The sequence below is a fragment of the Oryzias latipes genome, chromosome 5 (genome assembly GCF_002234675.1).
Source record: "Oryzias latipes chromosome 5, ASM223467v1".
NCBI lineage: Eukaryota > Metazoa > Chordata > Actinopteri > Beloniformes > Adrianichthyidae > Oryzias > Oryzias latipes.
The window spans coordinates 4092757-4235513 of NC_019863.2; the positions used below are offsets into that span (position 1 = coordinate 4092757).

Genomic DNA, 142757 nt, shown 5'->3' on the forward strand with positions numbered 1-142757 from the left:
ACAAAAATTTCAAAAGACTACTTATGTAAAAATGTTTCATCCTCCCCCCAACAGCAAGTCAGCAAGCAGGGCGAAAATCTGTGAAGAGATTTTTAAAAAATGTGTTAAGATGAAGCATTGATCTAAGCGGGGGTGAAATATGGTTATTAATATACTGTGGATGCAATAAAAGAAAAAAGATGTAATCTTGAACATCGTGAATTTACAGGAAGACAAACAACAAGACAAACATGAGAAAAGGTACAGGAAAGGAGAGGAAAGGCAAAAAGAGAGGCAGAAAATGGTAAGGTTGCAAATATTTATTTATTTTCTTATTGACACCGCTCCATAGTGTGCTGTTTTGTTCCTTCATTTAAGTAATTTTATTTCTTTTGCCTTCTTCAGTAAAATCTGACAAACTAAAGAAAAGTCAGAAGAACCTCATTTGCTCCAACTAGAAAATGATTGGATAACAAATTAGTCTATTCACTAAATTGTTTTCCAAGGGAAAAAAAATTTAATTTCAGATTTTAAATGCTTATCAAAACATTTGGATTCTTGACAATGATGCTGTCTAAAAGCAGACCAGTGAAGACTTTATTCCACGACGTTTTACCCTATAGGTAAGGATTACAACAACAACAAAAAAAAGATAAATACAACTGCTGCAGAGAGCCCTGTGTTATTGTTCGCCTGGGGCCCTAATCTGCTAATTCCGCCACTAAGCACAAGTTAGGACGGAGAACTGGTTTGTAAATGAAATACTGGACTGTGCAGTGGGGCACTGTAGTCTAAATAAAGCTGGTTTTAATTTCCCCCATCTTGGCTGAGCCCATGATAAATCTGAAAGAAAAAGCAAAACTAAATGAACCAGTCAGGAAAAATTTAAGTTTGGCAAACCATTTGCCCTTATCTAAGAAGTTTGTTCCATAACTGTAGATGTTATCTGCCCTCTACCTGGATGTCTACAGCATGTGTTTAGATGCTTCTAATTATAGAAGCTTTTTCTCAAGTTCCTGAAAGTCAAATGGTTTTTATTCCAACTATGCATATCAGCACAGTTCTCCTAGTGTGAAGCCAGAGTCACCCAGTCTTGATATCCAGATGATGCTATCTGGATGTGATCTAATCAATGGAGCCCTCTAGTAAAATGTTGTGGTATTTTTAAAACAAAAAAACAAGGGTTTGTTGAATCTGCTGTGATTGAGTTTCAACAAACAGTTTTTTTCACATTTCTTTTGACTGTTTTGAGTTGGGCCCAATGACCAACGGGCATTTGTATAAGGCGGATTTAAACATGCGACAGCATGGCGACCCGTCCAGGGTGTCCCCTGCATTCGCCCGCAAGTGGCCGGGATAGGCTCTGGCAGGATGACCTGACCCCAAAAGGGAACAAACGGATTAGAAAATGACAGAAATGAATGAATCATTTAAACATGTATTAATTATTAACACAAATCACATTTTTGAAGGCCGACCTTACCAAAAATAATCAAGTAGGTGGGACAAATGAGGCTGACAGCTGCTGAAACCTACTCTTCAAGAGCTGAGGATCCAGTGGTCACAAGACAGTCAAAAGGCAATACCCCATCTCAACTACATTTCTTTCATAAAATAAGAGCTTAACTTAATTACCAAGAGTCTATTGTCCCCTTGCATACATGGGTTTTCTCCAGGCACTCCGGTTTCCCCCACAGTCCAAAAACATGTTTCATAGGTTCATTGGATACTTTTGTGTCCATGGGTGTGCATGTGTAGGGGTGTGTGGGAGGGATTGTATGGCCCTGCAACATGGATGAATGGGTATGGATGGATTGATGGATGGATGGATGGATGGATGGATGGATGGATGAATGACTGAATGGATGGATGGATGGATGGATGGATGGATGGATGGATGGATGGATGGATGGATGGATGGATGGATGGATGGATGAATGACTGAATGGATGGATGGATGGATGGATGAATGACTGAATGGATGGAAGGATGGATGGATGGATGGATGGATGGATGGATGGATGGATGAATGATCGAATGGATGGATGGGTAGATGGATGGATGGGTGGATGGATGAATGACTGAATGGGTGGATGGATGGATGGATGGATGGATGGATGGATGGATGGATGATCGAATGGATGAATGACTGAATGGATGGATGGGTGGATGGATGGATGAATGACTGAATGGATGGATGGGTGGATGGATGGATGGAAGAATGACTGAATGGATGGATGGATGGATGGATGGATGGATGATCGAATGGATGAATGACTGAATGGATGGATGGGTGGATGGATGGATGGAAGAATGACTGGATGGATGGATGGATGGATGGATGGATGGATGGATGGATGGATGGATGGATGGATGGATGGATGGATGGATGATGGGTGGTCCACAAGTCTAACTACAGAGAAGAAGTTTTGGGACCGGTTTATACCTACCTTGTACCTACCTCAGGTTTTCCTGGGAATTGACCGTTTACTTTGGCATGGTTCTTTTACTTTTACTTTTATTTTACCTTTATTTACAAAAGAAATGTATTGTTGTTTTTTTAAATTTATGTTTTCTACTGTTTTTGTTTTCTTTAGAAGTTTAATGTAAGTTTATCCCTTGTGCTATCTTAGATGACCCCACCCTTCCATTGACGTGTTCTCCCTACCATGACAAAGGTGGATAAAGGTGGAAAGATTTCATGTAATCCATGGACACCAGTGAAGATCACAAATCACTGAAGAAAAAAGGTTCAGAGCACTGTCTAGTGGGTCTAGATGACCCAACTCCCAAAGTTAACGTGCCTAGGATAGCACAAGGGTTACAAGCCCTGATTTATTTGTCTTTATCATTCTTGTCTTTCCAGTCAAATTGTGATTTATTTTTTCACAACGTCTTGCTTTTATCTTTAAGCAGTGATGTTTTGCACCATGCAGCATTGGGATTTATTCAACCATCACCGTCACAAAGCTTACTAGAGACTCTCACATTTACGAAATAAATGAGTTAAACTGAAGGAATAGAGAATTGGTCACCATAAATAAAAAGGCTTGGGACAGTTTTATGTTTGATCTTCTTACCTTTAGTCTTGTTCGGTTCTGCTGTTTTCCAGTTCCAGGTTCAGGTTTCCAGTTACTCACTGGGTTACATTTCAGTGAAGTATGTTTGAGTCCAAGATTGTCTGTTTGTTCCTGCCAGATGTTCGCCTGTCTTCATGTTTCCAGCTTTCTTTTTCTTTGAGTCTGGTTTATGAAATTGAGTTTCTGCCACCAAGTAATGCCTTCCACATTTGAGTTCTCCACAAACCTCCGACTGAAGATAATTTGAAACAGAACCCAGCCGAAGGCATAAAACTCCTGAGCATGTATGGAAAGAGGGAACAGAAACGGAGGAAAGAAAATCAAAAGGCAAGAACATTACCAGAAATAACTTACAAAACCAGAACAAATGAAACCAACTTTTCCCTGTTTACCCTATTTTCATCAGATATTAAACTATTTTATACACCTCAGGATTTCTGTCTTTAGATTAAGTGACTTTTAAGGATACAATGGTGTTCATCAAAGAGTTGAGACCGTTCTTCCAAAATCTAATGAAACCTTTACAATCCTGACTTTCTGATACCCGCTCTTGCCTGGTTTTACAGACTTCCTGCAGTGATTTCAATTAAATTCAAATTTATTTATATAGCCCAATTTTACAACTATAGTCATCTCACTGGTCTTCATCCCGGTATCTGTGTAATAAACATGAAATCATAAAGAGCATGAAGTCATACAATTCAAAAGGTAATGGCTAAACTAAACTAAACAGACTAGACTAAACGGGGCATCCCTGCCTATAGCGCCTCCTTCTCGTTAAGGAAAAACTCATTAAAAAAAAAGAAGAAACCTCAGGGGTGTCCACATGAAGGAGGGATTCTCCCCCAGGACGGACAGGCAAAGAAACAGAACTCTTACAGATCATTATCTTATCTAACTCTGCAACTAGGGCTGCACGGTGGCGCAGTGGTTAGCGCTCTTGCCTCACAGCAAGAAGGCCCCTGGTTCAAGTCCCTGCTGGGAGACCTTTCTGTGTGGAGTTTGCATGTTCTTTCCGTGCATACGTGGGTTTGTTCCGGGGACACTATACAAAAACATGCTTCATAGGTTAATTGGTCACTCCAAAGTGAGAGCGCATGGGTGTGTGTTATGACCCTGCGTGTTATGACCCTGCGACAGACTGCCTGTGTCCCCTGCCTTCACCCACAAGTTGCCTTGATAGGCTCCAGCAGCCCCATGACCCGAAAGGGAGAAACGGAAGAAAATGAATCAATGTTTATCTACAACTACATGTTTAAATAGTCCTGCAGATGATCTTCATCCAGATGGAGTTGGGGGACAGCTGGGGGCGTGAGACCAGCCAGAGGTGAGGTCCACGGCCAAATACAGGAGCACAGACGAGCCAACTGGAATCTGGAATCACTCCCGGAGTGGGAAAGAGGGACAACACATGAATCGCACTGCACCACACAGAGACATAGAGAACTAAATGATCAAGAATAGAGGAGAGGAGAATAGAGGACAGAACCCCAGAGCACTATACTTTCCTCAGCTTCTAACTTCTAGCAGCTTACTAACAACTAATTGTTATTAAATTTAATTCAAAGATGTAAGTAAGTTAAATATTCTCTGGTTTCTAGCTAGCCTGACAATAAGCCTGTCCAAAGAGGAATGTTTTAAGCCTAACTTTGAATATAGAAACTGAGTCGGCCTCTCTTACATGAGCTGGAAGCTAATTCCACGAAACAGGGGCTTGGTGGCTAAACGCTCTACCTCCAACCGTACTTTTAGAAACTCTAGGAACCACAAGCAGTCCTGCCTTTAGTGAGTGAAGTGTTCTGTTTGGTTGGTGAGGCACTATGAGGTCTTTGATACAGGATGGGGCCATACCATGTAAGGCCTTATTGGTCATTTTGAACTTGATTCTAGAATCAACTGGGAGCCAATGAAGTGAATCTAACACAGCAGTGATGTGATCTCTTCTGCTAGTTCCTGCTAACAATCTAGCTGCTGCGTTTTGAACAATTCTGTTCAAGCAGGAACTTCAAAGTTTTGACATGTTTTTCACATTCTATTGTTTCCATTTAAACATTTCATACCAAAGTTCTTCCAAAGCTCTCCGGAGTAAAATAAAAACAAAAATAGCCAACTGTTGTTTTATTCATCATCCTTCATGACTGTGGTTACAGTGAAACCATCTCCAGGTGAATATGAGCTGCTTTTGTAAATGCATGTTACATTTATGCAGGTTTGGTTTTATGCAACAGTAACTACTTATTTGATTATAGTAATTTCATAGTGAGAGTACTTAGCTGCATCTCTGAAGTACAGTATTTCTAAAGGGGCGGATGTGAATAACTAAGAGTTGGTAAAGTGAAGCAACCATCCCTCTGAAGAGGCAGAGCCCCTTGGACAATTCATTTTTTTAACTTGTGTTATTCATTTTAAATGAATTAATTATTTCACAAGATCACAACATGATCATTTTGGTCAATAATCAAGTGTTTTTGCAGGTCTGCACAAAGAACTGACATGCACATGTAGATCTCCATGCTGGCCTTCCCCTCCAAACCAGGAGGGGAAACCAGGATTTTTGCTGTAAAATAATAAATTGTTTTTTTATAGTTCAGTGTTCAAATGCCTAATGTCAAGTGCTAATGGATGTTGAGTCAAGCAGATTAAGACATTATTTTTGTCACAAAAATGAATGTGAGTGCTTAAAATAAATTGAATTCGGTTCTGAGAAGGATGTGCCATGTCAGCGGGTAATAATCCTAACATGAAACAAACGGGGGAATACAAAACCGATGCAAACAAAAGCCTGAAATGACAGCAGGGCTGTCAATTCACATTTCTGTTACATAGTATGTTTAAACCAAACCAAAAAAATCACAAACAAACCTTCCCCTGAAATAAATATCTTCGCCTTGTTTTGAACTTCAACATAAAGCCATTCATTTAAAAACTTATTTCTTATGTAGGAAAGAAACACTCATTGAAATGGCGCCCCCTAAAGGCCACAAACAAAAGCCCTCAGTATTTTTACTTCAGGGATCATCTCATGATCATCCTCTGGTCTGTAAATTCTCAGTCTGCTTATCAAGACTTTGATGAATTTCTGAAATGATTTTATCATCCAGAGCAGAAAAAGTCAATAAAAAAAGTCCATTTGGTTTTAATGTTTTTAAGTTGATGACACTTTGCCCTTTTATCCAAGAGGCTTTCTCAATTCTAAAGGAAACAGGTAAAAGAAGTGTTTTTTATAGGTTCCTGGGAGGGAGGAGTTGGACTTGATAATGATGATGAAATAAAGACCTTAGTGGTCTGGGTCACATAGAACCGGGAGTCAATTAAAAACTCCTCGAGTCCAAACAGGACAAACCAGTTTCATCAGGTGTGTGCTTAATCAGGCAGTGGAGGCTAACAATCCATCTCCATGTCACTCCAGCTGAAGACAAACGTTCAGGACAATCCCGAGCTTGGCCTACAATGGACTCCCAGCTCAGTGTAACTCGAGATCACTCAGGTCTTTTTTTTAGCCACTTTGTCATCATCATTTCATTTTATTTAACCTTTATTTATCCAGGCAAGACAGATTAGGAACAATATTCCGCTGCTCCACACTAAAAAAACTGAATCTTGAGAAAGTGGAAAGACTTACAATCTTGCAAGAAATAGAAAAAAATCTCTCCTTAAAAAGTTTTTCAATAGCAAAACAATATTAGTTTATTAAAATGTTGAGTTTGAGTAGAATTTTTGTCTTGTAATGAGGATTCTTGGTACGACCATTTTTCTAATCCCACTGGTTGATGTTTTGCTTGTTTAAAGAAAATCTGCTGATGTTGGCAAAAAGTTTGGACTTATTTCTGAGGGGCTTCTGTTTGCAGTGCAAGAACCAATCAAATCTGTTCTCTCTAAAGTTTACTTTACAATGGAGAGAGCTTCTTGGCTAAGAGGCTAAGCATCTTCAACGACCAAATGGACTTTTTTGCTATTCAATGGATGTAATAGTGACCTGCTTTTTTCCTGACACTACTTTTGTTTTCCCTTGCTCATTTCTTTTATTGCCTGGAAATAAAAACATGCAGTTTGGTTCATTCAGAAGCTTCTTTGAGGCAACAGCGGTTCCTGTTGTCCACCATACAACCTGCACCTGCAGAAGCTGACTGAAGATGCTGAGTGCTCACATTCAGCCGCAAACCCGTGCCTCCAGGTTCCATCACACCAATCCTTCCAGACGGATGAGATCATCTTTTTTGTGTGTTTTTTTTTTTTTTTTGAGTGTTCTTCATCACTGACATAAAAAGGATTTTGGATACAGAGGTTAAAACGATGAGGAGTTAGAAAATAGGATTGTCGCTTTCCTGGAAAAGTGTCTTGTTGTCCTCAGCCAATAAAGTTCCTCCTGCTGGATTCGTACACGCCACCCTTTTGGGTTCCTACCCTTCGGAACAAATACACTCTCAAGACAACAAGATGCCAGAAAACAGAGGCTGTGTAAATGCTCTTGTTGGCCTTTTATAAATACAGTTGTTTTAGTTCCTAATTGTAATACAAGGTTAGTGGGACATTAACAGTTAAAGTGGTTTCTCATGCTTTTTGCTTGGAAAAGAGCATGAAGAATATTGTTAAAGTTGTTGTGAAAGCTGAAGCCGTCCTAGCGTTTGAAAGAACGGCTCTCCCAAAGTGTTTGTCACATATTTTCTCTGACCTGGGGGGGCAGAAGGCAGCTTCTTTGGCGACACAACAAGGACATGGGAGCTTCTGGATGCAGAAGAGACAGACAGCTAATTGTGAGTTAAACACTGGAAGCGGTTTTTGAAGAACAGCAGGCCGTTTTTTGTGCGCGTGGCGTCGGAGGAGGCGGGTGGATAACGGAACTTGGCGTACGTCTTCTCACTCTCAGACTGGCTGACCCAGGGCAGTTTGATTTTGGTTGCGTGATTGACGATGACATCATCACAAGAGCCCACGTGTAAAGATCCAAGGCCGTCAATAAAAAACTCTGAAAAATTAGAAGAAATAATCCAATGAACAGAATCAGTTACTGTGACAGAAACACACAACCAGTCAAAGGTTTCAGAACACTCCAAGGTTTCCAGCCATACGTGTGTTCAGTATTCAGATCACTGTGAAATGAAATGATAGAACAAAAAACAACTGAAGCTTTGAATCACTGTCTAGACCACGGTGTCAACTTTTGATTCATCAGAAAAGCCAGATTTGATAGGAATACCGGCTGAACACGGTCATTCTTTCCACAACCAAAAATGCAATATTCTTAAGAAATTTCTCCTGCAGAAAATCCCACTATTATTTTCTGCTTTCACTGCTCTTACCAGTTCATCCCAACCAGTTAAATGTGGCTCAGGTCTAGATATGCTGCTGATCTGACCTCTCCATGTCTTTAAAGTGCCACTCTGATCATCTTTTGATCTATTTTTAAAGCACTCCCAGTGGTCTTTTTTTCATTATAATTAGGATGTTTTTAGCCAAAATAAAAAAAAAGACCTGTTTTAGCTTCTAACGGCACCAGAGACAAACTGATCGGTTTCAACTCTCGACCTAAACCCCATGCTTGTGGTCTTTGTACAGACAATGTATGACAACTCAGAGCAATATTCAGCTCAGATTGGAGGAAACCGAAAGAAATTGCCCATAAAAAAGCTGCCTCACAGACAATCAGACCATTCAAAGACACAGCTGGCAGACAAAAACAGGCATCTGTGGATTGAGGACTGGAGATGGGGATGCCACCAACCTTGACTGGCAGGAAAACCTATCTAATGACCTTTTTTACACACTTAAGTGTTGCTCTTTTGATTAATATAAAAATATGTCTGCTTTGGAAGCAGAGAGAGAGTAGATGACGGCTAAGCTTTCTAGCCTGGTGCCATCTGAAATGCGTCTGAATCTCTCTCTTTGCAAAGGTCTGAACTTTCATGCAGACGCTTGTGTGATTCATTTCTTTTCCCACCACACATTAGATCTTTGGTGTCCTTAACCATCCGCATCTGCAAAAGGCCATTACGCAGCCTGCAGCAGCACCAAGAATTATTATGATCTAATCAGACTCACTAGCTGAGGCGGCTCTGCCCTTGGCATTCTCAAACTTCTCCGCTCCAGTGGCTGATTATGCATGCAAACATGCAGCCAGGTTGGACGGATACCTTGACCTTGACACCTACAGCTCAACCCCAACCCCCGTACAGGGCTGGAAGCTGGCAGTGCCTTTGGGAGCAGCAACAGAGCGAACAGGGGTGCTCCAAAACCTACCCCCCCATCTTATGCTCTGTTCTATATTGTGCTTTTTTCTGTACTAGTGATCATTTTAAATTCTTTTCGATTCTTGTTTTTGTAGAAAATCTGTAGTGTTTAGAGGATCTTAAAAGCTGAAAAGCATAACAGGTTTCATGCCGGGATTTCAATGTTTAACTTCTGACTTTTCCTTTCAGAGAACTGCTGGAAGCAGTCATTTAGTTGTTACCCTGAAAGAGCAGACTGCTTTTATTGCACTCACCCAGGTGTGCTACTCTGGCAAGACGTGGGTCGAATCCGACCTGCTGGACTTTCTCTGTTCGAGCCAAGAAGAAGTTAATGACCCCGTCGGTAACCACACAGTTAGGGAAGCCTTGGACGACGTGATAAAACCCCCTCCTCAAGTGTAAACAGTCCCCATCTTCTTCTCCTGGTTCAATGGAGATGGTCTGTCTGTAGGTGGCTGTGTATCCTGTGGCTTCTTGCACCGCACCACCCACCTGGACACACAAAAGCACACTCTCACACCTTTGCACTCACTTCTTCGGAGCTATGATTACTTCCTCAGGGAATCACCAGATCTAATGTGGTCCTTTCTAAAACATCCACAAGTTTCTCCAGCTTGGTTTTGGCTGTGAAGATGAAGTCATCGTCTACCCACAGCACATACTTTGTGGTAACCTGGGAAACGGCCAGATTTCGCCCAGCAAACCAACCCTGTGACAGAGAAGACCAAGGTTCCCCGTTCAGAGGCATCAGAGCAGTCGGCTGGGGGGAAGAACAGCCTCTTACCTTTCCAAAGGGCATGATGTAGTGTTCAATGTAAGGCCCAGAGATGGTTTGGGGATTTTCACTGTCATCGGCAATGATAATGGTGACTGTAGGATAGTACCTCCTTATGCTGTCAATAAGGTTTTGAAGCTTTTCATAGCGCAGAAAAGTCTTTGTGGCGATGGTCACGAGGGCGCTGACATTGTATTCTGTGGAGCACAACCAGACAGATGCATCAGAACTACAATGAAGCCATCTCTGAAGTGAACTGTGCAGACTAGAGGTTGTGTACCTCCTATAGAACCAGTGTTGTAAAGTTTTGGTGTGACACCGTGACGGATCTTGATGCTGAAAGCAGCTTCATGGCCCTCCGTCTTAAATTGCACTGAAAGACACAAAAACAAATGTGGTTAACAAAAACATGCCGCCATTTCTGTATGGTTTTTTTTAAGTCCCACTCCAATCATCTTTCATCTATTGTAAAAACATTTACAGTGATGCCGTTTATATGGAAGCGATTCTTTAGCATAATTAAAAATAAAAGTCAAAACCAGAAATGCTTATTTCATTTTCTTCTTCAACACTTCTTATTCTGTCACTTAGTTAAAATGATAATGAAAATGGTATTTGACATTTCATTTTCAAAAAGTTCTCTGGTAAATGTGTAGAAAAAATCATTTAGAAATGTCTAATTTGATCATTAAAATGGATTAACAGAAATGCTTTTTCATTTTCAAAATGTAACTGCATCAAATGACTCAAACTTAAAATGAAAAATCAATACTTCAAAATGCTTTTTCATTTTATACTTAAAAACCGCTTATTCTGTGTCATAATTAAAACGAAAATGCAAAGAAGGGATTGCATTTGCATTTTAACATCCACCCCGCGAACATTGTCTCAATATTCATTTCGAAAAAGCCTTTCCAGCGAGGAGGCGGGGCGATGACGTCACTGCTTTCTCCGTGTGTCCGGCTGGCTGCTAACAGACACACTAGGAGCAGTGGAGCTTTGTGTTAGCGGCAGAGAAGAGGGCTTTGTGGTGGTTGTGAACTTCTGATGATTTTACACAGCTTCTCTGTACTACGTAGCAGCATTTCTGCAACTTTTTGAAAATGAAATGTCAAATACCATTCTCATTATCATTTTAACTAAGTGACAGAATAAGCGGTGTTGAGGAAGGAAATGAAAAAGCAATTTGGTGGATTGCTTTTTCATTTTAATTTTGAGTCAAAAAATGCAGCTTCATTTTGAAAATGAAAAAGCATTTCTGGTTTTGACTTTTATTTTTAATTATGCTACAGAATCGCTTCCATAGTTTTAGTCAAAACTCAAAAACCTGTCTCTTTTTCGCAACTTCAACCCAACATTAACAGTGCAACAAAAATGGCAAGTGATATCAGAGCTATCCAGCCGTACAGTTTGGATCCAAAATCCAGCTCAGACGAGGAATACAAAGACGTTCACGGATCTATTTGTCTGACAGTGGATGAATCAGAATGGAGCGGAGCAGGAAGTTCGTAGACCGTCGATTGTAGTTTGTATGTCAGTCACATTTTTTTTCAAACAGAACTTTGTCAACTGATCCTGATTCACAACAATTTGAATATAAATTAAAAATATATAATATATAGCATATTTATAATAACATATAAATTTTCTTTATATATGTCCTCCATCAGCTACAAGATCATGTTAAAAAATATGACAGGAGTGGGTATTTAAAAATGTCATTTTCTGCAATTTGTCTGTTTTTACATTTGATCCATCCATTTATCTATTTATTTTCTGAACCAGCTGAATCTGTTTTGGGGTCACAGGGTTGCTGAAGCCTATCCCAGCTACTATTGCATGAAGGCGGGGTACACCTTGGACAAGATGGGAGTCTGTTGCAGGGCTACACAACCACACTCAGTCACATCTAATGACTGGTTAGACCAGGGTGCTCATTACATTGAGGCTGTGTGGGAGCCATTAAAAATAAGTGAAAAAAAATTAAAACATAGATCGATCTATGTTTTAATTTTTTGTCATGATCGATCATTAGTACAGACCAAAAGTTTGGACACACCTTCTTATTCAAAGAGTTTTTTTATTTTCATGACTATGAAAATTGTAGATTCACACTGAAGGCATCAAAAATATGAATTAAATCAAGTGTAATTATATAAATAACAAAAAAGTGTGAAACAACTGAAAATATGTCATATTCTAGGTTCTTCATAGTAGCTACCTCTTGCTTTGATTCCTGCTTTGTACACTCTTGGCATTCTCTTGATGAGCTTCCAGAGGTAGTCACCTGAAATGTTTTTCACTTCAGAGGTGTGCCCTGTCAGGTTTAATAAGTGGGATTTCTTGCCTTATAAATGGGGTTGGGACCATTAGTTGTGTTGTGCAGAAGTCAGGTGGATACACAGCTGATAGTCCTGCTGAATAGACTGTTAGAATTTGTATTATGGCAAGAAAAAAGTAGCTAAGTGCAGAAAAACGAGTGACCATCATTACTTTAAGAAATGAAGGTCAGTCAGTCCGAAAAATTGGGAAAACTTTGAAAGTGTCCCCAAGTGCAATCACAAAAACCATCAAGTGCTACAAAGAAACTGGCTCACATGCGGACCGTCCCAGGAAAAGAAGACCAAGAGTCTCCTCTGCTGTGGAGGATAAGTTCATCAGAGCCACCAGCCTCAGAAATGGCAGGTTAACAGCAGCTCAGATTAGAGAGCAGGAGAGAGTTCTAGCAGCAGACACTTCTCTACAACAACTGTTCAAAGGAGACTGTGTGAATCAGGCCTTCATCCTAGAATATCTGCTAGGAAACCACTGCTAAAGAAAGGCAACAAGCAGAAGAGACTTGTTTGGACTAAAGAACACAAGGAATGGACATTAGACCAGTGGAAATCTGGGCTTTGGTCTGATGAGTCCAAATTGGAGATTTTTGGCTCCAACCACCGTGTCTTTGTGTGACACAGAAAAGGTGAACCGATGGACTCTACATGCCTGGTTCCCACCGTGAAGCATGGAGGAGGAGGTGTGATGGTGTGGGGGTGTTTTGCTGGTGACACTGTTGGGGATTTATTCCATATTGAAGGCATACTGAACCAGCATGGCTACCACAGCATCTTGCAGCGGCATGCTATTCCATCCGGTTTGCGTTTAGTTGGACCATCATTTCTTTTTCAACAGGACAATGACCCCAAACACACCTCCAGGCTGTGTAAGGGCTATTTGACCAAGAAGGAGAGTGATGGGGGGCTGCGCCAGATGACCTGGCCTCCACAGTCACCGGACCTGAACCCAATGGAGATGGTTTGGGGTGAGCTGGACCGCAGAGTGAAGGCAAAAGGGCCAACAAGTGCTAAGCATCTCTGGGAACTCCTTCAAGACTGTTGGAAGACCATTTCAGGTGACTACCTCTGGAAGCTCATCAAGAGAATGCCAAGAGTGTGCAAAGCAGTAATCAAAGCAAAAGGTGGCTACTATGAAGAACCTACAATATGACATATTTTCAGTTGTTACACACTTTTTTGTTATGTATATAATTCCACTTGTTTGTACAAACGTTTCTTTGTTTCACACAAGAAACCTGGGAAAACATTTACCTCTGTGGACCAAAAAACAACAGCAGTAAGGCCGTTTCACGGCAAAGGGACAATCCATTATATTTTTAGGACCATAAGGCGCGTTTACATTTTTCTTTTTCTTAAAAACTGACAGTGCGCTTTATGTATGAATTCTGATTGGCCTCACTCACATGGAACCAATTTAATGTGAAATGGGGCAATCGTAAATATGTCAAAATGTTTTAGTACGCTACTCTCTTTGGTAAAACCCAAAGCTGCTGACCACAGGGCATCACAAAGTGAAACTGTTTTGACTGTGTTGTTGCACTCAATATGGCCATCCAATCTGATTTACTTTTTTTTCAAAAACTTTTTAAGAAATGAAAGGGAACATTGAGACTTAAAGAAAACAGCTTGCAGCCGTGCTAGCTTGAAGAGGTGAGTAGATGAGCCTATGCTGTCTGCCATCCTGATACTTACAGTAGATACCATTTTTCCAGTTCACATTTGCCACCAATCCCATCCGCCTCCTAATTAAATCTTTTTAAATAAACAGCCTGACACTCAGAGAACATATTTAAAATGGCATTGAGAAATCCTCCAAACACAATGAAACCCTTTCAGGGTTACAGGATTGCTGCAGCCCTGTAACAAAGTGGCATTTGTTACTTGTGTGTGTCAACTTCTGTCCACCTAATTTTACTTGTTTTTCTGCTCACCTGCTTCCTCACCAGGGCATGTTTGGACAAATGTTTGTTAAGCTGCTTGGCAGCCATTTTGAATGATCAGCTGAAACCATTTTAAAAGGGGTGTTTAGCTGTTAACCCCGCATCCCTTCGGTAATGATTTGAACCAATCGGGGCGAGGCTTCCATAAGCAGAGGGGTTTGCTTAGTAAGGGGGGAGTTTTAATTGAAAACACTTTGGACTGTGAAAAATAAAACTGTTGACTCCAAACAAACCAAGACCCAAACTGGTGACGTCAGCACAGCCGCTTCTGCTATTCTGTCACAAGTTGTGTCAGTAGTGGGATTTGAACCCACGCCTCTTGCTACTGTGGGGTTCACTGTGAGCGGGTGGCCAGTCTGTCGCAGGGCAACAGTAAAAACTGTCATGTGAATGAAACAGATTTTATAAATAAATGAAAACACATTTATGCAAGTCAAATTATCGCATCTCATTTTCCTTGCTTTATTACTGACTACTTCAAAGGTTGAGATTCCTACCTGTGTCTACAGTGCTGGGATGGAACAGCGTGTTTGTGTAGGTGACAAACTGCAGCTGTCGGTTCAGGTTGGGCAGCAGGCTGCTTGACAGACTCATGTGCATCTCACCGTCCCCTTTGATTTTCACTGCATCTACCTCTGCTGCCACATTAATGGTTCCCAGTGTGGCAGTGAGGCTCACCTGTGACAGGTGAACAGGAGAGTGGTGGAGGGAGTGGTCACAGACATCGAAAGGATGGAAACGAAAAAGCAGACATGCAAAAATGCTCACCGTGTAATGATCTCTGGGAGCGTCATGTAAGGCCAAACCTGCAACGTAGGACAGAAACACGGTGGGGCTGAACTAGAAATAATAATCTTGTTATAGACTGCAGTTCTGGTATTAACTCCACAAACACTTCTATTTAAAACATGACACTTGGAAAGATTTAGCAGTAATCCTGCACTAAACACTAACATTTAAAGACATTTCTCCAATATATTTTTAAAAAGAACAGGAACTGTCAAGATTCTTAAAATGTGTAATAGTAGTACCCAAGAAATACAGCATCATTCCCCAAGTTTCAATATTTATTGGATGTTTATTGCTGTAGATTGGTAGAGACTAAGGTGTTTTTTTTTACATCCTTTTATTTTAACAGGACATTTTCCTCTGATGGACAAATCTCACAAGTGAAAGGCTGTTCTCAACAGCAAATCTCACTTTTACTGACTCATTACTAGGATCCAATAAACATTTGATATGCTTTATTTTAGTGTCCAAAGTGACAGAACATGACTAAACTGAACTCAGTCACAACATTGGGAAACTAGATTAGGTTCCACTAACTTATATTCAGTTCAGTTATAAAGTTGTTTAGAGAACTAAACTTAACCAGTAAGGACACCAAATTCATTTTTGGAAAATAAATTGAGTTTGTTTTGGTCAAGTTCATTTGTCACTCCTGCTTCCTGTTTGCTTGTTGAACTCTTATCAGGTTCTAAACAAACACATTTAGAAATTTGAGTTTGTCCATCTTCTCAATTATTCTTGTAGTGGACTTAACTTTTCTTTCTTAAGACCCCTGGAATTATGTCCACTTGCAATAAAAATGAATTTGACCAAACTGCTTTTTCCTGAAACTAAAATGAGTATTGTGAAAGTTTACCTGGGATGATGGTCGTTTTCAGCGGCCGTACCTCCAGTCCTTGTGTTGGATATTGTAAAGGACTGTTGGCCTCTGCAATCAAGAGAACATCTGCAGGACTCTTAAGCCTAAAGAGCAGACATTGTATTAGAAACTTGTGGAAAATGAGGGTGCAGTGGTGTGCATCCACATCAGGAGTCCAGGTTTAGGCAAAAGTCATGCGACAGAAGTTACACAAGACAGAACAACAATGACATATATTTAAAGACCCACTCCAATGAAGATTGTATTTTTAACATGCTTTTAAGACATAGTTCTGGTGATTGAGGACATGTATAGATTAATGTAGTTTGAAATGGCTTTCCAAGGTTTTCTTTATTTAAATCATTATAAATCAAGGACAGATGAAAAAATGTTGTTTGAAAAAGATTGTATTTGTGACGTAGAAAATACAATGGGCGGGCCAGGAGCTTCCTGCTTTGCATTCTGACACATCCACTTGAAGACAAATACATACATCAATGTCTTTGTTTCCCTCGTCTGAGCTGGTATTTGGCTCCAAACTGTACGGCATATTGCTCAGCGTTTTTGTTGCACTGCTAATGTTAGGTTGGGGTTGTGAGGGGCTGTGAGCTAGCGGAAGAGACTGTGTAAACAATGTTCTCAGTAAAGGGGAGGGGATGGGGGGCGGGATGGGGGGCGGGATTGTTCTGCGCAAACGGTCCCATCCACACCAACTATTCCTGCTGCTCTGTAGAAACTCTGTCCTAGAAAAGGACACAGGTTTTTGATTTGATTTTTGATTTTTTTTAGTTTCACATCAGAAATCTTCAGTTTTTACTTTTGCCCCCTTTCTGGTGGGTAGGGGGTGGGATTTAAATGAAGGACCAATCAGAATGATGAGGCTTGAAACTGACAACACCATAGACACATAGCCATCCTTTAAATGTGATTCAAACTGTATTTTTCAATAGTAACCACTTTAATCTTTGAATAAGCCGCCTCAAACGTCAAACATTTGAAGCTAACATTTCCTACTGGTCATTGAATGCAGCATGTTGTGTGAACATCATGCTGCTCTTCAATATTAGTAAAAAATACATAAAAAGATATGCTACCAGTAACAGTTCTGCCTCCGTCACGATTGTCCAGGCTGTTTAAACAGCAGATAACGTCTTGATCACACAAATGTATGTTTTCCTCAACGGAGCTTCCTCCGACTGGATTATAGCTTCAAAAATAAAAGAATATCACGTAAACCCAATGCTGTAGGATCATACTTTGTTATCGCCCTCATGAGGAGATGTCAGGGGCTGCTGCAACCTCTTTTGCCGTTAATAACGTGTCTGTGATAACAGAGTTAATACAGTGTCGGTAAGTGGTGGCATCATTGTGCACCGAGGACTAAACTGCTGTCAAATGAAACAGAAGAAGAAGAAAAACATTTGTAGTCCTCTTGTAGTCCTGCAGGAAAGATGCAGCTTACCGTCTCTGAAAGCTCTCGTACTCTTTCGCCCGCCGTGTCTTCATTTCCCCCAAGTCTGAGGCATTAAAGGCAGTATGCAGAGGGTGCGCAGAGACCCGTGGGAACAAGAGTTGAACAAAAGGTAGGTTTATTCCTCCGCTTTCACCCTCACAAACACACCCATTACGAGGCAACAAGCTGAGGAGAACCAAAGACAAGATTTATGAAACGTCCAGTGTCAACAACAGAGTTAACATCTTTCTCACTGAAGGAAGGAAGCAACCCTTACCTTGCTACACTTGTTTTCACATGAAAAGGGATATTGCTTAACTGGTGGTCCAGCAGTGGAAGTCTATCTTCAACGTTCCTTTCTACAACAGGTGCCAGCTGCTGCCACACATCCACAGTGGTGTAAGCCCGAGCAGGCCAGGAATGGATGAGAGCCAGTACCAGTACCACAGACACCAGGATGGCCAACAGCACAGTCTTTTTCAGCGACCGCATCCTACACCTGCCAAGACCAGACATGTTGATATTTTCAGACACACTATGGGTGACAAACGACTGATACATGATGTCAAATGTTGTCTTCATTAAGTAAAGCGGTAACGCCGAGTCAGAATAACTTAAAAATGCAACCGAGATTGAAATCAACAGCAAAGAAGACAATAAGGCTACTCAGGTCTAGGTAGACTAAATGTTATTTACTTAAGATATAAAGTTTGGCTTAGATCATCCATCCATCTTTTTCCACTCATCCAGGACCGGGTCGTGGGGGCAGCAGTCTAAGCATAGATGTCCAGACTTCCCTCTCCCCAACCACTTCCTCCAGCTCCTCTGGACGGACCCTGAGATGTTCCCAGGCCAGCCGAGAGACGTAGTCTCTCCAGCGTGTCCAAGATCTTCCCCGGGTCCATCGCCCAGTGGGACATGCCCAGAACACCTCCCCAAGGAGTCTTCCAGGAGGCATCCGGACTAGATTCCCGAGCCACCTCAACTGGCTCCTCTTAAAGAGGAGGAGCGGCGGCTGTACTTCAAGTTCACTCTTTGGGTGACCGAGCTTCTCACCCCATCTCTGAGGGAGCACCCAGCCACCCTACGGAGGAAGCTCATTTCAGCTGCTTGTATTCTGGACCTCGTTCTTTGGGTCATGACCCAGAGCTCATGACCATAGGTGAGTATTGGAATGGAGATCGACCAGTAAATTGAGAGCTTTGCTTTTTGGCTCAGCTCTCTCTTCACCACAACGGACCAGTTAGATCATAAAAAAGAACAGCTATTAGAATTATTCAACCAAAGAAAATTTTTATACCTCATCCTCTAACTGTCCAACAATCTTTTTTTATTTCAATAAATGTTTTGGAGCTTGGTACATTTTCTCTGACATGAATCCTCTTTAAACTTGTATTTTTTGTTTGTCGTACATTTGTGACAACTTTTGAAAAGCACACGACCTCCTTATTGTTCACTCATGAGCCTTGACACAATTTATGCCTGAAAAATTACCAAATGTTCACTTTACTGAGAGTTAATTGGTTTGCCAAGGGGGTTCCAGCCCCTCTCACTCTTCAAAATATCAAAATAAGCTCCTTTATTTGTGATTATCACATCAATAATAGACTTATTTATTTATTTTTCTTTTTTATGTCACAGTTTACTTAACTAAATTAAACTGTCAGTACTTTCTCATAATTCCTCCATATAAAGAGGAGTTCTAGTCAAATTTAAACATGTGAATGAAGCGTTATGGAAAATATCTGATTAAAATATAACAAAAAAAGCTAATTATGACTTAAAGTTTCATTTGACTGTAACTAAAATTACATTTAGTAAAATTAAAATGTTTTAACTATACTGAAAATGTTTGCAGTGAGGTTTATTGCAGTATTTATCTTGTTTCCCAAAAGTAATAAAAAACTTTTAAACAATGTTTTTGCATGATTATTAAACAGCAAATAGAATAAAACTTGTTTTACACACATAATAATAGTTTCTAAAGACAATAATATTCCACCAGAACTCTGGATAATTCTGCAAGTGAATATTAGTGCAGCAAAGATGTAATTGATGTTGTCCAAGCAGACAGGTAAACTGACCCGTTTGAAGCAGCTTGTAGGCACACTCATGTTCATTTTTATCATGGCTGTGTGGGTCTAAGCAGGACTATATTGGATTTTTCTGTAAAAAAATCTGCAGATAATGTGCCCATACACCATCCAAGCCTATGCAGCTGTTGGATCTGAACACAAATAGCTTCTTGTGAAGATGAAACCATTTAAGTTCACTCTATGTTTTCTTTGCATGCACTGAGAGTGATCCATCACCGCCTGATACAGCAGCTGCCCTGCTGCCGACAGCAGGATGGTAAAAACAGAAAAGCATTATTGATTGCTGCCCGTACTGAACAAACATGTGGCAAAACAGAGATGCAGGTTATTTTCTATTAAGCCTAAATCCCATCTCAAGTCTCAGAGGGACGGGTCTGATTTAAATCCCAGTCTCTTAAAGATAGGTCTGACTTAATCTGGGTCATTTTTGAGGCATTTCAAAACCAAGTCTTCATGATCCCTGTTCTGACTTTCATCAATAAAACTACATAATTCAGCTTTACAAACTTTGTTTAGAGTTATTTATATAGAACTAAAAAAGCAAAGCAAACATGTTACTGGCATAAGCAAATAGTGTTTAGAGGAGGCTTTAAACAATTGTCATCAAGGATTTGGACACAAAACCAGAGGTTTTTTAAAGGGCCCTGTGGTTACAGTGTAGTGATTGCTTCTGTTTTCTGTTGCAGTAATTGGTTCACTTTAAATTAAAGGCCTTCATTATGCTGTGGGTAATCCAGTTATTGTGTCCATTTAACTTTTGTTTTGATGTGTTTTCAGACCTAACAAAGTACTTTCCACACAATAGAGGGTTAACCAGAGGAGACTGAAACATTTAGAGGATGTTAGAGGACTAACAGATTTTAGTCTGTTTGTGTAAATCAGAGGCTCACAGTTGTGGAAACTGACTGTTGTGAGCTTTTCTTGCAGGTTTGTGTGAGTCTTTCCTATTTTCTAACAGTGTTCTTAGTAGCCCTATAGAACAACTGATGAAAATTATCAGGATAGCTAATTCTGGTTCATTTACATTGAGGTTTATGCTAACATGTTGATAATGTGCACAGTCTTAATTCAAATAAATTGGTCTTTAAAAAAATACAATAAAAGGTTGGTTTAATCTCTTTGTGGCTTCTACAAGAACACAAACTATGACTCAGTTGGTGAAGTGCTGGATGTATAATGAGTCCTTGGGCAAGACCAAATATGTAGCCACAGGGGGGCCCAGATCTGGATCCCCCTGTGGCGGTCCCCAGCCAGGATAAAATACAGGGTTGTGTCAGGATGGGCACCCAACATAAAATTCTTTGCCAAACCACCTGTGTGATTTAGTGAAGGCTGATTTGCTGTGACAACCCCTGAAGGGATGTGCTGAAAGGTGAACAACAGAGAGGAAGTTTGCCCTTTCTGGGTGGGTGGAGTGCTCCTGCCCCTGGTGGACGAGTTTATGTATCTTGGGGTCTTGTTCACGAGGGAAGGACTTTTGGAGCATGAGATTGACAGACGGATTGGAGAAGAATCTGCCATTATGCGGTCGCTGTACCAGTCCGTTGTGGTGAAGAGAGAGCCAAGTCAGAAAGCAAAGCTCTCAATTTACTGGTCGATCTCCATTCCAATATTCACCTATGGTCATGAGCTCTGGGTCATGACCCAAAGAATGAGGTCCCGAATACAAGCGGCTCCAATGAGCATCCTCCGTGGGGTGTCTGGGTTCTCCCTCAGTAAAAGGGTAAGAAGTTTGGTCTGTCGTGGATAGGTCTAACTGGAATCGCTTCTCCTCCACATCGAGAGGAGCTAGTTGAGGTTGCTCGGGAATCACGTTCGAATGCCCCATGAACGCCTCCCTGGGGAGGTGTTACAGGCATGTCCCACTTTAGTGGTAACAATTAACCACAAGAGGCCTATCCCGGCCACTTGTGGGTGAAGGCAGGAGACACCCTGGACAGGTCGCCAGTCTGTCGCAGGGCCACAATCACACACCCATTCACTCTTACACTCACACCTAGGGACAATATAGAGTAACCAATTAACCTATGAAGCATAATCGTGGGAGTAATTCGGAGGTCCCGGGAAAGACCCAGGACTCGCTGGAGAAACTACGTCTCTCAGCTGGCCTGGGAACATCTCAGGGTCTCCCCAGAGGAGCTGGAGGAAGTGGCTGGGGCGAGGGAAGTCTGGCCATCTTTTCTTTAGACGACTGTTAATCAAACAGTAGAGCAAAAGTAAGAGAATATATTATCAAAAACATTGACTGTGTGTATTAAGACCCCAAGGCAAGAAGTAGTAGAAAAAAAAACTTTTTGTATTGATTTTGTCACGGTTGGGTAGTTGAAGGGTAATCTAATTACAGCTGGCAGCAATTGAATTAAATGAAAACCAGTGAAAACTGTTTAAACCATCAATATTTCAGAATGAGAGTGTGTGGGCAGGACATTTACCTCACTGGTTTCTTCCAGTCAGTGAAAAGAGAACTTCAGTTGGCACCAGCATCTCCAGAAACCATGTAGATGACTGCAGAAGGGAGCCAGCAGCCTCCTCATCTAAAAGCAAGAAGACACATACCTGAGCAAGGATTCATGGGATTCTGTACAATTACATAACACAAACATGCTACAGTAAGTCCAGTAGTGGCATGGAGGGTTCTACACTTCCCAGAGGGAAATCCTGCAGTATTTAGCGGTCCAAAATTAGTTTAACTGTATGAGTGTGGTTTAACAAGAGATGGGGGGGGGGGCTATGGGATTTTTGCAGACGATAAACATTTTGTGATCATTCCACACAGTCTCTCACTCTTGAAAGACTGTCACAACCTCACTGACTATGGCTATGTGCTATCCAGACACTGTACACGAAACAGACCAAGTACACGAAACAGAATATGATATAATACAACAAACAGAACAAAAGAACAGCAATAAGTAACACTATTAACAGATCAACTAAAACAAAACAAAAAATGAAAAGAAAAAGGAAACACTTCTCATGTCACAAGAACAGGCAGACAGCTGGTTCCAATTGCAGCAGATTCATTTCCTCTACTAAAAGTCCACAAAACTAAATCAGGGTCAGGCAGGCAGAGGTCAAAAAACGAGCGTGGGAGCATCAGAGAACTAACAAGAGTAGTCATGACCCAGGCGAGATTAGGGGCAGAGTCAGAAACAAGATCAGGAAATCTGTAGATCAGGTTCAGATGTAACGCTCGCTAATGCAGGCAGAGTGGCACAACAACACTTCGCACTGAGTGAGGCTCAGTGCAGTGTCTGAAAACAAGCCGAGGCCTTTTAGAAAAACAAGCTAATAAGCTTAAATAGATTACATTTGATTATGAACAGAAGAATCGTAAAGAAAAGCCTAAAAGGAGCAAAAAAATTTTAGTTTCAGATAGTTATCCACTACATTGTGGTACAAATTTGACTCTCAGCACTGGCAGAGTGACACAGGGGTCTTCTTGGAGTGTTGTTTTTCCTTCTTTCATGGCTGTCCCTGACACCCCTTGTAGGACATATGGATCATGGCCCAGTGACGTGCAGTCAGATGAGGCAAGTGAGGCACGACCTCACCTGTCATTGTGATAAAATAGAAAAAAGTACATTAAGTAAATATTATTTTCCCCTGATCCGTGTTAAAGATACATTTTCAGTTGACTCGACTCGTTTTCCACAGTTTCTGAGGTAAAAATCGCAGAATTTGAGTGTTGCGCAATCACCGACGGAGCGGAAACTCCAGGTGAGGCTGCGGAGCGCTTGGCCTCATGTCTGACTGCAGGACTCAATTTTACCAGAGAAGTGCAGTCAGAGTGACTCTGTAAGGGTGCAGAAAAGGCTGCTGATGAGCCTAGCCTCGCCAGCAGGGGGCAGACGTGAGCTGAAGGCTGCTTTGTAGCTACACTGATGCAGTAGAAACAGAAAAGACCGAGGACGTCTGTCTCCATTGAGAAGGAGAGGCTCATTATACCAGGGGTTATAAAAGTGCGGCCCTGGGGCCAATGGCGGCCCGCGGGAAGATTTTTTTGTGGTCCTGAATAAAAGAGAGCCAGAGCAGGATCCTTTGAGGAAAAACGTGTTGGCGAGGAGAAAAGGTGCTTTCAAGCTAAGTAAACAAATTAGGGACCGCAAAGCGTGTCACTGCGCATACCGTTCGCGTATGTTCAGTCTGCCATTGACAAACTTGGCTTCCGGCGAGGTTGCGTCGCTGTGCATTTTGGGATATCGATTACTTCAACTTTCATTCAGAAAAATAAAGTGTATTTACCGGACATTTTTATGAGCCAACCCCGGTTTTTTTTCTGATTTTGGGTCGATCTCCCAGCTTCGTGAAAGTTACAAGGTGAGTAAAATATCCAAAATCACACCCTAACATTAAGGAAACATCCGGAAACCCCCGGAATTCGATTCTAAAGACTCGATTCTCTATAGAAACGTCTAGAAGAATTATGTAAATGAGCGCGAAAATGAGCGATCACTTGCTAAAAGAGGCACATTATTTTCCTCACTTTACATTAAAACTACAAGGGCAAAGTTAAACTGATCACTGATTTTAGAAAGTTGTAAGAAAATACATAGAAAAAAATCTTTTTTTATTAAGGGTTACCTGTTAATGTAGATACAAATGTCTGTTATTTACAAATTTTGTGCTATTTAATTTAACAATGTGAAAGTACAGGCAGAATGTAATCCCATCTTCTATGATTGCACCATGGTTTATAAAAATGTATGTTTCGAAGCAAAAATACACCCAAAAAGTAATTATTTATGCAAAAACACAATGCCATTATTCACAGTTACTTCAGATCTAACTTATTAGTTACTTTTAATATTATTGACACTTTTCTGTGGCATGTTTTGTCGGGACTCAAGAATCAACAAGACTCTTTCAACTTCTCCCCGCCAGGTGTGTTAGTGGCTTCATCTTCTCAAAGATTTTAAGGTAATATTTAAAGAAGAAATAGCAAATATAAGAAAAATGTTGAAAGTTTTTTTTTTCTTGATTTGAGCCATTTTTGAATAAATGTTAGCTTTTTTCAGATGGCTTCATCAGGGCTGCATGTAGATCTGACTGAGGGAATCTTAGCAGCACTCAAGTCAGGGCAAGCTGTCAGAGCTCCAAGGCAGATCTTCAATAGGAACATTTTTCAGCTAAGCCAATTGAAAAAGAAAGGGTTGACATCTTCAAATAAGGATGCCCTCAAGTGGATGAGATGTTTAATCCCAAATTTTTCACCAGATATTACAGAGAAAAACTTGGACAGGCAGTGGAAGAGACTACTTAGTGAAAGAGAAGATTATGGGAAAAACATCAATCTTGATGAATGGAATTTGAGACCATACATCCCTCCAAATGTTCTTGGCCAGCGGTCAACAGAGAGTAATAGTTCTTTAGATGCTGTACCTAAACGGGATTATTTTATTCTTAACAATGTCAATAAGCAGTTAGCCAAAGAGGTTGCCCAGCTGAAAAAGGAGAGACAATCACCCAACAAAACCAAAAATGCTGAACGGCGGGAAAAACGACACAGTGAAAATATCAAGGAGTTGCGTTCAGAAAAAAAGCATCTTCAAACTCAAAATGAGTCATACGCACAGCTTTTACAATGACATACGATATTGTTCCAGTGCAACCCGAACAAGATCAGACATACAACAACAAATACACATACAGTTCGAGTTTTACTGAGGCAGCAGCAGCAAATGCCCACCTATGTTCTTAGGATGGGTAAAGATGGTTACAGTAGGTGGGTGGGGTGATTGGTGACAAAAAAAAGTCGTATCTCAACACTGTGATACAATGTGTAGATACAAGAAAAAAACTACACCGTTTGAACACAAAAAGCACATATTCTCACGACGACGCAGTACACAAGGATCAGTGGGAAGGGTGTGTTACACTCCGGTCGCAGCTGCCCAGGGCGCTCGCGTCTCCAGGAGTGCTCACTTGAGGGCGGGGGGTGAGTTCCGAGGAATGTCGAAGTCGGGGGGGGAGCAGCAGCATCGGCCTTCAGCACAACGGCGGTTTTCACACTCTGAGAGCGAATGATGTTTTGTTAGAGCCAAGGAGTCTCAGCTCCGGGGGGGGGGGGGGGGGTGGGGGGGGTGGTCCGATTAGTTTAGATTTTCCCTGCGCCAGCAGATTGTTTGCTCTGCTGGCTGTGTCTTTGACTGGTCTTACACTGAGAGGCAGATTTGATCCAAAATGTGGGCAATTTAGACCAGTCTAGCCTCAACGCGCTCCAGGTTGGTATCCATCTTCTGCACAAGTTCAAAGGTCGAGAGCATCCTGCTTAAGTGGGCGAGACAAGCACAGAGCTTTTGATCCACTTGTGAAAGTTTCGCGTACTGAGTCTCTCCTCCCCGAAGAATCCTATTCCAGAGCTCAGACGAATCGCCTCTCTCCGTCTTCTGCTCCCAGACTGCCTGATAGATCAGAAATCCTCTGATCCCAATGATGAGAATTCCAACTATCATAAATCCAAAGTGGTACACATCCTCAACGTCTTCCACAGACAGCTGGGCCAGGCACACCAGCCTCCACTTGCCCCATCGATCGACGGTGTATCCAGTCGCGTGGGTGCCGTCTGGGCAGGAAAGGTCCGCTCTCCCGTTCCCGTTCCAATTTGAAGCAGAAGAAAAGGAGCAATGCGAGGGATGTCATGAACTGTCAGACAAGTTAAAAAGTATTTTGGAGGAAAATAAACAGCTCAGTGAGGTTTATGCTAATTTGATTGATCAAAGTAAAGAACTTAAAGATGATTCTGTTCAGCTTTTCGATGAAACAGGGGGTTATTTGCCAAAAGTTAATAAGTGTGTGTGGGACATTTTAAATTGTAATGTGGCTCATAGGCTACGTTCACACTGCAGGCTGAAACGACCCAATTCCGAATTTTTTGTCCCTAAGCGGCCCAATTCCGATCTTTTCATGACAGTCTGAATGACACAGATCCGATCTTTTCAATTGCGACCCAGGCCCCGTGGATTTGCCGTCCTGATTCCGAATTGTAGCCGTTCTTTTCAATTGCGACCGCCGTCTGACCGGCCAGGCGACTTGATTCCGAACTGTACGTCATCGACACGCAACAAACGTCATCATTTTGCGTTAAAGTAGGCGGGAACGAGAACGTAAACATCAACCATGGTGGACGATGCTGCTGAGATCTGTCAGTAGAAGGGAAGCGAGGTCACTGATTGGATTAATATTTGGGCTGATCGCTCTATTCAGGCCAAACTCCAGGGCTCTTATTGCAACTGGGCGGTTTTTGAAAAAGATTCCAGATAAATGGCAGAGCGTGGTGTTGAACCTTTCCCGCGATGACTTTTTTTTTTCTTTCTCCCCTTCCGACCGTGCTCAGAAGCGCGGGGGACCCGAGGCGATCCTCCTCCTCCTCCCTGTTCTGATCCTTAGATTCTCCAGAGCGGGTTAATAAAGAGTCCATAGCATTTATTCTGGGGGAAACCTTTTATTACCGTCCTCCGTAACACACAACATGAATGCACGCCCACACTGCCCCCCCCCCTATTCTCTATCGCGGCACGCGCTTGCACACACACACACGGGGCGCGCGGGCCCAACACATACACATTTCCATTCCACAACAGTGGGTACAGATGATCCCGACTCCAATGCCTTCTTAAAATGAGAAGATTGTAATTGTGCTGCTCCTTCGTGAAAATAAATTTAATATTACAAAAAGAGCTCCGCTTTTGACAACACTGTTGTTGACATCTGCTCCGCAAACAAGTGACGTCGTTCACCGTTGAGTATTCTTCTGGCTTCTGCGCATGCGGGTCTCGTTTGGGTCGTGTCACGGTCACACTGGAGATCACAAAAGTTCGGATTAACTTGGAAATGTGAACGGTCTAGCAAACAATTCGGATTTTTAAAAAAAATCCGAATTGAGCATTAAGCCCTGCAGTGTGAACGTAGCCATAGTCAGGTTGGACCTGTCATGAAGACAGTGTTTCAGTTATGTGGAAAAAGCTGCAACTCATTGCCCTGTGAATCCACTGTTAGAAACATGGACAAGCAAAGGCTCCTTGTTGCTCAAAAGCAACTTTGTGAAATTAGAGACTAACACCAATTTACAGACAGACGAGACCCCCAAATATGGATAAAAATATTTGGATACTTTATTGATCCCTCAATGGGGAAATTCTTCTCCGCATTTGACCCATCCCCTGGGGGAGCGGTGAGCTGCAGCTGAACTGTGCTTGGGAGGCAGTAGAGTTAAGGGCCTTGCCCAAGGACCCTCACTGAGTGATGTTACCTGCTTGCCATTGATATGGAAATTGCCCCCAGTACCATTGTTTCTTCCCCTCTGGGAATCGAACCCTGGATTCCTGCATGGTAGCCGCTCACCTTACCAACCAAGCTACTCAGCCGGTTATTGTGCACATGTGTCTTGGATAATCAGGACAAAAATTCCTAACTGTTAGGTATGCGACATATGTCAGACAAGTCAGCATCCACAACCCTAGAGACCTTTCAGCAAATACTGGAAGATGTAAATGATTCATGCACAATGGCTGAAAAACGTGAGAAATCTGAGGCTCCAGGACACAAGCTCTTATGCAACATTGCTTCAACTATGTCTGATAGGGCAGCCACAGAAATAAAATTCAACACCTTGCTTGAAAATTATAGGACGGAATTTCTGCCCCTCTACAAGGGGGATGCATATAATGATTTAACAGAAGAGGAAAAAGCAAGTGTATCAAAGCTACATAACTTTTTTTGTGGTTTACATCTCCTTGTTGGAATCGCAGACACTGTATCTGCAGCATTGTTGGCCCACGAGCAGCTGCATTTTTCTACAGAGGAACTTTTGGATGGTGAAAGTGAAAAGACCCATGGGGAGAGTGGAACAATTAGATTAGTATGAACTGTGTGCAAGGTCCTATCCAAGGGTGGTGATGAGAAATCAGGTGTTCACAGACACTGGAGAACACATTTGGAACGAATACATCTTTCCCAGCACCTCCCACTAATCTTAAATTTTAAAGGGAACAGGTTCAATATCATTTTTTTTCTTGGTGGGAATGTGTTTTTCTTAATTCAGCACATTATTGAGTGCTTGGAAACAATAAAGGACCCAAACAGACTTGTCAAACAAGTTCTGAAAGACGCTGAAAATGAATACTACCTCGCAAAGCTCTTGGGCTTTTGCGGAAACTTGTCACCACTCCACTGTGGCGTCTAACAGAAGGAGATGGACACATCCTTGACCTAAACACCTACTACAAAAGCTTGGTCGATTTCCTTGGAGAGTACTCTGAGAATGAAGACTCTCTCTTCGCCTTCATGCAGGGGGCAAGTCCCTTTCCAGACCACCTCATTGAAAAGGATGAAGTTTTTCAATCTCTCACCAAGAAAAGTGATTATGATGAACTTTGTGGTCAGTTGCTCCAACCAGTTCTGCTTGCCCTCAAAACTTACTTGGAAAAGTCTGTCAAAGAACATCTTCCTGGGGGGAAATTTTGGGATGCAGGACAGCATGTGAGAAGCACAACAAAAGCAGCTCCAAAACACAACAAGAATCCAGAAAGGATATTCGGTGTGTTAGACTATCTTGTTCACCATAGGCCTAATGCATCAGCTGTTACAAATGAAGCATATCTGATGTACTCCTACAATAAGACATCAGAGTGGGTGTCTCGGTTATCTCCTGAAAAGCTGGAACAACTAGTGGGTGATGTAAGAAAAAGAAGAAAGGAGCTGGAGGCTAAATTCAAAGCAAGGGAGGCCAGTATCGCAAAGAGCCATAAAGAGAAGCAACAAAAAGCAGTGGAGGCTTTGACAGAAAGCAGGAGAAAAAAAATTGAAAAGAAGAAGAACTTGACTGAAATAATAATTGATGCAGGTCTTTGGCAATCAGAGAAGGATGTTGATAGTAAAATGGAAAAGTGTGACAGTGATGTTGAGAGATTCCGAGCTCTTACAAATCAGCTTCGTTTCCGTCAGGAAGTGCTACAGCAGGACCCCAGGGGAAGGAAGGATGTTTTCATTGTTTCCAAAAAAGACAGTACAGGGAAAGCTAGAAATAATCCATGGACTGAACTTAAAGATAACTTGATGTTTCTCATCCAATCTGCTGTGGCTCCAGGTTCTTCTCACAGTGTCTCCAAGTGTGCCCAAGAAAAAAGGACCATCCCATTCTTACCAGGTAAAAGGGTACGCCACTCATTTGCAGATGGTGAAGTCTACATTGGAAAAGTTATTTCCCAAGTTCCTGGATTTCCATCCTGGTTTAATGTAATTTATGATGGAGATGAAGCTGTGTATAGCTACAAACTGATGGATGACTACAAGGATGGAAGTCTGGAGATCATCATTGAAAGCTCATGACTGTTGCTGGGTTATTGAGTATTGTGGATGTTTGTTTGTACTTTTTGGCTAACTTTCTGCAATGTCCTGTTTGGCTAATGAAACTACAAATAAAAGGTTTATTCACTTGAAATGTGTGTGTTTTAATCTCTTAAATTGCCTTAGAGCACATGTGTCAAACTCAAAGGCCCTCGGGCCAAATGTGGCCCTCCATGTCATTTTCTGTGGCCCGCGAGAGCATAAAAGTTTTTAATTTCTTAAAATGAAATTAAAAAATTGGTGTGTATTTATTCATATCTAGGGGGAATCAGACTTGAAATATCGGATTGGGCAACTATACATTAGGACTTATTCACTGTCAATAACCTGTCAGAATCAAATTTGAAAGGATTTATGCTAGAATAACAAGCAAACAGGTTTTTTATGCAACTGTAATTGTCACTTTAAAAAGTTCTAGTAAATAAATGAGTTATTTAACATTAAGGATTAGTTACGTTTATTTTTCATTACATTTAGTTACATGTATAAGTGATATTTGACCCCAGCGACATGTCCGGAAGAGGAAGAAAAACAAACTCCCACTGTGAACGCTGTCGGATCTACCAACAAGAAATAAAAGAGCTACTAACACGGATATTTACTTTGGAAACTGAAAATGGACTTCACAAGACCCTTCCAGTAACATCGGGTGGTAAGAAGCCCACTCTTACTACAAATGAGAAGAATAACGGTGACATAGACCTGAGTGATGTTGTGTCCTTTCCGAAACTTTGTGCGGAGGAACTCTGTGTTAAGTCAAAGCGTAAAGATGACAGAACATCCGAAATAAAGCTCACAAACAGATTTTTACCCCTAACACAATGTGATGTTAAAGAACAAAGTGAAATTGGACCTGTTGATAATATCTTATCACAACTATGCAGATGATACTCAGATCTATGTGTCACTGACAACAGGTGAATATGGGCCGGTGGATTCACTCAGCCACTGCCTCCAACAGATCAGTGCGTGGATGCAGAACAACTTTCTCCAGCTAAACTCAAACAAGACCGAAGTTATTGTTTTTGGCCCACAGAAACAAAGAGAAAGTATCAGCAGCTACCTTCATTCTCTGTCTTTTAAACCCTCAAATCAAGTCAGAAATCTAGGGGTAATCATGGACTCTGACCTGAACTTTAACAGCCATATCAAGTCAGTAACATCAGCGGCATTTTACCACCTGAAAAACATTGCCAAAATCAAAAACATAGTGCAAAAGCCAGACCTGGAGATACTTATTCATGCATTTGTCTCCAGTAGGTTAGACCACTGTAACGGCCTGCTCACCGGCCTCTCCAAACGAGCTGTAAAACAGCTTCAGTACATCCAGAATGCTGCTGCTCGAGTCCTGACCAGAACCAGGAAGTATGATCACATTGGTCCTGTGCTCAGGTCTTTGCACTGGCTCCCTGTACCTCAAAAAATAGACTTCAAAGCATCTCTGCTTGTGTACAAGTCTCTCCATGGCCGAGCACCAAAGTACATCTCTGACATGTTAGTGCCATATGAACCATCTCGTACTCTGAGGACCTCAGGGACCGGCCTCCTGTTGATGCCCAGAGTCAGAACTAAACAAGGGGAATCAGCGTTTCAATTTATTCTGCAGCTAAAATCTGGAACAGCCTCCCTGAAGTCGTAAGACAGGCCTCTTCTGTGTTCATGTTCAAATCTAGACTTAAAACATTTCTGTTTAGCCGTGTATATGACTGAAAGGTCCTATCTGCACTTTTCTTTCCTTTCCTTCCTTTATTTTTAAATCAATTTTCAAATTTTTTCTTTTCTTTTAAAGTAAATTTTACGTTGATTATTTCTATGATGTATTGTGATTTTAATGCATTTTTCTGTTTTGTGAAGCACCTTGAATTATTTTGTGTACGAATTGTGCTATACAAATAAACTTGCCTTGCCTTGCCTTTGAGGACAGACACTATGCTGATGTGGCCCTCAGTGAAAATGAGTTTGACCCCCCTGTAGATTAGGAAAAAAACTGATTTCTAATCATTTAATCAAATGTATCAATTAATTAATTACCCTAATTATATTAATCTAAATTGTATTAATCGAAATCCTATCTAAAAAAACAACAACATTTTTGCTCATTTCATATTTTGTGCCTGTCATTACCAAGTTTTCCCATTGTTTTCTATTCGCAAAACGATAGTGATCATTAAGACTTAAAATTTTAATAACTTGCTTAATTTTAAGTCTATTGAGATAAATTTTTTTATTTTGTTCAGAATTGAAAGCTCTATCATCTGTAGTCACATTTTCTTCTGTCTGGGCCTTAAATTTTCTGGGCTTGTGGTCCCTACACAAATGCTAACTTTGTCGTACCTCATGGGCTGAATAAAGTCATGTGCCGTATTTGCAAGCAGGTAGATGCAATGCTCAAAGAATTCAAAAGAAATTGTCACTATGTTACAAATCATAAAAACTATGACAAATTTACCGGCGAGGTGCTCAACAATAAGCTCCATCAACTACAACAAGGCTATGCCGCACACCAGATGTTTACTAAAATAGCTAAAACCAGTGGAGCTGTGACAGAAGCTAGTAGCTACATTGTAGCTTTGGAAATGATTTGTTTATAGTATATATTAATAATTTATACACAAGAAGAGTGTCGGTTCTCTCAACCTCACCGCACATCACTTTCACGGCCCACTATTTGGAGGTTTTACTCCAAAGAATACTGCAACGTAATTTTGTGGAACAACAGCTTGAAGTTGTCCTGTCAAACGGGTCCAAACAAATCAGTCAAACAGAGGAGCTCTTGGCAATACCCCTACAGACCACAACATGCCTTCTGCTCTCAGGCGCTGCCAAAAGCTTAAAATAGGAGTCAAATGCAACACCCATTCAGCTATTCCACCCATCCCACTAGTGCATGCTCCTTCTAAATGTGAAAAAGGAGAATGAAACAGGCTTAGTGACAGCATGACCCCCTTTAACCAACAAAGAAACTCTACCTTAGACAAATTGTAAAATTCCTTCAAAGGCTTTTGAATTACCAGATCTGCAGTGATCATAATTGAGACAATGTCCCATGAAAACAAAAACCATCCATTGTCAAGCATTGTGTAGCAGGACAGACATGACAGAATTCAGACAATTCAGACAGGCCTTTCAACCTATTTTGTGGTGATGCGAGAAACATGCGCTGCTGAAATGGCGCTATTGCTTCTGATTTTACATCTTGAATGAGGAAAAAGAAAGCAATGTTTCAATTATTGAGAAAAAATATTAGCAATGAAAAATAACAAGTTTTTCCTACCTTAGTGTTTTTTTTTCTTTAGAAAAATGTATTATCCCGTGTTAGTGTACAGCTGAAAATGCCAGCACTGCAGGCAGGCCCTTGCGTCAATTAGCCGCTGATTATATTATAGAAGAACAAACCGCTTCATCGCCGCACTCCAGACGCGCGCAAAGCAGGGCTGCGCAACCTGCGTCCTCCGTGGACGCGCCTTCCTCAGAAATGCACCGTGGAGAGGATTTTAGCAAATGCGATAAGACGCAACCCGGGATCATAAATCTCAGCAGACGCAGAGGATGAGGAGGAACCGTCTTGTATCCATGCTCGCCGAGGAAGAAGCTCACCCTGCTGCAACAGCGGCTGCGGCGCAGCAGAGAGCGCCCCTCCTAAACCTATAGACTAGCGCAGCCGAGGCTGCTGCTGGATGGACATTATACCAAGAATATTAAACATTAAAAAGAAAATAAGAATTAAACACTATTTGTTTCATAACTTTTTACTCTGTGTACACAGTCGCCGAATTTTTCGGTGTTTTGTGGCCTCGTTTTTTGTAAGGAGCGGTTTTTTGTCAACTAAATCATTGCATTTTAGACTAAAACAATCAACCTAGTCGCATGTATGAATGGGAACGTTCACAGCTGGTAGGAATGTTGAGTCTAAACCCCCTCTGCGACACCCCCTGAATTTTTCTGTACGTCCCTTTGTTTCTCTCCCTTAAAGTGTGACGTCGTTTGGTGAAACGGCATCTTTCACGTACAGAATCAGGCTTCCCGTTATCGTGCACTGTGCTGGTGATAAAAACAAAGATACCCCAAAATGGGCGGTAAAAAAAGGCGGATTGACACAGATATTAGCCAATGAAAAAACAGGCTTTTTCCCACTGACCAATCAGCTTCTACCATGTCAGGCAATCTGTTCACCGGGTCAATGATGGCTGCTTCCTTGGTGCGATGGCTGAAGAAATTGTATATTTTTTTCTTAATATGCCCTTTATGTGTCCCAGCTTTTTTAAATATAGAGGAGCTGAATGAAATGAAGTATGGCATTCAGATTCTTCCGGATCCCGTTATCTTGGGCCAGGTGAGTGGGCTGTTATTGACGAGCCTGCTAGCTAAGCTAGAATGTTTGCTAGCTAGCTGGGGCTAAAATGTCGTTATTGAAATGCAGGTTCGACTTCACCTTGAGTTATTTTTATTTATTTTGTCTTTGGTCATTTAAAGATGAGTTTTTTTACGTTGATTTTGTTCTTCAGTGACATACAAAGTAATGTTACAGAATAATGTAGACAGCTGTCACTACATACAAATATCAGTCTCCAGACCAGACCTCTATATTCTCTTTCGTGTTTCTTTGAATGTATTTTTGGGGACATTTCGGCTAATTATCAAACACAAGTTGTTAAAAATGTTTCCATAAACGGTCTCTGTCTCTGTCGTGTGTTTAGACTAAGACTGAGGAGGTCATGATGGTGTCCAGTAAGTATAAGCAGCTCTATGAGTGCCGCCTCCCAGTCCAGGCTGTGCGGTTTCATCAAGATCCAGCTTCTGAGCCGGACTCCCAGGGATACACCGGGCCAGATATCCCGGATCTGCTCAAGCCCATGCACCAGGCTCCATGTCTACTGAAGGTGAAGTCTGTTGTTGTTTATGGAAATAGTCTTCCTTGTTGCCTCTTACTTCCATTGAAACTTTGGAAATCCAAAGCGAAGTTGATGGCTTCCTCTCAGACTGACTTCTTTGGCCGATGCTGACGTGTTGTTTGTGCACAACAGTGTACAGAGGTTCTGTAACCCTGCCAGAGTTTGTACCCCTATGTATATGAGACTGTTCAAATATTTTAGACAATATTTATTTATTCCTTGTCTGTTGGCAAATGCATCCACAACTAATGTGTTTCTTATTCTAAATTAGCCAAACAAAGCTCTGATTTAAAGCTGTCGTTTAACAGGTGAAAAGAAAAATCAATCAATCATTGCAAGCATGAAAGAAAAAGCCTCAGCAGCCCCAGAATGAAACACATTGTGGACATCCACCTCCTTTTTACACTTTCTGGCAGAAATAACCACTTTGGCAGAGTGTTGTGTTCTAGACGCTTGGGGGGGGTAGTTGTAAGTCTGATCTATCTCGGTAACCCAACACTCATATATTCATTCTGTTTTTTATGCCATTTTATGTAACCTACTCGTTTACCATCTCCTCCATTCTGCAACCAACATGCAACAACAAAAATACCAACATTTATTTCCATGTATTCCTTAAGTTTTTTTGGTTTATGTCAGCCTCACCTTAGCACAGCATCATAATAATCTCTCCCTCTCTGTCTCTCTCTCTTTCGTGTTTTTTGGTAGTCATAATGCCTGCTTTTAAAATATAGAATATATCCAAATTAAACAAAGCATTATATGATAAATATTGAATCTTGATTTAATAAGATGCTGTTTCTTTCTTCTCTCATGCAGACAAAAGACTGGTGGACGTATGAGTTTTGTTATAGTAAACACATTCGACAATACCATCTTGACGGTGACTCAGTCTTTCTCATTAAATTCCTCACATTTTTATTTAACTTGATGTTTTTTGACTTGAAGTCTTCTATCCACAGACTCAGAAATTAAAGGGGATGTTCTCATTTTGGGCTATTATGACTCTGAGTTTGACTGGAACAACGAAACGGCAAAGGTAACATGAAAAATATGTTTTTCACTGCAAAACAGGAACCAGATAAAAGTTTAGTTTTGTAGCCACCCAGATGCATTTTTTAATAGTGTTTAAATCAAAACCACAACATTCAAATCATATAAAACATTTTTTTAAAAAGGGCATGTTTACGTAGACTTGCCACTTTTTAGAACCCAAGGTGATGTAGTCTGACACCACAGCCCTAAGATAATGCCATGTGGCTTTATGTTGCATGTGCTGGGAATTTAAATTGAATTAACTTATCTTTTATTTAAAGTTGCAGAGTGGAGCACACTTAAAATTAGATCTTAATTAAAAAGAACGCATCAATGAAGAAGAAACTACAACCAGAAAAAAAGAGCAATTGTCTGCATTGCATCAGAAAAAATAAAAGGAAAAAGACCTACAGACTGTGCACTTTACACCAGGATGATGGATACTATGGTTCCATAGTGGCAGTAAACATTTGCAGAGAGACTAAAGTACATTATATTGTTTTATTGCATAAACCATAACGGGGTTTCTGCTTTAAGCTAACAGGAAGTATGTATATTGTTTCAGAATGTCATAAAGAAAAGTTGGAGGACTTAACCCTTTCTTTATCTACCAGGCCTCCAAACAGCACAAACTGAGGCGACACCACAGTCAGACCTATGTCAACGGCTCCAAATGTGACCTGAATGGAAACCCAAGAGAGGCTGAAGTTCGGGTGAGACATTTCAACAGAGCCTTTTTCATGTGTGTTGAGTTTTTACCTTTGTATCTAAGGCTGCATTTTACTGTCTAAACAGCAGACATAGCTGAGTACGAAGCCCTTTTTTTAATGCCGGACTTATGAGGATCCAAAGTGGTTGTATTGGAGTTCTGAAGTGCACAGAAAAGACGGAGCAGCAGTTCATGAATGCCACAGGGTTACATATGCTGTGATCGAAAAGGCAAAGCTGTTACTAGAAAACTGATTGAGGCTCCATTTAGGGCCTGAATTACTATAAAACTGTGCATTCAAAAAGACTGAGTCTGTTAAAGGGGCAACATAGTTTGTTGATTCTTATGCAAAATGGGCATTTTTGGAGGAACATGCAGAAAAACTGGAGTTAAAGCAAACCGATGCAGGGGGGCAAAAAGTATCGTATATCAAATGTAAAACAGGGTGGTGGCAGATGGTTGACGCACAGCTAAACTGGAGGGAATTTGGCTGCAGTCACTGTTTTATCAAAAGATAGCAGAGAGCATCTTTTATCCTCTTGTCAACACTTGGGAAACGCCAAAGAGAAAGATAATGGAGACATACCGTATTTTCCGGACTATAAGTCGCCCTTTTTTTCATAGTTTGGCAAGGGGTGCGACTTATACTCCGCAGGGACTTATATTAGAAATAAATTGAAATAAATACATTGTTAACCCTCCTGTTATGTTCATTTGTGAGGAACAGAGATGATGTTCCTGGTTCAATTTGATGTATGAGGTATGTTAAGTGTTAATAGTATGTTAAGTGACTCAGAGAATCAGCAAACTTTTTTTACAGTAAGATCTTGAAGGCTAAAAACATAATATTCTATTTTCCAATGATTTCATAGATTCAGAAATGCAATAAAAATGACAACTGTTTCTACAAATACAGGATGAAAACAGAGTATTAGTTAGCCAATGATGCTTCATGAAAAGAATAAATAAATAGGTTTGAGAAAGAATTACTGTGAAATTATGAGATAAACAGTCTGCTATGATTGTGTCATTTGAGGTTGTGGAAATTATTAGTTCTTGGTCTCAGAATTTGTCAAATAAAATTCCCGTCAAAATGCGACTTATCTGTGTTTTTTTCTACTTTATAATGCATTTTTGGGCTGGTGCGACTTATACTCCAGAGCGACTTATAGTCCGGAAAATACGGTAAGCTATTGCTTCTGTTGAGCCCACCTTATAGCTCAGACTGTGTTCAGGGTCTGCAAACAGTTTCATGTGCAGAAGCAGCAGCCCATGCTTTGAGTTCCATTGTAATTGGACAATCTGTAGTGCGTGCTAAGTATTATTTCCATGTAATTGTTTGTGCAATCCATTTGCACGTATCGGGATGTAAAAATTCACTTTTCCTTAAGAGTGGGTTCAAAGCTCCATATCTGGGCCACAGTTTTGTGTTTTGATTGGGGATTTAAAAAACTACAACAAAAACTTTTTGCTAATAATCAAGTAACAAGAAGAATCTTTTAGTTGGCTCATAGTAAGCCTGGTGTAATCTAAAACAAAACAAAACAATAGATAATAAATCCTTCTTACTTTTAGCAGAACAATTGTTTGACTTTTTCAGCGATGGCTTTCTGGTACGCAGTAGAGATGCAACGATTCACCTTCACCACGATTTGGTTCAGTGTATCATACAGCTGTGTTTTAATCCAAGAATCGTGGTCATCCCTACCTACTAATGGGTCCTTTAGTGTGCAGTGTCTGGCACATGAAACCATGCTTTCATTCCAAACCTTTATATGTGCCACATAACCCAATTTTGAACTTAAAAACTTAGATAATAAAAAAGGAGAAAATAATGTCTATTCTAAAAGACTTATGATTTTTGTGATGTGGGCTTATTGTAGAGATTCTCTAAAGATTTACAGAAAATGTTGAAAAAACTATTTGTCGTCTGTGTTCTTAACTATGGAAGCACTTTGCGTTTAATGGAAAAAAAAGGAAAGAAACAGTGAATTTCATTCTCATATTTTTAGGAACTACAAACAGACTGGACACTAACCTCTCTGCTGATGAAAACCATAAGATGAGCTGCAATTTAAAGGTGTGAAGCTGCAGAGGCAGGCAGGGACCGTCAATAAAGTACACGCAAACATTAGTTTCTCAGTAACTATCCATAAATAATCCCCAAAATCATCTCAAAAAGTCATTACAGTATTGTTAAAATAAAATCCACAGAGACCTAGAATATTATTCCTCTTTCTCTCAGAGTGAACCAGCATGTTCCAATAATATCAGTTGTGGACGTTGACTCCTGATGTCCTCGCTTTAGGACAGCAACTGTTGTGGTCCTAAAGAAATTAGAGGGAATTCTGAAGTTATTAGAGCAAAAAATCAGAAATAAATTGGTAAAGTTGACCACACCCACAACGTGAGCGTCCAGCTGGCCACACACAGACTTTGGTGCTTTGTGCCACATATTGTCATCAGGATTGACTCACAGACAAAATTAAAACAGTTCATCCCGGTCAATAGGACAACGTCCAACATTTGTCTCTAATGTTTGTGGATAAAGTCAGATGGAAGAACCAAACAGACAGGTGATGGCGACATGAGCACAGGAACAAAACGATTCATGTCTACGACACGGACACATTGTGGCTTTATTACGTTTAATTAGTTAAACGTAATGAAGCCACATTGTGTCAGTTTTCAGATGAGGTTGGAGCCCATTTGCCCGTTTGGAGTTCTTTGCAGTTGTAGTTCTTTAAAATATTAGAACAAAAATCACCTGTTTCTTTGTTTTTGGTGTTTTTTTTCTTGTTTTTAATGCATGAAAAAATCAGCAGTAAGATTGCCCGTTTATCTTTTTTAATTGAATGCAATGCTCTTCCATGCTAAACACACTTGGATATATCTGTACTGTTTTTTTTCAGTTTGTATGTGAGGAGGGCTCAGATGACTACATCGCTCGCGTAGATGAGCCTCAGTCTTGTCGCTATGTGTTGACCATTCACACCAGTCGGACCTGTCAGCATCCGTACCTGCGGCCGCCATCCACAGCCAAACCACAAGGCATCGTGTGCCAGCCGGCACTGAGTGCTCAACAGTACATGGACTACGTCAAGGCTCAAGTCTGTAAGTGGACCTTTGTCTTTGTTGGATTTCTCATTGAAGAATTGAACAAAAAGAGGATCTAGAACTTTTTTTCATTCATTGTTTAAACCTTTTTTTTTATTTTTCCGTCTCTCTGCTCCTTCATCTGATCGATCTTCGTCTGCTTTCCTAGCGGACACAAAGCGCAAAGTAGAGCAGATCTCTGAGGAGCTGAAAAGTCTGGATGAGATGTTAGCCGGCAATGGCGGCGCAGCGGAAACGCTGGACGTGAAAGAGGAGGTTTCACCTGAACTCACCCATGACCCCAACCAGTCTGAAGAAAAAGGTTTGTGTTATAGTACGCGATTGTCATCAAATAACTGTAGAAAGTTTGCACCTACGTGTAACATTTTCTCTTAGGACACTTATGGACACGTGCGTTTGTTTTCTTACAGGTTCTGCTGATGGATCTGAGGCCTCGGAGTTTGACGAAACAGAGTTTTGGGAAGGAGTTAAAAAAACAGAAACCGCCCGGCAACAGGAATCAGAGGTGTTTTGATTTGAAATGGTTTATTTCAAGCAATCAAATAGGAATAATACAAAAAAACCAATACAATCATCAGTTATACATTCGTGCAATAACTAATCAAACTTTGGATAATTAGACGTATTAATAAATATTGTTTGAAAGGGAGTGGAAGGAAGTGAACTTCTATAATCCCACCCCTGTTCTACCGTAAGCATTTTATAACATGATTTATCATTATCCGGTTCATTACTTTTATCAGACAGAATTAAGAATCTTTCAATATCAATAAAGCACATGACAAAGATGAATCACTTAAATTATTTTGTAAAAAATAACTTCTAGAAATCAACATGGCAATGAAGTACCAGTATCCAAATATATGCAGATTATGTTACTTATAAAAGTCATTGATATGATTAAAAGATAATACTATATCAGTAAAATAAACATAGCACTGATTCAGGAATTTTCATGGCAAAATTTGATCAAGTGTCAAAAGTTAAAAATGTGTGCAAAATTATGCTACATTAGGAAAAATCATGAATCAATTTATCAATTTTTTTGGAGCAAGTGAAGTAATATCATTAAAAGTCAATCAATTTAACCATTTTCAATAATTGATTACTCATTTGTTTTATTTTTATTTTTTGTATTTTTATTTATTAGTCAAATATGCATCAAATTACATCTTGAGATGACAAAAGCATACATTTAGTTGAGCATTGTGTAACTACAATTCAGTTCAAAGTGTTATACAGTGTTCCCTTGTTATATCGCGATTCGTCTTTCATGGTCTTATTGTTTCCTTGATTTTGTTCAGTGGAATTTTGCATGCTGCTTCTATGGCTGTGTTCTGCGTCCTGATTGGCTGTTGTGTTTTAGTCTACTCCGTGCCGTGTCTCCTGTATAGAATGCGTTCAGTTTGTCAAATCTACATGAAACCTTTGATCAAGATCTTTGCTTTCATCCAAACTGGACCTTTTTTCCTAGAAAGGTTTGACATTTCTGCGTTTAAACAGAGGAAACTGTTAATGTCTGTCTGAGAAAAGTGTAGTAAGTGTGCAGTGAGGAGTTTTATAGCCGTCAAACATCTGGAAGTCTGCTTTATGGATTTCATCTGTCATGGGTTGTTTATGGAACATAACTCCTGCGATAAACGAGGGAACACTGGAATCTACATCATCCCTTACCTTACCACTTAGGAACTCTGACACTTTTAAGTCTGGAGAAAGATGATGGATCAAAGTTTTTCCCTTCGGTTTGACTGTTTAGGCCACCTAAGGGTGTGGTTGTCCGTTTACCCGAGGCTTTCCCAACCTGAACATGATTCTTCCATCCTGACAGGCAGAAGATGGCGATTATGTCTCACCAGCGGACAATGAAGTCATTGATGAAGACGGTGAAGGTACGTGTCCTTGTCACAGTAAATGAATCCTAATCATACCATGGTCCGGGTGAATACTCTATTCTGATTGGCTGCTGGGTGTACGTTAAAAAGTAATACACCACAGGACGTTCCGGTCACCTAGCTTAAATTCTTTTTAACACTGCGCCGGCTCTTTAAAACAACCTTTTGCTTCATCATTTGGGCAAAAACAAGCTGTAAGAGGTGAACTTTCTCTCTGAACTGATGCTTTATTAGACCCATTGGAGAGATCAGCATATATAAATATATCGCTGAATCTTGAGTGCCGCAGTGGTGCGGCGCGACCTATTTGTTACGCCGCACCAAGTAACAAATAGTCTGCTTTTTGTGAGAAAAGTGATCCAAATTGGAAAAAAAACAGGAATTAAGGACTAAAAACTGGTTAATATTTATTACTTTTGTAAGTGACCATGGTATAAGCGCGTTAAGGGGCCTTCGAAGTGTGCATTATCACTTTTTAACGCACTTTTCGAAAGCAACTGTCCTCCTTTCAGGCTTCCACGGCGTCTGCCTGATAGAGGCCATTTAGGACGACAGTCCTCTCTGTCAAACCATAATGTATGTTTATGTGTGTCACTTCATTTTAGTAGAAAAATTCAACTTCAAAATCATCACAGACCCAGCTGATCTGATGAAGTTTGTCCAGCATCTCAAGGAAAGCAATAGGAAGGTTTGTACTAATTATTTAATATAGCGCCCCCCCCCCCCAACAAAGGTTTTTCTTAGAGTAGAGTTCTCTTTTGATCCTTGTAGATTGTGGAAAGTATTTTTCTTGTTTTGTAGAAAGCAGAAAACCAGGCTAAAAGTCTGGCAGAGAAACCGTCGACAAACGGTGCAACAGAGCAGCTCAGAGAAGAGGAGAAGGATGAAGATGAGCAGCTGCTGCAGGAGTTTGAGGATGAGGTGGCTGACCTGTCTGTGCCATCAGAGAAGATCGACGAGATCAAAGAAGAAATGCAGAAAGAGTTTGACAACATCATAAACGAGGTACAAGGACAAAACAGTTGATGGAAAGATCATATCTAGTCTGGTTTATTTAAGAAACATGTCTAGTAATTGTACACTTTTTTTCACAAGTGGGCTCTGTCTGTCCTGTAGGCACAGCAGGAGTTGGAGACGGAGGGTCTGAAAGGGGAGTTTGATCGCACCCAGGCTACTCAGACACTGGAGACCACGCTGGATAAACTGCTGGATCACCTGGAGGAGAAAGACGCTCCGGAGCAGCAAGCCGTCCAAAGAGCCGGCGAAGCCACCGGAGGCGGCCCCCCCCACTCTCCCAAGCAGCCAGGTGAGCAGTCAGCCGGCCAGTCCAGCCAGAACCACTGCATGTCCATTTGCTTTGTGTCATCTCCTCACGCCGTCCATGAAGAGTCTATGTTTGGAACATCTGTCATCCCAGCAGAGACACACCTAGATTAAAAGGCAGTCTGTGCCATGGTGGTCTTTTCCTTTGCTGCCACTGATGTATACGTTTTGTGGGTGACTTTATGGTGAATAAGTTGAACCAAAAGTGAAATAACTGGAATCCGAACCATCGGATGACATCCCAGTCTCCATCCTGTGACCCTGATTGCAGGTTTGAGGTGAATTGTCTCTTTTGTCCCCCTTTGTCTTGTCACCCCAGACCAAGCAGCTGACGACCACGTTAAGATCAAAATTACTAAATATAAGACAGGCAGCAGCCTTGATGGGGAGTTCAAAGTTCAGGAGATGGGCGAAGGAGACCCGCAGTGGCAGCACATAAAGGACGTGGTTAAAGAACAGCTAGAGAAGGCAGGACTGAAAGCAGAAGGTATGAAGGAGGAGGAGGAGGAGGGCCAACGACTCTCAGGGGCTTTTCCATCTCTTTTCTCATCTTCAAACATACCACTTCATAAACCTTTAAGAAGTCATTTTTAAATGGTGAAAGGAAAAATGAAAGGTGTGTCACTCCATGTCTTTCTTTCTTTCTCATCCTCACTTTTGCCTTTTAACTTTAGAAAGTTTAAATTTGCTTCCAGAATCTTCGTGTTTAACCAACGCCTTCTCTCTCTCTCTCTTTCTCTGTCTCTCTTTTTCTCTTGAAGGTAAAATTGAGGTGAAGATCCTGACGCGGAAGAATGTAGAGGAGGCAGATGATCAGTGGTTGACAGAGGAAGATACAAAGTCCTTCAGGGAGCTGCTCATTAACCTTCTGGTAACTGCAAAACTGTCGTACTTGTACTACAACATTTCTTCCCGGGTTTCGTCTCACACAGCTCCATGTGTTTGCTTAGTTTTCTGTTTGGACTGTAAGTTAAAACCTGTCCAAACTAGAAAGGTTAGAAAACCAACACCAGTTGTGTTGAAATACTTAGACCGTTATCTTTGTGGTGTTCTGTCTGTTCTAAACACAAAGACAAGTCAGGTCTGCTGTATATAAATTGAAAGTGTTAGTTATGCAAATCGGCTGTAAGCAAATATTCCAGAAAAGACTGAGACGGCGTCGCCTTTTCTCCATTGAGTCATCTATTGAAGCTCTGTTAATTAATTAATCAATTACAGTTGACTTTAAAAGAAAAATAATTCACTGTAGCAAAGGTTTACCTTTAATTTAGCTTTTGAGCAACTATTATTTCTTTTATTAAAAAATAAAACAGAAAGTGTCCTGTGATTGGATTAGAATAGTGATGGGAAATGTTTGTGATGGAGAGTTTCTGATTTGTCAGAGTTGAGTTTTGTGGACTTCGGATTTGTGGGATAGGTGGAAAATCTAAAAAAAAAAAAAAAAACTAAACCCAAAAGGTTTTCCTTTTCTGTTGCATTTTTCAGGTGTTTTACTCTGATCCCCTTATGTAGAAACATTCCCAGTGGTCTTTTCTTTATGATTATGGCGTTTTTAGCCGAAATAAAACAACTTTTTTAATCACATTCACCTCTGAGTTGTGAGCAGGGATGGTTGGCACAGACTAACCCCTCCCCACTGTTGCTGTGAAGTCTGTTTACATGCTCTCCAGCTAGCTTACAGCCCCTCACACCCACAACCCAACATTAACAGTGCAACAAAAGTGGAGCAATGGAGGAGCTGTCCAGCCAGATTCCAGCTCAGACAGGGGAAAACAAAGACGTTCATGTTTCTATTGGTCTGACAGTGGATGATCAGAATGGAGCGGAGCAGGAAGACTGTGTCTCGCTGATTGTAGTTTGTACAGAACAACTGATAGCTTTTTCAAGCAGCGTTTATTCATCTGCTCCTGAATCACAAATGATCAGAAATGCAACTTTGAGCTGAATTTTCTTTATGTATGTCCACATTCGTGAGAAAAATGCTGCTGTGAGCATGTTAAAAACACACCCAAAAAATGCATTTTCATTGGAGTAGGTCTTTCAATCACCTCATATATGCGTCAACGGTGATTTTTTTTTTTTCTCAGATAATGGGGGGGGGGGGGGTGTTAAATATTCAAATGCGTCAGGATTAAAAAAGATTTGATCAAAGTATAACTTTTATTTTCATTAGAATGTACGGTTCTGCTTTAACAACGGCATCCACATCTGATCCCTGCTGGACGCTTTCACACACAGAGGAACACATTCAGCTTGGGATCCATGTTCATGCGAACAATTGTAGGTTTCTTCATATTGAACTCTGGCAGTGGTCATGTGACTCTGGATCTGTTGTCGTCCCCCCCCCCCCTCCCACAGACTGGAGGCACTGAGGAAGTTTACAAGGAACAAAAGAGGCAGCAGGAGTTGGAGAACAACTATCGGTTTGTGTGGGGAGAGAATCGGGAGGAATCTCAGTCCTCCAGCACATCATCGGACTCTGACGATATGGACGTATGAGCTCACGCCGTCACCGCCGCTCTTCTGCCGGTCCAGTCATCAGGAGCCCGACGGGGAGAACGTGAAGGTGTCATCACAAATGGGGAGAATCCTCCTGGTTGCTGCTGAATCGAGCCAATGATGACACTTTGCACATTCAGGAAGAGCGTGTGTGTCTTAAGACTGCAATAACCTGATGCCTTCAACAGGCGTCGTTCATGTGTTGCACAGTGTCTGCTGTTCTAGTGCAGTTAAATAAAGCTGTTATTTTCCCTTTCATGGGATTCTGTTTTCATAAATGAGGAAAATAGCAGGCTGATGCATCGTTAGACATTTTCTTGCTTCCCGTTCAGAGGTCGCCAACATGTTTGCCACAGCTGTCTGCAGTTTTGCCATCGATGATCTTTACTGTACAAGTGAGGGACTCAGAAGAGGAGTTGGACTCAATAGAGCATGTGAGGTTGCACAGGAAGCTCCACTTAAATCTATTTTGCTATTTATATGATTTTTTTTTTTTCCTTTTACCTAAAACAGCAGTGGAGCAGAACATTATAAACTAGTTGATTGACATTCCAGCTCTTGACGATTTTGGTTAAAAGTTTAAATTCACTTCAGACATGCTTTTATTTGTGCACAAGATGAAAAGATTCAGGGAAAATGAAAGTCTTTTTTTGTTCCAATAAAAAAACGCTGGAAGGCCTATTTAAGTCTGTTTTGAACATGAACATTTAATTGATTTAGCACAGAAAAACAAACCTGCAATGCTCATAAAACCCTTCAAACATGAACGTAAAGGGCTGATTTTGTACACGGCCACCTGGACTTCTGTATTTACATGAGTTTTAGCTCAGTATGTTCCTGAATCTTGTTTGTTTTTTATGTTTGCACTGCTTACATGATAATGAAGCTGTTTGAGTAAACGTGCTTACAATTTCTGCCTCTGTCCTTCATGGAAAACGCATTGACAGTAACTATGTTTACTATTTCATTTAGATTTAGCTCTTTATTATACAATGCACATGTAAAAACAGTGAGTTCTTTTTAAGCACAGCTAATTCTATTTTGATTATTTTTGTCATCCCAAACTGCAAAGAACATTACGCCATGGTAAAGACTACTGCATTAGTTGTCTGTAGTAAGATTCAGTGTTGGAACTCGGCTGTTCCAGCAAACAGCTGGGTTGTTCCAGCGACGATCTAGGAAGAAGGAAGGACGAGTGCAAACATAAAGACTTTACTGGAAACCACACAGGTTTCATAAACTTAAAAATACACTTTACTTCTTATCTGTTCTTGTTTGTCTTATAAATATGATCTAGAAACAATAAATTAGAGGTTATACTCAGTCAGATGACATCAGCAACAAATTCTGCTATTGAACCCCAGCTTTTATTAAAATTGGAGTAGCACCAGAATCACAGGCGAATCACCACTTAAACTGTGTTATTTAGTTATTTATTTTAAACATAAAAACAATAGATAAATCATATACACTCGCCGACAAAAATAGTCAATCGATTTCATTTTATGAATGAAAAGAAGAAAAAAAGACTCAATTTAACAGAACTTAAGGAAAAAAAACATTTTAAAAAGGAGATGGGCAGAAGCTGAAGCTAAATAAATTTCTCTAGCTAAAATCCTTTTTAAACTTGTCACTAAGGACGTGAGAAACATCTGAAAACGTATCTCTGGTGCAGCAGACATCTCAGTTAGTTTGCAGATGAAAACAATGCTGGTTTGGTCTCAGCTGTTAAGAACCTCTCCGTTCAAAATGCATTTGCATCATCTCAGGTTCTTGTTCCTAATATAAAGATCCCAAAAAAGTGGTTCAGGAGATGTGGTTAGAAAAGGATCAATGAAAAATATTAGTAATATGACAGAACTCTTGTAACACTTGGGTTATTTCTTCAATGCAATTTTTGGGGTTTTCATGTTGGGATATAAATCTGGGTTAAACTAACTTTATGGGTTATAGTGGTTTCATTTTAACCCACGTTTTTGTTTATTTTTCCTGCGTTCTTCCCCCTGAGTTAAATTACCCGGGAAAAAGTTGGTCCCTTTTAACCTCAGGCTGGGTCAAAAACAACCAACCTTGAGTCATTTCTAACTGGAGTTTTTGCTGTGAAGAAATGATGTTACACTTGGGATTCAGAATTACATTCCTAATTAGATTTTGGTTAGATATTTATTTAAAAAAAGAAAACAAAGAGTGAAAAACATTTTGGTTCAAAGTTGGAATTGTGTTTGTCTGAGTGGAAATCTTTATTTGAATAAAACATTTGTCTATAGGGAGGAAGGGTTGTACAAATAACAGGTTTAACAGGATATGTTAAGCCGCTAAGCAGGACCTGAAAAAACTGGAATTTCACCTGGACTCGTAAAACAGTCGGTGTTGTTGACACAAAGCTGCACAGTGGAGCAGTGGATAGTGTTCTTGCCCCACAGCAAGAAGACCCCCAGATGAAGCCCCAGCTGGGGGACCCCACCATCTTCCTCCCACCATTCCAAAAACACGTTTCATAGGTAAATTAGGTATGCACGGGTTTGGGATCAGTGACCCTAAAGGGGAGAAAAATGGTTTATAAGATGATTATTTTAAAAAATTAAGATGTGTTTAGTTTAAAAAACCAAAGGTTTATTAGTGAGGTAATGAGGAAAACGGTGCATCAGGTCTGTAGCTGAATTTCTTCAAGTGGAGGACAGTGCAGTTAATTTCTGACTAATTTTCTGAACCCCATGTCAGCGCATAACAAATAATAATAAAGAAAAAAGAGACCTTTAAGTATGACATCTCAGCCAATGCCTCACATTTATAAAACTAAAAAAAAAACAGCTGTTACAATAAAGTGAGACTTAAAGGTTTTCATTGAATGTAAATAAATAAACTAAACGACTGCAGCTTTGACTTAATTTAATTTTTTGGAATGCCTTCATGTCAGTCACCAGCTCACAGTTTTTTAGACTCATCTGCTCTTTTAAACAGAAAAAAATGTATATATATGGAGTATTCTTTTTTTAATATATATTATCAATGTTAAGCAGATGGTTGAGTAACTATTAAAATACATTTAAATCCACCTTTAATGCCAACATTCAGTCTGAATTTGAGGGGGGTTATTTCACCCGCTGAACATTCTTCAGTGTTTTTTCCCTCTTAATAGAACAGATTGTTTAAACAAAACATCATTTAGATTTTCATGAATTACAATCACTATATAGTAGAAAGATTCTGTCAATCTATTAGGCAAGATTTCCCCCAAATTTAATAAATTTAATCAAATTAAATGAATAAAATTTGTCTCTTTTTTACTTTATTTTTAAGGCTTTTGATATATTTTAGCTCATGGAATAATTTGTAGAAAATGTCATTATTATTATCTTTAAATAGTTGTTAAAGTAAATGTGTTTATTATGTAAAACTCTTACAAATATGAATGGATCAGAACATAGCAGTAAACAAAGAATCCATTGAAAGAGTAAGGTCACACAAGGACATATGATCAGGGAAATATCTTATAAAATTACACATAGAAAATAAATATTCAAATTAAAATACATTATCTTGTTTTGGAAATTGTATAAGTGTTCTTTAATTGTATAAGTGTGTTTATGTTGTTGTAAATAAAAAAACAAAACCCCCCTCTCACCCTCCGCGGGTGGTTTCTCCTCCAAGCTCTGGTCCTCTAACTGAGGCCTGGGAGCTTGAGGGTCCTGCAGTATCTTAGCTGTTCCTAGCACTGCGCTCTTCTGGACTGAGAGGTCTGAGGTCTTTCCAGGTATCTGTTGTAGCCACTCCTCCAGCTTGGGGGTTACTGCCCCGAGTGCTCCAATTACCACAGGCACCACTGTCACCTTCACTTTCCAGGCTTTCTGCAGTTCTTCTCCCTGGTAGTCCCTGGTATTTCTCCAGTTTCTCATGTTCCTTCTTCCTGATGTTCCCAGTGCTTGGCACTGCCACATCCACCACAACAGCTTTCCTTTTCCAAAAAGTGGGAATATTTTCAAAAAATTACATTTGTGAATAAAAGTTTTTGCAGATATATTACAAGGTTATTAATAACAAATTTAGCTTTTTTTTCTCCTATTCTCCTATTTTTAAACCAAATCTATTAATTTCCTAATTTAAAGGTGGACAATACATGTCATTACAAGTTAACTAGTGCTGAAAATCAAATAAGAAAGGTTTGGATTAGTCACATAAATAAAAAAGCTGCTGATCTGTTTCTGCAGAAATGTGTTTCTATGGAAGACAATCCGTAGACGGAGAAATGACAAGTTAAGATTTTTATGTAATTTTTTGTCTTTGGAATAGGAAAATAAATGTATTATTTCAAAACAAAATTAACTGTTATTTCTAAACATATATGCTCTCTTAAGTTTTTCTTTTTCCTTCGTCGTGGTTTGTTTAACCGGAAGTGGCTGTTTATGTGGCCGGAAGTTGTCGTTTAGTCAGGCAGATCAGATGTCGTTAATGCAGCGGTGTTGTGCAGTTTGGTGTATTCGTTTTTATTTCAGTAACTACCTTTAACGTTACTGGAGTGGGATTACCATCAACCCGTCGGTCAGTCTGTCCGGAATTGTTTATTTGTTTATTTTAAAAGTGTAGCCGCGAGGCAACGGAGAACAACTTACTTCTAAAGTTGACATGATTAGCACTGTCCAACCGAGCTAGCTTAACTCAACTTCCCCAAAACAAAAAAATATTTAACTTAAGTGGACAACATTCACTGAAGCGGTTTTTTATTCTATCTTTGTGAAAGAAAAATGGCGGAATTACCCTTTTGAATAGTTGTTTCCCTGTTTCGTTAGAGCTGTGAGTTTACTTGGTGAGTGTCGTGGATGTAACTAGCTCGGCTGTCGTGAACAGCGGGAACGCTGCCTGTCTGTCTCAGAGATGACATTAACGCCGCCGTAAGGATGCGGTAGGGTGGCGCAGCGGGAATGGTGTGTGCGTCACCTCTGGTGAGTAAACCACACCTCACTGAAGGAGTGTCGCCGAACACCGCCACGAGCCTCGGTGACGGTCACTTGAAGCGGCCTCGTCGCTCGTGTATCTGTCGGAGTGGGATCGCCGCCACAGCCACTCACTGCCTGCTCTCTTTCTCCACATGTGCAGCTTGTCCACGCGTGAAGTGCTGCCAAGCAACCACCTGGATCAGCATGAAGGCCGTGGGGTCCAGGTTCTCCTTTTACGCGGGGTTCGTCGTGGGGACTTTCACCCTGTACGTGTTCCTGCGGCAGGTGTGGTTTGAGCGGACGGACACGCGCGGCTTTGCTGATCCGGGTGAATTTCAGCAACAACTGGAGGAAGAAAATAAAATCTGGAAGAAGGAGAGATCAGCACTTTTCAACCTAAAGCACCCACACCACATAGGTATGTACGAAACGACAGAGAAATGCTGCAAACAGACCAAACTTCACATTTGTTCCTCTCATTTTTATTATGTCTGCTGTGAAGGTTAAAAGTTTGATCCCCTAGAGAAAGAAAGAAGGTGAACATTCATTCACACACTGAAGTCAAACTACCAGTTCTGCATAAATAGGAGCTGTCTTGGGACACACTAACGAAGCCATCATTGTTAAAGTGGAGGTACTGGTTTGATCAGTCCCAACTGTCTCTGTCAGACTTACTAGTTAAACATATTTACTTAGCAAGCAGAAGTCAAGCTGACCTTTAATCTGCAGCTTTTCACCTTCAACTTTAGTTTTAGTATTTAATTTAAAAAAAACCTGCAATAAACCATACTATAAAACTTGATGCATTTTATTTTTAAGAGAAACAAGGATGACTGTATGCAGGTAATCTAGATGTATTGCATAAAAAAAGCTACAGAATGTTCTTAATGTGTAAAATCTCACCAAAAAATATGCAGAAAGAGAGAAGCTATTCCTATTTATTTAGATAGATTTTTTTATTTTTACCAAACCTTAATAAATCACACTAAAATAAAGACACACTCTACATTAAAATAAAAATAAAACTTAAATCGTACCCCATTGCGGAGCAACAAAAAAACCAAACAGTATGTAGTTTGTAATCCATTAGAATTGGAACATGATGTTATTATCCTCCCTGATAGTACTCAGAACTCCCTCCAGAGCCCACATACTTTTAAACTTTTGAAGGTCGTAAATCAACTTGAAATAAGCAAATCCAACATTCACACGACTTTTCAGAAGAGGAAAAAAACATAAAGGGAAGATCCACACAACCAACAGAGAGTAACCATTTTTTCCTTGTTAACCAGATGGCGAGTTTTGCTGTTGCAAAAATAAGATTGAGAATGGTGTGTCCATGTTTCCTGCAGGCCGTATAATTGGGACCAAAAACGAACAATGGGAAGGAGAACACCTCCCCGAGCCTGAGACACCAATCTTCCAAGACTGTGAACAAACCCCTTAGCCTGTTACACTCAATTACACGTAACAAGTTTATTTCAAATCAAATCAACATTTACCTGGAAAAAGAAAATATAAGTCAATACATGACTTGGAAAATAAGATTTGAAAGGGGATTGGAAGTAATTACCAAATTACTATCCTATTTATAGATGGATAAATATCCTTTATTCAGATTTAAATATGTTACTATTTTATCAAATGTTTAGTCTAATTTCTGACATGTTTCAGAAAGTATAGGGATACAGAAGATAAGCAACAAACTAGCAAGCCATCCACGACACTCACCAAGTTAACTGACATGTCTGATAATGCGGAGCTGGAAGAGCGTTATCCCGCTCATACCATGCTCATTTGCCAAAAAGCTAAATGTTAATATCAAGTATTATAACTTCGGTCCTGTTATGTTTTTAACGTTTAAATCATTTTTCACTAAAAACGGACTATTTAGAGTGCGGTGCGTCACATTGTCATGGTAACCAGCACCCGCACTAACAGTTCTCGTTCTTCTTTCTGAGAAAAGTGGTCGTCACAAACACATAAACAGAGCGGCTTTTCAGAAAGAAAGTTAGCCTCTTCCTGCACGTTTTTGTCCAGATGATATGAAGCAAAAGTTTGTTTACAAGCAACAAAGTCTAAATAGATCAGTTTCTCCGGGATCACATCCTCGTGTTTCATTTCTTTCTTTTTAGATTCTCCTCCCTTTTTCTCTTCTGCTCCATCCCAGGCTTCAAAATGATCAAATTCACCAAACAGGTTAAAGGAAACTTTAAAAGCTCTCAAGCTTTTTCTACTGTCTTGCTGTTGTGATAAACTATTTTAGCTTAACTTTTCATTTTTCAAAAGTGACCGAAGTCTGAAACTGAATTTGTTCTTCAATCCAGACGTTATTATAAAAGTGTTTCAGTTGTAAAGATGACTTGGACCAAACTCTGGGATGTTTGGCTGTTAATAAACACAAACCTTGAAGGAGAACTAAACTGCTGACCTCTGATTTCATCAAGAAGATTTAAAAACTGTTTGATGTGTGTTTGTTGTGGTTTCAAGACGTTCAACAGGGAAAACTCATTGTAGCGCTGAGATGCTGTCAATTTAACCCAATGCATCATGGGAGACGTAGTGAAGACAGACTAGCGTCTCTGAGCCTCATTGTATTGTTCACATGTTCCACAGTCTGACACCAGATTCTGTGGAAAGCTGCACCGCTAAAGACGAGCTTTAGCTGGTATTTTTGTTGGAACTGAGAGACTTTATGAGCAGAATCAGAACAAGGAAGTGAAGACTTTAACCACTTCTGATTGGTCAGATTGATGACATGTGATTAAGACTCCAAGAATGATTGGTGGAGACAGTTAAAGGGGCGGGACTTTTCCAAAAACAGAGCTGAAGCTGCAGCTAAATCGCGGTACCGTCATTCTTATCAAAATGTCTTTAATAGAATCAAATAAACACAAAGAAAAAAGTATTTTATGATCTTTCATATTCCTAACTCCTCAGTGTTTTATCAAAGTCTGTTTGGATGAACACAGAGCTGATATCCTGGAGATGGGAAAAATTTATAGATCAGGGAAAATGGGTAATTTCCTACGGCACACCTGACCATCTCCCACAGCGCACTAGTGTGCCGCGGCACACCGGTTGAAAAATATAGAGCACCCTGGACCAGGTGTTTTTTTTCTTTTCTTAATTGGCTAATACTGAAAAAATCCCTCTTGTGGTGTAAAAGTAGATTTAGAAAAAACGCCATAAAGCCACTTTATTAGTTGAACTTTGATCTTTTACTGCGCCACAATGTCACAAATTTAAATGAAAACACCTCAAAATGAGGCTTTTCACAGCAATTATTTGGTTAAAAGTATTTGCAATGAATTAATTAATTATAGGTCACGGTTAATTAATTGCACAAAACATTAAATGCATGACAGCACTAATAATAGTAACAAGATCCTTTTTAATTTCATTCCAATACATGTTTTTTATCTGTTCTTTTCATCCCACTTTGTTTAATAACAAATAATAGCTTAGGACATACAAAATGTGTTAATATCCACTTAACAAATAATTCTTGACCAGAAGCTCAACTTCTCTAAGTGAGTGTTTTTCAGCCTTTTGTGAGTCAAGATCCGCTTTTTCCTGGACAAAAATCACAAGCAGCGGCTGAAAATGTAAAACGGAGAAACTCTGAGTCCCTCCAGGTACTATAGTTGTAATATTGTTATTAGTTTTGGGGTAAAAATAATGATTTTTTATATTTTTTTATTACTTAATTTTAAATTTAACTCAATTATTTTCAAAAGTGCTTGCACTGTGAAACAGACTTTATCCTTTAATCCAGATGTTTTTTAGACTGAATAATCTTCCATGTCCCACCTTACCATCCCTGGTTGAAAAACCTGACACTGAAGTACCACAAGGAGACTATTATTTTCATTTGAGAGGTCCTTTTTCAGATTTATTTTTTTGTTAAGTAAAAACTAGTACTTGTGTTAAATAATTGTTGCTATCTCTTTCTAGGTGAGGACAGCCACTTGGCTGATGCCTTGTATAAAAAGGTGCGCATCCTTTGTTGGGTTATGACTGGACCCAACAACCTGGAGAAGAAGGCTCGTCACGTGAAGTACACGTGGAGTCGCCACTGCAATATAGTGATCTTCATGAGCTCTGTGGACGACCCGGACTTTCCTACGGTGGGATTAGGAACAAAGGAAGGGCGTGATCAGCTGTACTGGAAAACAATACGAGCCTTCCATTATGCCTACGAGCATCATGCAGAAGAGGCAGACTGGTTCCTCAAAGCAGACGATGACACTTACGTCATCGTGGACAACCTGCGCTGGATCCTTGCCAACTACACGGCTCAAGACCCCATTTACTTTGGACGGCGGTTCAAGCCCTATGCCAAGCAGGGATACATGAGCGGCGGTGCGGGCTACGTGCTGAGCAGGGAAGCTCTGCGGAGGTTTGTGGAAGGCTTTCAAAGCAAAGTGTGCACTCACACTACCTCTGTGGAGGATCTGGCCATGGGGCAGTGCATGGAGAAGGTGGGAGTGAAGGCGGGAGACTCCAGAGACTCTGCACACAGGGAGACTTTTCACCCATTTGTGCCGGAGTCGCACCTCACTGGCAAGTTTCCAAAGAGTTTCTGGTACTGGAGTTACTGCTACTACCCCATTGTAGAGGCAAGTATAGAAAACTCTTCCCAAATCATTGAGGAATGTAAAAACACCATTTTTACCGTAAAGAAAATGTTGTTTTTAGTTTGTTTTACACGTTCTTGGGGATTTTCTCTGATGATGGAGAACATCTATAAAGAAAATTAAGATTTTATTGCGTTAATGAATATTTATTTATTCAAATTTTTTGACGAAAGAATACTGTTTGAAAAGGATATTTGTGGTTTAGAAAATACGCTGGGCGGGCCACCAGCCCACCATCCACCTGCATCCATGTTTTCCTGGTCTGAGCTGGAATCTGGATCCAACCTGTACAGCTGATATTGCTCCCCATTTTTGATGGGCCTGTCATGTTTGCTTGGGGTTGTGAGAGCCTGTTAGCTAGTGGTAGAGCGTGTAAGTAGATGGATGACAGGAAGTGGGGGTGGGGTTGCTCTGTCCCAACCATCCCGACCATAACTCAGAGGTGAATTTCTAATGAACTCCTGTCGCTCTGCAGAAACTATCATATATAAAATGAAACGCTTAGAAAATACCTCAAAAGGTGATTGGAGTGGGACTTTAAAGCAATGTTAAAGTCACAAAAACACTTTGTAGTGTTTGATTGCTCTTTAGTACATAAATACTTTATCACAACTCCAACGTCTGACACATTTTTTTTTTTGCAAACATGACCCATTTGCTCCTCTGAATGTGGTCCATTTCCTGTCTCTCGTTGTCTCAGGGCCCTCAATGCTGCTCGGATCTGTCCGTGTCCTTTCATTACGTGGACGCTGCAGGCATGTATCTGTTGGAGTACTATGCCTACCACCTGCGTGCCTTTGGCTACAGACACCGGTACCAGTCCCCCACCCCAAAAGGTTTGAGACTGGAACAGTCCGGAAAGCATCAACATGAGCTGACCTCTCAGGAAAAAGAGCGAGGGCAGGTGGAGCACAAAGAAGATGGCCCCCCCGGAGATGCTCGGGAGCCTCCGGCAGCTCCACAGGAGGGAAACTGACACTCGTGCTGTGCAGGTGTGTTGAGGGAGCCTGTTTCAGTCCGTCATGACGTCCCTGGCTCAGAAAATTGGTCTTCTGTAATCGAAGTTTAATTTGCACAAAAGCAAAAGTTGAAGGACTGCTTTTCATGTCAACTGTGACTGCAAGACTGTTCCTGGTGTTCCTGACCGGTGGGCTGGCTTTACCTTTGTCTTAACGGGCGTCTTCTTTAAAGGCGGGGCCTTTTCTGAGCCTGCTGCTCTCATTGTGGAGCTGAAGTGAACAGTTCAGGCGTTTCCCTTCCCACTTTCTTTGTTCATTCTTCTGTTCTTCGTTACTGCTGTTGCATCAAAACTACCACTCTGTTGTTTTCCATCTGCTGGAGCATCTGACCTCACTGAAGACGCTGTTTCATCTGGACTAAAAACCCAAATTCATTCATCGTAAACGATTAAATATAGGTTTTTAAGTTTTGGTGCAGTGGTATTGACGCAAACAACCCACCAAACATGAATTTGGCAGTGCTGTTAGTCCATTTATTGATGAAAAACCTTTTTTTTTTAGGGACTGGGAGTGCAGTTGGGCGTTGTAATTTTGACCTTTTTTGTGTTGTTCTTTTACTGAAAACTCTGAAGGGGAAGTGAAAGTGGGGATAAAGGAAGGAAGTCTTTAAATAAGATGAGGTAAAGCGCCACGTAGTCAGAAGACGGTGCAAAAAAAGGAAACTATTGACACCAAAAAGCATGAACCAAAAATGATTTTTGGTACCAGCTCAGCTGGTAAACTAAATGGTAGTACTGTCAAGTCACTTCTACTATAAAGGACAAAAACATTTGAGTTAAAGGCAACTATTGATAGTATTTTAGTACTTATATCCATAGAAACAGAATTGACACAATAGCTGGAAGTTCCAGCATCACATTTAGTTTTTTACAGTTTACTTGTTCTCAAAAAGTAAAAACAAACTTTTTTAAAGCAAAACCTGTAAATGAATGAAATCTTGTTTTAATTCTAAACCAGCAACAGATTCCTGTGGGAGACTAGACAAATCAGAATTTCTAGAAGGTTGTTGTTTTTTCTTGTGGTCTCAGAGGTGGATTTGTTGTTTTCATAATGACTAAATGCTCATGTGAAATCAAACTTTTCTCATGTCGCTCCGGTGGTTTGACCAAAACAAAGGAAACCCACGGGATGGCGTTTGATCTGCAGTCCTCCTGGAAGCCGCAGAGCCTGAAAACGGCAAACGGCCTTCATTCCCAGAGAACTCCTGAGCTTGTGCCTTGTAGGATGAGATTGTATGAGCCGTCTGCACACGGGACTTTACACTGTGACACTGTTGAAACAAAGAGTGCTGTGCTTCCATCGCATCCTAACGAAGTTTACTGTTTTAATGTGCTTCAGAAATACGTTACTGCTTCATGAAGAGAAACGTTTCTTTTTCTCTTGTTTTCCTCCTCTTTTATTTCCCTTTAGCATATGAAATCATTTGCTTTTAGAAAAAGATGAGGTATATTTTGAAGTTAAAGTGTGTTTAAAAGGCCTTCACCTCGGCTGCTTTGGTGGTTTGAAACCCAACGGACGTCCATTTAGACACATTCATATCTGAGAGCTTTCAGATTCAGAAGGATTTTGACAGAATGTTTTTTTCTGCACCAACGGCATTCTTGCCATTCTAACCACTTTCTTCTACTGTCTTTAGACCACATTAAATGATTAATCTATTACCTTATGACTTTTTTTTTACTTACTCTTTGTACCGTAATTGAAAAAACAGATCAACATTTAAAATTTGCACATTTGTTTCATTCTGCTCTGTTTTCTGCAGATTCTGAGTTTTAGAATGGTTTCCAGTGGGAGGGACAACATATCCTTGACAATATCCTCACAATTCACCATTTTCAGAGACATATGCTGTGACATATTTAAAGTGTCTTTGTGTTTAAATTTCTGTTCTTAGTGTGTTCATGAATCTGGGTGTGTCTGTGTGAAGAATTGGTGAGCAGGACCATTTTAGAAAAAAAAGCCACTTTCATCTAAATAAATGCACATTTTATTGAACATCTGCTTGTGTTTGTAATTCATCCTCAGCTTCTTTCCCTGCTGATGGTAAGGATTCTGGAGATAAATGGCACGGACATTTATGATCATTATATTCACAAAAGTAGGATCTATGACAACTGGAGGTTTCAGTTCTGCAGAGTAGAAACTGGAGGAGATTTCCACTGCAGAAGGCAAAGTTTAAAGGTCAAAAGACTACATTTCTAATTTGCTTTAGGAAAAGTCTGAGCCATGACTGCCTCTGACTTCTTTACAATGTTTTTGTCTATTTATCAAATATTAAAACGGGCAATATTACTGAACAGGTAATATTGTGTCGGACAAAGTGGTCAATAGCATTAGGGCACCTCAAGGAACCGTCCTCTCCCTTTACACGACGGACCGGACAGTCCTCTCACCTGCAGAAGTTCTCAGACGACTCGGCCTTTGTTGGTTGCATCATCCTGAGGACAGGACTGTTGGTGACTGAACTTCACTAAAACAAATGAACTGTTGGTGGAGCTAAAGAAGACCAAGCCTCCTGTGACCCCTGTGTCCATCCAGGGGGGTCAACGTGGACACGGTGGAGCACTATGAGTGCATGGGAGTCCGGACTGCCAACAAACTGGGCTGGGGTGGGAACACTGATGCCTGACTCGACTTCCCTAGGATTCTCGGGTCCTTCAACATCTGCCAAACCACGATGAGGATGTTTTGAGTCTGTGGTCTGTAGAGCCGTCTTGTTTGCTGTGGTGGGCCGGGGCGGCAGACTGAGGGCTGCAGACGCCAGCAGATTAAACAGCCTGGTCTGTAAGGCCGGGGATGTGCTGCTAGTCAAGCTGGACTCTTGAGAGATGATGATGATGATGATGATGGGAGGCTGTGACAGACTGGTGACCTGTCCAGGACGTCCCCTGCCTTCGCCCACGAGTGGCCGGGATAGGCTCCAGCAGCCCCGTGACCCCGAAAGGGGCAAAACGGGTTTAGAAGAGAAGAGAAGAGCGAATGATGCTTAAAAAACTGCAAAGCATCCTGGATAACACGGGTTCTTGGTAAGTAGAACATATCCTGTCTTTAGGTGTAATTATAACAGCTACAAGTCAAACGTATGTTTCTGAGGACAATAATGTCCATATTTTTGCAGATTAAATGCTCCGGGGAAATTTTACCTCTTCAAGCAGGAAAGCATTCATTTTTTTTTAGTCAAATGATTTTTAAAAAAGGAAACTGTGAAAAAGAGATACTTGACACAAAATGCATTTTTAAAAATAGTATCAGAGAGCAGAAAATACAGCCACTGAACGTACTCAACACCCTGAACTCTAACCAACACAACGGTGTGTGAATGAATGCATTTATGGTGAAGCAGTGTAACAATGAACCAAGAAAGTAGCCATTTAGTTTTTTCCCTTTGGTCCAGGCAGCATGTGCACAAGGTGGCTCTAGCAGAGGCTGCAATGCTGTTAAGTTGTCTTTTCCAATAAATGCCCCACAGCCACAAACATTGAATGAAACTAGATCTGTCTCTGAAACTGTTTAAGACGTTGGATTGTTTCATTCATCATGTAGACATTCTCAGATGTGTAGTGTGGAGGTGCAATGAACAATCTCTGCAGCCATGGTGGTTCCTCTCATGCCAGCCCATAATCTCTTACTCCCTGCAAATTGTTAGCAATTAAAGTTTTACCGTTTCATCCTCGAAAACGGAAGCAACATAATGCCAGCACTTAAAACAGTTCAATCACTTCTGTGCACACATTTTTCCATTTAAAATAGAGGGTACTTATATACCCCAATCACCACTTGCAAAATAAAGTTGATTTTATTAATATTACTGCTTCATGCTATTACAGGCCAATTACAGTGAAATGTGAACTCAAGGTACAACTGTGGTTTATTTATGTTCCTTCAAAAGTGTTCCTGCCACAGACCTGTACTGGAGACTGACGTTCACACAGTCACCACTGGAGGTCGCTGTAACAAATGTGTTTCTCCCTTGAGCCGTTCAGTTATTAAATTAGCCCAAAATGTTTGTCAGCCAGAGCTAACTAAAATATTATAAAGTACATTATGAAAACGAAACAGTGCAAACAGAGAAAATAGTAAAAAAAAAAAATAGTTGAGAACAGTGACGCTTCCATAACTTTGGGAATAATTGATCGACGGCTGGAATGTTTACACTGCTTAGTTGCAGCATTCTGCTCATTGATCCAAAGCTTTCTAGTTCAAACATGATCACTTTCTCTTATAACACTGAAGTTGGTCCGATTAAAGTCATCAGTAAAGAAAAATCGGCCAAAATTCCTCCTGATATGTGCAGAAACCTGCTCATCAACTACAAGAAACATCTGACCGCTGTGCTGCTAAAAGAGGTTTAGACACAACATACTAAGCCTCTCAAATACTTGTTTCCCTCAATGAAATGGAAATAAAATGCATAGAAATTCATTAAATTGGTTTTCTTGATTTTCTTTGTGTTTATCCATCTCTCGCTGTTTAAATGAACCATACCAATAAAATGACAGGCTGTCAATTTATTGTTAAGATGGCAAACCTACAAAATCAGATCAAATACTTATTTCCTTCACATAGCTTTCAATCCTAATTCGATAAAATAAATCCAAAACTTGTATCATATCACACCCTAGAGACATCAGATCTCACAGCCACTCATACAAACTGCTGTTTGAAGTGACTGCAGTAAAACCTTGAGCTAGTTTATAATGCACAAGAAAAGCCACAGATGAGAAACAACACAAATCTGAACATGCATCAGTTGAACTTACGGTTCTAAATAAGGTCTATCTGTACATCATAACTCATAAACAGTATCAAAAAGTGTTTTACAGGAAAAGACTAATTCAAAGTGCAGAAACACAAAATATTACTATTAAAATTATTAAAAATATTATTTAAAATTACATTTTTGTTAAATTAATAAATAAATATTACATAAATAGAGCCGGAAAGTGTAAAAAACATAATCAACTGCAAACATGCGATCAACTGTAAAAAACATGTAAAACTAAAATAAGTAAGTAAATAAAGTACACACCAAAACAAACAATCGTTCAGGAAGAAAAAGTCTTTTGTCAGACGCACTGAACACGGTCAGACCATAATGCGGAAAACACTAAATGAGGTGTGTCGGTGTCATTGTAAAATGTAAACAAATGGAAAACTTGAGTTCAGAACCCCCGTGAAGTTCCTCAGCAACATCCGACCAAGACATATTTGGTTTTTCCAAACAGAGGCACAGGGAGTGTTTACTATGAAAAGGTTATAGAAATAGATAAAATGGTAAGGAAGCATTTTATTTGGTCTGCAATGTTGCAAATTAAACCAGGCAATCACTATATCAACCACATCATTGAAAAGAATGCTAAAAACAGCAATTTAAAGAAGAAAAGGAAAACTAAAAGCATAAGTCTGTTCTTAGAAATTCCTTTTTTGCTTTTTCGGCAGGTTCTCATTTCAGACTGTGAAAAGAGAACTTTTCCTCCATGAGAGAACATTTCATTTTAGGATTTGGGTCAACAGCAAAATCTGCCAACTGTGTGAGAGGGAGCAGAGGGACCCGGGGAGGGGGGGATGTGGAGATAGCAGAACAGACGAGCAACCCAGCGTCAGAACACACAGACTTTCCCCCACGTGAATCAATATTCAAGCCTTGAACTCTCTGGAGAAATGAGGCCAGAAAGAAGAGGGAGCTTAAAGAGGGGTGAGACAAAGGGAGGGCTGTGGGATGTCATGTGTGAAGAGATTCTCATTGGAAGCATAGAGAAAAGACGGTTACGCATGTTATTAGAAAGTGTGTTTGTTGGGGACTGCATCCCACAGGCTGAAACCATTTTGGTTCCACTTTCTTCCTCTGGATTCCAGAACTGCAGCTCTGAATCTTCTAAAGGTTGGTCTTTAACTTCTAACTACTGATACGTTTAATTAGATTAAGATAAAGTCTGTCTTTTGCATATTCCACATACTTATATTCCTTTTTTACATGTTAGATTCATGTAAAAATGAATGCATATTTCCGCCAGCATTTACTATCCAGCAGTCTCTTATTTTCTGCTTCTCTCCAAAAAAAATGATCAGAAACTGTTTCCTTTTTCAACCAACCTTCACAAAATTTACATTATTAAGTGTTTTGGAATTGTTTGTTAAAAAACACTTTAATTTTAAAATGTTCTTGATGTGTCTTAAATGTTTCATTGCAGCCCTTTGACCAAAGAAGTATCTTTCCCCTTGATGCCTGAATATAGGTCCAAATGAACAGGACGCATGATGCCGTGAGATTATTCACACACAAAAAGGCTAAAATTTGATTTAAAATTGAATCCCTACTTAACGCTTCTGCCATCCTAGGCACTTTAACGTTGGGAGTTGGGTCATCTAGACCCACTAGACAGTGCTCTGAACCTTTTTTCTTCAGTGATTTGTGATCTTCACTGGTGTCCATGGATTACATGAAATGCTCTTCACCTTTAGTGGGTCTAGATGACCCAACTCCCAATGTTAACGTGCCTAGGATAGCACAAGGGTTAATATAGACCATTTAACATTTGCCACAACTAAAGTGAGAGTCACACAGTCAGCCAAAGTCAGCTGGGTCAGTCTGTCTCTTCTCCCTTTGAGGACTCTGCAAATGCTCTGAAGTTTGACTGCACCTGCACATGAATGTTTAATTAAGGCCGTGAAATGAAGGAGTACTGGTCATGACCTTTGAATGACCTCAGATCACAAAACAACCAGACCTGGTTGAAGTCAAAAGCTTAAACTTTTCAACTACAAGTCAGATGAGCAACACGGCTACAAATCTTGCAAACATGATGACTGTTCTTTAAAAACAACAACAAAAGGACTTTAGACTGCAGTCACAGGATCACAGGTCCTAACAACAGTAATAACAGCATGGAAGATCGGCTCAGAACTGAAGCCAGATATGGAAGATTAAAGACCCACTCCAACGCAAATTGAGTTTTTGGTGTTTTTAACATGTTCTTATAGCTTTTATCTCACGATGATGGACAGAATAGGAAATTAAGCTTAGATTTGCATTTCTGATTACTTCTTTATTCAAATCCTTGGGAATCAGGCGTGGACAAAATTACACCATTTAAAAAAGACAGTTTGTTACTGGGAGGGCCACAAGCTTCCTGCTCTGTTCCATCCTGATGCCTCCACCTGCAGACAAATACATCCATGAACGTCTTTGTTTTCCTCGACTGAGCTGGAATCTGGACCCAAACTGTACGGCTGGATGGCTCTGCTATTGCTCACTATTTTCTGGCACCGATAATGTTAGGTTGAGGTTGTGAGGGTATGTAAGCTAGGGGGAAAGTTTGTAAACAAAGAGCTCTCAGCAATGGGGAAGGTAAAAGGGCCGGGTTGCTTCATGCTCACAGTCGCCCACATCTCAGAGGTGAATTTCTAATGAACTCCTGCCGCTCTGCAGAAACCTTGTCCTAGAAAACGCCACAGGTTTTTTCTATTTTGACAAAAATAATCACAACTAAAAGTCGACTGGGAACAATTTTAAATGGGACTTTAAGGGCTTGAACTTTCTCCACAATTGGAAAAAAGAGCAACAATGATAGTAAGAAGTTCTGTTCACACCAAATACAAATGGGCCATCAAACATTTTGATTGATTGGTTTCAATCACTGTAGTCAAAACAATAAAGAATTCACACAGATTTGTCAAACACATTACAGAAATGGTGAAATGCATAGATTTTGCAAACTTTGTTCAGTTATTGGACAGACTATCATCATTACTGTAAAAGCAGCTGCTGTCATTCTATAAGCTTTTAACATAAGGTATAGTTATAGTTTTCAAAATGTTTCTGCATTTTGCTTTTGTGTTTTAAGAAATTACTCAGTTTCAATGGTTGGAGTGTTTTTTTCTCAATCCATAATCTAAACCAGATTATTATTTTTACCAGGTCAATTTAATAAATAAGGCACAAAAAGCTGATTATCTATTTTCAGTTCATTTCTATAGATACATTATGAATGATTGACAGTATTTAATCCAGAAAATGTAAGTCAAGCTGATGTTGTTAGACATACTTCTTATCAATGAAGTTAAATGACAAACCCTTCGTCATTCAGAGTTTTTACTCTCTTGTTTTCAGTGTGCCGTCTGAAGAAGAGCCCAAACTGAAGAGTGAGATTATGTCCTGTCAGCTGAAGTGGTTGATTTTGATTCAGCTCTTGCTGACTGAACAGGCCCTGTGCAGATCGCCCCCTCCACTGATCTACACAAACACTTCACTTCCAGAAACTAACACTGATGAAGAGACAAAGGCAACGATCAAAGCGGATCATCCGTCTCCTCCGGCATCAAACCCTCAGCCTTTTGTTTTATCCACAGGTAAACCCAGCCCTGCATTAACAGCTTCAGAAAACCAAGACAGAGTCCAGTCTGCTGGACTCACAACATCCGTGCTCAAGGCGAAGCTTCAGCAGCAGACTGGAGATCATTTCTACATTCAGGGAAACATCAGCTGTAAAGAGCTTCTATCTGCAAGCTCTGTGGGTGATCCATTATCCTCAGTGTTCTCTCAAGAGGTGCTGGGTCTCGCCATCGTGCCCGTGTTGGTGATGGCGGGCTGCCCAGGTGAGGCTCAGACTCTGGTGCTGAAGCTGTACAAACTGCTGGGAAGAGATGATGCAGATGAGCTCCTGATGGAGATAGGAGCTCTTATGGAGGAGAAAATGAAAAAGTCCTCTTCTGCTCCATCACCGGGACCACCAGCTTCAGACAAAGATGGAGAAGATCGCCGCCACATGGAAGCTGTCATGTTTAACATTCAGCAGTTGGCCGTGGTAGGTGAAGGTACTGATGTGCCCCAGGCCCACTGTGAAGGTTGGATCAGAGTGAATGGAACCACGCTGGCAGGAACTGATGTGGCAGGAGCCACTGGTAGACTGGAGGATGCTGTAAACCGCTGTGATAGCCTGGGAGCTTTATGTGCTGGAGTGACCAGCACTGGACCTCTTACACCTGGGACGTACCGAGCGGTGCTGAAGAAAGGAAGCAGCATCTTTCCCTTCTCATCCCCCGAGTCTGAGAGCTGGATCCGTCAGTGCAGGGTCCTGGATGATGTTCCGATCGGGCCAGCCTCAGGGCAGCGATTGAAGCGCAGCCCTAGGAGAAGCTGTATCAACAAAAATGAGGAGCGTGTGTACAGCGTTGTGGAGTGGATCCCTGGTGTCAGCACACTCTACAACCTGGGAACAGCTGTGTACTACGCCTCAGTCAACTGCTCAGCAACGGCCAAGGAGAGAGCCATCCTGACCGCTGTTGATCTGGGAACAGATGCCCTGATGGTTGCCACAGGAGGGGCCGCTGGGGTGGCAGGTTATGCTCTGGGGGCGGGGGTAAAGACAGGAGCGAAAGCTGGAGTCAAATACATGTTCAACTCCATGGCAGAGGAGGACGACGTCCTGGTGAACCAGAGAGGCTGGGAGGGGGGAGTCCTCACAATCCAGTAGATCCAAGGATCTGTCAGTTACACTAACAGAAGTATATAGATTCAGTTGTTTAATAAATGACGCCTAAACTTTATGATGAAGATTATTGGAGAACAAGAATAATGTGTTAAATGCATTTGTTCTATTTTTGACTGGTTGGCAGGGTGACCACATCACATGCAGTTTAGAAAATAAATGGTTACCATTTTTAAATTGCGATTCTATTAACGTCTTTGTTTTTTACTTTTTGATATCTCGCCTTTAATATTGTCATAATTAAACAGTTGTCTTTCTGATAAAAAAAAAAAACGTTTTGCAGAAAGACAGTTAGCTAAAAATTAGAAAATGTGAATTTCACAGAAAAGATATGTTTTTAGTTACCCAATACCGTTTCCACTACTGGTACTTTTAAACTTAGCAAAAAGGCCAACACCAACAGGTTTGCTAAATTCAAATTTAACATGTTGGCTCCAAAGAGTGTGACTGTATTCTCATGTACTCTCTTTGCAACCTTTTTACTTTGCAAAACATAAACAAATTGTACATATATTATAAAAGAAACTAAGGCATTTAACAGCTATGCATACCCATTAAAACCCTAGAAACCAAGCATGTGCTTTAGGTATCCGGCGGTGTAGTGGTTAGCACTCTCACCTCCGTGTGAGGGCCCTGGTTCAAATCTCTGCAGGGTCCTTTCTGTGTAGAGTTTGCCTGTTCTCCTCATGCATGTGAGGGTCCAAAAACATGCTTCATGGGTTAATTGGTGGCTCTAAATTGTCCCTTGTGTGTGGTTGTGTGTCTCTGTTTGGCCCTATGATGGAATAGCAAACTGTCCAGGGTGAACTGGAAAAGGCTCCAACAACCATTAACCCTGAAACAGGGCCGAGTTTAGTTAAAAAAAAGGATAAATGTGCTTTTCAGATATAGTGTACTGTAAAATGGTCTCATTTATCATCTTTCATTTAGATCCTGTCTTTGTGAACTTAGTGTTTCCTCTGTTTATCATCTTGTGGTGTAATAAATTGCGTGTTGTTGTAGATTAATGCTGTGTTATGTGTATTGTTTTCATATAGTAAAAGCATGTTTGCTTAGACGTATATGTAGTTGCTGGTTTTTCAGGGTTTTTAAACAGGCTCTTTGTCATTCCTTAGCAGTGGAGTTGAAGTGGAGGAATACGTAAGAAGGAATTTCAACAACATATCACATTAGAACAAAAACCCCAAAAATATTCTCAAACTATCTGCATGCTATAACTTTCGGATTTTGAACAAGAATGGTTAAAATCCCTTTTCTTGGCATTCATCTGAAACCAATGTGTTTTGACCTGAAAGGGGGATGTCACTTTCAAATCTGGTCAATGGAAAAAGTTACTTTGGAGGACACAAATTTGTTTTTTGAACCAAAATGTGCTCGTCTCCCTTCTTTAGAGGATGAGTGAAATGGGTGACTCTTTAAAATTGTGTGATCAATTTCTGTTAAATGGCAAGTGTAACATCTACTGGTGAAACATAAAACTACATTTAAATAAAAATCCCACTTTCTTTTTTCGTGGATTAAATGTTTGGACAAACCTGGGAGTGGAGATAACCGCTGTGTTGTTCTTATAGGGAAAAGAATAGGAAATGAAATAAAATAAATTAAATATTGCTCCTGTTGTAAGTTTGAGTTTATTTTGCCATATTCTAACAAACATGTCACTTCCTTTCTATGTCCTGCATGAAAAAGCCGTGTCGGAGTTATTTTAATTCCATTTGGTCAGATTTTAATAGATATTTGTGATTTTTTAAAATCAGTCAATTTTACAATGTTTTTTTTTTTTAAATTCTTGTATTAAACAGATAAAAATAATGTCTGCAAATATATATATAATAGATTATGCCGGTATTGGTTAAAAAGTCATTTGAATTGACTGAATATAAATTGATGTGAACTTGATTCTCGAGGGGAAACTATGGAAACTGCCCGTTTTGATTCTGTTTAGTCCGTCACGTGCTCCACTTGTTGTTCGCCACTTTCACGACGTCATTTCCAGGAAACTTGAATGGGAACGGGGCTTTAAGTTTCTATTTTGTTGACCACGCCCTTCGCCACTCATCTGACAATCACATCCACCAATCGTGCGAGGGCTGCTGGGAAGCTTTCGACCAATTAGCATTCAGTGTGGAGCGGAAGAAGAAACTGCGCGGCTCGGTCGGCCATTTTGGCCCCTCGGACTGAACCAGCAGCCGTTCTGTCGGAGCCACAATGGCGTCCGCGTTCTGAGTCAAGAACCGAAAAAGGCGGGATCGTGACTGTCCAATGGGAGAGAGAGCTGCGAGAAAATGCGAAGGGAAATAACAGAGACGCTTGGCTGCTGTGGTACAGTGTCTTGTTTCAGCAACGTTAAACTAAAGAGCGGCGGCGACATTTCTCACATGCTGGGATCAAACTATGCACCTGTGCTAGTTTAGCTTCCAGTCACACAGCGAGGGTGAGTAAATCAGCTCTGAATGTTGATTAATTTAAAGCAATCGATAAGGAAATCGAAGATTGATATTAGGCTGGGAATCAGCGAAAACAACAACAACAACAACATAATCATACATGTCGGTTTTTTTTGTAAATTGTTGTTCCTAAAGCTGTGACCTGTGACCCGGCGGTTGTAGGATCATGGCGCAGTGGGAGAGTCTGCTGAAGCTGCCTGCCAGCTACAGACTGCAGCTGGATGATCTGTACGACAGGGACTTCCTACCTATGGATGTCAGACACCACCTGTCAGCTTGGATAGAGAAGCAGGACTGGTGAGTCCTCTCAGTCACTCCACACCGCCTTAAGATCAGTCCAGGAAGAAACTGTTAACCTCTCAAAAATTCAAAGATAAAAAACACATAAATTAATCTAGTAATACTCCAAACCTTCCCCATTATCCATCATGTTGGGATTTACTCAAATGTGCCTTGTAATCGTAGTTTTATTTCTCATCTACAGTGATCCCTTGTTTTTCGCGGGGGTTACGTTCCAAATAGAACCCGTGATAAGCAAAACCCGTGAAGTAGAAACCTTTATTTTTTTACAATTATTATACAATGAAATTCACTATTATACATTGAAAAGAAAGAACAAACCATTTAACAGGCTAAATCAATTGTTTTTTTAACAAATAAAAGTACTTTAGAAACGTTTTTTCAACAAATAACTTCTGTGGTGTGCTGTCAAATAATAATTTCAATCATCGATAAGAACAGAAGGCTTTAAATTGCGGAGATAAGCCCCGCCCACCGCGACCCGAGTGGATTAAACGGAGGAAAATTTAAAATGATTATGAAAAAAATAAAAAAGTACAGTGGGACAGATAGTGACACCGGTCTTCTTTTTCACTGCTCTTCATACTGAGCCGCTGCATCCTCTGCAGCGTTTTTTCCTTCTGAAGCCCGCGGTGCAGCTGCAGGTGTGTTTGTTCGGGAGAGGAACATAGTGATAGGCAGTTGTTGTCGCTCTTTTTTCTTCTTTGCTAAAGACCCTCTTACACCGACATGCCACCATCGATTATGTTGGAGAACTGTAATGAACGGCTCATCAAAGGGTCCCATTCTTGAGCTACTCGCTGAGTGACTTTTTAGCCAATCAGAATGCAGAACACAATGCACAATCCAAATCCGTGAAGTAGCGAAACCGTGAAAAGTAAACCGTGATATAGCAAGGGATCACTGTATTGTACTTTTTTTGTTCCATCTCTTTGCATTCTTCTGATGTATGGCTATTGGTTTTGTTTGAGAAAAATAAACTATGATCTGTTTGTTTCCTGTTTGTTTGTGTGCTTCCCAGGCAAAGAGCGACCCAGGACCACGCCTTGGCGAGTGTGCTGTTGCAGGTGCTCCTGGAGAATCTGGATATCCAACACAGCCGCTTTGTCCAGGAGGAGTTGTTCTTACAGCAGCACAACATCAGGCGTTACAAGCACAAGTTTCAGGTGCGTAAAGCAGACCGATTAGCTGCGTTGACATGTCTTTGATCGGATCAAAGACCGGATCAGAATTGAACTGTGTACATGGGCCCAGAGAAACTTCATCCGATTATAACAAACGTTTACCAATGCCACAATTTCGACTGGAATAAATCATTCTGACATCTAAAATACCGGAAACGGCCATAGAAGAACAAATAGTGAGTTTTGTGGTAAACGAACAAAGCTGCGACATAACATGTGCTTTCATTATTGCTGTGATTATTATTGATCGCTCCTCTGCTCGGAGACGCGGTCCTCCTGAGTCCGGACGCAGAGCAGCCGGACGGACTGCGGTCCGTAGCCTCCCCCGAAGCGCACACCGTCTACGCATGGCGTAAAAGCCAGAGCAGTAGGGACCCACACTTTGAATAATTGTTTAGATGCACCACGGTCGGATCAACAATCGACGTAACCCACCTATCTCGATCAGAAGGAAATTTTGATCCGAACGAGTCTGATCGGGTCAGAGTATTCCGAATGCCGTGTTTACATGACGCATTTACATTCTGGTCAGGCGTTTATTCAGATTACTTTTGTCCATGTAACCGCAGCTAATGATATACTTTCTGAATAGTGGTTTGCATTTATCTAAAAAAAATTGAATCTTTTTTCTGTTTGCATAGCAAGATCAATATCTGACTGTCTTTGCATATTTGTTTAATAATCCAGCCCCTCTTGTTGTGATTCACCGATATAAACGTGAAATCCCCCTGTACCTTGTGTCTGACAGATGCACCAAGATGATCCCTGTAAATTGGCGAGCACCATCCACTGGTATCTGGAAAAGGAAAAGGAAATTCTTAAGGATGTGACTTTGGATGAACAGGTTTGGGGAACGTGTTAATCAGCTGTAATGTCTTGCACAACACCTACACAAAAAAACAATACTCTACTGTATGTGATTTAACATATGTATGGAAAGCTAAACCCGTTCTGCAAAAAAACACATGTAATGTTCAGCTTTCACCTGCTGCTGCTGTCAGTGACTGTAGCTGAGAACTGGACTGAGTGCGGCTGAGTGTCACCCATAGAAAATGAATTGAAGTCAATTCATTCACCACTTTTTCCTGATGCGGACTTCGCCACATTGGAACCAGAAGTAGTCAATGAACAGAGATTGGTCAGAATCAATGAGTCATCGTTTCTATGGCAACCACTCTGGCCAAGCGGGAGTGATCTTGTCAGAAGTCCACACCTCTACTACTTAAAAGCTCAGGAGAATGTGTCAATCAAACGTTTTGCATGCTGGAGGTGGGGGCCAGCAGGCCCCACATGCTTTTATTAAGGCATCTGATTGGCCAGTTTATAACACGAATAACTTGCAATAAAGATAAAAATCTTTTTTTTTTTTTTTTAAAAGAGGACTTTCAAGAACATACTGAAAAAGGTATCAGAGCAAGGATGGTTTTTCTGCTAATAGATTAACTGAAAAACAGCTGTTTATTGCTCAAATTCTCATAAACAGTCAATGTTTGCTGCATAACAGTAGATTCAATGCACAATTATATTATATTAGTTCACTAATTATATTAATTCACTTGATCCAAAAAGTCATGATTTGTTATGTTTATTTTCTGATAGTGTTATTTTTTCTTAATCATAAACATGATTTTTCTAATGAAATGAATCTGAATATATTCTAGATAACTGATCTGTATGTGGTATGTTATTAAACAAAATAGTTATAACTACTCTACATAAGTATGAAGTAGTTCATCATTGTCATGTGATTTATTGATACTTAAACATACGTAATGACCTGAAAGTGTTGGTAAGGCATTGATGACAGATGAAAAGTTATGATAATGATCAATCGTGTAATAAAATGGTTACGGTAGAACAGCGGTGGGATTATAGAAGTTCTCTTCCTTCCACTCCGTTACAAGCAATCTTTGATTTAATGTCTAATAATCCTAAGTTTGATACGTCTTTGAATGAATGCTTATTATATTGTTTGTGCTTTATTCTGTGATTGCTTAAAATAAACAATTTCAAATCAAATCAAATCAAATCAAAAACAATGCAATATACTTTATAACGTTATTTATTTCACATGATTTCTCTTGCTCAAAAATCCTATATTTTCTCATTTTCTATTAGAATAAATGTTACTAATATCAACAATAAATTAAATGAACATTCAAGGTTTATCTTCATGCATTGCCTGTGTGGTTTAATTGCCACCTTTTCACCCTCCTACACTCTTTTCAACAGAGTTTTATCTGGGAGAAGAATTGGTCCTGTTCACACTGAACGTCTGTCTTGTTCTAGGTCCAGCGCTTGACAGTTACTCAGGAAAGCATGGAGATAAGCTGCCAGCAAGACCTTGAGTGTAAAATGTCAAGTCTGAAGAATGAAGTACAGGTGCACACTTTGCTGTTTCCCCATTCTTTGGCAGTTCAAACCTTTTTTGGTTACACTCTGTTTCCCTGTCTTGGGCTGTAGTGCATGGAACATGCAGTCATATGCCTGGAAGAGCAGCAAGATGAGTTTGATTTTAAATACCAAACCCACATGCTGGAAGGTGAGCGCTTTAAAGATTTCTGAGGGTTTTTCATGTCTGCTGACAGTGCTCTGAGTCACATCTGCATGCCGTCTTTATGTTTTGCTCTGTCTTCCATGGAAACTCACTGTGGAAACTGTGAAGCAGCCACAGCAGACGAGGCCCTGAAAAAGGAGCAGTTTAAAACTCTTCAGATGCTTGTCAATAAACTCAACGAGTGTAGAAAGGTATTCAGCTTCCCATCTCAGATCATAACTGAGTCACTGTATTGAAGGTTTTTCACAGCCCTTTTTCCTCTTTCCACTGCCATTTCCTAGAGCATACTGATGGATATGAATAAGCTTCTGGATCGAGTTGAGGGTCTGATTCACCGTTTGGTGGATAAGGAGCTCATTGACTGGAAGAGGAGGCAGCAGAAATCCTGTATTGGCGCTTCAGACAACGTTTGCTTGGATCAGATGGAGAAATGGTCTGCTTAGCAGCTCCACATGAACCTGTTTGCCGGTGAATGAAATCATTTGATCTGATATATCTTTTTGTTTTTTTTAGGTTCACCGGTGTGGCCGTGTGCCTTTTCCAGATGCTGGAGTTCTTGAAAAAGCTGGATGAGCTTGTAGGGAAAATGACGTATGAAAATGACCCAGTGAAAGCCCAGAAACCTGCACTGCAGACCAGAACAAACTCCCTCCTACAAACATTACTCAAAAGGTCTGAGCTTTTAATACAAAGTTACCTAAATTCTATTGGTTTTGCAGCAGTTATTTTTGACAGGTACTCACCATTTTCTTTTTTGCAATCTAAAGTTCATTTGTTGTGGAGACTCAGCCTTCCATGCCTCAAGGAAAAGGCCCTTTGGTTCTGCGCACAAATGTCCAGTTCTCTGCCAAGACAAGGTCAGACTTGTTTGTTTATCTCAATTAATAGATAATCAATAAACCATATACTTTGTTTGTTCATTTTTATGGCACATAATGCTTCCCTTTGACTGATAAGAGTCAGCAGAAATAGTCTTCTTTACATTTATGGCCCATGATGTGTTGGCTGTAAAGTTGGACCAAAAGGTGAAAGGCTGCCTGAAGGCGGAGGAGAACTTCAACCTTCTTCTGCTTTTCTTTCATAACACAGATTCAGACTGAGCACCTGGCTTCACGTTTGTGGTCATACTTGCTGTAAAACAGCTGTCGCTGTGTCGCCTTATACAATTACCGCTATGAATCCCACTGAGACGACTACTGTTGTAATGTTGGGCCATACAAATAAAACAAAACTGAATTGAACTAAACTGTGCACCGGCGTCATCAGACCAACTATCTTATCAATGGATGACCGCTATGACACAGGCCTCTATTGTGAAATGATGTATGTCGCAGGGTTTGCATGTCAGCGTCACCACACAGCAGGTGCTTTAGAGAGGGGGATTAATAATTCCAACAGACTGTAAACACATATGGAGTCCCAAACTGTTCATAATTAAATTAATATGACCTTGTGCAATCACACAATCAACCGATTAAATCGCTCATAAAGATATAAAAACATCATAAAATGTGAAAAACCAGCACAAAGATTTTAAATTAGCCATTATATTATTAAATATATTTCATTTTGCTTTAAAACCCTCTTCATTATTTTAAAACAGCATTTTAAAATATTAATTTAATTATGTGGAATATTATTATAATTCTATGGCTTTTTTCAGAAACTCGTATTTCAAAATCACTATTTTCCAAAGTATTTTCCAACTTCTCTGCTTCTTTGTTGGGTTCATGTCCCTCAGGGAAAAATGCAAACTTACAGACATGCTGCGTTTATGTGGTGCTGGAACGATCGGAGAGATGACCGTTCAGCTTGGAAAACATACATGAACATCAGCAGAACAAGAAATCTTCCAACACAACACAAATTCAGGAAAATGGATTTGTCGTGCACCATCTGTGGATACACCAGAGAAAAAGGAACAATTATTTAGGATTTTCAGGACAATTTATTCTTGTTTGGCGGGCCAGACATAATGTTTAACATGTAGCCGTAGTTTTCCCACCCCTGGTTTACAGTCTTTGTCTTATTGTTAAGTTCAAATGAACGTGAGTAAAGACTCTTAAAGTTAGTCTTGAGTGTAGATAAACTATAGGAGCACAATCTTGTTCCTTGATTCAATGTAACTATGCTTTACTAAAATGTCAAAGGCCAAAGCAGAACTCTGAAGTAAAGTTCTATTAGTATTTAATAAAAGAAGGTTATTGTTTATTGTTTATGGTGTTTTTCATGACTTTGGCCTCAGTTTTTTAGTTTCAGTTTTCTTTTTTTGTGTCAGAATTCTGGTCAAGTTTCCTGAGCTGAACCACTCCATGACAGTGGCCGTATCCATGGACAGGTGAGATTTTTCCTTCTTCTCTCGATCTGTTTGTTCCTCCCTTTAACGTTTTTACTTATTTGAAACAATTCTAAGCAATGTTAATTCTCCTTGTGGTTTTCTACCTTACCTTTAGGGAGGTTCCTCAGATTAAAGGGTGAGTTTCCTCCATCTTAAATATTATCAGTGTTTCCACGGGAGCTGCACTGAGTCACTCTTTGTCCCTTTTTTTCTTTTTTTGTAGATACCGACGTTTTAACGTCCTGGGAACCAGAACTAAAGCACTGAACATGGCTGAGAGCCATAGTGGTGGAATGGTGGCAGACTTTAGACATCTGGTCAGTAATCATGAACTGAAATGATGAAAAAGAAATAATAACTCCTTAAAAATAGAAATAAATAATAATACATTTGAATAGAATTTTAAAACAAATGAAACAAAGAATGAATCTTTTCACCCACTGAACATTCAGATGTGTTTTGGTAACTCGGCTTGTTGTTGTTCGTAGTCCTTGAGGGAGCAGAAATCTGCAAGTGGAGGCAAAGGAGTTAGTGATGTGAGTTCCAGATGATGTGATGTTCTCTTTGTGTTCTATGTCCTGTCACACAGCCACTACCTACATGTTGGGCATATTGCACGTAAGAAAATTGGTCATACGTGGAAAGTGAGAAACGTTGTGGTCTTTACGTGACATTGTCACAGATGCATCACTAAGGATCCACGTGAAAACCACAGAAGAAGTATGAATAAACCACGTAAAGATCACGCAAATCAACGTAGAACATGGACTGTGCGTGATTATTGCGCTGTTTATATTCAATTCATTCGTGATCTGTGCGTCAATTACGTCATTTGAACCTGATATGTGCGCTGTAAAAGTTAAACATCGGTGGTTCATGCAATGTCTGTTAGACATGCATGGAATGCTCGTGGAAAGCCACAAATTTGCGTATGCATGTTGCAAAAATCACACACAATTGTGTAAGATTTATGTAATAATTGCGTATAAACTACGTAAAATAACGCGCACAGTGCCTTATTCTCAATCGACAAAACATTTTGAACAGCTCAAGACCGAATTCACGTGAAGAACCGTCGGCTGAAACCCATCAACGAACGACGAAGGCGTATGAATTACAGATGTCACGCATGTATCACGAAAGGACCGACATTTCATGCGTGGAAAATGCACTTACTGTAATGTACCGTACGTAGTGGCTGTGTGACATGAACTTAGAGAAGAAGTTATGAGTTTGTCCATTTGTTCTGCTGAATGTGAATTTCATGCAGATTTCACTGAGTGTTACGGAGGAGCTGCACCTGATTTACTTCGACACACTGTTTGAACTGAAAGGCTTTTCAGTCCAGTTACAGGTGACCTCAATTTTTCCCATTTGAATTTAACATTTGCTTTATTGTCTGGTGTAAATATCACATGTATGTGTGTATATATATATATATATTAATATGTTTACTGTTTCAATGATGAGACTGTGACCGTTGTGTCTGTTGTGACCAAACATCGTGTATGCAGACCTGCTCCCTGCCTGTGGTGATAATCTCCAACTCCAGCCAACAGCAGAGCGCCTGGGCATCCATCCTCTGGTGCAACATGCTTAGCCAGGACCACAAGGTACATGACAGTCTTCCCAGCCATTCACACATCAGCCTTAGACATTATTGCCCTTACGGGTGGATACGGGCTGTCTGAGGACCGAAAATGGGCAAACCTGTACAGAGCATGGAAACACACGAAACGCCAAAGTCTGCGACTGCTCGACGAGCCCGTGGAGAGAAAACTATCACACACGTTTTCTTCTACATGCTGCGAGTGACAGGACCTAGTAAACACTTAACCTCTTAAGACCAGGGGCCTCATTTCTAAACGTTGCGTACGCACAAAAGAAGGCGTACGCCACTCTCTACGCAATAGTTGAGATTTATAAAAAGCAAACTTGACGGGAAAATGTGCGGTCCTTCACGCAAGCTCTGACCCAGGCGTTCGCACAAAAACGGGTGAAATGAGAAACGGCGACGCCGTCGGCAGATGGAAGAAACACGTGAAAGTGAAAATGACAATACTGCCTCTCATAAATAACATGAAGACTTCACAAAGCAAGTCTTACAATTAACAGCCTACACGAACACCCGTTTGATCGATCAGCAGTGAAACAAACAAAAAAGATCAAACGAAAATCACAACAGAAATTCAAATGAACACTTATTTGGAAAAAGAAAAGTGAAATATGTTCTGCAATATTGGCATGTTGTGCAATTCATCCTCATAAATAATATAGTTAACACAACGAAATAATGTACAAAACTGATATTCCCGTCAATGTGTCCGTCTGGCGGAGCAGATAGAGGTGCGGACGGACAGACGCACTAATTGTCCACTGGGGAAAGTTGTTTTCATATTAAAACATTTCTTCATAAGCTATGGAATTATGGTATTCATGCATATGCCTTTAGTTTGTTTTTATTTTAGATAAAACAATGTATGGCGTATGTCTCAACCATTCAGAAAGCAACAAGAAATTACATTTGCGCTGATCAATTTCCAACTTCCACGTCGATTATTACCGAAATCTGTAGCTTGTCAGATGCAATTAAATGGATGATAATAAAATGCCCCATCACAATGCGTAATGACGCACAATGGCTGATCTTGTGCTCTTAGAAGATGTGGCAAATGGAAGAATTCGGAGTGAACGCATCTTTAGACAGTAAGAAGACGTGCTGGCAAACGAGGACGAGTGGCTTATGAGCCGGTTCCGACTTCCTCGAGCCGTCCTGTTGGACCTCTGAGGGCTTTTGGGCCCGGCGTTACAGAGGAGCACTCGGAGGAACCATGCGTCACCCGGTGCATCTGGCGCTCCGGTCCCCCCCCCAGCCCCTCGGACCGGCCTCCGAGGGCCACGGTCCGAGGTTGTGAAGCTACAGCATTTACGGCGTCTACCACGTGCCTTTTTGGCATTGGTAATGCCCACACTGTGCCCTCCAAACAACACTTTTCTCCTCTTTTCCACCTCGCCAACGATAACTTCTACTTCACATTGAGTGAAGTTACGTTTTTTTGATTTCCTCTCCGTGTTTGGCATGGTTTCGCAATCAATGAATATTCATTTGTGGGCGTTTAACGGACTATTTATGGGAAACTATGGGCGTGTCATGAAGCCGCAAAAGCTGCGCTGCATTTAGAATCGGTTGTGATTTATTAAGGGAAAGATGCGTAGGATGTGCGTGCGCACGGTTTTATAAATCTGAATATTTCTGTGCGTACGCACGTCCTATGTTTCATCCGTACGCCACTTCTGACGCAAATCCTACGCAAAGTTTTATAAATGAGGCCCCAGAGCTCTTATTTGATATGCACTTTTCATTTCGTAGTCACAGGGTCCCAGGTAATCAGTGCAGGGATTTGCAGTGAGGTTGAGGGCTGGTGAGGCACTGATTCCTCAGTTTTACAATTGCAAGATCTGAATATTTCAGAATTCATCTAACAGCAAGTAAACGCACATAAGATGCACACAAGCAGGGCTCCAGACTAACTTTTTTCACTAGGAGCACAGTGACCCCTAACTGAAAATTTTAGGGGCACCACCAGAAAGTTTAGGGGCGCATGCCGTAAATCAACATGCTAACCAAATCTACCAATTTCCACTGTATTACTAATACGCGGCGGGGGGGCTGCTCTCCTGGTTGGTATTACTAATAAATACTTTAATAATAGATGCAGAAATTACAATGTGCTGTTTCATATTCAGTGTCACATTTTATTCTGCACTTTTGAAGATGCAACAAGAAGGTAAACTGACAGCAGCATCGCTGTCATAATAGTACAAATAAGTAAAGAAAACGGATGGAAATGTATCTTTGTGACACCAAATAGGTGCAGCCAAGATGCACAATAAGCGTGTTTGAGATCACCCAGATGGACGCAACGCTGCGCAGATCACCTGGTGTGTGAAATATATTTTTGTTTTTGCTCCAACATCACCTGTCAATCAAAACAAAAATATCGCGAGAAAGGGGTGGGAGCAAGGGGCAAACCTACCCGGACACAGCTGAAAACTGAACTGACTGAAAGCTGCCCTGCAGACTACAAAACAATGCATTATGGGACATGTGTCCTGATTGTTTTTGTAGTGGAGTGATTAATTAAAATAATTTAAAATACCAATTCATTAAAAAAGGCTACATACATCACAAAACATTAAAATAATCGTAAAATATATAATAGCACAGATCACTCTAGGGGGGAGAAGAATATTAAAACTAAATTGAATGTTAAGGACAACTCCAATTTCCTGTTCTCCTTCAGTCTTGCTGCAGATTCACCCTCATCTCACAACCCCCCCTTCTGGTCTCCCCAACGATCCAGGCGAGGTGCCGGTTCATCTCAAGCACGTCTATCGTTGCATTTTCCCCACGTATTTTCAGTGTGTCTAAAACTAATGTTGTTTTTGCTCGAGCGTGTTTAAAGTTCAAGCCCCGTTAGCTGTCACGCATGTAGGTGTGGGACATTTATTCTCCTCAGCTGACCCGACTCCCGCGGGAGCGATGAGCTGCCGTAACGGCCGTGCATAACCGTTTGATGCGCCGCCGTAACTGTAATCAAAACCTAAACCTTCCTCCGGGTCTGTGCGGCCCAGAGAAAAGTTCAGCACGGACTGCATGTATTTAGAAAATTACGAGCGAATAAATACGTTCTAAAGGAAAGTAAGGAACTCCTTAATGTGGTCCGGGGAGGGGGCTGTCAGGTTTCCCTTTTTTTTTTTTTTTTTTTTTTAACTTGTCCTGTCCAACAGCTGGGCAGACAGACGAGAGCTGAGGGCCTCTTGTGTTGGACATATTTTGCTTTAACAACAGGGGTTATTAATCTTCTGACAAACCAAAGGTATGTCTGAATAAACCCCTTTTGTAATTGAGGCCAAACTTTATTAATTTCAATCATGTCTGAAAATCTTTGGTGTTGGACCGGACGGAAAAGGAAAGAGGGGAAGAAGAGAGAGGGACGCTAGAGAGAGGGGGGGGTAGGGGTGATAATAGGAGGGGAAGGGGGATAAGACCATGAAGCAGCATACAGCAACAAGTTTACTGGTTGTTAATCATTATGGTAAGGTTCAAATGCAGTACAAAAAGGGCGGGGCCCGTCCACACACACACTCAAATGTTATAAACACACCTGCTAGCTGCAAAAATGTCCACCTGTCGACATGTACACAAAACAGATAGTGTTCACACACGCATACTTATGCCTTAAAACCAACTAGTGTGAAATATTTCAGTCATTCAGTCATGCAAGCTATTAGTGCAAAGGTGAGCTAACACCAGTGCTCAGGTGAGGTTTTATGTTCTTCTAAAATGGATGGTGGAACGTGAAAAGAAGGAGGGAGAGTGCCCAGCCATCCCCACCCCAAGACCCCCACCGCAGCAGCAGCGGCAGCCGGAATCCCCCCAACGCCACACGGGAACCGGCAGGGAACAACCGCCGCCCGGGCGACCAAGCCCGCCACCCAGGCCAGGGCCAGCAGGGCCGCCGCAAGGCCCCCAGAGCCAGAGGCCAGGGAAGCACGGAGGGAAAGAGAGCGCCGCCCCAGCCCAACCAGGAGAGCAGCCCCCCCGCCGCGCCGGGAGAACCCAACGCAGAGCCCCACCGGAGAAGGACGCCCACAGCCCCAAACGAGCACCCCACCACCACCCAGGAGTTCCGGGCATCCCCCCGCCCCAACCCCAGGTACGAGCCAGGACCCCCCAAGGGAGACCCGCTCCGCACTCCAGGCAGCCATCCGCCCGGCCAACGGTTGGTCCAGGGAGGAGCGAGGCAGGGGGCCCGCCGCCCCCGCCCAGGAGGGGGGAACCCCGGGGAAAAAAAGAGGGCCCACAAGGGGTGTTATAAATATGCCCCGACCAGGCTCGGCCACAGTTGGAAATTTGGCGGGGCCCAGCACTCAGGAGCAAGGACCAGAACCCACCCCCCAGGGACCAGACAGCCCCGGCTCAGATGTAATGTGAACTCCCCCACCGCGCGGAGAGAGCACCGCCGGGCCCAGGAAGCCGGCACCCCGGGGACACGGCCGCCGTTGCAAAGGGGGGCCCGTACCCCCCACCAGGGAAGAGGCAGGGGACAGATGGACCCAGGTCCCACTTTCCTTGCAAAATGTGTGTGCGTGTATGTGTGTTTGAGATGGTGTGTGTGTGCATGTGTGTGTGTTTATGTTGGGATGTATATATTGAGGGGGGAGGGGTGTGTGTACTAAGGGGGGTGCAGTTAAAATTGGCGGGTAGGGGATTAAGGGGACATCTCCTGATTACTCACAGTGACGTCCCCTCACCCTCCCCACCAAGGGGCCCTAAATGTCTAAGGTGCGGTTAAAATTGGCGGGTAGGGTGCTAGGAGGACATCCGCTGCTTGCTGGCAGTGATGTCCAAGCACCCCCCCTACCAAGGGCCCTACATGTCTAAGGTGCAAATAAAACCGAAAGAGGGGGGGCCCACTCCATACGGCAACCATAGGAGGGGGGCCACTGCCTAGTAAACCCCCCCCAAGGCTCATCGCAGGCTAAGCCCCCCACCCCCTCACCCTATTATGAGGTTATATGAGGAAGGGGGTAAGTTGGGGACAGCTGATAGACTGTCCCCCGGTGGTCAAACAGCTGTCCCCCGCCCCCCCCCCCAGCAAGGGGGCCAGGCCCACCCAGCCCAGGGGCCCCACCCCCGGAGGCGCCGACACCCCAGGCCCAGCACCACCCCCCCCACACAGAGAGAGAGGAGCCAGAAAGCGCCGGCCCCCCCCGGAGCAAGCCCAGGCCCCCACCCCCAAACGCCGGCCCTAGAAGAGCTCTGGTCAGGCCTCGACGGGACCGAGGCAGCCAACCGGCCGGGGAAACCGCCGATGGCCTCAGCGGAGACCCCGACCCGTCAACCCCCCCTGCCCCGTACCAATAGTGGACCCCCCCCCTCCCCCAGAATGCCCCCCCACAGGTCAGGGCCGACAAGACCCCCCACCCCACCCCCCCAGACCCCGCAGCCGAAGCGGAGGACACCCAGAGCGACCGGGGGCCCCAAGAGGGTTGTCCCGTCCCGCCCCAGAGCCAGGGAAGGGCCGATCCCAGCCCCAGGCGTAGATGGGAAGCCCATCCAGCGCCGCTGGCCCCCCCCCCCCCCGAGCAGCGCCCCCCGCCAACCCCCCCCCAGCACAGGCAAAGGGACCACCCCCCCAAGCCAGGCCAGACCACCACCCCACCCCCCCACCACGCACCCCCACACCCAAGCCCAAAGGACCACGCAGCGCCCCAGCCCGCCCCACCCAGGCGCCGGACCCGATCCCCCGACCAACGGAGCCCCCAACAACCCCCGCCAGGCACCGGAGGCCTGGACCCCCACCCCGGCCCACGGCAGAAGGGCAAGGAGCAGCGACGACCAGGCCCCCCCCACCCCCTAAGTCACGGAGTTAGCTATGGGAGACCAGAGAGACCGAATTCTTTCGAAGTTACTTGAACTTTGGGCTGACATTTTTTCCAAGCTGATATGATCAAGCAGCAGATTTCTGTGTTGACTTATATTTATATTTTTTTTAGCTTTTCCAATTTATTAAAATAGTTTTTTTTAGCAATGCAAAGAGTTATGAAAATGATAGAGCCTAATCCTCCTTCTACATCGATGGCACTCATGTCACCAAGCACACAAAGTGACGGTGAAGCTGTGATTGAAACCTTAAGCCAGACTGATAGATCGGCACATACCTGCCGCCAGAGAGCCTGGACAGGCGTGCAGAACCATAGTGCATGCATGTAATTGTCGGGTAGATTACTGTCACAGTGCTGACAAATGTCTGAGTTACTGAGACCCATCTTGAACATCCTCTGTCCAGTGTAGTAAATTCTGTGAAGAGTTTTGAAATGGATTAGCTGCAGATTTGGACTTTTTGTCATTTTAAAGGTGTTTAGACAAAGTTCTGACCAAAAACTTTCATCTGTGCTGATGCTCAAATCCGCATCCCATTTTGTTGTCGGAAGTGAAATATTGTTATCTAAATTGCATAAAAGTTTGTATATTTTGGAGAGAGTTTTATTCATTGAGAAATTGATCAGAGTGGTAACTACATCTGGTAGCTTTAAATCGTTGTCTCTGTATTTAAACTTTTTAGTAATAATTGATTTAAGTTGCTGATATTCCAAGAAGTTATATATTCCATGTTTGTCTTGAAGTTCCTGGGGAGTTATGAATCTTCTATCAATAATTATGTGCTCTAGTTGTTTTATGCCCCCTGCTTGCCAAGCTGGGAAGTGGATAATTTTTTTGTTTATGAGGATGTCTGGGTTGTTCCAGATGGGTGTCATTTTGCACGGTTGAATTGATGATTTTGATATTTTGAGAAATTCCCACCAGGCTGTTAAAGTGGCATTTATATTAATACTTTTGAAACAATCCTGTTTTTTAACTATTTGACTAATAAATGGAAGATTTGACAGGTTGATCTTTCCACATAACGCCTGTTCCAAGTCTAACCATGAGTTAGTTTCTGGATTATTTTTTAACCATTTTAAGATATATTGTAATCTATTTGCAAGAAAGTAATTTTGGAAGTTAGGTAATTCTAATCCTCCACAGCTTTTTGCAGATTTTAAAGTTTTTAGACTAATTCTTGCAGGTTTATTGTTCCATAGAAAGCTTGATATGGATGAGTCTAATGTTTTGAACCATTTTAATGGCGGTTGTGTGGGAATCATTGAGAAGAGATAATTAACTTTGGGTAAGATTTTCATTTTTACCGTGGCTACCTTGCCCATAAGGGACAAAGGCAGGTTGGTCCAGTGTGTTACATCGTCCTGTATGTTTTTCAGTAATGGGGTGTAGTTTAGCTGCACCAGTTCTGAAATTTTGGGGGAAAAATAAATACCTAGATATTTTATATTGCCTGATTTGACTGGTATTGTGAGTCCTTGCTCCGCATTACTGTTCAGTGGTAATAAAACAGATTTATTCCAATTAATGGAATAGTCTGATATAGAAGAGAATTCATTAATGATTGTTGCCGTTTCATTTACAGAATGTATATTACTTAAAAACAGTAATATGTCATCTGCATAGAGACTAATTTTATGATGGCTGTGTTTGGTTTTAATTCCTTTAATACTCTCATTCTGTCTTATTGCTGCAGCTAGAGGCTCGATAAATATTGCAAAAAGAGAGGGGGAGAGTGGGCAACCCTGTCTAGTTCCTCTTCCAAGAAAAAACCTGTTGGAAGTCTGTTTATTAGTTCTAACTGATGCATTGGGGTTGTGATATAATATTTTGATCCAATTGATGAATGATTCTCCAAACCCAAACTTATGGAGGGCAGCAATGAGGAACTTCCAGTTTACTCTATCAAAGGCTTTTTCAGCATCCAGTGATAGTATAGTCATTTCCTGGTTTTTGATGGTGGCAAAGTCTATTATGTTAACGAGTCTGCGGACATTATCATCCGAGCGTCTGCCTTTGATGAATCCAGTTTGATCAGGTTTCCTGCTTTCAAGCCCTGTCATTGTCCCGCCCCCAAGAGTCATATACCCCACTGTGATTGGTTGGTCAGCTTCGCGCACGACAATGAAAAAGTGTCATTCATACAAACTGGCGGGCTGCAGTAACATTAAACCTTCATATTAAGGCGGGGACCGCAAAATATAATCTTGGGGGCCGCAGATAGCCTGCGGGCCGCGAGTTTGAGACCCCTGCTGTACACTCTGGCACTGGTACACTAGCGCGCAGTGAGCCGGTTAGTGCTGCTGACGGTGTTAAGTGTGGACTCCTTGTGTGCTGTCTGACTGTTAGAAATCAGTGTGTGTGGACATCCCACAAGCATTGTGTAGACATGCACCATGTACACAGTAAGAAGTCAGAACTTCTGACACACTAATGGACGGTGGACTCTCTACAGACACACTTAGCACACGCACAAAAACGGTACATTCTATTTTAATGACGGGCCTCACGAGCCTCAAGTGAACTGAAAGACACACCTGCACTGCTCCTGTCTATGACCCTTCAGGGGGCCAGACAACCCAAAAACCCACTGCACCTGTACACCTGGCTTAAAGGATTTTGTACCCATTCCTGCTTTTTCTTTTTTCTTCCTGTAGGATGTGATGTTCTTTGCCAACACTCCTGCTGCCCCGTGGCCACAGTTTGCAGAAATGTTGAGCTGGCAGTTTCTTTCGGCCACCAAGCGCGGTCTGGACGGCGCTCAGCTGGAAATGATCGCACACAGGCTTTTTGGTAACGGTTTCAGTCGTGCTTTTGGGCAATTTTTCTTTACAGCACGATTGTTTTTAATAATTTAGGTAGTTTTTCATTAACATAGTCATATCCTGAAATGCCACAACAATATACTTCAGTGAGTGATGTTGTTATTTGATTAATTTTGTAGATGCTTAGCACTGACATCTGCCACATAGAGGTAAACTTGACACTAAACTGCACACCTGTGACTACTTCACCAGGATAGATTCTGTTGCATTTCTTGAATTCATGATAATTCCCAGTGGCAGCATGCTGGATCAATAAGTGTATTATATTTTCTAGGATTGTAATGATACATGTAGTTGAACCGAACCGTTTCAGTACGGTATTTCGGTTCGGTTCACTTCTGTACCATTTAGGGACGGTACGCCCCCCCCGCATGTGCATTGTAACGACTCAGCTGCTTTGTCACTCATAGCGGGGAAATGAGAGCCGAGCTGCCAGTTAACTAGCTGCTAAGACTGTCCTTGCCCCGTATTCCACACGCCCTCAAACTGTCTCAGAGAGAGAGTAGACAGAGAATTAGATTGTTCCATCTCCTTTCCAACAATATTATGAACACACACGAACAGCGTAACAACATGAACCTCACTTCTCTTCATAGCTCTCTCAGTGATGGTGAAGGACAGACAGAAGTTTCACACTTCCCATGAGTCGTAGTGTCTATGGGCGGGCCTAACCCCCAGGTCGCCACTGTATTAACTTTGCACAGAGGCGGAAGTAATGTTAGCCTTGAGTTTCTTCCCAGACGCTATTGGGTGACCGACAGTAAGCATGTCAACATATGGCTAATGCAGACGTGAGGCCAGAGATGAGGACCCCCCCCCCATCTCCTTACGCTCTCCTGTGTGGGAACACTTCGGCTTTGTTGTCAGCATCCGTGAAGGGAAAAGACAAGTGGATAAGTCGAATGCTGTGTGTTGACATAGTTACACAAAGATAGTGTATGCCACAGTAACACATCTAATCTGTTAACTAACTTAAAACGGCATCACCGACTGGAATAATGGCGTCTACAAGAAAAAAAACGTGCAAGTTCAAATGTTTTTTTTCAGGCCAGCGTTAATTATCCAAAGTTTTTCTTATTTTATAAAAGAGAACACCTACATAGGTCAACTTTATTTATTGTTATGTAAAACCAATATATTAATTTTGTTAGTAATTTTTTTTGCTTTCGTTTTTTGTACAGAAAAGATACCGAAAAAAGATAAATAGAGAAAAACTTTATTAATCTCCAAAGGGATAAATTCATTTTGAATTTTAATTCATTTGATCCCTAATTCATTTAATTTATCTTTTGTTTTTGTTCTTTTAAGGAAAACAAGAAAACTATGACACCTGCAATGTAACTTGGTCAAAATTTAGTAAGGTAAGAGTGGAACTCTAACAAATGTCTTCTTACTTACTGCAACAAGAACAACACTGCTTTAATATAAATGAAAATTGTTTATTTTTTTAAGATTCATCTTAGTTTGAGTTGGTGCAGGGGTCGGCAGCCTTTACCACTCAAAGAGCCATTTGGATCAGTTTCCCACAGAAATTCAAACACAGGGAGCCACAACAGCCTTTGGAAAACCCGGTGTTTCCAGTGAACGGCAGCATTTCACTTGTTTTTAAAGTTCCTGAAGTGATGTTCATTTTTATTTGTATCCTCTGTCATTTCATGGGTTCAGATGAGAACCTTTTCCAGAGAGTCATCAGATCTAACAAATTTGTGGTCATTAACCAGCAGTTAATCTGCTTCTCCCATAGATATTTGTCAACAAACAGACTCTTGTTTTTGGGCAAAAGCTGTGTGTTTATTCTGGGATGTCTCGCCACATTTGAGATTTTGTTGTTTGCCAATTCTTCATTGTATATCAATCATACTCTTAAACTTGTTGAAGGCAAACAAATCTACCCAGGCGCCATTAAATAGACCGTTTTCTTCAGGAATTTCCATTTTCTCTAAATTCTCCATCCTTATCCTACCTGGGTTGGAAATTTGTTTGGATCACACGCCGGCGGGAGTCGTGGCGGTGATGCGGGATGATAGTTTGGATTTTTTTTAATCCTAATATTTAACCGCTCCAGAGACGAGCAGCTCGCCTGATTCTGAGCCGCTCCTGGTTCAGACCCGCTCATGGTTCACTCCTGGTTCCGACCCGCTCCTGGTTCAGATCCGCTCCTGGTTCAGACCCGCTCCTGGTTCCGACCTGCTCACAAAAATACAAAAGCTGGTCGACGGACGACCCGGAGAGGTTCTGCAGGATGAGGCTTTTATACACTTCTCATTCAACATGTCCTGATTTTTTAGAAGAACTTTCCATCCCATAATAGACTCTGGTCGGCGTTCACACCTTCAGACACGGCCCCTCCACGCGTTCACGCTGCTCCCTTACCCCTGCCCGCTCGCTCATTCCGACCGTGTTAAAATCTTAGAACATGATAGTTCTTTTGCTAAAGATGCGGCTCCGGAGCTGCAGGGTGCCGACCCCTGAGCGAGTGTAATAATGTATTACTGGTAATAATGTATGTGTTCTTTAAATATTATTGAATGTCTAATGGAAGCATCCATAATTCATGCTGTTGCAACCTTTGCTTTGTTATAATCTTTGCAAGCTTTGTTGAACTTCTTTCATCATTGTGCATTCTTTTATTTACCGCTACTTAAGAATTATGTTTGATTTCTTTGATTTCTTTTTTTTCTTTAACAGGAGAACACACCTGAATCATTCTGGGTGTGGTTTGATGGGATCTTGGTGATGGTGAAAATGTACCTGGAAGATCTGTGGAGGGAAGGGTGAGTCCATTTAATCATGTGCCTAAATCTCACACAAAGCAAGAATCTGTGTAGACAAATAACCATTAAGTCTCTGCATTTTTCAATGTTTCCCATTCCTGTTGCTTTGAACAAATGGACTTCTAAATAAGGTCGAATTGGATGTAAAGTAATAAACCTAGCATTTACATAAGGGTGTGTGATTACATAAGTTCACTTCCTCCCACTTCTTTTAAAACACTTAATCAAACTTTTTTTGACAAATTTAATATTTAATAGAGTCATTGTGTCATGTTGGAGAGTCAGGACAAAACATGTTCCACATAGACAAGTCTTATTTATATTAGAAATAGGTAGATTAAAGTCCTTAGCTGTGTTAACATGGACAAAAGTAATGGGAAGGAAAGCCTGATCGGAAGAAAAATGCGTCATTTTAACACGCCGTTAGGAATAGTCTGACCCGTTCAGGCTCGTTCGGATGAAAATTTCTTTCGATAGATTGGTGAGTTATGCCGTTTGTTGATAATAAAAGTAAAAATGACGAGTGAACAGTGAACAGGTGCCTCATAATAACCATAAGAACAAGAAAAGCACGTTTAGAAGATCATCTCGTATATTACAGAGCTGCCACATGCATGCAAGTGGTTTGTTTACAGTGGAACTCATTTCCTCTTCCGGTAATTAAGAGAGTTCTGCGCATTTCCAAATGATTTATTCAGACCGAAAGTGTGGCCCGTGTAGACGTTTGTTATAATCGGAAAAAGTTGATAAGCCCGAAGCTTTTAGCTAAAAATGAAAGAAAATGGTGTAACAAAAGTGTCTTGAGTCTCTGGGATCTGAAAAATAAACAGTTTTTATGTAAAACCAGACTCATCATGGGTTTTGTGAACAAGAGCAAAGAGAAGTCTCTTCTGAAGAAGAAGCAGAGGGGCACGTTCCTGTTGCGCTTCAGTGAAAGTGTCATTGGAGGAATCACCTTCTCCTGGGTGGAAATCGGCTCTACTGGTAAAATGTCCTTTTGTCATGACATGAAGTGACTGATTTCTGTTGGAACCTGTCCTTTTAATGCACATAACCTTCTTCATTTTAGGGAATCCTAAAATAAAGACAGTCCAGCCTTTCACCAAAGTTGACCTCTCCCAGATTCCCTTTCATGAAATCATAAGGAATTTCCAGATCTTAGAGGCTGAAAACGTTCCAGAAAATCCTCTGCTGTACCTGTATCCCAACATTCCAAAAGACGATGCTTTTGGGAAGTTCTACACAGAAAAGACTGGAGGTGACTAAAACCTGTGCTAAATGATTGGCCCTTTTTGAAATGGAATTGTAAAAGCACAAAACCTTTTCCTTCTTTTTTTGCAGAGAAACTCAATACATGTTTTTCTTTTTTTCTGTTTCCTTTAGATGACAGTCCCTACATAAAGTACATCAAAACCAAGTTGATGTTTGTTTCAAAGGAGTAAGTTTGTGTGTGTATTGTGTGTCTGTGTGAACAAAAAGAGATCCCTTACATTTGAAAACAACAAAAAGAACATCAGGAAAAAGTAGTTTAGCCCCACCCTTTTAATGTTGAGGGCAACCGGTTGTAATGGCTGTTTGTCATTGGTCGTGTAGGAACGCCCTGGAGGCTAGGTCCTCTGACATGGAACAAGGCGCAGGCCCGGAGCCACAGACCGGCCTGTATGGAGAGGGGGCTGGTGAGTCTTGGCTCTCCTTGCTGTCCAATCCAGCTGAAACCGTGTCAAACAAACTCAATGATCCTGTTCTGATAGCAAAAGGCTCTGGATTTGTGGGGTTTAAACTCGGTGCTGCATAGCTTCGGTTGCCTGTTTGGTTGAAACTGCTGAATTGGGAGGATGGCTGACGCTGGCTGCCTGCATGTTGCTGCATGCACTCAGTGCACCGCTGCTCAGTCCTGGTCCCCAAGATCTTCCACCCTGCCCGTTTTCAAGTCCTCCCTCATGGAGTCACATTGGTCAATAGGAAGTGGAAAACTCCTGAGTCAGCTGATCGACCCAGAGAGAAAGGGAGGACTGGAAGATGGTCAGGGTGGTGGATCTCCAGAACCAGGATTGGGCTGCCCTGATTTAAAGCCTTTGGGTACTAACAAATATTTTCTTCTTTTTTAATTTTCTATTCTTCCTTTAAAATCCAAATGAATATATATGAATGAAAACAAAACTAAAATTCTATTGGATAAGTAGTCATTCCAATGAAAGACGATTATACTGTAGTTTCAACATCACTGAAGGTTGAAGCTTTATTCAGAATCATTAAATCCAGATGTTGATCCGTAAATTAACTGCACATATGTTCATTTCTGAGATCAAATCAAGTTTTTGGTGGAATGTGTGAATGGATGTCTTTGTAGCTTGTACATCCGTACACCAGCGCTGGGTTATTTCTCTGTTTAGTGCTTTGTGGCACATCCTATTTCTGTCATTCTCACGTCTCTCATGAGTCATAAATAAATGTGTCAACCATGGTCACTGACATAACTTCCTGTTTTCCTCCTCTCTGTTCTCAGATCAAGTTGATTATCCAGAGCCTCTAGAGTCCACGCTGGAAACGTATTCACCTGACCCCATGCTGAGCAGCTCTGCCGAACCCCAGACTGATGAGTTACTGCAGTACCTCAACAACCCCAACAACTTCAGCGCCGACTTCCTGCCATCCGACTCGGCGCTGCCTGATTTAAACCTCTCCTCATTTATCAGTATGCCCATCCAAGCCTGTGGAGGCATTTACCTTTGAAATGTTTATACACAGCGCTGTGTTTCACTCCAATATTTCTACAGGTAATCATGGTAAAAACTATGTCATGTTGGTTGACAATCAAACATAAGCATTATCATTTGTTCGTAATTCTCTTGTAGTAACTCAGAGTTCATAGATTCCTGGTCTGGTGGTGATTGAATGAGCTGGACTCTTCCACTCTAATATAGCATTTTGGTGTCTTCTAACAAATGAATGATTCTCAGAAAATAACTGGAGAGGAAACGATGTATAAAGCACCTAAATACCCCAACATCTGATTTTAAGTTATTGTAGTTTTGTGATGTTTCTAGCTATCTTTGTTGGCAAATTTTTTAATCACATTGTTTGCTCTTCCATTAACCCTCTTGCTGAAATAAAAATAAAAGTCTTATTTTTCTCTAAGTTTAGTGTCACACAAGGTTTTACATTTGTAACTAGCCATGAGGTGTGACACGACCGCAGGCTGTCACGAGGTCGTAGACCGCTGTTCATGCTCGCCACTCTTCTCAGAGAACTGACATCCTTCACAGAGCAAAGAACATCTACTCTTCACACCACCTTCAGACTCTGTCAAGAACCTTTAAGACACTCCTAAGCGAATGTCCTGTCGAGGCCTCTTGCTGGCAAAAAAGTTCAATTTCTCTGAATGTGGCAGGATTGGTGAGCTGCAGAAGCATCATAAGAGTTACAGAACCAAAAAGTCAAGAGGCTGACCCGAAAATGTTTTCACTGGCACTGAGCCGGAGGATCCAAAGGGTTGTCCCCCTAGACTAGGACCTTGAGCCGTCACTGATCCTGACTGTTGCCCAGTAATGATCAAATGGCATCTGCAAGAGAAGGACTTTTAGAAACCACAAAGCATCTTCAAAGGCTTCATCAACTCCACAAATTGCCTGGTTCACCAAACATGGGGCGCTTAAAAGTAGAAGAAAGTTCTCTGATAAGAAAAAATGTCACCTTGATGGTTGTGATGGCTTCCTACATACTGCCATGGCAAAGAGATCCCACCTGGAAAAGGAGCTATCATGGTCTGGGCTGTGTTTTGCTTTGATGAAACAATGGAGCCTTAGGTTGTGTGAGGGCGTCAAACTACAGCAGTTAAAATGGAGATGTTGCAGGACGGAAGGCCTTCGTCTGTGTGATGGTGACCGGGTTTTTCAACAGGACAGTGCTGCAGGTCAACGCCGGCCTGACAGAGGACTTATTTCAGGAGAAGAACCTCCCTGTTGGACCATCCTGCATGTTCTCCTGATTTAAATCTTATTGAGAACATCTGGGAATGGCTGATAAGGGAAGCTTACAAAAAATGGACATCAGTTCCAGATAGTGGATGCACCTCATGAAGCCATCTTCACCACTTAGTAAAAAAGAAAAACGTATAAAAAAAACAGTGACATCAAGGATGCCATGACAGATTTTTGAGGTGATCAACAAGAATGGTGTAGCTACTGAGTGTTTTATTTGGACCCTTTAATTTCTGTTTTGAGTTTGTTGTTGTTTTTAAATTAATTTCCTGCTCAAGATGTTTGGCCTCTCGTTCCCTCTTTGCAATTTGAAGCTCTATTTGTGTCGGTAACACAAAGCACAAAATAAATACTCCTTTCAAACTTAAAACCAAGAGAAAAAAAGACCATCGCATTAAAAACGTACAAAACAGACGATGCTCTCAACCCTTCAACAACAAAAACACACAACATCTACTGTTAAAACATTGTGTTGTGTATTTTAAACTATTTCAGAGTAAGCTCACTTGTCTGACAACTATAACACGTTTGCATTAGCGCCTAAAAAATGTGCCAATATTCCACTGTGTAAGACATTTCCTGTTGCGTCACAGGATGCTGTAATGTCCGTGCTTGCAAAAAAGCAATGGAAAGATCAAGTTTGGAAGAGTAACTAAAGGGCTTTATTGTTACAAGTGATGAATCAAAAGATCATTTGTAGCTAACTTTCACTGCAAACAAATCAGAACCAGTTAATCCAACAAAAAGGTTGTTTTTGAGAATCTCTACTGAACCAATATCATATCAGTAACTTGTTTTAATAAGGACTCTAATTTTGACCCCAAAAAATTATGAATGACCATTAATGCAATAATCATCACTGATCAGATTAATTAGCATTCCATTTTGATACCGGATTTGTGATATGTAATGATTTCTGGAATAATGTTATGTCTTTTAATGTTATCAATGGGAATTCTTATTTGTTATTTAATATTATGAATATGGTAAAGTATAAAAAACTAAAACCGAAGTTAAGAACTGCATTATGGTGACTACGTAAAAGGAAAAAGGGAAACAGAGTGGGGTGAAATTACAGAAGCTTGCTTCTCCTTTTCTAGCAATTAATTCAACTCATTTGGACAAACTTCAAATGTAATAAATTCGATGTCATGGACTGTGTGTATGAGTAAAAACATGTTAATTTAAGGGTAATTATAATAAAATCCTTTGCATCTTGCAAAATCATTTGTTGACCTGCAAGGGTCAATATTAGGCCCAACACTGTTCATCCTATATCTAAATGACATAGACATAGTTTAAAATACACTCATCAGCAAATACTTTATATATGCTGATGACACAAGTATATTCTGTACAGGGGAGAACCTCAGGGAAGTAGTAAAAATAGTAAATACAGAGTTAGGGAAACTAAAAAAATGGTTCGACAAAAATAAACTCTCACTCAGTGTTAATAAAACTAAATTTGTGATCCACATTGCTGCAGATTTAGAAATAAAAGTTGCTATTGATAATCATGTTTTGGAAAGAGTGTCTGAAATTGAGTTCCTTGGAGTAATTATGGACACAAAACAAGCTGGAAACCACAGATAAAGCAGGTCAGAGCTAAACTGAGCTAAAAGCAGAGGAGTGTTGGGAAAAACGCGTCATGCATTCACAAAGCACCTTTAATACTAATACTAATAATAATAATATGGAAATACCTATAAAACAAATCTACAGTGTTTGTATTTCTCGCAAAAAAGCCATTTGAATCGTTCATGGAGAGGATTATGGGACACATACAAGTGTACTATTTTTAAAGTCGGGTTTATTGAAATTACGGGAACTAGTGAAACTGAAAACTATGGAGAGAAATTAGACTCAGTCGGATTTGTGCGTGCGTAATTCTTGATTTGTGCGTAAATTAGGATTTGTGTTTGCATATTCTTGCTTTGTTCGTGCGTAAATTAGGATTTGTGCATAAATTTGGATTTGTGCGTGATTTGTTACTCACATAATACGTTTTGTGTTTAAGTTAAAAAAATATAAAATGAAAAAAATACAAAATGCAATTTACGTATGCACAAATTAAGATTACAACAGCTTGAAACTACTTACACACACATCTTTAAAAAACACGCACGAATCCCTTGTTACGCACACACAAAGCCAAAGTTACGCACGGATCTACCGTGAGACTGTTTTCACGTCTCACAAATTCGTCCGTAAATGCTGCGTTTAAATACCAGTGGAATGCTCGGTCATTAGAATTTTCCTATCAGCCTTCCCTTCTAAACGTATCCAGACAATGACTCAATCAATACATGAAGACAGTAGATGTTAGTGTTGAACATAGAGGCTACTTACTTCGGGGCGTTGACCACCGAGATGGGCCGCCATTCTTCCCGTGACTCTCTCAGTCTGACTGCCTTTGATTTTTCCGGAAGAAAAAAACAGTGCCCCCTACTGGTCGTTCCTGTTACGCATTTTGTATCAATTCGGTGTCTCTGAGAATAATATACTTTTAACATATATATTAGCGTTTAAAAGTGAACGTCATATTCTCAGATAATAATTTTTATTTTCCTTTAAAGTTTTTTTAAGCCCTGCTACACCCACTGAAGGAAATACGTTTAGAAGGGAAGGCTGATAGGAAAATTCTAATGACCGAGCATTCCACTGGTATTTAAACGCAGCACTTACGGACGAAATTGTGAGACGTGAAAACAGTCTCACGGTAGATCCGTGCGTAACTTTGGCTTTGTGTGTGCGTAACAAGGGATTCGTGCGTGTTTTTAAAGATGTGTGTGTGTAAGTAGTTTCAAGCTGTTGTAATCTTAATTTGTGCATACGTAAATTGCATTTTGTATTTTTTTCATTTTATATTTTTTTAACTTATACACAAAACGTATTATGTGAGTAACAAATCACGCACAAATCCAAATTTATGCACAAATCCTAATTTACGCACGCACAAAGCAAGAATATGCATACACAAATCCTAATTTACGCACAAATCAAGAATTACGCACGCACAAATCCGACTGAGTCTAATTTCTCTCCATAGAAAACTGCTCTCATCATCTTTAAAGCCAGAAACAACTTACTTCCAATAAACATACAGCACATGTTCAAGGACAGAGACGGGGGTAACAAGTTAGGAAATCAGCTAAACTTCAAAAAGAACATCATATTACAAAATACAATGTGCTTATCAATTTGTGGTAATGATTTATGGAACGGATTGAACGAAGGTTTAAAACAAGCCAAAAGTTTACATGCATTCAAAAAAACCTGCAAGAAGTCATTGATGGAACTGTTCAAGGCAAGAAATGATCAATAAATACAAAAATGTCACTTCTGCATGGGTGCTATGCAGAATTTAATGTGACTATTTTAAACAAAACTGTAAATAGAGATACACAGATTTTTGGGGGGTTGTAAAAAGGGGTGGGATCACACAATATTTCTCTTTAACCCACTCCTTTTCAAGCACACTGCTTGTTTTATCTGTCTATTTTAAACTCTTGTGTTTATTTTCATTTTGAAATAAAGAAATTGAATTGAAAATTGAAAAAAATGTGTATGTGGAAAACTATTCTCAACTTATCTTCCTGGTAGCAATGAAGGTTAAATAAAAAATAATTTGTGGATTTATATTCTTCTACTTTTCTACAATCGTGTCATGATTAATTATTATGTATATATATATATATATATATATATATATATATATATATATATATATATATATATATATATATATATATATGTATGTACATGTTATTCTATTATATATTTATCAATATATATATTTTTTCTTTTATTTATTAAGAGTATTTTTTTTTTCGATTGCTTAAAATAAACCCATACAGTGATGGAGACTTGAGTTGCTTTTGAAACTGAAATGTAATCTTTTTGTCAAAAAACCCAATTATTTTGATAGAATGTAAAATGTAAAAATGTAACTGTGGCTAGAAGTTTCCTTTTTCTAACTAGTCTATATTACTTCTCGTGTTCTAATACTGCCAATAGCCATGTTGCAAAACTAAACGGGGAAGTGCTTCTTGAACGTGTCTCCACACATCCTCAGCACATAAGCTATGATTTGCTTCCAGCTGAAGAACCTCAAGTGTTTCTTTGATGAATCATGGTCTGTCAGCAGAGGGAATACACAGATGAAACACAGCAATTTCACAAGGTCTGTGAAAGTTTTGAAGCATGTTTTGTCAGCCTGGAAAATCCTGCAGAACTAAAGACTGCTTAACTAGTGGTTTTCTTATAACATGACTCATATATATATCATGTTAAAAGAAAGTGAGATATATTTATGTATATTTAAGGGTTAATGGCAGACGAAGTCTGCATTATCAGAAATTAAAGCAGGCCGTGGAAGCCTGAGGGCGTGGAGGACGTTTGCGTCAACGAAGTGCATTAATTCTGATAATGCACACGTCGAAGGCCATCAACCAGCTTATACCATGGTCACTTAGAAAAGGAATACATATTCAATCAGATTTTTGTAATTTATTCTTGTTATTTTTTCGGATTGGTTTACTTTTTCCACAAAAAACGGACTATTTTTTACGTGGCCGCTTAGCCGTCTGAGCAGGCACGAACCTCGACTGCGGCAAAGGAAAGTGAAATCTGTGCTGATGGTCACCATGGGTAAATAAAGCACCATTTCAGAGAGAAAGTTCTCCTCTTACCGCTGGTTTTTGTCCAAATGAGGAAGCAAAAGTTTGTTTTAAGGAAGCCAGTGCAGTGATACAGAACATTTATGGTATGTGACCGGAACTTCTTTTTGTTTGTGTGCGGTTATCACTGTGCATTATCACTTTTTAATGCAAACCCAGCAGACAAACCTCCGCGGGTGGTTTCTTCCCCAAGCTCTGGTCCTTTAGCTTGAGGGTCCTGCAGTGTCTTAGCTGTTCCTGTTCTGTCCTGTCCTGTCCTGTCCTGAGAGGTCTGAGGTCTTTCCAGGGATCTGTTGTAGCCACTCCTCCAGCTTGGGGGTTACTGCCCTGAGTGCTCCAATTACCACAGGCATCACTGTCGCTCACGACCCATGTCGTATTTGTTTTTATTTGTTTCTTGTATTTTGAGTGTTGCATGTGGGGTGAAAGTTCTTTTTGTATGTGTGTAGGTTCTTCATGTTTTGTTTCAGGTGATCTGGATGATTGGAGGATGAGAGAAGAGCTTCTCCTTTTTTGTAAACTCAATGGTCTTGGCAGCTTTTTAAGTATTTTTGTGGTTGGAGAGACTCACTTATCGTCATTTGGGTTCATTTCTTCCTTATTCATATTTGCCCTAGACATAAGGTGCATATCACTGTCACCTTCGCCTTCCATGCTTTTTCCAGTTCTTCTCTGAGTCCCTGGTATTTCTCCAGTTTGAACAAGGCTTAGATGTCCGGAAATCATGCAGACGCGCCCGCCCTCAAGCATAACACGGATCGGGTGACTACTCAATTTTGATTGACTACAGGGTGTGGATTAGATCATTTTGAAGACTGTGATGCAGCAGAAGAGAATGAGAGAAAAGAATCTAAGATACAAGGAGGAATTGAAATAGACTTTATTTCTTTGAAACAAACTTTTACTTATATAATAGTCAGCTTTTTCTGAAACAGCTATTTTAACTTAAATTAAAAATGACAAGATTAAAGTACCAAAAAGTGTGTGAATACATGTTTCTTTTGAAAGGGACCATGATCATCCATCCATCCATCCATCCATCCATCCATCCGCACGTGTAAACTTCAGTGAATATTTACTTCAGTAAGAAAAAAAATGACATGAAGAAAGTTGGACCTCATGTAAAGCATGCATACATTCCAAAACGTTCTTCTGTCTAAACACAGTAACTTGCGCTTGTATAAAAAATTACGCTTTAAAGTGACATGAAAGCATACAAAATGTGTTGCAGAATACTGAACTCGACGCCAGGACGTCAGCAGGCCCAGAAGCAGGTGAGGGGCGTGGCCACCCTGCTGAGCAGCACCTGGTAGGCCTGTCGGAACTGCCGGTTCATGAGCGCGTACAGAACCGGGTTGATGCAGCTGTTCAGCCAGGTGAGGTTCGCGCAGATCATGTGCAGCAGCTGCGGTGCGCGGTTGTTTTTGTCAGCGATGTTCAAAATGATGAATGGGACAAAGCAGCACACGAAACACAGGAAAACCGTGAAGCACATGCGCGTGACCCGCTTAAACTCGCCGTCATCTGCAGCGGCTGGGGCTGCTGGGACGGCGCGAGGCGCTGCTGCGGTCTCTGCGGGTCTGGCTGCGGAGGAATTCAAAGCTGTGTCTGGGTTGCGCGCTGGCGGTAAGGAGGACTTCTCATTGAGGAGCTCAGGTGTTTTGGGGGGCGGGTCCACCTGGCTGCTGATCTCGGAGCTGCAGGTCTTGGGCGCGTCGCTCTCCACGCCGCTGTCATCCGTCGTCGGAGGGGCTTCTGCGGGCTTACTCTTTGAGGAGCGCCTGCTCAGCCGGTACTGCAGCAGAGCCCGCGATGCGATGCGCACCCGCCTGTAGATGAGCAAATAAAACGCCCCAACACAACCCAGACCCGCGAAAAAGTAGAAGAAGAGCAGGATGGTGGAGTACGGCCGGCCCAGGGTGCGGTGGAAGCTGCACGTGCACACCTGAGGCACAAAAACAAAGACGGGCCAGAGCGGGGCGAAGCTGGCCAGACCCAGCGCCCACGCCGAGACCAGGAGCGCAACGAGACCGGGGTTCGAAAAAACCCGGTTAAACAGAGCTCTGTTTGTAACCAGCAGGTATCTGCTGACTGCCACCAGGCACAGGGTCAGGATGGACACCGAGTTGGAGAGGAAGAGGAGGAGGCCGAAGACGCGGCACCAGTTCTGACCGGTGCGCCACCGGAGGTGGAGGTAGGAGTCCACGGAGATGGGCTGCAGGATCGTGCAGTACAGGAGATCCGCCACCGCCAGGTTGACGATGAGCACGTTGAAGCGCGTCCTCACCCGGGAGTCCAGAGCGAAGGCCAGGATGGTCAACAGGTTCCCCGCGGTGCCGGTGATGGTCACGGCGCAGCCCCACAGCACGGCGAAGTACCGGTACCCGGTCACGGATGGACTGTAGCAGGAAAAGTCCTCCGTCTGGTTGGTCTGGTTCAGCTCCATTCTGTCAACTGAAAACATTATCAAGTTCCAGGATAAATAAATCCACCACTTCTTTTTGAGTTAACCAAAGAGAAAGGCTGTCCCCCTTGTTAATCATTTCAATTTATGCTCATGAAAACCTTTGTCAGTTTCAAGTCCCCACATGTTGGTTTCCTGAAGCTTCTTTGAGTTTTTTCAAACGCTGAAGTTTTGCACAGTTAAAGTCATTTATTTAATTTTCTTCGGTTTGCTTTTTGTCCTAAAGTCGTTGGAGTTAATGCCAGGATTTCTGACTAAACCAACTCTGACTGCATTCTCTCAGACTTCATTTCATGGCAGTTTAGTGAGAGTTTACATTCAACTCATCTCAGTTTAAAAAGTGCAGAAGAAGACATTTGTAGAAATGACAAAGGAGCCTCACCTTTAGGGTCTGCCTGTCTTCCTGAACTCCTCTGGAAATGCTTCTTCTTGTGCTCCGAGTCGCTCTCTTCCTGTAAATGGAGCCCTCTGCTTGTGTCATCTCCGATGCTGAAGTCTTCCTCACATGATGAAATTATGTAAGACGGGGCTTTTGTGTCCAAAGAAACAAAGTTTGTGTGATTTATATATACATAATAAAAAAGTCAAATATGCTTTTCCAAAATTGTGCCTTAAAATATTTGGTTTACAGAAAAGAAGAGGTTTGGGAGTAAATACTTTTCACATCTGCGGTCTGTGCATTTGGGTGAATTTATGTCAGTTGATATGAATTTTCTCTGTAAATACTAAATTAACCCCTTCATTCTCAGTGGTTGTTGGCATTTTATGGTGTTTCGTTGTCTTTATGCCCTTTCACTTTATGGCAGAGATGAAACGCCATAGCATTTCCCCTCAGTGAATCAGCTGTCACAGGTGGTTTGCTGAGATATTTTTTACATTAGATGCCCTTCCTGACACAACCCTGTCTTTTCTGGGCTGGGGACTGGGACAGGGACACCCAGACTTGTGGCTATACATGGTTAGGCAGTGACGTGAAGGGTCTTGCCTATGGATGAAGATCACCGAACCCTGATTTACCAAGCACCAGTCCTACACCAGCTAACTGAACCATCCCGCTTGTTAAATTAACCCTTGTGCTATCCTAGGCACTTTAACGTTGGGAGTTGGGTCATCTAGACCCACTAGACAGTGCTCTGAACCTTTTTTCTTCAATGATTTGTGATCTTCACTGGTGTCCATGGATTACATGAAATCTTTCCACCTTTATCCACCTTTAGTCATGGTAGGAAGAAGACGTCGATGTAAGGGTGGGGTCATCTAAGATAGCACAAGGGTTAACCCCTTCATGCCCTTTGACTCGAATTTGCAATGTACCAGAATTCAGGACTACACTTAATTTAGCATCACCTTGAATTGAACCTTTAATGATATTAAAGATATTTAATGATATTAATTAATTAATGATAATTAATTAATTAATTATATTAATGATATTTAATGATATTAAAAATGATATTAAATAGGAAATTTGGCTACTTATCTAAAGAAAGCAAAAGGAAACAAAAAGTTTCACAGTGAGACTGGAAACAAACCTTTGAAGAAACAAAAAGAAGCGCTTCCTGGGGTCTGAAAGCAGCTAGTAAGACAAATACTTTTATGGCTCATTAATCAGGTCAGTGAAACCAACATGCGTCGATATAAACCTCAAACTATGACGAGCGGTAAACCATTTCAGAGCGGCCACATTTTGTTGTGCTTGTTAGACAGCATTGAAATGTGCCTCAGATCAATGAGGTCAGTGATGGACAGAGCTGTCATGAAAGGCTCCTTCCTCACTGGGATAGTAGCCATTGATAACTGCTCACCCAACAGAGATTTCAGTTTCTGCTGCTAAGTTTATGTTTCCTGTTTTTTCAGGGGATTTCAGACTTTCCTCATGTGTGCATGTGATGCTGGTTTGTGAGGAAATGCAGAACAAACCTAAATCTAGTGAGTTCATTTGGCCGCCAATGCAAAGCTGAGGTTCTGCTCTGTTTTTACATCAGCTACAGTTATTGCTTTGGAAAAACTTTTAAAATTGGGATATTGCACTATTCCGTAGTTTTCTGAGCCACAAGAAAACTTTCACTGTATAAAAAAGTTACACCATCACTTTTGCCGGGTAATTTTTTATACCCAACAAAAAGTACTTGTCAAAAAACTAAATCGAAACATGACAACACATGATAAATTGGAGTGGTTTTCTTTAATTTTCAGCTGTGGGGTGTGTAACAAAATGAAAAACATAGGAAGTTCCTAAAACATGCTCTAAAATTTCTGAAAAATTAGAATTTTAAGAACAAAGAATTCCTAATAAATAATAAAACGATACTAGAAACTTGGTCTTTGGTCCACCGATTCCTGGGACATGATAGACTTCCCTGGTGAAGGCACAGACTCCTTGACACGCAACATATTGAAATTCATATAAATTAATTTGTCAAAATCCCCCAGCGATAGTGCTCTAAGGTTAATAAAATATAAAAAAAAAAATGTATGTGTATATTATTACAGGTATGTTAACTGCTGTTTAAAAAGAAAGGCTTTTCAAATGTTCACTTGACAGTCCAACCACTGAGGGGCAGTGCAAGCATGGATACGAGTGAAGTCCTTTGTAAAAAGTAAATATAAAATACTGCAGCTAACACCGATCTTATCAAAGGTTTAAAGCCTAAATTAAGGCAGTCTGATGAGAATAAACTAACAGGAATATTACACTAACAAAAACACTTTTCAATTAAATCTATAAATGCCATACAAATTAAGAGAACCATAGCAACATTATTTTGTAAACCCATTTAATAAAGTTTTAAATAAAATGAAAAGGAAACCTTACAAGTCTTAGAAGACAAAGACTAATGAAATGTAGACTGCAAACTAAAGGTCTGATCCTTTAGAGCAGGGGTTCTCAAAGTTCTTGTAACGGAGGGCCAAATTGGGAACTCGACATTAGACTGGGGGCAAATTTTGTTTAAAAAATGGATAAACAGAAAAAGTTATTCTGTGTCCACTGGTGTGTGAATGTGTGTGAATGTCCCGGTGACAGTCAGCTGAGGCTACATCAGTTGCTTACCATCACCAAGTCTGAATGAGGAGTGAATGAATAATGGACACATTGTAAGCAGGTTGTGCAAACAATAAAAAACCCAGATAAATCTAATCCATTATTATTTTTATTAATAACTTTATTGACCAAGTGTCATTTGTACAGGTAACCAGGCCCTCCAGATGTTTTCCCAGAGGTTTCTGCCCAGATCTTCTACTCGTCTAGTAATTGCACCATTTGACAGACTTTCTTTTGCTCTGGACAAACAATGTCAGCTACTTTCAGCATTTATTTTTTTTACAAACTCCCCATCACTTAAGGGTTTGCTACGCCGGGCCATTTCCAAAGCCACAACGTAGCTCCTTCAATGATTTGTGATCTTCACTGGTGTCCATGGATTACATGAAATCCATCAACTAAAACGAGACTATGCTGCACACCAGATGTTTACAAAAGCAGCTTAATCCAATGAAGCTGTGACAGAAACTAGTAAAAAGGTTCAGCGCTCTGTCATGTAGGGTCTAGATGACCCCACTCCCAATGTTAAAGTGCCTAGGATAGCACAAGGGTTACACTGATTGGGAAACCTCTTGATTGCGAAGCATTTTCAGGCCTTAAGGACCCTTTTTTATATGAAGTGCTAGTGGGGTTAAGTCATTTTATTTGGTTCAATTTCTAGGAATAAACAGGCCTTTTTGTTTGTTTGTTTGTTAAAAAAAAAGAAGGGTCTAGTGCAAGTGCTGAATGACAGCTTCAGGAAAAGTTCTGTATTTGAAATTAAACAAATAAATTTAGACTTCCACTTGATTCTTGTTTTATCATTTGGCACCACTATGTCTGTGTGCATTGTGTTGTTGATCTCTGAATCTTTGCAGGGTATAAATTATAAAATTCATTGATTCATAACACACAGTATCTGTATTTGTTTGGTCATGGTCAACTTTAGATCATAAGTTGTTTAAAAGCCATTTACCTTAATATACCGCGTTAGAAAACTGCTGTATCATAGAAATCGTTGAAAAAAAAAGCCAGAAGTTCTCATTTGATAGATACATCAATTCAGTTTAATGATTCCAGGTTTTGTTTGATCCTTAACAATTCAGACGTCCCAACATGAACCGTATCTTATTTTTATTAATCTACATTTACAGTACAGTTTTTCTAATAACATTTATTACATCTGTAGACATTTTTTTAAAATATTGCAGTTGACAAGATCACAGGAGTGCTTAAAGTATTGCTACGTTTCCCATTTCCTGAAGCATTCGTCTCGTCTGGCTCAGGCCTCTATTGACAGTTTTCAGTCGAACGCTTTGGCCGATGGACAGTCAGTGGACTTGAGGCAAAGCAGAAAGTTTATATTTCTTGTTGATTTCTGGCACTGTTCTAGATTTCTATCAAAAAGGGCTTTTCACGTTTTTCTTGCATAAATTTGTTCTGAAAATTTCAGCCTTGTCTTGTCTTTCAATTGCTTGATGCTGGTGACTCTTGTCGCTTCCTGCTATGGTATTGTGGTTAAATGTGGTCTTCTTTGTGTGCATATATTGCAGCAACCTGCAAAAATAACTCAAAAGTGAATCATTGTCCTGCTGTGCTCACAGTGCATGAAGTCTCTGGCAGCTTCCAGAGCTGCAGTGCAGACGATAAAAAGTCCAGTAGTCCTTCAAAGTCTTGACACCAACATGCAGATCTGTTCCCATAAATGTACAAGTATGTGCTTTGTGTTGTTTTTGTCCTTGTTTGAATGGTAAATCAAAAGGAATTATCAGAAAGTGCTGTTCTGCTCCATGTCATGATTGCATAGGACCCCAGTGTTTGCTTCTTTAATCTAACTCCATAGTTTCTGTAACATAAATGCATTAAATGTGCACATGTTTTTGGATAATGTCCCACTTGGATCAACTAAATGTAGGCATAAAGACATTTTTCTTAAAAACAACAGTGTTGATATACAATTTGTGGATCTTCTTAATCTTCATGGACCAAATAAAACCAGAGAGGTACAATCCAGCATACAGTTGCTACGTTATGACATTTTGGCCGAATCTGAATTGCTTCCCTGTACAGCTCCTCCCCTTTGCTCCTATTAAAGGGGGATTTGGAGCTGTAGTATATGGAAACACCAGAAATGCTTTTTCATTTTCACAATAAAGCTGCACAGTCGTGTCCAGAGGAATTAAAGGCCAATGTTATTCCCACCTATTTACGTGCAGCCAAGATCACCATTGCCCGCATGGATTTGAAGTGCATCCAAAGCTAAATGTTGTTAGCACGTAATAACCAGTGACATTCGGTGAGGTTGGTGGCTGGTGAGGCACCGACTCTTCTAGAGTCAGATATACAATTGCAAGAAGTGAATATTTCAGCATTCATCCAACAGCAGGTAACAGCATCAACGATACACACAAGAACATATTTGTCCTACAGAGAATATTTATGTCATAGACATGGATAGAACACTCTTCTTGTGTATAAATTATTCATACATATATACCGTAATCAAATTAAAGTACACAGATGTGTTCAGCACACATTTCATTTTGAACCCTCAGTAACTATTTCTGGTATTTCTCCAACTTCAAATTCTAGTGCTTTAATGTTATCAAATGTTGTCTGTGAAAATGATCATAAAAATAATTCTTGTAGGCCTAAAATTAACTTTTCAAATACTTACATTTTTCCCACTTACTCCCATGTTATGTTTTAGAAAACAAAAATTGAAAACCATGTTTGGCCCTACTTTTTGAGTCCATGTGTCGATCCTTCACCACAAAAAGCTCTATAATCTCTTGGAAAAGTTGTCCTTATTTTCCTTTAGTTTAATGGGTCTCTCCCTCTGAATGGAGACAGACGTCCTCGGTCTGTTCTGTTTCTACTGCATCAGTGTAGCTACAAAGCAGCTGTCAGCTCACGTCTTCCCCCTGCTGGCGAGGCTTGGCTCATCAGCAGCCTTTTCTGCGCCCTTAAAGCCCGTACACACCGGGACGAATTTCGCGCGCGATGTTCGCCGCCTCGTGACTAAACAAAGGGCACCAATGTGAGTGTGCACACCGACGCGAAAAACGCCACGCGTAAAAGCGTCATTTTTTAAAAACCGCCTCGGGTTCGTTTTTTTGGTTTGACGCGCCGCGTCAAAAACTATACGGCCAATGACAATGGCGCTTTTGCACACGTATCTGGAGCTTCTGAAGTTACAGTAAAACACAACTTGGGGGCGCTCAAACCCAAAACTGCCTTTCTGAGCACACATACCAGCGAAGAAGATAGATGCCAAGTAGCGTCTACACTGCCGCGAAGAAATAATGACGGACATTCTAAAATATCCCTGAAAACGTTCATGATACATTTTCAGCTCTTGTACCAGTCGATAAAACTCCCCATGTTCTTCTTTTCTCGTAACTATGGTATGTACCCAAAATCGACGTCTTTTCCGGCGTCTTTCATCATTCAACAGAACAATAATTTCTTCATCGCTGGAACTGGAGCTAGAGCTACTGGTGGTGGAAATATTCATGTTTTCTTTGTTTGATTCTGACAAGCGCGTAAATACTTGCTCTCTTCTTCTGAGTGAAAAGCGACTTTAAGAAGCGTAAAGTTGCGCAGCGCCACCTTGTGTACAGGGGGTATTTCTGTTTTTCACTAAGCGCCATCTAATGTCAGGGAATGAAATTGGATGTTCTCTCGGCTCATCGTCAGCGAAAATTGCCTGGGTGTGAACACAAAAAACGTGTCGAAAAACGCTGGCGAATAATGGCTGGCGAATATTCGTCCTGGTGTGTACGGGTCTTTACAGAGTCACTCTGACTGCACGTCTCTGGTAAAATTGAGTCCTGCAGTCAGAATTGAGGCCAAGCGCTCCGCAGCTTCACCCGCGCAACACCCAAATTCTGCGATTTTAACCTCAGAAACTGTGGAAAACGAGTCGAGTCAACTGAAAATGTATCTTTAACACGGATCAGTGGAAAATAATATTTACTTAATGTACTTTTATCACAATGACAGGTGAGGCCGATCCTCACCTGCCTCATCTGACAGCACGTCACTGGTAGTAACCCAATCCTAACACTTCTTGTGGGTCCGTTTCGCCAATAATATATAGCGCTGGCCGCATGGATTAAAAAAATTATGAGCAAACAGGCACTTAATAATAATCATAACAATAACAAAAGCACATTTAGAAGATTGTCTACTGCACAATTTCACAACACCGCTGGGAAACAGCAGTTTTTAAGTAGAAAACGAAAAAGCATTTTGAAGTATTGATTTTTCACTTTATTGTTGAGCCATTTGATGCAGTTACATTGCGAAAATGAAAAAGCATTCTCTCTTAATCCATTTTAATTGTCAAATTAAACATTTCTAAATGAATTTTGCTACACATTTACTAGAAGACTTTTTGAAAATGAAATGTCAAATACCATTTTCATTATCATTTTATTTAAGTGACAGAATGAACGGTGTTGAGGAAAAAAAAGAAGAAGCGGTTTGGAGGATTAATTTTTCATTTTATTTTCTAATCAATGAATGGAGCTTCACTGGGAAAATCAAAAACAGCAATTCTGGTATTGACTTTTATTTTGAATTATGAGACATAAATACTTCCATAGAACTGGTATCTGAAAGTGTTTTTTTGGGGGGGCTGGGTATCCCATCGCTGGAAGGGTGATCTGCATCGCGCTGTGATGCGGAGGAGAAACTTGTTTGTTCATGTGGGTGTGCTCTGAAGCACAGAAGTTTACATTTAAATGTAAGTAAATGTAAGTTTTTGCAGGACTTTTACATATAAAACAGATGTTATTTTTGTGCTGGCAGCTATGTGCTAACATAGCTCAACCACAACTCATCAAGTGGTAGTGACGTCCGAATTTGAAGACGCTATTTTTCCATTTCTCTCCGCTTGGAAGGATAAATGCAGGGATAGGGAGAAACCATTGAGGCGGGGAAGCAATTCAGATTCAGTTCCTTTCAGTGCCGTTCAGTTGTTCTGACCGTGCCTAGATTCCCTTAGGTGAGCCAGATTTCTTTCCATTTTTTAAAGTTTAGCAGTAGTTCTATGGGTGTTTTGGACACCCTTTAAAAGCAAACTGTTCATCAAGATAATAAGAAAATATGTCCATTAGGAAGCTAAGTACAAAGAAGTGAGGGATGGCTTGAGATGGTTCTCTAATTCATCTGCCAAACATCACAGAGTTAAGCTTGGATCCAGTCGGGGTGAAGACAACAAGCATCCACCAACACAGACACACACGAGATAAACCGCCATTCACGCCCACCGCCAGGTTATGCTGTGATGTCGCTTCCAGCGTTTTGTATTTGTCGAGCAGGATTTAAGAAATCCACATCAAACACAGAAGAGAGGTAGGGGTTTGAGTCTGACGCAGTGGACTGTGAAGCAGATGGAGAGTTTCCGACTGGGAACTACTCAGAGGGAATCGCCTAAGAACGTGTTTGTCAAGATCCTCTTTAAGCTATTAACACAGACATGCCGATCACTCACTGATAACTAAACTGGAGGAAGGAAACTTACACCTCTACACAATAAACAGCAATATTTATGTCTCATCGTAATATAACCACAGTTCCAACCAGACCAGCCAGTTTTGGCTCCTAATGGCAAGCTGTTGCCTCACAGTGTGCTTCTTCCTGATACTTCTGCGTTCCTTCACTGTTAGTACGGGGTGAAAAGGATTGGACCATGTGTCGTGCGGATGGGACCTGGGGCTGGCCTCAGCAGGCTGATGGGTGTTCCCTGTAGGAGCGGGTGATGGGGATGTGAGGTTGGACCAGGATGACGAAGCGCCAGTTGATTTGAAGATGCTGCTGCCATCGCTGCAGCAAGGGCCAAGGGATTTGGTAAAAGTCCAGCTCCAAGAGCTTTAGGAAGTTCCTTTGTGGGAACCAAGAAAGACCAATAATTAAAACCAACCAAGTAAAACCCCAGGAATAAATTAGAATCGAATAACCAATCGAATGTGACAGAAAATCTTAATACCATTAGATCTGTGCGCTTCTTGTGCCGACTGAGAAGAGGATTAGGTTTTCCTGCAACTCCATCCCGATGCCTTCTGCTTGATATATGCTGCGACAAAAAAGGTCAATGAACTGTCAAAGACAGAGAAAGTGGCAACTGAACCCCAGAATGTAAAAACCCAAATTTGGAAGAGAACTGCTTTATTCAGATGGAAGTGACAATGAATAGAAGTTATTCTGTAGGCAGGAAGAAATGGGTCAGAATCCTCCACGCTGAAGGAACAGCATTGAGTGGATTCCTAGGCTGGCCAAAGCATACAGGGTAAACTGAAAGTGAGGAAGTCCTCCAGGTGGGGGTCAGGTGGGATCAGCCTGGCAGGGTTAAAACAGGCTGGAGAGCTGACAAGAGGCTGACAGCTGTGTAGCAGAGTCAGGGTCAGGCAATGCTACGTTCACACTGAATGTGAGTCGGCCACCTCTTTTTCGACGCTCAGCAAATTCGCTGCTGGCCGCCTGTCCAATAATGTGTTCATGAGCTTGATGCCCCAGACATGTGTGGGAGGAGCTACCGTCAAACGTTTTCAGCCTGAGCTACATGAGCGGTGTCTGTGTATATCTTCTTACAATACATGGACGGCACAGATGTTTAGAGAAAGGTTTATTTATTGTAAAGAGCCCTACAAAAGCATTGGTAAACACGTCTCTGTGTCTGGGTAATGTAATCATTTAGGGACTCTCTGAAGCTTGACTCCTGCTGTATTAGCTAGGTCTGAATGACAGCCGCTTTCTGCTGCTTCTGCAGTCTTTCTATGACCCAGTTTGAAGACTCGCTGTCCCGCATTAACCCAAGAGGAGAAAAATAAAAGCAAGAATAAGATCAGTGGATTTTTTTATTCTTGTCTCAATGAAAATAAGAAAACTATTGCAAAATTCTGGAGACCTGAGCAGGTTGCCTCCCTAAACCACAGCTGCTCTCTGCCCGCCAGCCAGCCAGCCTCCTTGGGGAAGAGTAGCGAGTGCAATCGCTCCAGCCCTTCGCCCAACAATAGTTGGAGCGGTGCTCGGGCAACCCGTGGCCCCCGAAAGGTATGAAAGATTTAAGAAAATGGATGGATGGATGGATGGAAGTTCAGAATAAGAATGATCGGATCAATCTTTCATATTGGATTTGCACCCCCACCTGCTGAAGAAGTCACTGAACACGTCACATGCCCAAAGCTGACTCCCTGATTGTTTGACACAACGCTGCGCCTTCGCAGAAGTCCAGATTTTTTAAGTCTGGGCGTGCCAAACCAAGATACCCATACTGCACTGCTGTCCTACCGCCACGCCGGATGTGCAAATCGCACCGCAGGACCTCAGATCGCCTTGACTTGAAACTGTCAGGGTCAGGGTCAGGCAGGTGGGCATGCTTCAAACAGGCTGGATCACTGACAACAAGCTGGCAACTTTCTGATAGAGAGGTGGTGGTAGAAAGAGAGCTCAACAGGTGTTCAGGAGGAGGGAGTGAACACTTACCTAGACAAATAAGAGTGCATAAAAAAACTCATTGAGACTGTAGTTAATGTTGGTTTCTCACCTGCTTTAGCTGCAGTTCAGAGTTGACCCTAACGTTGCATATCTCACAGTGAAAGGTTTGTTCCTGAGTGTTTGGGTCAGAAGACAGATCTCCTCCCTGCTCAGGGCTGGGTTTAGGACCAAGACGTGGGTATGCTTTGATGGGTCCTAATCCACTTCGAGCCTCCAGGATAGTTTTGTGTTTGGTGCCTTGAGACAACAAAAACAGGCTTTGTGTTTGATTGTGACCATCTTCATAATACCTGTAAGGAGCTTCAAGAGACACATTTTAATCCCAGTGCAGAGTATTTTATGTAAAGATGACAACACTTGATACTAGTGTGCAGAAAGGCATTTTGTAGACCTATACCTCTTACAATCATTGGGAAAAGGTAGTTTCATACCTGAGTTTTTAGTTTCTTTAGATTCACAAATGTTAAGTATGATATCAAACATGGTAGCTGTTTTGTTTTAAAATCGGAAAATTACAAATGTAAAATGTTGTTATCTGCATCCAAAACAGCCACATTGTTCTAATTTTCTTCCAAATTCTAAAGTCTGTGTGTTCATCTGATGAAGGTGCTGCATGAAAGACTCACCTTTGTTATGTGCCTCCAGCTGTGAAAGGGAATTTACAGCTACTTTGCACAGGGAGCAGTAGAGGAGTTTCTTGGCTTTCTCCTCCTCTGGTTCTCCTGAATATGGGCTGGGTGCTGGGGAAGGGGTATCGAGCAGAACCACCGGTGCTGGATCTGCAGATGGGACACTGAGGGCTGCAGAGGGGGACAGTGGCGGGGGTAAAAGACTACCGACAGCAGGCAGAAGGGGGCACTCTACGTCTGCTGCGCTCTGCGCCGGGGTTGGAAGACTGCTGGAAGTCAGGGGTGACTCTTTCAGGACTGGAGTGTCAACTGCAAGAACCAACAATTTTCCAATCAGTGGTAAGCTTATGGGAGAAACCGAATCATACAAACACTCATCCATTTCTCACGACTGTTAAAATCCAAAAACAATACATTGCTATTTTTTGGCACATTGTTGAGTGGCTTTGTGTGGACTAAACATTGTTTCCTTTCTGAATTTAGCATAGTAATGATGCAAAAATAAATTTTGAAGGTTTTTGGAATGTTAAAAGGCAAAATAAGGTTGTTTGAAACACAAGGTGTTTGACATATATTGCTGCTGAAGCTTACCCTGCTTATCAGTACCATCAGGTTTGGGGCTGGACGATAAGAGGCCTGCTATGGAGGGGGAAGCAGGTGGGGGAGGTGGCTGCTTGTCTCCATCTTGTGAACGTGTTGTTTTGGATGTTTCTATACCTTTTATCCTGCGGGCATGGCGATTCCCCTTATAGTGAGCCTCTGCCTGGCTCTGGAAAAAATAGATTAGGTTTTGAAAAATACTTGTTTTGAACAGACAGTGTGTGGTTGTTTTTATGTTTTTAGCCTCTGATTTTTTAAATTCTTTTTTTTTATTTTGGCCACCATCTAGATTATTTTTATGTCATATTCCCATTTCATTTGTCCATCCATCCATCCATCCATCCATCCATCCATCCATCCACCCACCCACCCACCCATCCATCCATCCATCCATCCATCCATCCATCCATCCATCCATCCATCCATCCATCCATCCATCCATCCATCCATCCATCCATCCATCCATCCATCCATCCATCCATTCATCCTCCTCCGCGGGGGGCAGCAGTCTAAGTAGAGATGCCCAGACTTCACTCGTCCAGGACATTTCCTCCAGCTCCTCTGGGGGGGACCCCGAGGCGTTCCCAGGCTAGCCGAGAGACGTAGTCTCTCTAGCGAGAGAAAAAACTTGTCATGTTTTTGGACATGTTTAACGCAGAGCAGCAGGAGTTCATCAGAAATTTACCTCTGACTGCTGGGCCGTTAGCACGGAGCAACCCCACCCCCATTTCCCATTATCTCTTTGTTTACACTCTCTCCCGCAATCTTACCTCACACCCCCAACCTAACATTATCGATGCAACAAAAATGGTGATTAATGTCAGAGCTATCCAGCCGTAAAGTTTAGATCCAGATTCCAGCTCAGACGAGGAAAACAAAGACGCTCATGGGTCCATTTGTCTGCAGGGGGATGATCAGAATGGGGCGGAGCATGGGGACTTTGGCCCACTGACTGTAGCACCAACTCATGATTCACAATGAGTTAAATAACAAAATATAATTATAAAATGCATTTGAAGCTTATTTTTCTTTATACATGTCCTCCATCATCAGAAAAATGCTACAAGAACGTGTTAAACATTTTCATTGGATTGAGTCTTTAAGATTCTTCATAAATTCCAATGAATCTAAATGACTATTTAGGAAATATCTTTAAAATGTTTAATAGCTGCACTTTAACCTGTAAAGGGTCAATTTGTGCTTTAAATGTTGAGGTGTTTAAAACTTCAGTGAGGAAAAGATGAAAATAGTCCAGAATTTAAAGTGCAATGTTTATTTCCATAAAGATTGTGGAGAGCAGTCACTGCAGGCAGGGAGCAGTGAAAACATAAAAAAAGAAAAGCTGCAAGTTGAGACACAGAACATGCAGGATAAAAATCAGAACCACTATAAAGCTAAAACACATTTTTACATTCAGAATATTAAATAGAAATGACTAAATACAATGTTGAAGCCACAATATTGCTGATGAATCTGTCGAGTACTGAGCATGAGTGGGTTTACCTGTTTTTTCTAGTGTTAAAGTGGTTAAAAATCATGTCTTTATTCTCTTTATTATGCATCAAATGACAGTGGCTGTGTTTCTCTCTTAGCTTTCTGCTTTTTTCATTATCCTTTCTGTTTTGTGTCCACCTGTGGGTGTGTGTTTGTGTGTCTCTGGGTTTGGTATTCCTTGGCAATCAGCCTTTGCACCTGATGCCCACGCTCGCTCATCAACCTCTGCAGGATAACTATTCTGGCTTCTTATCCATCCATAAAAGTTGAACCGATTAGCGGTTGGAGGTTATTACTTGCCCCTCGGGCTGCTCTTAAAAAGTAAATTCACAGTTTAAGTGGGTCTCTGAGCCAAACCTTGAGTTCGACAAATGACTGTTCTCTGTTAAGGTCCAGAAACACAATGACCGCCGCCTGCCAACCCGCTCCAGTCCAGCCCAGTGCTTCAAATCCACAGGCCACCAAACCTGCACATGTTTCCACATCTACCCCGGATCTCCATGTTTGGACTTCATCTTAGTCTTCCTCACTGGATTTACTATGAAGTCACCTACAGTAAACTGAGTTTTTGTCTGTTGTCACCACTGTGCTCTTGGGATCCTAAAAGGATTTTCAGGTTAAGTTGATGGTTTGGTGCCATGATGCGTCTGACAGGGAAGATTATCTTCCTCCCTTCACTGCTGGTGTGTGATCAGATAACTTTCCTGCCGTGTTACATGTGACTATTTGATGGACGGATAAAAACATGTTATATTCTTATAGATAAAACCTATATTGAAATAAATTTTAACCTAAAAAAAAGTGCAAAGTCAAGGCCTTGATAGAGCGGATTAAAAATCAGGATTAGGATTTCAGAAATCCTAAGTGAATTATTTCACTTGTTTTTTTGTAAACACGAAAATAATTAAAATAATAAACTATGACAATTCCTGGTTTCTTTGCCACTACTCAATGCACTATATAGTGCGCTCGCCATTTTTCGGGTTCTCCGAATCAACAATTCTGAATTCCAATGCTCTGGAAATTTTCCAGAAGTCTCTACAAAAAATCTGTGTGCATTGATGCTCACTAGATTGGTGAACATGGACCACAATGCATTGTGTTTGAATCATTTTTTATTCGAAAAAATGAATAGAAATATATTTTTTAGAGAGACCGTGAAGACCCTGAGCAATGACACCGCCCGTCTCTCCGAGGAGAACCGATCCATAAAGGAAACCCTCCTGGATCTTCAGTCGAGGAGCATGAGGGACAATCTAGTGGTCGCGGGGGTTCCAGAGGAGGCAGGAGAAGACCCCGAGGCCACCGTCAGATCCTTTTTACAGGTCCACCTGAAGCTCCCCAAGGAGGAGGTGCAGAAGATCTCTTTCCACAGGGTTCACCGCCTCGGAGGAAGAAGGTCCGACCACCAGCGCCCGCGTCCTATTGTGGCTAAATTCGAACATTTCAAACAGAAGGAGTTGGTGAAGGGCCGCGGACGGGAACTGAGAGGCACGCATTACAGCGTGAATGACCAGTTCCCGGCAGAAATCCTCCGTAGAAGGAAGATCCTGTTCCCGCTGAGGAGGAAGCATCTTGCTGCTGGTTCGAGAGCGATTGTGGCCGTTGACAAACTTTACGTGGACGGCCGGCTGTTCCGGGACCCGGAGATCACCCCCTGGCTGTGCTGAAGGCTTTCAGATCCGCGCTGAGAACATCTGCGCTGCCCAGAAGAAACCCGCTAAACTTACTTCAATGAATGGAAAACCGGATCATCAATAATCCACACCTCGATTCTCAGGAAAACAGTCTTTTTTTTTCTTCGTCACCTCAGTCCCACTGATGTTTCTATTGTTGTTTTGTTGTTGTTTTCGTTTTCCCTTCTATCTCTTTTTTTCTTTCCTTTACTCTCCCCCCCCCCCTCTCCCCCCTCATTATATGTAAATCACCTGGAAGCAACTCATCCTCGGTAAGTATTTATTTATGCACGGAACGGGCGCGCGCACACACAAGCGCACACAGGGGCGTGCACATGCGATCCCGCACACACACGCCGACATACTGCAATCACCTCACACAGGCTCTCATAGGACGCACGCGACACGCAGCTCACATAGCCAGAAAACGTTCACGCGCACAGCGCTTCTCAATGCGGGCACGCGCACACGGACTGGTACACAAGCACTACTTAGCTTTACACCTTTTCAGTCAGAGCAGTTATGAACAGTCTTAACATCGTTAGCTGGAATGTGCGTGGACTTGGCTCTGAGCCAAAGAGACTGAAAGTGTTAAATCACCTGGATGGTCTAAAAGCAGATATAGCTTTACTGCAGGAGACCCATTTATCAAATTCTTTGGATCACCTTATGTGCTGCTTACAATTTCCAGTTATATCCTCTGCCAGTTACAACTCCAAACAACGAGGAGTTGCTGTTTTAATTAATAAAAATCTTAATTTTACTCATAAGGATACAGTTACTGACCCAGAAGGCAGATTTGTAATCATTAATATATCCATTCAGAATAAGGACTTTTGTATAGTGAGTATTTATGGTCCTAATGTTGACGACTCTTCCTTCTTTCACAGATTCTTCACCTCACTCTCAGTTCACTCTGACTCCACAATCATTATAGGAGGAGACTTCAACCTTGTTTTGGACCCTGAACTTGACAGACTCAGCACAGCAGCAAATCAGCGTACATGGCGATCTGCAAGTATTCTAAAGCAGTACATGAATGATCTGGGTCTCTGCGACGCGTGGCGCTCATGTCACCCAAGCACTAAAGGGTTCACCTTTTTTTCTCCAGTTCACTATTCACACTCCCGTTTAGACTATTTATTAATCAGTAACTCTCTTTTAAAAAATATTCAAAGCTCCAATATCCATCCAATTATTATCAGTGATCATGCACCAGTCTCTGTAAACATTTCTAGGGAAAAATCCACACCCTCTGGTACAACCTGGAGGTTTAATACGTCTCTGTTAAAGGACCAGGAATTTCTTGAATTCTTTAAAAAAGAGTGGGCAACCTCCTTAGACTTCAACAATACTCCAGACATCCCACCGTGCGTTCTTTGGGAAACAGCAAAGGCAGTCATGAGAGGGAAAATCATTTCTTATTCAACGCACAAAAAACGCAAAGAGAAAGCAGATTTATTAGAATTAGAAAATAAAATCAAAACCCTGGAGACTGCTTATGCTGCTTCTGCACAGGAACACATTCTGGGAGATCTGAAAAATTTAAAGCTGCAGTTAAATGACATCATTAATAAACAAACACAATTTCAAATACAAAGGCTACGACTTGAAAGATTTGAAAACTCTAATAAATCTGGCAAATTTCTGGCTAATCAGCTTAAAATTAACAGAGAAAAATCATCAATCACCTCTATTATGGACCAAACAGGAAATGTCACCCATGACCCGGTCAAAATTAATAACGCATTTGAAAACTTTTATAAAAACCTGTACACACCGCAGATCAATCCGTCAGAGCAAAGTATTGACTCATTTCTTAATAATGTAAACCTACCCAGGCTAAATGAGGATCAAATCACAAACTTAGATTCTCCGCTCTCGCCGTCTGAACTTCATGAAGCTCTGTTACTTATGCCCAATGGTAAAGCACCAGGGCCTGACGGCTTTCCTGCTGAGTTTTATAAAGAATTCTGGGAACAACTGGCACCAACATTTTATAAAACTGTCACATCTATTAATGAGAGCCAATCAATGCCACCTAACATGAACTCAGCCAACATAATTCTTCTTCTAAAACCAGACAAAGATCCCACTAGTCCTTCAAGCTATCGCCCTATTTCTCTAATCAATGCAGATGTAAAAATTATCTGCAAAGCACTAGCACAGAGAATAGAAAAAATCACTCCTCACATAATTCACTTCGACCAGACTGGATTCATCAAAGGCAGACACTCGGATGATAATGTCCGTAGACTAGTTAATATAATAGACTTTGCCACCATTAAAAACCAGGAAATGACGGTACTATCGCTGGATGCTGAAAAAGCCTTTGACAGAGTTAATTGGAAGTTCCTTATTGCTGCCCTCCATAAGTTTGGTTTTGGAGAAGCATTCATCAATTGGATCAAAATATTATATCACAACCCCAATGCATCAGTTAGAACTAATAAACAGACTTCAAACAGGTTTTTTCTTGGAAGAGGAACCAGACAGGGCTGCCCACTCTCTCCTTCTCTTTTTGCTATATTCATTGAGCCTTTAGCTGCAGCGATAAGACAGAATGAGAGCATTATAGGAATAAAAACCAAACACAGCCATCATAAAATTAGTCTTTATGCGGATGACATATTACTGTTTTTAAGGAATTTACATTCTGTAAATGAAACAGCAATGATCATAAATGAATTCTCCTCCATATCAGACTATTCCATTAATTGGAATAAGTCTGTTTTATTACCACTCAACAGGAATATGGAACAAAGACTCACAATTCCAGTTAAAACAGGAAATATCAAATATCTGGGTATCTACTTTTCCCCCAAACTATCAGAACTGGTGCAGCTAAACCACACCCCATTACTGAAAAGCATACAGGACGATCTAACACGCTGGACCAACCTGCCTTTGTCCCTTATGGGCAAGGTAGCCACGGTTAAAATGAAAATCTTACCCAAGGTTAATTATCTCTTCTCAATGATTCCCACACAACCGCCATTAAAATGGTTCAAAACATTAGACTCATCCATATCAAGCTTTCTATGGAACAACAAACCTGCAAGAATTAGTCTAAAAACTTTAAAATCTGCAAAAAACTGTGGAGGATTAGAATTACCTAACTTCCACAAATACTTTCTTGCAAATAGATTACAATACATCTTAAAATGGTTAAAAAATAATCCAGAAACCAACTCACGGTTAGACTTGGAACAGGCGTTATGTGGAAAGATCAACCTGTCACAGCTACCATTTATTAGCCAAACAGTTAAAAAACAGGATTGTTTCAAAAGCATTAATATAAATGCCACCTTAACAGCCTGGTGGGAATTTCTCAAAATATCAAAATCATCAATTCAACCGTGCAAAATGACACCCATCTGGAACAACCCGGACATCCTTATTAACAATAAAATGATTCACTTCCCAGCTTGGCAAGCAGGGGGCATAAAACAACTAGAGCATGTAATTATTGATAGAAGATTCATAACCCCCCAGGAACTTCAAGACAAACATGGAATAAATAACTTCTTGGAATATCAGCAACTTAAATCAAGTATTACTAAAAAGTATAAAATTAAAGACGACGATTTAAAGCTACCAGATGTAGTTACCACTCTGATTAATTTTTCAATGAATAGAACTCTCTCCAAAATATACAAACTTTTATGTAATTTAGATAACAATATTGCCCTTCCAACAAAAAAATGGGATGCAGATTTGAGCATCAGCACAGATGAAAGCTTCTGGTCAGAACTTTGTCTAAACACCTTTAAACTGACAAAAAGTCCAAATCTGCAGCTAATCCATCTCAAAACTCTTCACAGAATTTACTACACTGGACAGAGGATGTTCAAGATGGGTCTCAGTAACTCAGACATTTGCGAGCACTGTGATAATAATCTACCCGACAGCTACATGCACGCACTGTGGTTCTGCACTCCTGTCCAGGCTCTCTGGCAGCAGGTATGTGCCGATTTATCAGTCTGGCTTAAGGTTTCAATCACTGCCTCACCGTCACTTTGTGTGCTTGGTGACATGAGTGCCATCGATATAGAAGAAGGATTAGCATCTATCATTTTCATAACTCTTTGTATTGCCAAAAAAACTATTTTAATAAATTGGAAAAACAAGAAAAATATAAACATAAGTCAACACAGAAATCTGCTGTTTGATCATATCAGCTTGGAAAAAATGTCAGCCCAAAGCTCAAGTAACTTTGAAAGAATTCAGTCTCTCTGGTCTCCTGTGGTTGACTCCATGACTTAGGGGGTGGAGGGCTTGGTCGTCGCTGCTCCTTGCCCTTCTGCCGTGGTTTGGGGTGGGGGTCGGGGCTTCCGGTGCCTGGCGGGGGCGGTGGGGGGCTCCGTTGGTCGGGGGGTCGGGTCCGGTGCCTGGGTGGGGCGGGCTGGGGCGCTGCGTGGTCCTCTGGGCTTGGGTGTGGGGGTGCGTGGTGGGGGGTGGGGTGGTGGTCTGGCTTGGCTTGGGGGGGTGGTCCCTTTGCCTGTGCTGGGGGGGGTTGGCGGGGGCCCTGCTCGGGTGGGGGGGGCCCAGCGGCGCCGGATGGGCTGCCCATCTGCACCTGGGGCTGGGATCGGCCCTTCCCTGGCTCTGGGACGGGACGGGACAACCCTCTCGGGGCCCCCGGTCGCTCTGGGTGTCACCCGCTTCGGCTGCGGGGTCTGGGGTGGGGTGGGGTGGGGGGCTTGTCGGCCCTGTCCTGTGGGGGGGCGTTCTGGGGGGGAGGGGGGGGCCATTATTAGTACGGGTCGGGGGGGCTAGCGGGTCGGGGTCTCCGCTGAGGCAATCAGTGGTTGCCTCGGCCGGTTGGCCTCCTCGGTCCCGTCGAGGCCTGACCAGAGCTCTTCTAGGGCCGGCGTCTGGGGGTGGGGGCCTGGGCTTGCTCCGGGGGGGGGCGACGCTTTCTGGCTCCTCTCTCTCTGTGTGGGGTGGGTGGTGCCGGGCCTGGGGTGTCGGCGCCTCCGGGGGTGGGCCCCTGGGCTGGGTGGCCCTGGCCCCTTTGCTGGGGGTGGGCTGGGGGATGGCTGTTTGACCACCGGGGGACAGTCTACCAGCTGTCCCTAACTTACCCCCTTCCTTATATAACCTCATATTAGGGTGAGGGGGTGGGGGGTCTAGCCTGCGATGCGCCTTGGGGGGGGGCTACTTGGGAGTGGCCCCCCTCCTATGGTTGCCGTATGGAGTGGGCCCCCCCTCTTTCGGTTTTATTTGCACCTTAGACATGTAGGGCCCTTGGTAGGGGGGGTGCTTGGACATCACTGCAAGCAAGCAGCAGATGTCCTCCTGGCACCCTACCCGCCAATTTTAACCGCACCTTAGACATTTAGGGCCCCTTGGTGTGGAGGGTGAGGGGACATCACTGTGAGTAATCAGGAGATGTCCCCTTAGTGCCCTACTCGCCAATTTTAACTGCACCCCCCTTAGTACACACACCCCTCCCCCTTCAATATATACATTCAAACATAAACACACACACATGCACACAAACACCCTCTCAAACACCCATACACGCACACACATTTTACAAGGAAGGTGGGACCTGGGTCCATCTGTCCCCCTACCCCTTCCCTGGTGGGGGGTGCGGGCCCCTTGGCGATGGCGGCCGTGTCCCTTGGGTGCCGGCTCCCTGGGCCCGGCGGTGCCCTCTCCGCACGGTGGGGGGGTTCATATTACACCTGAGCCGGGGGTGTTCGTGTCCCTGGGGGGTGGGTCCTGGTCCTTGCCCCTGGGCGCTGGGCCCCGCCAAACTTCCAACATGGCCGAGCCTGGTCGGGCCATATTTATAACATCCCTTGTGGGCCGCCCTTTTTTCCCCGGGGTTCCCCCCTCCTGGGCGGGGGCGGCGGGCCCCTGCCTTGCTCCTACCTGGACCAACCGTGGGCCGGGTGGGTGGCTGCCTGGAGTGCGGAGCGGGTCTCCCTTGGGGGGTCCTGGCTCGTACCTGGGGTCGGGGCGGGGGGATGCCCGGAACTCCTGGGTGGTGGTGGGGTGCTCGTCTGGGGCTGTGGGCGTCCCTCTCCGGTGGGGCCCTGCGTTGGGCTCTTCCGGCGCGGCGGGGGGCTGCTTTCCTGGCTGGGCTGGGGCGGCGCTCTCTTTCCCTCTGCGCCTCCCTGCTCTCTGGCTCTGGGGGCCTCGCGGCGGTCCTGCTGGCCCTGGCCTGGGTGGCGGTCTTGGTCGCCCGGGGGGCGGTTGTTCCCTGCCTGTTCCCGTGTGGCGTTGGGGGAATTCCGGCTGCCGCTGCTGCTGCGGCGGGGGTATGGGTGTGGGGGTGGCTGGGCGCTCCTCCTCCTTCTTTTCACATTCCACCATCCATTTTAGAAGAACATAAACACTCACCTGAGCACAGGTGTTAGCTCACCTTTGCACTAATAGTTTGCATGATTGAATGAATGAAAGATTTCACACTAGTTGGTTTAAAGGCATAGGTATGCGTTCGTGAACACTATCTGTTTTGTGTGCATGTTGACATGTGGACATTTTTGCGGCTAGCAGGTGTGTTGATAGGTGTGCCCCGCCCTTTTTGTACTACATTTGAACCGTACCGTAACGATAAACAACCAGTAAACCTGTCTGCTCTATGCTGCTTCATGGTCTTACCCCCCTTCCCCTCCTATTATCACCCTCCTACCCCCCCCTCTCTCTAACGTCCCTCTCTCTTCTTCCCCTCTTTCCTTTTCCGTCCGGTCCAACACCAAAGATTTTCAAACATGATTGAAATTAATAAAGTTTGGCCTCAATTACAAAAGGGGTTTATTCAGACACACCTTTGGTTTGTCTGAAGATGAATAACCCCTCTTGTTAAAATAAAATATGTCCAACACAAGAGGCCCTCAGCTTTCATCTGTTTGCCTAGCTGTTGGACAGGACAAGTTAAAAAAAAAAAGAAAAAAAAAAAAAAGAAATATATTTTTTATAAATCCCCCAAGCTTTCATCATCAGAACACAATGGATTCATAAATAGTCTTTCTGAATACATTCATATTTGTTCTGTTTTTACTCCAGCAAACGGGTGATGTCATATTTGTTGTAAAAAAAAAAGAAAAAAAAAAGTGGTGAGCATGTGTCCGAATTGCATCAAAATCCAGGGCAATTGAAAATCCTTCACTATTTGTAGGGGTTAGGGAGCAGTGAGTGAATTTCAGACACATTCAAAGTAAACATTCAAAGGACACAGTCCTTTGAATGCTCCTTTAATGTGCATGCGGACACACAAGCAGCAACCTTCTGGAGTTACACACGTTTCACTATATCAATAACAAGGTTTAAGGCCCCACATAAGCCATGTGACAGGTACATGTTGGGTCTCTAAAGAAGGAGGCGGGGACATTTCCAGGATGCCTTTGTGAGCTGAAGGTATTAACTGCCAATGAGAGCTACCCATATAGCCCTCACTTTGATTGGTGATGACAGATAAGCAGATATAGCTCTGCCTGTGTAACATTACCCCTCTGGGTGCTGCTCCCTGCAGCTTTGCAATTAGACAAGGAGGGGAGGGAGCGCAAATCGACACAAATGACAGCAGGAAGCCGACGAGAAAAAAAACATCAATTCTTTCACTCCATTTTCTGCTGCGATTCTTTTCAATTTTCCTGTGAAACAGTTAGTTTCTAAGAAAAGTCATTGGATTTCACAGCAGTGATAATTTACAGTGAATCTACCACTAAAAAGGCTGGCTCAAATGTTATGTTCTTAAAAAGACTCAAAGTCCCACTCCGATCATCTTTTGATCTATTGTCAAAGTCTTCCTAGTGACCTTTTAATTATGATTGTCGTTTTTGACCAAAATAATAAAAAAACAAACTTTTATTTTCTAGGAAGTTTCTAGAAGTTCACCTCTGAGTTGTGGACAGCACTGTAAGCATTGAGCAACCTTGATGCCTTCCCTGTTGCTGAGAGCTCTCCGTTTCCACTCTTTCCTACTGGCTTACAGCCCCTCATTACCCTAATCTAACAACATGGTGCAACAAAAATGGCGACCAATATTAGGGCTTTCCAGCCAGACGAGGTAAACAAAGACGTACATGGATCTAGCCGTCTATTTGCATCAGAATGGAGCAGAGCAGGAAGCTTATGGCCCCCCCACTGTATTTTCTACTTCTTTTTCCGTCTGCGATTTGAATAAAGATACTCGGAAATCCTGTTTTAATCTTAATTTATTTTATATATGTTAAAAACACACAATTTTCATCAGTGTATGTCTTTAACAAAAAACAAGAGGATAATTTATCCATTATACATTTATAATAGATGATAGTGCATATAAATATGATCATATTTTCAGCAGAGTGAGTGAAACAGACTGTTAAGCTGTTACACAGCATTGGAAATTATGATTTAAATGAATGAGGAGGCAGAAGTGGGGTTTAAGAAGAAAATGAGAGCAAGAGAATGTTCCTAAAATCCCCTTTCTCACCATGAAGAATGTGCTTTGATGTTTTATCTCTAAACCAACAAAGACAGTCAAAGCAGAGAGAGCTGGTCCAGCAGCCAAATCTACTCGACAAAAGACGAGGAGCTGCGACAGGAAATGGAGGAGGAAAAAAGCTTAGGAGCTGGGGGAAAGAGAGATGCTGCGTGAAATAACGTTATGTAAAAGGAAAATAGGAAACTGGGAATTGCAAAGTTGCTAAACACGCAGGATCTGGGAATAAAAACACGCCTGAGGAGAAGGGGGACGATGGAGGAAAAGAGAAGCAGAGGTGTCCAGCGCTGAGCAGCGGTGGTGACGATGGCTAATGCAGCACGCTGTGACGTCAGCCTTGCAGCAGAGCTGAGGTGAAAAGTGGTGGGCTAAGCTGTCCTCTGTGGCCTGCAGTCAATGGAACTGCTAGAATAAAATGAGTGTGCAGCTACAGTGATGAAAAAATGCCTCAATGACCACAACTGATCAGTCTTATTGAACTGAGAAAATCATTTAAGCGGATCACAGGATGAATAAGTTCCTGTTTAACATGTAAACTGCTGCACCTCAAACAGCATTAAAAAAAAAGATAAATATTGCAAGAGGAGCAAGCCATCATTATTAAGTCTATGCTGCTTTACACCCCCAGTCTGCTGCAGAACAGAAGCACAAAATCAAGAAGCACAAACATCAGTTCACCTCAGTAAACACAACACAGACGGGAAATGAACTTCGTGAACTTGCAGGACTTTTAATGCAAACCAAACCACACTTGTACACTGGGTGTGTAAACATGTAGATGCCGATGTCAATAAAAGTCCTCCTCACTCATGGTACAGGTGTAGGAGCATAGGTCAGAGGTGTAATTTAATGGCTGGACGCAGAGAGCAGGGCAGTGTTACACTAGTTTCAGATGACTGCCGTCCTGCTCGTGTCCTCTGCACACCACTACATAAAAAAGTACAAATATTTTGCACCTAATCATGGCAATGCTGTTGTAGCCATGCTTCTATATCAGGATTTTGTTTGATTTCTGCTCATGTTGTGGTTAGAGTTACGGTGACAGCCCATAAACAGCAGGCTTCCTCCATCCCAGTTGATTCCAGAATCAAGTTCAAGATCCTCCTGTTAACCTATAAGGCCTTACATGGAATGGCCCCTTCTTATATTAAGGACCTCATAGTCCCTTACCATCCAATGAGAACACTTCGCTCGCAAAATGCAGGACTGCTTGTGGTTCCTAGAATTAGTAAAAGTACGGTTGGAGGTAGAGCGTTTAGTCACCAAGCCCCTGTCTTATGGAATAAACTCCCAGCTCATGTAAGAGAGGCCAATTCAGTTTCTACATTCAAAGCTAGACTGAAAACATTCCTCTTTGGACAGGCTTATTGTCAGACTAGTTAGTATTCAGAGATTATTTAACTTAATGTTAATTTGTTTAAATTAAACTTAATAATAACTATTTCTTTTAAAAGGCTGCTAGAAGTTGAAGCTGGGGTAACTATGGTGCACTGGGGTTCTGTCCTCTTTCCTGTTTTTACTTCTACCCTTCCTCTCCTCTATTCTTGATCATAATTTATCATTTAGTTCTCCATGCCTCTGTTTGGTGCAGTGCGATTCATGTATTGTCCCTCTTTTCCTCTCCCCTCCTGGGGAGTGGGAGTTCTTCCAGACTCCAGTTGGCTCATCCGTGCTCCAGTTCCTGACCGTTTACCTCGCCTTTGCTCCTGCTTCTACACCTGGCTGTGGATCCTGCCTCTGGCTCATCTCTGGCTCGTCTCTGCTCTGTACCTGACCGAGTACCTCATCTCTGCTCCTGCTCCTACACCTGGATGTGGTTCCTGTCTCCGGCTCGACTCGCGCCTTTGACTGTCCCCACAACCACGGCTGGATGAAGCTCGTCTGCTGGACTTTTATATATGTAGTTGTAGATTTAGATAAGTTAATTCTTCTCTAAGATTTCTGGTAAATCGCCTGTCCGTCCTGGGGGAGGATCCCTCCTTCATGTGGGCACCCCTGAGGTTTCTTCGTTTTTTCCGGAATCCGTTTTTTTTTGGGAGTTTTTCCTTACCGCGAAGGGGGGTCTAAGGGCAGGGATGCCAGTATAGCTTAGTCAGTTTGTTAGTTCATTTTAGTATTTTTCTATTGAACTCTTTGTATTCGTGATCCTTTTGATTTCATGTTTTACTTCGAAGCCCATCGAGACGACTGTTGTTGTGATTTTGGGCTATACAAATAAAATTGAATTGAATTGAATTGAATCAATTAACGTCCCATTCAGCATTGACGTGTCACTCAAATCAGATTTGCACAGGGAACAACATCTGAAAACTAAAAATCCCAAAACGCAAGACAGCAGAGCCATACAATAGTACAGTGGTCCACAGGCTGGGTCTGTGGAAGAGTTGGTGCCGGGCCACAGACAAAAAAACAACAACACACAACCTAACTTTTTTCTAATTTATTTATAATAGGATTATGAAGGAAGTTTCATTCTGGAAAACTACTGGATTCTCTCAGCCACAGCCGACTCATTCTTGAAACGTTAAATCGCTGGTAATGTGTAAAAATAATTAAAAACAAAAAGTTTAGAAACAAATGTTTAACAGACTAAAACCAGGAGTCTTTACTCCAAATATGGATTTGTTAAGGCAGAAGTTCCCACTAACTATAATAATAAACAATATTCAACAACCGCCTGTCTAATGTTACGAGGATGTTGCCAATAAAGTGGGATTCACTTTTATTATTATATTTACAAAATACCAGTTTTAGTGACCATTTATTTATTTATTTTTACGTTACACCTTCAAAGTCTGACAAAGTTAAAGTTGGTGTCTGATTTTTTAGCTTCCACTTTGACATTAATGGTTGAAGGGAAAATCTAGATCACATTTGAATGGTTCCTACAGGAAATCTAGTCTACAAATAAAGTCTAAAGCATCTGCAGACATTTTACAGATGATGGAGTTCTAACCACACTACAACTCCCAGCATCCCCTGACCACACTTCCTGGATGCTGCACACCTGACTCAATCAACCACAGCCTACTTAAGCTCTGCACTGAGTATCACTCAGTGTGAAGTATTGTTTGAGCCACTCTGCCGTCATTACCGAGTGTTGGACCTGATTTTCTGTCTCCTGCAGAGTGCAGTGTGTCTGCATGCTATTGACAAAATATCAACTGAGCCTTCTCACGTTACAAGAATTTCATCCTGTTCCTTATTTATAATTTTTTTTTATACACTGTATTTTATCCCACGAAGGGAAATTCTTTCTCTGCATTTGACCCATCCCCTTGGGAAGCGGTGAGCTGCAGCCGAAACCGCGCTCGGTTAAGCGTTAAGGGTCTTGCCTAAGAACCCTCACTGGGTGATGTTAACTGCTCGCCATTGATGTGGTAATTGCCCCCAGTACCATTGCTCATTCCCCTCCGGGAATCGAACCCTGGTTTCCTGCATGGTAGCTTCCCACCTTACCAACCGAGCTACCCAGCCGCTAAGAATGAAGAATGAAGATTCTTATCTGAACCAGCTCCACTCATTCATAGATGAATGAATATAAGTGATCCTGTTAATGAAGGAAAAATGTTGGTAGAGTGGAACCCACAATAATCACTGTTAGAACTTCAAACTGACAAGAGTAATTTCTGAGGAATTGTTGTTTAAACTAAACCAAACAAATGAAGTAGACTTGAACAAAATTGATGGAACACCTAAAACAATGAAAACCATTGACCTGCAGACACATGTTAAACAACAGCATGTCCTCCAGGTAGTATGACAGGTGTGAAAACAACACAATCACCTCCATACACCTGTGATGAGTCCGTCTGCATATGCAACCCCTGTGCTATCCTAGGCACTTTAACATTGGGAGTTGGGTCATCTAGACCCACTAGACAGTGCTCTGAACCTTTTTTCTTCAATGATTTGTGATCTTCACTGGTGTCCATGGATTACATGAAATCTTTCCACCTTTATCCACCTTTATCATGGTAGGAATAACACAATGCAAAACAAAATGCAAGGTTGGGGTCATCTAAGATAGCACAAGGGTTAAATGGGCTTTGGTTGTCGTGTTGTACAAAACTAAACATGGAGACAGGAAGACAGAGTAGTCTGCAGGCCGTGTCACACAGCCATCCATTGCACAGATGAAATCTGGTCAGGTCTGGTGAATATACGTGGAAAAAGTGGGAAAAGTTGTGATCTTTATCCGTCCTAAACTCTTGACGGATGTCTGCGCACATCAACAAATGAGGAACTTATGAATCTCTTTCGCATGTATCACGAAAGACCAAAATTTCATCTGTGGAAAAGAAGCAATGTACGTCTTGGCAGTGTGACACGGCCTTGAGGAGGTTAATGATAAAATCATTAACAAGGTAATGAAAGCCCATAAAACATTCTGTCTGGAGAAAATCACACAGAGTTTAAACCTTTAGATGTTGTGTAACTTCTGAAGCTTCATGCTCAGTGTGTTTCTGAAAAACGGAAGCCGGTTGTGTTTTCATACCTCAGAGTTGAAGCGTATTTGACAGACGTTGCAGGAGATAATTGGCCTCTTAGTTTTAACCAGTGGTGGCCCGAAGGTGTGTGTCATTACAGCCTTCTGGACAGGGTCCATCTGAGGAGAGATAATCCAGAGGTCACATGAAAGATTCAGCAACGCAGACAAATTTCAGCGTTGCTTTTTCTACCTGCAGAGTACACAAAAATCCAACTTGGTAAATGTAGAAAAGAGGGGAAGACTTCAAAGAAAAAGTGAAAGTGAATGACAGGGCAAGTGACCGATGGGAGAAAGCTTTGAGATTTAAAAGTGAAGGCTGAATTGATGTGAGAGCCATGATTGATGTGGACAGGAAGGTGTGCGTTTTCTCAGCAGCAGCTGGTGCTCCCGTCTGTGATTGAGTATTTGGGCGCTGTTCAAACGCTTTAACTCATCCAAGGTTTAGAGGCCTAATTACACTCTACCTTTCTGAAAGAATTCCTGTTGTGACTGTGAGTCCAGTGCTCTGTTTCTCCACAGCATTAGACCCCCCAATTTAATCAAACATCCCTTTGAGACATCAGCAGATAAAGTAGATTTAAGGTGATCAAACTGAGGACTAGATCTGGAAAGGGAAATCATGTTCAACCCTTTGATTTTCACATGATTTTAACCCTTGTGCTATCCTTGACACTTTGACATTGGGTGTTGGGTCATCTAGACCCACTAGACAGTGCTCTGAACCTTTTTTCTTCAATGATTTGTGATCTTCACTGGTGTCCATGGATTACATGAAATCTTTCCACCTTTATCCACCTTTGTCATGGTAGAGAGAACACGTCAATGTAAGGATGGGGTCATCTAAGATAGCACAAGGGTTAAATGATGTGGTCCTCTACTGGAGGGTTGCTGGTTTAATCCCAGTTTCCCCAGCCTGCTTGTTAAACTGTTGTGTGAATTAAACTGTCTATTGCACTGTAATGTCTATGCTTAACTGCGACAGAACAAAAGAAAAATGGTTGAAAGAGCTGTTGCAATATATAAAGGTGCCAGAAAATGTTTACTTTCAACTGCTAAAATAAAAAGAGTCTTGTCTGTAAATGTTTTTGAAAACTACTAAATGTTCTTCTGGAAGTTTTCAAATGATTATGTTGGAGCCAATTCAAAATGTAAAAGTGGATTTATTCTCATCACATCTTAGTCACAACAGTCCTTACGGGTGGATATGGGCTGCTAGAAATATCAAGGTCGTGGACTTCTGAACCACATGCACATTTTATTCTACGGGCATGCTGCGAGCAACACTCATTCAACAAATAAGGGTAAGTGAGGGTGAAGCAGATGTAAGACACTGGCAGTTTGTACATATTTTTCATTTTTTTTTAACTCCCAAAATCCTGTGGACTGCACAGGTGGTCCATTAGTGCTGTTCACAAGATAAGTGCACACTATTCATGGTGAAGTCTGACTGTTAGAAATCAGACAGAGTGTAGTATGTGCTGACATCCTACAGGCGTCCCACAGAAACAGGGAAATTTCTATGAATCTTCTGACACACAAGGTGTATATTTGAATAAACCCCTTCTGTAATTTTGTAATCAAGACTAAACTATATTCATAGTACTTACATTTGTAACCGTTTTTTGTTGGACCGGATGGAAAAGAAGAGGAGGAAAGAGGAGAGAGTGATGTTAGAGAGGTTGCTGGAAATGTATAATCATTACTGTCAGGTGTAGATGTATAATAAATGCAAAAGGGGCGGGGCCTGTCCACACACACACTAAAATGTTACAGACATACCTGTTGGCTCCAAAAATCTTCACGTCATAATGTACACAACACAACTAACGTTCACACATGCATACTTATGAGTTTAACACATGTGAAACATTTCATGTAGTAACACAAACTATTAGTGCAAAGGTGAGCTAACACCTGTGCTAGAGTGAGTGTTTTTGTTCTTCTGGGGTGGATGATGGAATGTAAAAAAAGAGAGTGAGTGTCTGGTCATTCCCACACAATACACGAAGACCCCCGCCGAGCCAGCACCCAAGGGACACGGCCTTCGTCGCCGAGGGCCTGGTTCCCCCGCCAGGGATAGGGCAGGATACGGAAGATCAGAGGTTCCACTTTCCTTGTATGTTTATTTGTGTGAATGCATGTGTGTTTGAGTGTACATTGTTGTGGGGTAAAGGTTGTGTGTACTGTACTAAAGGGTGCAGTCAAATTTGGTGGGTAGGGCACTGAGAGGACATCTCCTGATTGCTCACAGTGATGACCAAACACCCGCCTTACCAAGGGGCTTTTCTCTGTCTAATAATATGACAATCGTTGCTTTCCATTTGGCCAGGGCTTATTTGTTGCTGCATTCCTACTCTGTTTACGTAAGCTACAAAGGCCATTTTGGTCCAGTTGTTCTGCTCAGAGGACCAATTGTTTTCAGACTGAGGAATCTCAGAGCGAACCCTTCTTGGGTGTATTCAGACTGAAAATTTGTTCCGGATTATCGGAGAAAACAAACTTTGGTTCACTTTAAGAAAACCAAATATGTTCAGTCTGAATAAAGCCTTAGATATCATGTGCACACAAGAAGGAGTCAGTAACTACTACAGTGTGGCGTAAGGGCACTGAACGACAGCATCACCGGTACGTCATAAATTTGTGCAACTTCTCATATCCTTAAGAGTATTTCACTCTACACTTACCACACGTACAGCAATAGTACTTTTTCAATTTCAAGACATCTCTTAAAGTGGCCGTACGAGCTTCAAGGGAACTGCAAGACACATCTGCGCTCCCCTTAAGAGACAGCCGCCTCTCTCTACAACCTTCTACGGACCTGAAATCCAGAACCGGCAGCACCCGTTTGGGTCAACCCCTATACGGGTGCAAGTCTGAGCATTTAGAGTCGGCCCGAATGTACAGTTGTTTAAAAAATAACACAAGTTCAAAGGGTCCTGAAAATGTGAAATGTTTGCTTTTAGAAATGTTTCAAACATGATGCATATGTGAAACTCGTCTTTTCTGATCAGCTCTCTTGTGGTATTTTGACTGAAGTCCATTTCTAGAATTGTTTGTCAGCCACATCGCATGGGAGATTCTCATACTGATGCATATGTTGGTAGTAATAATGACCCGTTTCTCTGTTCTGTCTGTCACATGCAGCTGCCTGTTGCGCAGCATGTTGATCTGTCTCTAGTGTCCTGTTACTCTGCCTGTTTGCTGCCTTTCTTCAGCCACCTGTTCTCGACAGGATCTCCGTCTGTGCTTCTGTCCCATTTCCACCTCTTTGACTTATTACTCTATTTTCTGTCTCCCCTTACACCACCCTACGCTCAAATAGTGACACTTGTCCTTCCTACTTTGTAAAACCAATCTACTTTTCACATATGTGCTGGGATTTCTTTATTATTAGTCTCACCAGGTCTCGTTGTTTCGATGTAGTTGTTAAAAACTGCAAATTATTATTTAGAAATAGACAATCTTTTTTAAACTGTTTTATCATTCCCTCCATCTGACCTGTTTATCTACAAAGTTGAGAGGGCAACATTTTTCAATAATACTTTTTAACTAAAGGCTGTAGAAAGGTATATATTTTTTAACACGGTTGCTTTTTTCTGAATTCACTGAAGTGCACATTTGGGTGACCCTACATGAATTTGGTTATATCATAGTGTTACAGTTTTTCTGTTTAGTTTAGTCTTTGGTTAAATGGGGCTATTGTTAAGAGATAGATGAGAGGAGCAAAATCCTGACTGTGTAACGTTGAGCCCCTGAGCGTGGTCCTTTGTTCCCACTACCAAAATATTACAGGAAGGAACAATTCTCTGTTCTGTTAGTTTAGCTCTTAAGAAATTACAACATGCCAAAGTCGTTCATGTTTTTTAACGTTTAAGCTCCAGCAGCATCCCTCCCAGCTGGATGTTGTATCATGTTCTGTCTGGCCTCTGCCAGGCTCTCTACTGTCGCCACCTCCCTGCAACAGAAGCTCTCCTCTGCTGAGAACATAAGCTGACAATGTCAGTGCAAGCACACATTCAACAGGATATTAGTCAGAGATCAGAGAACAGTCTGTTCCTTACTTTGGGTCTTACTCCCAATTTGAAAAACATCAGTGTTTCTGAAAACAAAATAAATAAATAAATGCGTGTGTGTTTTATTTTGGCTTTCGCTATACTGTCATCCCTATGGTTCATTCTAAGATTTTAAAGTAAGGAAGAAAAAAAGCAACTGTAAACATAGCATAAGCTGCTCTGAGTCTGTCTGCCCAATAGTGGAATTTTGCATGATTTTTGCATATATTTATCAATTAGGCAACCTTTTAAGTGAATTCAATATTCAATGTAGTAAGTCTTACAAATACAGGAGTTTAAGCCTTAGTCACAACTGCCCTTGCGGGCGGGTCTGTGGCTCAAAAATTGGCAAACGCAGGTGGCCCACTATAAAAAAAATCAAGGGTATAGACTGCTCAGTGAGACAATGAAATAAAAATGTTAGAGCACCTTTTTTTCTACAAGCATGCAGCAAACACTTTAACAACACATAGGATGAAGTAGGCAAGACGCAGGTATGCCGTACGCATTTTTCATTTTTTTTAACCCTCCACCAAATTCTGTAGACTGGACAAGGACTCCTTTGGTGCTGTTCATGTGATAAGTGCTCCTCAGATGCAGCCTGACTGTTAGGAATAGGAAAATCCGAGTGTAGTTTGTGCAGACATCCTACAGGCATTCACGAAGGACGTTCGCATAAAAATGAAAGAAAGACTACCTTCACTTAAAATGGCAAAAGAAGTTTAAAACAGTCCAATCCAACAAGAATGGTATTTTTTGTGTTTTAATAAGTCCTTGTGGCATTTTTCTCATGCTGGAGGACATCTATGAAGAAAATTAAGTTTTAAAACTGCATTTCTGATTATTTCCTTATTCAAAATTGTGATGAGTCAGGAGTTTCCTGCTCCACTTCATTCTGATCATCCACTGTCAGACAAATAGATCCATGTCCGTCTTTGTTTTCTTGGTCTGAGCTGGAATCTGGATCAAATCTGGACGGCTGGACAGCTCCAACATTGCTTAACATCTTTGTTGCACCACTAATGTTAGGTTGGGGTTGTAGCTGTAAGCTAAGGAGTAATATTTACGCCACGTTGCACACAAAACAATCTTGAGAATGAAGATATTCCATATTTGCTTTCAAATTGTTTATGTTACTTTAAAGTTTGTTTGTTTTTGGCTTTCAAAGTTTTTATTTTTGCTTTCAAATTTTTTCTTTTTCTTTTTCAAATCTCCTGTTTTTACTTTTAATTCATTTGCAACTTAGAAAGTTTTGTGTGGAACGTGGTGGCATAAATATTTCTCCATAGCAAGCTAGCAGCAGAGAGTACAAAAAAAAGGGGTCCAGGGTGTCCCCTGGCCAGGAGTGGCCAGGATAGGCTCTGGCAGCCCCATGATTTAGAGGATGAATGAATGACGGAAATAAATGATTATTAAGGAATGTCTTTATCGAGAAAGATTTTTCTTGCAACAACCAATCTGTAGAATGAACCAGGGCTGCAGATCGATGGATTGGAGGATTTATAAATATCTAACACGTCTAAATGTTTTGGCCAAAATGATTATCAGTTTAGGCCAGGGGTCGGCAACCTGTACCTCTCAAAGAGCCATTTGGATCAGTTTCCCACAGAAATGAAAGCACAGGGAGCCGCAACACTTGGTGTGTTCAAAAAAATCGTTTTGCCTATATATATCGTGATATTTGATAGTTGAGACAACTATTCTTTTGAATTTGGGCTATACAAATAAAATGGAATTGAATTGAATTGAATTGAATAATCCATTTGGCAATACTTGTATTGATTCAAAATGCTATCAGAATATGTATTAATTACTATTATCTTAATTATTTATGAGCTGATGTTTCCTTTGATCTTTTTTTCCATTTTCCACAACCTTCATTAGACTTTTCTGTCTTTGGTGCGGGTCTGGAATCATAAGCGGTCACTCTAAGCCCCGCCTCTCTACCTGTTCACACCTCTGCAGCTCCAAGTTTTTTTTTTCTTTATTTACAAATATTGCATATAGAAAATAGCAAATACAATACTCCACACTGTGTGCAAAAGACAATTTTCATGTTTGCCATGGAAATGAACAGAACTTCAAAAAAATCATAATAATGACAATGTAAAACAGGTTAAGCAAAAAAAAAACAATAAAGGCAAAGGAATTTGTTAAAGTTTCAAAAGAGACCATGTTTCAACTGTTCCAAGAGCTTTTTTGTTACTGGAGGATTTTATACTGTTTACATACAGTATCATTTCTTTCTGGAAAACATAAAATACTGTTGTTGTTTTTTTTAGCACTTGTGTATAAAGTATTTAGCCATAATTATAAGTAAATTAACTACATATATTTTCTCTGCATTAAGTCTTCCTTGTGTAAAATATCCCAAAAAATATGATCATCGAATAATCTATAATATTCACATACTGTGGATGAGTTCTTACAAAATGTATCAAATCTTTCCAAAATACTTGAGTGAAGGAGCAATACCAAAAAAGATGAGGCACAGTTTCTGGTGAGGAATGACAAAATGAACAGTTTATGTCCAGATCTTTTTTAAACTTAGTAAAGACGTGTTTCACAGGATAAATTTTATGAAGAATTTTGAAAGAAATTTCTTTAATTTTATTGGTGATAAAATACTTTTTGCGGCAGGGACCAAACCTTTTCCCACTAAATTCTACAGCCAAACCTATTCCAGTAAGACATAACATGCGGTTTTGTGGCAATCTCATTATGAAACAAAGAACAGATACTTTGATTATTCCTGCCAGTTGAAAAACATCTTTATCCACAACACAATTCTGTTAATTTTGAAGGAGAACATGGAGTATTTGAAGGAGAACTGCTGCACAGAAGTCTAACACCACCTGGGATGTCTCCAGTAACCAACGAAAACTCTGCAGGTGAGACATGCAGACTATAGGTGGACAGAAACTCAACAAATGACATCAGGTTACCTTGTGGATTAATCAGCTGTGTCACAAGAGAAATGCTCTTTTTAAACCAATTTTCAAGAAAAAAATACTCTTGTTTTTGTATGGAATATCTGCATTATTCCAAATATAGTAGCTCTGAGAAGAAAAATAATGCTTGTAGATCAAAGTCCATGCCAATCAAAACCTGCTTGTGAAAAGCTTTAACCCTTGTGCTATCTGAGATGACCCCACCCTTACATTGACGTGTTCTCCCTACCATGACAAAGGTGGATAAAGGTGGAAAGATTTCATGTAATTCATGGACACCAGTGAAGATCACAAATCATTGAAGAAAAAAGGTTCAGCGCACTGTCTAGTGGGTCTAGATGACCCCACCCCCAACGTTAAAGTGCCTAAGATAGCACAAGGGTTAAAGGAAGTTGTTCTATCTGGAATTTACATAATAGAATCTGTAGCTCCAAGTTGTTTCCCCCGCATGCACGACCCCCCCCCCCCCCCCCCCAGCATGTTCTAAACAGACAGCGCAACATGAGGGTCATCATAGCAGCAAGTGGACAGGATAGTAAGGGCGTCCTAACGGAAATTTAATTAATTTTACGCGGAAATGGGTGGTTTTAATCTAGGAAAAAAAAGCCCTTTTTTTCTGCTGCTCATGCGCCCCCTTCAAGATTACCACTGACTGCCTTCACCTCTAATGGGTTGTTCGCTACAACTTGATGCCAGCAGCATGCCCGTTGAAAAAATGTACATCAACATTTTGCTCACTGTGTGGTTAATGATCTTGATATTTTGTGTGGACCACCTATGTATGCCACACAGGTTTGACCATTTCTCATCCGCAGACAGCCCCTTTCCAGCTTTAAGGGTAGTTATGACTGAGGTTTTAACAAGACAGCAAAAAGTCTTTCAACTTCCAGATGCTGAGATTTACCTGTCTATGCTCTATTATTTTAGATGCCAGTATTTGCATTAATATAAATGCGCATTACTAAAATAAATAGTATAAATGTAACAGATAAAACACAAAGTAAAATATATAATGCAGTAAGAAATGCACACAAGTAATTATAACAAAATAAATGTGCTCTTTACTGACTGGTTAACAGCAACAATTCCTGCCAAACAGAAACTGTATTGGAAACAATAAATGGTGTTATTGTGTGTCTTTGTCCTCTGAGTCCTTTCAACTCCTACAGTTTCTAAAGTCAAAGCTGGGTGAGTTGTTCCCTTTTAAAAAACTGGCAGTCATGAAGTTGCAGCAGTCCATCACAAATTGACAGCACCGTTCAAGACATGTGCATTTTCCTTTTGCAAAGGGAGCGTCATTTAAATTAGGATCCTTTGACATTTGCGGCTATATTGAATGATGAAGAAGCAGAGGTTTAATTTTATGTGAGCATGTGCAGAAGAAAGGACAGATAATGTATGCATCTCTGTGTGTGTGTTTGTGTGATCATGTCAATGTTTGTGACCATGTTGACCTTCACATGAAATGCAATCTGGAAATGAGAATGAGCCCCAGAAAATGCTGACTGCAGGAGCACAGCATGTTCTCTATTTCAATTAATTAGCTGTGAGTCATTTCATAGCAGTAAGCCACCTGGTTGAGCACTTTCTCAATTGTGTTGAAACTGCCAAATCAGAAATTAAAAGGTGTCACTTATCATCATCTCATATTTCACGCCACAATCACATGTCACACGACTGCGGACGCAAAAAAAATATAAATGTACTGCATGTCAGACAATCCCACACTCTGTGATGCTGTGTGTTCATTCAGCACTCACAGTATTAAAGTTGTGAAAGAGGCCAATGCTGGCGGGGTGAGAGGGCTCCAGAGGAAACTGAAGGAAGGGCTTCATGTCCAGGGGGGGCGGGATGACTGATGGGCTCCTGAGGAAGGCAGGGACCGGCCCGGGTCGGTTTACACTTCCTGTGGTCAGAGGACAAAAAAACAGTGCAGAGGTTTATAGTAGTGATGATAGGGTGGAAGGAAAAATGCCACTCTGAAAACACACATATGAAGGCAACAGCAATAAAAAAGCATCCATTTGATCAAATGTGTTTGAAGCACAAAACCGTAGAACTGCATGGTGCCTTTTTGTTTTCTTGGATTTGGTATAGTTATTTATTTGCGTTCTATGGTGGTTTTCTTGCTGTATTCATTGTGCCACGAGTTCACCTGGTTTTATTTGCTTAACTGTTAAAGCTGCGGTCTGTCACTGTAATCATCTCTTGGCGCTTGTCTTGGTTCTGCTCCTGGTTGGTATCATTGGATTCTTAATTATGTATGTATTATATATGTGTTTACTTTTAGGGTCATTTGAGGAAGGCTAATGCATTGGAACTGCTTACAGTGGATAAGTGGTTTTTAAGTTTAAAAAATTCCTACCAGTTCTGGAAATATATTTGAAGTGCATGTGGTTAAATATCATAGCCTTTTTTTGAGTGTCAGTTGAAAAAAAATTCTATCTACAATTTTCATTGAGCTAAAGCTTTAGACACATGCACTTGTACAGAGGTTGACTCGTACGTGCTGCAGGTTTTTTGGGATGGTCGGCTCTGTAGAGGGTCATAGAGAGGAGCAGTTGCATCTTAAGAGTTGGATCTTAAAAGGAGCGCAGGTGTGTTTTGCGGTTCCCTTGAGGCTAGTGTGACCACTTCAAGGGATGTCAGGAAAACTGAACATACCATTGTTATGCGAGTGGTAACTGTGCTATGAAGTATTTGTAAGGATACTGGAAGTTACATTCACTCATGACGTACACGTGATGCTGTCGCACGGTGTCCTTACGCCACAGTCTTTCATAGATAAATTGCACGCAATGGCTCTTTACTAGTGAGCATTTGCTTACTGACCGCACGTAAACGCTGCATCCACAGGGTGTGCATGTGATACCTAAGTGCCTATAGGATGCCCATAGGAAGCCCACACAAACTACACTCTGATAGTCTAATTTTATGCCCTTGTGCAAAACAAAAGTACATAAAACATACCTGCATCTCACCTACTTCCCCTTTATGCCTTGAACACCTGCGTACCCCATACAGATTTGCTCATTTTTTGCCCACAAACAGCCTTGTCCACCTGGAAGGGCAGTTGCGACGAAGGCCAAATTCCATCCGGAGAAAAGCAGCTTTGCGCTGATATGCAGCACTGCATAGTAGTGAGGTGTTTATGCAGTCTATGTGAATCAGCTGGTTCTGTCACAGAGAAAAGTGGCTTTGTGCGGTTATGCACTTCACGCTTAGTTTATACTTTAATGTAACGTAAAGCAGCACCTTTTGTCAATAACAGTGCACAGCAGATATACAACACTTTATGTTTGTAATTCTCTGCATATTGTTGCAAAGCCGAGATGAAACGCTGCTTTTCTCCACATCAGAATTAGCTGATTCCCGTTGATCATGTGAACGGCCAAAGAATTGCGTTAGTTCAAAGAGCGTGTGTTATGTAGATGTCGCCAAGGACATCTCTGATGCTAAAGGGTTACAACACCCTGCAGATGGGTATTCCTACAAGATTTTTAAAAATTAACCCTTTCTATCTACATTTGTAAAAAAAAAAACCCACATGGTTTTGGGTTTGATAAAAGCTTTCTGCCATGTTTCCCATTCATAGCAGATTTAAAGTGCATAACTAGGATTTGCAGCATTCATTCTAGCACTAAAAGAAATTCATAGGATCTCTTAACAGCTTCTTTGCAGCAAAACATCCTAGAACATTTGTGCACAACAAATTGTGACTCATGTATCTATTTTTTCCTCCTCTCTACTCTATTTTAAACTCAAACCATCAATTTTTATGATGTTAGATTACTGAGTCCCCCTCTCCGCCCACGCCTCTCCTCTTTGCTTGCTCACTTTACTCTGGGTAGTGGCTCAGCAGTGGTGAATGTCTGCTCTTGAGGAGTCTACTGTGATGGGCAGGAAGGCTAAGCTCCTTAAACTTCGCAGCTGGGAAGCTGCAGATATCAGCCTTCTCTTCATTTCTCCCTCTCTACCACTCTTTCTCTCACGATGAACGGTTTTCTTTTTCCATTTCATGGTCTTTTACGCGGTCTGCCTGCCTCTGCATCCCCATCTGCCCTCTCCAGCACCAGTCCTTCTGTTGAGTTGATCATCATCATCATTCTCCTTTAAACTCTCCATTTCACATCTGCTTCCTGCAATATTCTCTTTAGAAGTAAATGCACAAAGAGAATCCTGTATTATCCTTTCTCCTGGGAAAATCTGCGTTGTGACTTTTTTTATTTCTGCCACTTTATCATCACAGCTGATGGCTTTTTGGAATTTAAAAAGAAAAGTTGGTCGAACAGAAGAAAAAGAAAAGACAATTTGATAATAACAGTGGCATAAGCTCTCTTGGACTCTAAAGGAATGTGCTTCCAGGAAGAAAACCAGGTGGAGGGGAAACTCCCCCTCTGGCTCTTCCCCTCTTCCTCCAAATGAGGCAGATGCAAATAAAACTGAACTGTAGTTATCATTCTTTAACAGCATTCCAGAGGAAAATCGTTCAGACAGTACAAAAAAAAATATATAAATCTGGAGGTCACAGCTTAAATGTTCTGCAGCGTATTCTCTAGCAGCATGTTGCGTGAAAGCAGGAAAACTGAGTGATAACATCGTTTTTATCACACAAAGACGTGCTGTTATTCCACGATGAGACGCGTTTCTCCAACTGAACATAAAATACTGAGTTCTCTTATTCAGGTCTGAGTAAATCAACATTAAAAATAATCTTTATTTTCAGTGCTTCATTTCATTGCTAGGGTTGTTTTTTCAAATAAATACCCAAGTATTTTAGGGGACACCTGACATTCACAAAAATATATATTTAAACTTGCAGCTTAAACATAGAAAATGTATGGTTTTCTAAAAATGTCATGTGTTTGTTTTCTTCCTAGCAACAGTATGATAAACAATTATTGTTTAAGAGACTGGTGGCCTTTTTTTGTACTTTTTTTGTGTAAAGTCTTTCTTTACCACAAGCTGGTTTCTTAGATAACTTGAAGCGTCTTTGTGTGTTCAAGTTATTCAAAACAACCAAGAAAAATTCATCTAGCAGTTTTTGGATGAAAGTATTGTCTGTTTTATTGTTATTAAATTTGATTTATAAAGTCATTGATGAACTGTATACGGATGGAATACGGTAGGAACACATTCACAGATGCCTCTACCTTTAGAGATGTGTCTGGACACATTGCAGTGATAATCTTGAAATCATGGAGTGTTTGGATCTTTCAACATCATACATCCATGTAGATGGTCCAGCTGAAGTTGATCAGATCTCAACTTCTCTATTGCCTTTCCCTCGATACCCACATCTCTGAGGACAAGCTCAAAGAAACATCTGCACCTCCACTGGGAAGCATCTCACTCTGCATCCAGACAGCTGACAGTCGGTGACCAGACCAGTGTTCCATGAAAGTTCCCCTACATGCAGTGTGCTCCAACTAATTATGCAAATTGTATTTAAGTGTCAAAAAGATAAAATTCTTGGTATTTCAATTAAACTCATTGATGATATTGTGTCTCTGGGCTCTTTGAGCCGCTGACATCAATCTCAGACACCTGTGATAGTTAGTTTACCAGGTGAACCTAATTAAAGGAAAAACTACTAAAGAAGGACGTTCCACATTATTAAGCAGACCAACATTTTCAAGCAGTATTTGGAAAGAAAAAGGATCTATGTGCTGCTGAGAATCTTGAAATAGGTGAATGCCTTGACAAGATATGAAAACCATGGATATTTCGGGAAAACATAAGCGTGTTCTTTGTACTATTAAGAGATTTGTTGCTCATTCAGAGAAACACGGGTTGGTGCAGATAAAGGCAGAATGAGGAATGTTTCTGCCAGACAAATACATCTAATTAAGAAAGCAGCTGCTAAAATATCATTACAGAACAGCAAACGCATATCTGAAGCTGCTGGTGTCTCAGGATCCCACCAACATTAAGGTGTAGGATCCTCCAGTGGCCCGCCCCTACTTCCTATCATCCATCGGTTAACCTGCTTCCCTGCAAACTTGCAGGCCCTAACGAGTCGAGGTTAATATTGGCGTTGCAACAAATACGGAGAGCAACACCAGAACTATCCAGTTTTGATCCAGATTTCAGCTCAGACGAGGAAAAACAAAGACGTACATGGATCTTTTTGTGCATCAGAATGGAGCGGAGCTTGTGGCGCACCGATTGGAGCTTTTGCATTACAAACATAATTTTTTTTCAAACTCCATTTTGCTCATCTGCTCCCAATTTTGCTCCTAATTTGCGATGATTTGAAAAAAGAAATACTCAGAAATTCAGTTTTCTTAAACTCTGTATCTACGTATGTTCTCCATCATGAGAAAAATGCTACAAGAACATGTTAAAAACACCCAAAAACACTTGGGAGTTGTTCTTTGGATTCCTTTAACTTCTTACTTGTTATTAGGAATAAAAAATAAACCATTTGGTGTCAACACAATGTAAATAGTTATACTCTATAAAGAGAACAGTATACCATGTATTTGACCTTTTATATTTAATTTTTTTCACTCCCTTTACCAGATTTAGAAGTCTTGGCCCCCTTGAACAGAAAGTAGTTGAGCAACAGTAGTGGTTCTGCTAAATTAACACTGGTCTGTTTGCATTTACGTTCTATGAACATTTATAGTCATTTTCAGTCATCATTGGTTTCTTTGACACATTTATGCTACGTAGACCAAAGCAAAAGGACACGTGCTGAAAAATGTTAGTTGTGTGCAGACAGGGAGCCAATAAGGTCTTCTTAGTCTGTGTGGCCCAGTATTGGTGTCATCACTGTTTGTTTAGTGAATCGTATTCCTAACACGCTTCTAGTAAATTTGCAGCTCATTTCACTCTGCATTACCACTCAAAGGTCAAATCACGCCTGCCCATCATAAATCGTATTTATAATCCAGAAGCATACAGTAGAGGGGTTTATTTAAAGTTTTCACATATTATTTTCTGTGTCACATTTTCCAAGCACCTTGAGATGCTCATAGTGTGAGTGTGGCCGCATCCTACCCTGACCTACCCTTTTCCTGAGTGATTTACAATGACATCAGATAAGTGGAGGCTGCAACTCTTCAGCAGCAAACCATGCGATGGGGGAAGGCATTGATTGAAGACATTCGTAGGAGTGTTAAAGTGTTAAAGAGCTGCCAAACTCAATAAATCCAAGCCTCAATATCTACAGCTCATTCTTTCTGTTGGTATAAACACACCGTTCTGACCTTTTACCAGCTTTTTTTTAATTCAAATGTTTGGATGAGGAAAAGGATCAATGGCTGTGTAATGGTTTATTGGATTTCTGTGTGGATTGTGAGTGAGGATTTGTTGGAAAAGAAGTAAAATTACATGAAGGAAGAAATAAAAACAACTACTTAGACCTAGAGATGAAATCCTTTTGTCTGGATTTCATGATCCACATCGTGTGCACGTTCAGACATTCACAAACTAATACGATGTGACTAAAGCCCCCTCAAATTGGCAATTTATTTAGCCAATTTAGATTTAATGATCGTAGAGGTAATGTCAAAGTCAGCGGCGTCCAGGCAGCCTCTCTGTTGTCTCTGCCCACCCTAGTCTTTGTATTCCACAAGGTGGGAAGGAGACAGCAGATTGTGCAGCATGCCGTATACAAAAATGAAATCTGATGAGAAGCAGAAACACTGCAGGGCGTGCCAGAAAAAAGAAAAGAAGAGTAAAAAATGCAACCACCTTTAGTTCAAGACCTGTCAGCTCAACTGGACTGCCTGGGTGCACAATGCCAGCCACATCACATCAGCATCTAAATGGCCTGCTGTGCGCTGATAACTATGAAATGACTGTCTGTGTTGGATTAGCTTCCCCCTAAAATATCTGGCTTACTGCCTCTGCAGCAGAACCAGAACTCTGCGGTGACAGCATGAATGTTACGCTGTGAGCTTCTTTACTTTCCATGTACTCTCCATGGGCTCGTGCAAAAAACAGCCTCATTTGCTGGTAGACGGCATGTTGAAGATCTGTGACTTTTCATTGCCGTGACTTGGAACTGTCCATCGACAGTTTTGATTGAGCTGACAATGGCTTTGCTGCAAGTGTGGCATAAATGCGACGTAGCTGTGCTTGTAACCTTTGGCAGTGCTAACTTTGCCGTGATGCAGGGGGGAGGATGGCTCTGTCTCAGTGTCGCACACTGCTCCTGCGAAGGACTGAGCATGAAATCCAATTTACCGCAGCTAAGCTTACCCTCAAGTCAAAGGCAGCTATTTCAACCCAGGCGGGGGGCAGACGATGGCGCGCACACACAAACCTTTGTAGAGCGAATGAATGATCCTCTGAAAAGAAGTAACTTATAGGTTTGATACTGATTAATGTTGTGTTTCTCTGTGTGAGATCTGGACAGCAAGGAAAGGGTGAAGTGAAGAGGAAAGCCAAGTGCCGGTGAAGGGGAACGCATTTGATTTCACCCTGCACTTTATTTTAATGATGGATGCTTTGCACTCCAGTGGCCACACTTAAATGCCTCCTTACAGAGAACTCTCAGAAGTCCTCTTGTACTGGAAATGCGTGTGGGTGTTTCATGTGCGTCTGTGCAGCACTCTTGAGATTTGCTTGTCTTTTTTTTTTTTTTTTTTTTTTTGCACCCACTTTTTCTGATTTTAAGCAGTTCTAGAAGAGTCACAGCTTTGCAGACGTTTCCTTGTTGCAATTCTAATGATAATAATAGGCATTATTTTCTTTCTTATGTTGTGAAAAATATGTCCTACTGTGCCAGATTTCAACCAACAATTCTATTTGAAATAATGATGACCAAGGCATGAAAGATGGCATCGTGATGGCAGGTTGAAGAGATAAAGTCAGCTGAGCAAATAAAAGAGGTCTGGGTGAGGGGAGGGAGATGAGGTGGAAAGACGGCGGAAGCACTGGGGAAGGGGGAGGGAGCTGCCTGGTTTGAGGTGAGTCCAAGGTGACCGGAGGAAGTATGAAAGGCTGTTAACCTGCAGGTTAATGTACACAGCAAAGGCCATCTGTTTTGGAGGCAGCGTATGTCTATTAAAAACATCCCTGCAACAACATCAGAAGGGAATGCACAGCGGGAGCAGCACACATCTATCTGACCTTTGCTCGTCAGATGTGTGATTATTGACATAATTTGTGCTGTTTGGCAGCTTGAGGGTTGCCTGCATGTAACACCTTGTTTTTGTTATTTAACTTCAACCAAATATGCAGGGGTGTAACTATTTATTTTAACAACAATTTGATTCATATCATGAACAGCAGGTGAAGTTTTCCAGATTCTTGGATTTCTTCTAGATCATCAAGTGTAAATGAAATATGTGTCCAAACAAACAAGTAAACTAGAATGAATGTCAAATCCATTCACATTTTAGTTTCCTAAAGTTCAGCCCACTGTTGTTTTTTCACATCCAAAGAATCCAAAGGGAACATTCTTAGAACATTCTAGCACACTGGATGGTCACATGACTTTACTAAATTCAAAGTGTT

The 142757-nt window shown here is 41.3% G+C and overlaps 7 protein-coding genes across 14 annotated transcripts in view; 4 read left to right on the forward strand and 3 right to left on the reverse strand.

The window, feature by feature from the left end:
• Window positions 1–5162: 5162 nt before the first annotated feature.
• On the reverse strand, window positions 5163–33871 carry b4galnt1 (beta-1,4-N-acetyl-galactosaminyltransferase 1). Of its 2 annotated transcripts, none has more exons than XM_011474677.3 (12): window positions 33278–33871; window positions 21967–22068; window positions 17716–17937; window positions 17448–17624; window positions 15983–16089; window positions 15106–15143; window positions 14835–15015; window positions 10342–10434; window positions 10071–10258; window positions 9855–9995; window positions 9541–9778; window positions 5163–8025 (listed from the first exon to the last, which is right to left on the reverse strand). In XM_011474677.3, exons 3-12 carry the CDS (start codon window positions 17928–17930, stop codon window positions 7808–7810), a joined length of 1596 nt encoding a protein of 531 aa, XP_011472979.1. In that variant the 5' UTR covers window positions 17931–17937; window positions 21967–22068; window positions 33278–33871; the 3' UTR covers window positions 5163–7807. The 2 variants fall into 2 exon arrangements, with proteins under 2 accessions (XP_011472979.1, XP_004068541.1); XM_004068493.4 differs by having other exon boundaries at window positions 33156–33871.
• Window positions 33872–34025: 154 nt separating this feature from the next.
• os9 (OS9, endoplasmic reticulum lectin) lies at window positions 34026–46262 on the forward strand. 3 transcript variants are annotated; one of them, XM_011474678.3, is made up of 15 exons: window positions 34026–34214; window positions 34579–34761; window positions 35593–35656; window positions 35736–35812; window positions 36423–36521; window positions 39430–39631; window positions 39783–39935; window positions 40045–40139; window positions 41463–41523; window positions 42132–42214; window positions 42328–42531; window positions 42643–42832; window positions 43169–43336; window positions 43611–43720; window positions 45208–46262. In XM_011474678.3, exons 1-15 carry the CDS (start codon window positions 34035–34037, stop codon window positions 45346–45348), a joined length of 2010 nt encoding a protein of 669 aa, XP_011472980.3. In that variant the 5' UTR covers window positions 34026–34034; the 3' UTR covers window positions 45349–46262. The 3 variants fall into 3 exon arrangements, with proteins under 3 accessions (XP_011472980.3, XP_011472981.3, XP_020558708.2); XM_011474679.3 differs by having other exon boundaries at window positions 42135–42214; XM_020703049.2 differs by lacking the exon at window positions 43169–43336.
• A 3487-nt stretch (window positions 46263–49749) lies between these two features.
• LOC101156399 (glycoprotein-N-acetylgalactosamine 3-beta-galactosyltransferase 1-B) lies at window positions 49750–57936 on the forward strand. Of its 3 annotated transcripts, none has more exons than XM_011474685.3 (5): window positions 49750–50288; window positions 50443–50700; window positions 54240–54904; window positions 55623–55914; window positions 57704–57936. In XM_011474685.3, exons 2-4 carry the CDS (start codon window positions 50487–50489, stop codon window positions 55896–55898), a joined length of 1155 nt encoding a protein of 384 aa, XP_011472987.1. In that variant the 5' UTR covers window positions 49750–50288; window positions 50443–50486; the 3' UTR covers window positions 55899–55914; window positions 57704–57936. The 3 variants fall into 3 exon arrangements, with proteins under 3 accessions (XP_011472987.1, XP_011472984.1, XP_023810503.1); XM_011474682.3 differs by lacking the exon at window positions 57704–57936 and having other exon boundaries at window positions 49750–49887; window positions 50136–50288; window positions 55623–57591; XM_023954735.1 differs by lacking the exons at window positions 49750–50288; window positions 57704–57936 and having other exon boundaries at window positions 50309–50700; window positions 55623–57591.
• Window positions 57937–61399: 3463 nt separating this feature from the next.
• Window positions 61400–67040, forward strand: apof (apolipoprotein F). Its single transcript, XM_023954736.1, has 3 exons — window positions 61400–61636; window positions 61756–61822; window positions 64052–67040. Exon 3 carries the CDS (start codon window positions 64092–64094, stop codon window positions 65412–65414), a length of 1323 nt encoding a protein of 440 aa, XP_023810504.1. The 5' UTR covers window positions 61400–61636; window positions 61756–61822; window positions 64052–64091; the 3' UTR covers window positions 65415–67040.
• Window positions 67041–67620: 580 nt separating this feature from the next.
• On the forward strand, window positions 67621–90442 carry LOC101173855 (signal transducer and activator of transcription 1-alpha/beta). Of its 3 annotated transcripts, none has more exons than XM_023954738.1 (24): window positions 67621–67863; window positions 68012–68173; window positions 69198–69342; window positions 70109–70204; window positions 71650–71742; window positions 71824–71902; window positions 72026–72108; window positions 72199–72350; window positions 72431–72589; window positions 72685–72774; window positions 74196–74255; window positions 74371–74391; window positions 74479–74572; window positions 74744–74791; window positions 75526–75609; window positions 75770–75868; window positions 84363–84498; window positions 85839–85891; window positions 87219–87304; window positions 88152–88288; window positions 88374–88562; window positions 88688–88742; window positions 88898–88980; window positions 89811–90442. In XM_023954738.1, the coding sequence occupies exons 2-24, from the start codon at window positions 68043–68045 to the stop codon at window positions 90035–90037; spliced, it is 2400 nt and encodes a 799-aa protein (XP_023810506.1). In that variant the 5' UTR covers window positions 67621–67863; window positions 68012–68042; the 3' UTR covers window positions 90038–90442. The 3 variants fall into 3 exon arrangements, with proteins under 3 accessions (XP_023810506.1, XP_023810505.1, XP_023810507.1); XM_023954737.1 differs by having other exon boundaries at window positions 67622–67863; window positions 68039–68173; XM_023954739.1 differs by having other exon boundaries at window positions 67622–67863; window positions 68039–68173; window positions 72029–72108.
• Window positions 90443–96819: 6377 nt separating this feature from the next.
• Window positions 96820–99509, reverse strand: gpr84 (G protein-coupled receptor 84). The gene is made up of 2 exons (XM_023954740.1): window positions 98810–99509; window positions 96820–98417 (listed from the first exon to the last, which is right to left on the reverse strand). Exon 2 carries the CDS (start codon window positions 98407–98409, stop codon window positions 97219–97221), a length of 1191 nt encoding a protein of 396 aa, XP_023810508.1. The 5' UTR covers window positions 98410–98417; window positions 98810–99509; the 3' UTR covers window positions 96820–97218.
• Window positions 99510–105884: 6375 nt separating this feature from the next.
• The window catches only part of LOC101166104 (zinc finger protein 385A), a 44073-nt gene continuing 7200 nt past the window's right edge, over window positions 105885–142757 (reverse strand). Inside the window, exons 2-8 of the mRNA XM_023954741.1 lie at window positions 135047–135192; window positions 126290–126400; window positions 110173–110350; window positions 109579–109890; window positions 109002–109189; window positions 107445–107531; window positions 105885–107339 (exon numbers count right to left, since the gene is read on the reverse strand). Of these exons, the coding sequence (XP_023810509.1) occupies window positions 107121–107339; window positions 107445–107531; window positions 109002–109189; window positions 109579–109890; window positions 110173–110350; window positions 126290–126400; window positions 135047–135192 (1241 nt within the window). The 3' untranslated portion in view covers window positions 105885–107120. The remainder of the gene's footprint in view (window positions 107340–107444; window positions 107532–109001; window positions 109190–109578; window positions 109891–110172; window positions 110351–126289; window positions 126401–135046; window positions 135193–142757) is intronic.

Excerpts from the sequence above, each read along its gene's own strand:
- LOC101156399 (XM_011474685.3), top strand. The coding sequence starts at position 50,487 with ATGAAGGCCGTGGGGTCCAGGTTCTCCTTTTACGCGGGGTTCGTCGTG. Across the intron at positions 50,701-54,239 it reads AAAGCACCCACACCACATAG|GTGAGGACAGCCACTTGGCT; the intron begins GTATGTACGAAA and ends ATCTCTTTCTAG. Across the intron at positions 54,905-55,622 it reads GCTACTACCCCATTGTAGAG|GGCCCTCAATGCTGCTCGGA; the intron begins GCAAGTATAGAA and ends TCGTTGTCTCAG.
- gpr84 (XM_023954740.1), bottom strand. The coding sequence starts at position 98,409 with ATGGAGCTGAACCAGACCAACCAGACGGAGGACTTTTCCTGCTACAGT.
- apof (XM_023954736.1), top strand. The coding sequence starts at position 64,092 with ATGTCCTGTCAGCTGAAGTGGTTGATTTTGATTCAGCTCTTGCTGACT.
- os9 (XM_011474678.3), top strand. The coding sequence starts at position 34,035 with ATGTCAGGCAATCTGTTCACCGGGTCAATGATGGCTGCTTCCTTGGTG. Across the intron at positions 36,522-39,429 it reads CAAGAGAGGCTGAAGTTCGG|TTTGTATGTGAGGAGGGCTC; the intron begins GTGAGACATTTC and ends GTTTTTTTTCAG. Across the intron at positions 39,632-39,782 it reads CTACGTCAAGGCTCAAGTCT|CGGACACAAAGCGCAAAGTA; the intron begins GTAAGTGGACCT and ends CTGCTTTCCTAG.
- b4galnt1 (XM_011474677.3), bottom strand. The coding sequence starts at position 17,930 with ATGCGGTCGCTGAAAAAGACTGTGCTGTTGGCCATCCTGGTGTCTGTG. Across the intron at positions 10,435-14,834 it reads TCCCAGCACTGTAGACACAG|TGCAATTTAAGACGGAGGGC; the intron begins GTAGGAATCTCA and ends TGTGTCTTTCAG. Across the intron at positions 9,779-9,854 it reads AAAGGACCACATTAGATCTG|GTGGGTGGTGCGGTGCAAGA; the intron begins GTGATTCCCTGA and ends TTGTGTGTCCAG.
- LOC101173855 (XM_023954738.1), top strand. The coding sequence starts at position 68,043 with ATGGCGCAGTGGGAGAGTCTGCTGAAGCTGCCTGCCAGCTACAGACTG. Across the intron at positions 75,610-75,769 it reads GCTTTTCAGTCCAGTTACAG|ACCTGCTCCCTGCCTGTGGT; the intron begins GTGACCTCAATT and ends TCGTGTATGCAG. Across the intron at positions 88,981-89,810 it reads CCTGTATGGAGAGGGGGCTG|ATCAAGTTGATTATCCAGAG; the intron begins GTGAGTCTTGGC and ends CTCTGTTCTCAG.